General features: G+C 48.3%; 11 protein-coding genes and 2 pseudogenes across 14 annotated transcripts in view; 5 read left to right on the top strand and 8 right to left on the bottom strand.

Annotated features, from left to right (window-relative positions):
• Positions 1–241, bottom strand: part of Ssc4d (scavenger receptor cysteine rich family member with 4 domains) — an 11,454-nt gene extending 11,213 nt beyond the window's left edge. The window contains exon 1 of the mRNA XM_057765561.1: positions 56–241. Within this exon, the coding sequence (XP_057621544.1) occupies positions 56–221 (166 nt within the window). The 5' untranslated portion in view covers positions 222–241. The remainder of the gene's footprint in view (positions 1–55) is intronic.
• An 8,184-nt stretch (positions 242–8,425) lies between these two features.
• Positions 8,426–10,375, bottom strand: LOC130872189 (WD repeat-containing protein 70-like). Its single transcript, XM_057766050.1, has one exon. The coding sequence runs from the start codon at positions 10,373–10,375 to the stop codon at positions 8,426–8,428; it is 1,950 nt and encodes a 649-aa protein (XP_057622033.1).
• A 1,505-nt stretch (positions 10,376–11,880) lies between these two features.
• Positions 11,881–12,755, top strand: LOC130871871 (inhibitor of growth protein 1-like; annotated as a pseudogene).
• Positions 12,756–16,784: 4,029 nt separating this feature from the next.
• Positions 16,785–18,395, bottom strand: LOC130871717 (SNW domain-containing protein 1-like). The gene has a single exon (XM_057765281.1). It carries the CDS (start codon positions 18,393–18,395, stop codon positions 16,785–16,787), a length of 1,611 nt encoding a protein of 536 aa, XP_057621264.1.
• A 9,561-nt stretch (positions 18,396–27,956) lies between these two features.
• On the bottom strand, positions 27,957–30,491 carry LOC130871400 (WD repeat-containing protein 70-like; annotated as a pseudogene).
• A 677-nt stretch (positions 30,492–31,168) lies between these two features.
• LOC130871778 (SNW domain-containing protein 1-like) lies at positions 31,169–32,779 on the bottom strand. The gene has a single exon (XM_057765385.1). The coding sequence runs from the start codon at positions 32,777–32,779 to the stop codon at positions 31,169–31,171; it is 1,611 nt and encodes a 536-aa protein (XP_057621368.1).
• A 6,685-nt stretch (positions 32,780–39,464) lies between these two features.
• Positions 39,465–42,344, top strand: LOC130871399 (zona pellucida sperm-binding protein 3-like). The gene is made up of 3 exons (XM_057764735.1): positions 39,465–39,802; positions 41,979–42,098; positions 42,339–42,344. Exons 1-3 carry the CDS (start codon positions 39,488–39,490, stop codon positions 42,342–42,344), a joined length of 441 nt encoding a protein of 146 aa, XP_057620718.1. The 5' UTR covers positions 39,465–39,487.
• An 8-nt stretch (positions 42,345–42,352) lies between these two features.
• Positions 42,353–44,295, bottom strand: LOC130871721 (WD repeat-containing protein 70-like). The gene is given in 2 exon segments (XM_057765284.1): positions 42,353–44,121; positions 44,124–44,295. Coding segments are annotated over 2 exon segments (1,941 nt in total).
• Positions 44,296–45,611: 1,316 nt separating this feature from the next.
• On the bottom strand, positions 45,612–47,222 carry LOC130871722 (SNW domain-containing protein 1-like). Its single transcript, XM_057765286.1, has one exon. The coding sequence runs from the start codon at positions 47,220–47,222 to the stop codon at positions 45,612–45,614; it is 1,611 nt and encodes a 536-aa protein (XP_057621269.1).
• A 9,553-nt stretch (positions 47,223–56,775) lies between these two features.
• Positions 56,776–58,523, bottom strand: LOC130871724 (SNW domain-containing protein 1-like). The gene has a single exon (XM_057765288.1). The coding sequence runs from the start codon at positions 58,521–58,523 to the stop codon at positions 56,913–56,915; it is 1,611 nt and encodes a 536-aa protein (XP_057621271.1). The 3' UTR covers positions 56,776–56,912.
• Positions 58,524–65,690: 7,167 nt separating this feature from the next.
• LOC130871910 (zona pellucida sperm-binding protein 3-like) lies at positions 65,691–74,082 on the top strand. Its single transcript, XM_057765619.1, has 8 exons — positions 65,691–66,023; positions 68,149–68,267; positions 69,876–69,979; positions 70,063–70,240; positions 71,070–71,187; positions 72,816–72,907; positions 72,994–73,112; positions 73,868–74,082. The coding sequence occupies exons 1-8, from the start codon at positions 65,709–65,711 to the stop codon at positions 74,077–74,079; spliced, it is 1,257 nt and encodes a 418-aa protein (XP_057621602.1). The 5' UTR covers positions 65,691–65,708; the 3' UTR covers positions 74,080–74,082.
• Positions 74,083–85,616: 11,534 nt separating this feature from the next.
• On the top strand, positions 85,617–126,305 carry Dtx2 (deltex E3 ubiquitin ligase 2). 4 transcript variants are annotated; one of them, XM_057766015.1, is made up of 11 exons: positions 85,617–85,746; positions 86,969–87,134; positions 101,481–101,822; positions 103,307–103,943; positions 114,852–114,955; positions 120,054–120,191; positions 122,040–122,113; positions 122,646–122,804; positions 124,036–124,197; positions 124,712–124,801; positions 125,749–126,305. In XM_057766015.1, exons 3-11 carry the CDS (start codon positions 101,555–101,557, stop codon positions 125,974–125,976), a joined length of 1,860 nt encoding a protein of 619 aa, XP_057621998.1. In that variant the 5' UTR covers positions 85,617–85,746; positions 86,969–87,134; positions 101,481–101,554; the 3' UTR covers positions 125,977–126,305. The 4 variants fall into 4 exon arrangements, with proteins under 4 accessions (XP_057621998.1, XP_057622001.1, XP_057621999.1 ...); XM_057766018.1 differs by lacking the exon at positions 120,054–120,191; XM_057766016.1 differs by lacking the exon at positions 85,617–85,746 and having other exon boundaries at positions 86,593–87,134.
• Positions 126,306–130,616: 4,311 nt separating this feature from the next.
• Positions 130,617–137,256, top strand: Upk3b (uroplakin 3B). The gene is made up of 6 exons (XM_057765063.1): positions 130,617–131,048; positions 131,199–131,348; positions 132,302–132,527; positions 134,009–134,088; positions 134,938–135,067; positions 136,128–137,256. The coding sequence occupies exons 1-6, from the start codon at positions 130,967–130,969 to the stop codon at positions 136,285–136,287; spliced, it is 828 nt and encodes a 275-aa protein (XP_057621046.1). The 5' UTR covers positions 130,617–130,966; the 3' UTR covers positions 136,288–137,256.
• The last annotated feature ends 1,495 nt before the right edge of the window (positions 137,257–138,751 follow it).

Here is a 138,751-nt window from a genome sequence, read left to right as displayed (position 1 = left end):
GTGGAGAGAACGGAGAGTTAGAGAGGAATAGCAGGGGCTGCCTGGGGATACTCACCCAGTGGGAAGAGAAGAAGCAAGGACAGCGCTGGGGGGAGGGGCAAAGGGGCTGCACCCCCCTCCCCAGGCTTCCATCCCCGGCTCCACTCCTCAGGCTGGGGACCCATTTCTATCTCTGTTTCTTTGTGCGTCCAGCCAGTGGATGGCTTTTTAGAGGGTCCCATCAAGAATCGGAGGAGTGGTCACAGCTGGACCATCTGGAACTCCAGATCCCCAGTGTTTTCTTCCAGCTGCATGGGCCAGCTGCGGGGGGAAGGACATATCCACATGGGGTTGACATTCCTAGTGGAGGGAAAGACAGGCGCGGCAGCTAGAAGATGAGAAAGATGGGCGTGGGCCAGGCCATAGCTCAGTAGCGTGCCTACTGCCTTTGAGAATCTGGTGGAATGGCTCGGCAGTAGAGAGCTTACACATCATCCCTTACCGAGGAGCTGGCGGTGTGGCTCAGTGTTGGAGCCCTTTCTGAACTCACACAGGCCCTAGGTCCATTCACAAAAGGGGAGATGGGGTGAGTAGGGAAATTTTTAAGGAGCTGCATTTGGCTGTAGCTGAGGCGTGTGAAGACAAAGGATGGCCATATGGGCTTGGCAGGCTGGTGGGTTCCAACCAAGGCAGACCCGGAGACTCAGAGTTATCCTCCAGGCCTTCATAGCCCAAAGTGTGGTTGCTACTATGGGTGGTACTTAAATAACCCAGTTAATTTAAGGGGGCTGTAGGTATATATTTAAATTTTATTTATCTATTTATTTAATTAATTATGTCATTATCATTATTATTTATTTCTCTATGTATTCCTGCCTATCTTAGAATTCACTGTGTAGACCAGGCTGGCTTCGAACTCAGAGATCCCCCCTGCCTCTGCTTCTCTAGTATGGCATGTGCCACAACTGCCCTGTTGATTTTCTTTTCTTTTCTTTCTTTTTTTTTTTGGTTTTTTGAGACAGGGTTTCTCTGTAGCTTTGGAGCCTGTCCTGGAACTAGCTCTGGTAGACCAGGCTGGTCTCAAACTCACAGAGATCCGCCTGCCTCTGCCTCCCAAGTGCTGGGATTAAAGGCGTGCGCCACCACCGTCCGGCTTCTTCCCCCCTTTTTAGAGGCTTTTTAGGAATGTTTTTCCAGAAAGGGTTTTTTATGTGTAACCCTGGCTTCCCTGAATTTAGCCCTGTAGACCAGGCTGGCCTTGAACTCAGAGATCTGCCTGCTTCTGCCTCCCAAGTGCTGGGATCAAATGTGTGCACCATCACCATCCAGCTGAATTTTTTTGTTTATTTGTTTGTTTTAAGACAGAGTTTTACTACACAGCTCTGCCTACCCTAGAACTGGCTATGTGGACCATGCCAGGCTTGATCACAGAGACCTGCCTGCCTTCCTCCTGAGTGCAGATCCTGTCTCAAGAAATAACGTGCAGAGAACCTGGACAACAATGAGGACCCTAAGAGAGACACACATGCACCTAATCTACATGGGAAGTAGAAAAAGACAAGATCTCCTGAGTAAACTGGGAGCATGGGGACCATGGGAGAGTGTTGAAGGGGAGGGGAGAGAAAGGGAGGAGAGCAGAGAAAAATGTATAGCTCAATAAAATAAAAAAAAAAATTAGTGCCACCATAAAAAAGAAAGAAAATAACGTGCAATGATCGAGGAGAACATTTGCCATCAACCGCTGGTCTCCCATGTACTTTATGTGTGTGCACGACTGCAAACACACACACTCACGCACGTGCGTGCACACACACACAAAACGTGGAGCCAGGAAGATCAAGAGATCAGGTCAGGCTGGAGAGATGGCTCAGCGGTTAAGATTGCTCACATGTGCTGCTCTTCCAGAAGGACCCAGGTTCGTTCCCAGCACTTACATGGTGACTTGTAACCACCCCTAACTCCAGTTCCAGAGGACCCAATGCCCTCTTCTGACCACCATAGGTACCAGCCACACACGCACATACACATAACACATATGTAGGCAAAGCACTCATGCACAGTCAATAGATAAATATTTTAAAAAAGAGTTCAAGGTCACCCTCAGCTACGTAGTAAGATGGAAGTCAGCCTGGGCTACAATGAGGCTCTGTCTCAAAAATCAAACAAAACAAACACCCAGTTATGGTTATTTACTTCTGAGGCAGGGGAATTGTCACAAGTTTGAGGCAAAGCCTGGCTACCTGGTGAGTACCAGGCCAGCTTGAGTTTTGGAGAGTGAGACCCAGGCTCGGTTTCCTGTTCCTCTCAAAAAACCAAAAACAAAAACAAAATCTCCAGGCCGGACTGGAGAGATGGCTCAGTGGTTAAGAGCACTGGCTGCTCTTCCAGAGGACCTGGGTTCCATTTCCAGCACCCACATGGCGGCTCACAACTGTCTGTGACTACAGCCCGGAGGTATCTGGCACTCACACACAGACATACATGCCGGCGAGATACCATATAAAAATAAATCTTAAAAAAATATTCCCCGAGGAAGGCAGGCCTCTGTGAGTGAGGGTCAGCCTGGTCTAGAAGACAGCTCCAGGTCAGCCAGGGCCTGCCTAAAAACAAAAAACAAACAACTCTACCTGCGAGTCGCAATGAAATTTTACATAGTTTGTGCATGCGCTCAGATCCAAAGAGTAAGGGAAGACGCACAGATGCAGAAAATAGCTGGAGTGCAGAGGGGGCAGGACCGGGCTTGCATGGGCTGGAGGAGAGAAGCACACACCTGCCTCCCAGCCCCTTTGAGGCCGGGCATGGCGGCCGTCAGTAGAGGAGAAAATGGCCTGTGTGGGATCCTTGAAGCCCAAGGTGCCCAGGGGATTGGTGCCCCTCCCTGGAGGATCTCTCCCTTGCTTTTGACTCCACCCTGGCGTGCAGACAGTGCATTTGGACAGAGAGTTGAAAACAGATCTGGATGCAGACACGAGGTTTTCAACACTCCATTCATGGAAGCCCAAGATAGTCCCCCGCAGAATAATCCCCTTTTGTCTTCCTACCACCCTGACTGGAGACAGCTGGGACCCGGGAACTGGGAACCGTAAGGATGGCAGCTACAAGTCAGTCTTTCCTGGTAGGGATACGTAATTTCCTGGGCCTTCCCATGGCTCCCAGGTTCTAAGGGAGCCCTCCCCCGACCCCGGACCCGTTCACCTCGCTCCCTGAGGGACCCTGCCAGAAATCCTCAGATGCCCCTAAGGTATTCCCTGCTTCTGCAGCCTAGGATGCCAGAGAGACAGCCACTCTCCTCCAGGATAGCTGACAGGGACTTGAAATCCCAGACAGCCTGACTCTCCAGATCACGGCGTGCCAGGGAACCCAGGCTCAGCCCCACCGCCTTCAGCTCCAAACTGACTCCTCGAGTCTGTCCCTCTCCCTGTCCCTTTCTCAGTGGACAGCCGTGGAGGGACCGCTTTGTCCTTGTCCTAAGAGGCTGTGGTGCTTTCCTTTGTTTTTGAAGAGGGTTTTAAACTCCTCTGTAGCCAAAGGTGACCTTGTGCGCTTCACGTTCCTGTTTCCACCCCTGAACGCTGGGATTATAGGCGCGTGCCCCACCACATCTGCCTTCCAGGGTTGTTTCAGATATTTGTGTTCTAGTTTTATGGGGGTGGGTGTCTGGCCTGCAGGTATATATGGGCACTGCATATGTAGCTGGTATCTGGGGAGGCCAGAAGAGGGCGTTGGGACTAGAGTTGTTATAGACAGCTGTGAATCACCATGTGGGTGCTGGAAATCGAACCCTGGACCTCAGCAAGAGCAGCCACTGCTCTTAACTACTGATCCAGGGTTCTTGAGTCTTCTTAGGTTTCTTTCTCAGCCCCAGTGGGGCAGGTGATCAGAGGCTGCAAAGCCACGTTGTTCTTATTTGCAAAATGGTCTCATAGTCTCTCCCTTATACTTGCTGCCACATTAAATGGGCTAATGTTTATAAAAGGTTTGCCCAGTGTCTGGTCTGCTCTAATGTGCTAGCAGTTGCTATGAGTGCCTCCATTTGCAGACCCTCCACGATAAGAACCAGATCTTAGTCAACAGTTATATGTGGCACAGGGTGTTCAACAAATGTTTGTTGAATGACTGAATGAAATTGTGGCTATGGAGTCATAGAACAAAGCAGTTAGAAGGGTCTCAGGAAGCAGTCAATGAGTTGGCTCAGCGGGTAAAGGCGATTGCTGCCAAGTCTGATGACCTGAGTTCAAGAGTTCAATTCCCAGGATCAACATATTGGTAGGAGAGAACACTCTTGCAAACTGCCCTGTTACTGGTCGTGTGTGTGTGTGTGTGTATGTGTGTGTTGTGTGTGTGTGCCTGTATACACATAAATAAATAATGTAATATTAAGAGTTTTTTTTTTTAAAAGGGTCTCTGGAGGTCTTAATAGGAAACTGTTACTACACACAGAGAACACACACACACACACTCACACCAGCAAAACTGAAGGATTCGTACCTGTGGGGGTGTTCTGGGCTCTTTCCGTCCCTTTGTCTCCAGATAATCAAAGTTCCAACAACTGCCTCTGCCCTGGGAAGTTTAGGAGGGGGAAGGGCCCCCCAAATGCAGATCAACACAGACCTTTCTTCTTTTCTTTCCGTAGCTGGAAGGAGAGAAGAGGCGATATCGCTGGCCATGGAGCTGCTGGTGGCCCCAGCCTGTCCCCACCTGACCTTTGGGGCCCAGAGAGGAGAAGGGAGAGTGGAGGTGGTCCTTAGTGTTGTGAGCGGCCCAGAGGAAGGGCACGGAGGAAAAGGAGGAGCCCTGAGGCCAGGTGGCCCCTCCTTTCTCCCAGCTCTCTCTTCTAGGCTCAGGTTGCAGAAAAACCTGAATGGGTCCCTACCCCGGTCAGGAGGACAGCTGCAACATCAGACACAGGCGATGGAGAAGCAGCCTGGGCTACACTGTGAGAACAAGGTTATCCTCAGCTACCTAGTAAGACCCTCTCTCAACACAGAAATAGAAACGAAGGGAGGAAATCAACAATCAGGGCAAGGGAGATGGCTCACAGGGTGAGGGTGCTTGTTCAGCATGCTTGGAAAATCAAAGTCAAGCCCCCAAAAAGCAAAAGAAGCCAGGCCTGGGGGTGCACGCACTCAGGAGGCAGAGGCAGGTGGGACTCTGTGAGTTCTAGGACAGCCGGAGATAAATAGTGAGATCCTGTTTTAAACACAGACACAAATTCTATGGCACTCATTTACTTGTGTGAACATGTGTAGGTGCACATGTGCCTGTCCGTGAATGTGGCAGTCAGCGGACACCTTGCATGAGTCAGTTTTTTCTTCCACAGTGTAGGTTTTGAATATTGAACTCAGGTCATCCGACTTGGTGGCAAGTTCCTTTACCCAACTGAGCCATCACACCAGCCCACAAAACAAGTTTCCTAAGAGTACAGAGAGCTGGTCAAATGCTTCTCTCTCTCTCTCTCTCTCTCTCTCTCTCTCTCTCTCTCTCTCTCTCTCTTTTGGTGGGGGTGGTTTCCAGGCAGGGTTTCCCTGTGTAGTCCTGGCTGTCGTAGAACTCACTTTGTAGACCAGGCTGGCCTCGACCTCAGAGATCTACCAAATGCTTCATTTGCATGCAAATCTTTCATTACTTACTAGATGGAATCATTTTAGCGGTGGAGCACCACTGGCCTCCATTCTGATGTGCTCTGGTGGTGTTCTAGAAGAACCCAAAACGCAGAAAGCATGGCTCTAGGTTTAGGTCAAGGGATCAAGGAGAAAAAACCAAAATTCATTTTTAACATCTCAAGACAATGACTTAGAAAAGAGCTAACTTTTTTCATTTTTTTGTATTAGTTATCTGTCTATTTATTTATCTATTTATGGTCCGGCTGTGGATGGAACCCAAGGCATTGCGCATGCTAAGCAAGTACTCTATCACTGAACCATGCCCCCAGTCCTTCACTGGGGACTTCTAGGCGGGAGCTATACCACAGTCTTTAAAAAATTTTGATGCCGGGCGGTGGTGGCGCACGCCTTTAATCCCAGCACTCGGGAGGCAGAGGCAGGTGGATCTCTGTGAGTTCGAGGCCAGCCTGGTCTACAAGAGCTAGTTCCAGGACGGGCACCAAAGCTACAGAGAAACCCTGTCTCGAAAAACCAAAAAAAAAAAAAAAAAAATTTTTGATTAAGCCAGGCAGTGGTAGTGCACGCCTTTAATTCCAGCACTCGGGAGGCAGAGGCAGGAGGATCTCTGTGAGTTCAAGGCCAGCCTGGTCTACAAGAGCTAGTTCCAGGAAAGGCACCAAAAACTACAGAGAAACCCTGTCTCGAAAATAAAAAAAAAATTTTTTTTTGATTAATATTTTATTTATTTGTTGGAATAATTTTAAATTTTTCCTTTATGTGTATGTTTTGCTTGCTTATATTTCTTTCTTTCTTTCTTTCTTATTTTTAAAGATTTATTTATTTATTATGTAGTATGCAGTGTTCGGTCTGCAAGTATGCCTGCACCAGGAGAGGACACCAGATCTCATTCCAGAGCGTTCTGAGCCACAGTTGCTGGGAATTGAACTCAGGACCTCTGGAAGAGTAGGCAGTGCTCTTAACCTCTAAGCCATTTCTACAGTCAAACTTGGATATATTTCTGAACATCACATTTGTGCCTGGAGCTTTTGGAAGTGAGAAGAAGGCATTTGACCCCTTGAGAATGGAGTTACAGACAGTTAGTTGTGAGCCTCCATGTAGGTGCTGGGAACCGAACCCAGGTCCTCTGTAGGCCTGTCAAATGTTCTAACTACTGAGCCATCTCTCCTGCCTTTTATTTATTTTTTTTAAAGATTTATTTATGTGGTGATGGCACATGCCTTTAATTCCAGCACTCAGGAGCAGAGGTACGTGGATCTTTGTGAGTTCAGGGCCAACCTGGTCTACAGTGTGAGTTCCAAGATAGCCAAGGCTAAACAGAAAAACCCTTTCTCAAAAAAAAAGAGAGATTTATTTATGAATATGTATATGTGTGTGTTAGTATTTGCCATGTGCAAATGAGTGTTTGAGGAAGCCAGGAGAAGCTTCTACAAATCTCCTGTAGCTGGAGTTATAGGTGGTTTAGGAGCCACCCGGTATAGGTGCTGGGAATTGAACTGGGGTCCTCTGGAAGGGCAATAAGTGAACCTAATTACTGAGTTGTCGCTCCAGACTTTTGTGGGTTCTGGGGACTGAACTCAGATCCTTAGACTTTGAGGCAGACACTCTGAGCTGTGGAGTCCTCTCAACAGCTCCCTCTGTTTATTTTGTGAGATTGGCTCTTGCTGTGTCATCAAGGCTGGCTTCAATCCCACAAGCCTCCTCCCTCAGTCTCCTACATCCTGGGATTTCAGGCTGCTTCACCACAGCCTCACACAGCTCCAGCTTTTTGTCTGCTGACCTGTAAGGGAGGATCGCCCAGTTCAGGGAGGAATGGGGACGTGAGCACAAAGCACAGACTGACTCTGCTCTTCCATCTCGAACACTGCTCCTGTTTCCAACACAACTGGCAAACACAGCCAAGGCTAACAAACTTGCCAGGGCCCCAAGGTTAGGCCCCTCCCCAATCCTAGGAACCCGCAGCCCTTTATTAATTGCTGCCAGGACTCAGGTGCGGTAATCACCTGAATCTAATCAAGATCCAGTCCCTCCTCCCACCCAGGGCTGACCGCAGCATCTGTCAGTTTCAGTACTTCGATATTTTCGCTCACCATGTCCAACATGTGAGCCTGACGCCCCCAGGGTTGTGCCCGGCCAACTTCAGTGTCCTTCTAGGCTCCTCTCCAGGGACCTGGGTTTCAGTCACAGGCCCACCTGACTGATCCATCTTGGTTCTCACAGCTATGGTATTTGAGACAGGGTTTCTCTGTAGCTTTAGAGCCTGTCTTGGAACTAGCTCTGGTAGACCAGGCTGGCCTTTAACTCACAGAGATCCACCTGCCTCTGCCTCCCAAGTGCTGGGATTAATGGCTTGAGCCACCACCTTTACATTTTTTTTCCAATTAATTTTTATGTGTGAGTGTTTTGCTTGTATGTACATCATAAAGGGTGGTTGCAGCCCCTGGACCTGGGGTTATGGACAGTTGTGACCTGCCATGTGAGTACTGGGAATTGAACCCAAATGCTCCTAAGGACTGAGCTCTCTCTCCAGCCCAGCTCCCTTAACATCTTTACTGGCCAGCAGAGGGCAGCTTGCACTGAGCCTTGTCTATGTGCCTTCCTAGGCTGGATTCTTTAACTTCCCATGGGTCAAGCAAGCATTCCCAGGGCGTGTAAATGGTAAATGTTTATTCTAAGTGATACCTGCTGAGGAGTCTGCTGCCAGGTGTGCACTAAGGGACTGATTGCCTTTTTTTTTTAAAAAAGATGTTTTTATTTGATAAGCACTGGGGTTGGGAACACTGCAACCTTCCTCGGGCTCCGTGCACACAGCTCTGAAATGACAGTCAAATCTTACGTTTCTTTGACTCTGGTTCATGCTTCCAGTCTTCATCATCAGATTCCACTTGTGCAAACACGTTTTTGGGCTGAGTTTTGGAATACGCCGGCGAGACCCAATATGGGTTCTCTTCTGCCGCTTTGGCGTGACGCAGAATGGCTTCCCGGGGATTCCTGTCATCGGTCTTGTCCAAGGCAATGTTTTTCACAATGTAGGATGACAGGGTGCCCCCGTGGGCTCCAACGCGGCCACCACGACCTGGGCCTGCTACAGGAGGTTCTGGCTTGTGTGACTTCAGGGGGTCCAGCCTGTCCCTCTCCAGCTGTTTCCTCGTACTTCGTTGTTGGGGCTCACGGAACATGGGCAAGGCATGAGGGGTAATGATGTAGCCCCGGGTTAGGCTCTCAGCTTGTTTTGCCTTCTGTTGGGTTTTAACCACACATAATTTTGCTCCCCTCTGACTTTTGTCGGGGTCGTAATACACTTTGGCCAATCCGTTTCCAGTTCCAACCATGATCTGGTTCAGCTTTGGATGCCAGAGGCAGCGGACAACGCTGGCATCTGTGACGTCGGTCTCGTACACCCTTTGGAGCGTCCGGCGCTCAAAGAAGACAAGCTTGCCGTTGCCACGTCCCCGTTGAACAGAGGTCCCGGTGACTATGAGTTTGTCATCAGGGCTGAAACAGCAGTCCGTCATTGGGAACAAGGTGGGGAGGCCTGAGGCTGAAAATAACAGCTTATTAAATTGTCTGACGTCCCATAATTTTAATGTATTGTCACCTCCACGGGAGGCAAGGACATTACCATCGTAGGAGAAAACCACACAAGAAGTATCTGTGCCAGGGTCATGAGCCTGTTTATAGTGGAATTTGGGGTGAACTGTTAGGTTTCGATCCCAGATCTGTATGCTTCCATTCTGGCAGGCGGCTGCCACCAGGTTCCCATCTCTACTGTACGTACAGGTAGTGGGAATGACCTTTTTACCCTGCATCGTTCGAGGCTTAAAAACACTCTTTTGCTTCTTTGGATTTTCGACTTCCCAGAGTCTTACAGTCGCATCGTTTGAGCAGGTCATAAACTCTCCTCTTATTCTGGGATGCCATGAGCCAGTATGAAGCATCGCCGTGTGGCCCTTGGTGTTGGCCATGTCGACAATATACTGGTCTCCTTTTATACATTCCATGACTTCAAGACCATCTCTGTCAATCACCTTGGCCTGTGAGCTTCCTGATATGACAAGAATCATGTCTCCTGTGTTGCTGTATTGTAATGTCTTGATCTGATGGCACTCACAAGGCTGAAGGGATCGAAATGGCTTGAGAGAAGCATCCATTCCAGCAAAATCCCAAAAATTAACACCGTAGTCATATCCTCCAGTGACCAAATGGGCCCCCGAGGGATCCAAAGCTAAAGCAGAAACAGTTTTAGTGCCATGCTTCAGTGTTATCTCGTGTGAGTCAGGAATCCGCAGGACAGGGTTTTCCTCTTCTCCTTCATCCTCTGAGTCATCATCATCATCTTCTTCTTCTTCTCCTTCACCAAGAGGCAGAGGTAAAGGACCAAGGATATCTTCATCCCCAGTACAAACTGGTCCTCCTACCGTTTTAGGGGGTAGAGGAGGGCCAAAGAACTCGTCATCAGATGAATCAGAACTGTCTTCACCGTCTCTGCTGCTCGTGTCCCTGGACGATGGCTTTGAGCTGTATGGTGCCGGTTCGACATCTTCAACTAGTTTTTTAAAATGATTTTCTCTGTTCATTTCTGCCTCTTTTTCTCTTGCTTCCAGTGTTTTCCGGCTTCTTTCCACAGCTGTCCTTCGAGTTTGCTCAAACATGGCCTCCAAGTCAAATGTGCGAGCTTTCTTCCCGAAGGCTGTGAAGCCCATGGTGATGGCCAGCTGAGTGTGGGGTCCCGCCGCGTCTGTGCCTGTCACTTCGATGGGTCCTGAGTGCTCCATGGCTGACCGATCTCACAGCCTCTCCAGAATCACCAATGCAAGCAGTGTGCCACTCCTGGCAAGACTGACCTGATTGCCTTTGTCTAGGAGGAGAGAGACGAAATTGAGACAAGATTCCAAGAAGCCCAAACCCAAAATCATCCCCTACCTCTACTCCTTAAATACTGGGATATAGTGTGTGCTAGGAGACCTGACTTGGTTTCATGACCTGGAATTCTGTAGCCGCGTTGGCCTTGAACTCAGCGGTCTGTCTCAGCCTCACAAGTGCTGGGAGGCAGAATGCATGGCTTGATTCTCTCTCTCTGTGTGTATTTCTCCCGAAGTTGTGTGGGCAGCGACGTACATGGGCCCCACAGTAGCCATGAGTATAATATAGCCCACCACAAACACATGAACTAATTTAAAACCATGTGTGGAGGTATACATTTTCAATCCTAGTACTCAAGAGTCAGGAAGATATTAGATTGGATGTCAGCCTGGTCTATAAAAGCTAGTTCCAGGACAGGGTTTAAAACTAGAGGGACACCCAGCCTGGGAAAACAAAGAAACAAACAAACAAACAAAAACTCAGACAGAAATTGAGGTTTAAGCTGAAGGTCTGAAAAGCAAAACAGTCAGCCACTGGCTCTTCCCTTTACCTCAGTCTGAAATGGCGATCCTTCCTCCAAGAATCTCAGAATTAGACTGTCTCTGAGAGCTGTCTCCTCCCCTTTTATAATCTTCTCTAAGACTGGGATTAAAGGCGTGCACCACCCGGTTTCTATGGCAACTAGTGTAACTACTGGGATTAAAGGTGTGTGTTACCAGCTGGGCATTTGGGTGGCACGAGCCTTTAATCCCAGCACTCGGGAGTCAGAGGCAGGCAGATCTCTGTGAGTTCATAGGCCAGCTTGGTCTACAAGAGCTAGTTCCGGAACAGGCACCAAAGTTACAGAGAAACCTTGACAAAAAAAAAAAAAAAAAAAAAAGGTGTGGCCGGGCGGTGGTGGTGCACGCCTTTAATCCCAGCACTCAGGAGGCAGAAGCAGGCGGATCTCTGTGAGTTCGAGACCATCCTGGTCTACAAGAGCTAGTTCCAGGACAGGATCCAAAACCACAGAGAAACCCTGTCTCGAATAACCAAAAAAAAAAAAAAAGGTGTGTTACCATTGCCTGGTCTTTAAGGCTGACCAGTGAGGCTGTTTTACTCTCTGATCTTCAAGCAAGTTTTCTTTATTAAAATATGGCAACTAGTGTAACTACTGGGATTAAAGGTGTGTGTTAGCAGCTGGCAGTTGGGTGGCACAAGCCTTCAATCCCAGCACTAGGGAGGCAGAGGCAGGCAGATCTCTGTGGTCTACAGGAGCTAGTTCCAGAGCCTGGGCCGCCAAGGCCCGGCCTGCAGGCGCCAGGGTCCCCGCGGCCCCAGAGGCAGCGGGAGAGCTTCTGCATTTTGCAGTGCTGTTTGAGGGGGCAGGGGGGGTGGAGGAAGCGAAAGGCCGCCCAGTCGCCAGGGACCTCCGGGGTAAACCATGTTGAGTCCTGCCAACGGGGAGCAGATCCACCTGGTGAACTATGTGGAGGATTACCTGGACTCCATCGAGTCACTGCCTTTCGACCTGCAGAGGAACGTCTCGCTGATGCGGGAGATCGACGCCAAATACCAAGAGATCCTGAAGGAGCTGGATGACTACTATGAGAAGTTCAAGCGGGAGACGGACGGCACCCAGAAGAGGCGGGTGCTGCACTGCATCCAGAGGGCCTTGATCCGCAGCCAGGAGCTGGGCGATGAGAAGATCCAGATCGTCAGTCAGATGGTGGAGCTGGTGGAGAACCGCACCAGGCAGGTGGACAGTCATGTGGAGCTCTTCGAAGCCCACCAGGACATCAGCGACAGCACTGGCAGCAGCGGCAAGGCCGGCCAGGACAAGTCAAAGAGTGAGACGATCGCTCAGGCAGACAAGCCGAATAACAAGCGGTCCTGGAGGCAGCGAAACCACGAGAATCGAGAGAATGCATCTAATAATCACGACCATGATGACATCACCTCAGGAACGCCCAAGGAGAAGAAAGCAAAAACCTCAAAGAAGAAGAAACGCTCCAAGGCCAAAGCAGAGAGGGAAGCCTCTCCCGCAGACCTCCCCATCGACCCCAAGGAGCCCATGTACTGTCTGTGCAATCAGGTCTCCTATGGAGAGATGATCGGCTGTGACAACGACGAGTGCCCCATCGAGTGGTTCCACTTCTCCTGCGTGGGACTCAACCATAAACCAAAGGGCAAGTGGTACTGCCCCAAATGTCGGGGGGGAAAGCGAGAAAACAATGGACAAAGCCCTGGAGAAGTCCAAGAAAGAAAGGGCTTACAACAGGTAGTGTGTGGACATTCACACGTGAGAACAGACCCTCCGGAAGTCCGAGGACGGTCAGTGGGTGTTTTTAGAGGGGCTGGGGGGTCCTCTCCTCGGGGCGGCGGAGACAGCCTGTGTCTTCATGGTGCACCCGTACCAGACTGGGGCTGAAGATCAGCAGTTTAGAAACTACAAAGAGAGGTTCCAATTAAACGTGGCAGCAAATGTCAGACTGGTTTTGGGGGTTGGGGAGTGACTTGGAAGTAATATAACAGATGTATAAAGAAGAGATTTAATTTGGCTGTCTTAACAAAAATGTTATGGTTTACAAAAAAACAAAATTCACCAGGTTGCTGAAGTGCAGCAAGAGTGCTTCTCGCTACCACAGTGTATATCCACATGACAAGCTGGTCAAAGGTTTAAAGTCTAAATATTATTTTTTAAAAGGGTAAATGAGTAAGTTTTACATGACATTTTATACATGGCCTATTCCCCAACTGGTCATTTTTACTGACTGGGTACATTTTTAATAGGTCAGACAAAGGGGTCCAGGCAGTGGGTCCAAGTCTTGCCTTTGCTACCCTAGGTCATAGTGTAGCCACCTTTAACTTATGAAGTGTAGAAATGTACATTTCCCAGCCACCCCTCCCCTGCTGCATTATAACCGGAAGTGCAGCCTGGTGCTGTTGTGAAGCCAAGCTGCGCGTCCTGCTGTGTGTGTGAGCTGTATAGATGTTGTGTCAAGAAATAAATGAAACTTGACCAGTTTGTTTCTTCAGCATTTAATTTTAACATATAAATAATTTTAAATTTTTTTGTCTTAAAAATGTATACACCAGCAGTTTAGACAAAGCCTTAAGCAAATTGTATATTACTGATGTCGCATAATAAGGAAGTAGACATTATGTCCATGCCAGCAAATCAATGTCAAAACTATTAGAGCAGAGGTTAGGAAGTGACCGTGTAATAGAGGTCAGCCCCACCATCTGTTGTGTGCTGCCTGTGAGCTAAGAAGGGGCTCTGTGTTTCTAAGTACTTTGAGAAATCTCATTTGACGATACATGAAAGTCCTATGAATTCAGATTTGAGTGTCTAGAAATAAAGACTCGTTGGAACACACACACACACACACACACACACACACACACACACACACACAAGAGCTAGTTCCAGAACAGGCACCAAAGCTACAAAGAAACCCTGTCTCAAAAAAAAAAAACAAAAAAAACAAAAAAAAAAACTGTGTTACCATTGCCTGGCCTTTAAGGCTGACCAGTGAGGCTGTTTTACTCTCTGATCTTCAAGCAAGTTTTCTTTATTAAAATAGAAGTGAAATGCTGCTATCATTGTTAATATTTGTTTTGAGGCAACCTCTCAATCTCTCTATGTCCCTTTAGCTGACCCCAGACTTGCAGTGATCTCCCTGCCTCCTTCTCTGGAGTGCTGGGGTGATAGGCCTGTGCTACAATTATGCAGGGCCTTTTGCTTTGTTTTGTTTTTCAGACAGGATTTCACTCTCTATACTTGGCTAGCCTGGCATTTGCTTTGTAATCAAGGTCTGACCTCCTTCAGGTGTGGGCCTCCGGATTGCTGGTATTAAAGGCATGTGCCATCACTGCCCGGTCAGACTGACTTCTGTAGGGTATGGAAAATCTAGCACTGGCTCCAGGGATCTGATTGCCATGGTGTAAGGGTGAAAAGGAACTGCTTGATCTGTTCTTAGGTCAGCAGACAGAAAGCTACCTGTCCAAAGTCCCAGGAGGGGTGGATCATGCCTCTCATCTCAACACTTGGAAGTAGAGACAAGAGGATTAGGAGTTCAAGGTTATCCTTAGGTTTATAGAAAGCTGGAGCTCTTTCTAGGATATGAATGACTATTTTTTAAAATATTTATTTATATATTATGTATGCAATAGTCTGTCTGCATGTATGCTTGTAGGCCAGAAGAGGGCACCAGACCTCATTACAGATGGTTGTGAGCCACCATGTGGTTGCTGGGTTTTGAACTCAGGACCTTTGGATGAGCAGGAGTGACTATTAAAAAACAAACCACGGGGGCTGGAGAGATGGCTCAGAGGTTAAGAGCATTGCCTGCTCTCCCAAAGTTTCATGTCTCCTGTGTTGCTGTATTGTAATGCCTTGATCTGATGGCACTCACAAGGCTGAAGAGATCGAAATGCCTTGAGAGAAGCATCCATTCCAGCAAAATTCCCAAATTTTAACACCGTAGTCATATCCTCCAGTGACCAAACGGGCCCCCGAGGGATCCAAAGCCAAAGCAGAAACAGTTTTAGTGCCATGCTTCAGTGTTATCTCGTGTGAGTCAGGAATCCTCAGGACAGGGTTTTCCTCTTCTCCTTCATCCTCTGAGTCATCATCATCATCTTCTTCTCCTTCACCAAGAGGCAGAGGTAAAGGACCAAGGATATATTCATCCCCAGTACAAACTGGTCCTCCTACCGTTTTTAGGGGGTAGAGGAGGGCCAAATAACTCGTCATCAGATGAATCAGAACTGTCTTCACCATCTCTGCTGCTTGTTTCCCTGGACAATGACTTTGAGCTGTATGGTGCAGGTTTGACATCTTCAACTTGTTTTTTTATGTTCTTCTCTGTTCATTTCTCTCTTTTTTTCTCTTGCTTCCAGTGTTTTCCGGATTCTTTCAGCCTGGTCTATAAGAGCGAGTTCCAGGACAGGCTTTAAAACTACAGGGAAACCCAGCCTTGAAAACAACACAAATATAATCAAAACTCAGACAGAAATTGGGGATCATCCTGAGGTCTGAAAAACAAGAGAGTCAGCCACTTGTATTAGGTTGGGAGCGTAGGTCTCAGTTTCTGGCATCTATCCCAGCCCCCAGGCTGGTTTGGACTTCAAATTCCAACAGGCCATGTCCTGAACCCCTCCTGTGGCTTCCCGGTTTCCCCCTCTGGGCCACCTGAAAGCGCAGATCTCCCATTAAACCTGGGTATTTCTTAATCTGGCTTGTTTTGATTTGGCTTGATTGGGAATCTTTGTGTTGTTGGGAGCTCATATTAAGAAATATTCCTAACACTAGAGGTTCTGCTGAGCTAGGGCGGGTCCTATCCAAGTGGCAGGCTTCGTGTTGAAAGGCCCCTAGTCTTAAGTTCGAGCTCTCTATGCCATGCTTAAAACCAGCTTCTGGGCTACAGTGGCTGCATCCTGGTGATTCCCTTTTCTTGTCTGTGCTATAGGGTTTGGGGGAACCATTCGTACTTATTTTTGTAGTTTTCAGATTCCCAATGAAGTCATCAGCTCACGCTGGGAATTCGAGTCAGGTTGCAGTCAATCCTGCGGGATCGGGCTTGGCTGAGGCAGAGATCTGTGTACCAAGACGCTGAGCATTCAATCTCTGCAGCCCCTTTGGACCTAAGAGCCATCTTGATGGACCCACTAAGGTGGGCTTAGGTCATATAGGTGGGCATAGACTCTAAAATGGGCACTTACAGTTCAAAGCCAGGTCTGTTGTTGCCCCTATAAGCCTCTTACAAAAATCTTTTTAAATTGAGTCTGCCTGATACAGTTGAATAAAACTTACATATATATGTTTTGTTTTGTTTTGTTTTTTGCCCATGTTTTTTGGCCTCTGTGCTCTCACCCCGTCCTTTTCAGCTAGTTTCTCACAGCAACAAGCTACCAGAGTCCCTGTCCTCAAGCCTACACTTCCAACCCCTCCAGGAGAGCAACATTCTTTTTTTTTTCCTTCCAGTATGTGGACATTATCCAACTCACGGTTTTGGGGTAATTTTATTCAGATAATTCTTACACAAAATATTAAAATGTCACATACAAGAAGTGGTTTTAATTCTCTGTGGGGCAGGCAGCATTTCCTATAAATGCCGCACGAGGGGAGAAGCACAACATAACCCATTCTTTAAAAAAAGAAACCTAATCCAAAGTAGAATATCCACACAGCCCAACCCCCATTCGTGGCATAAAACGTAGTGCTGGGCTCTCCCGCCCAGATTTGGTTTTTATCCTGATGGTTTACAAAGGGTTTCCCAATGATCTGCATCATCAGGGTCTCAACAGAGTCCACTGGCTTTCAGGAGAGGATCCTATCTACTCCTTCCTCCGCTTCTTGCCTTCGTGCTCATGCTCCTTAGGGCGACTGCTCTCAGAAGGTCTTTTAGAACCGCCATGCTGTTTGGCTTCTTCCAAAAATTTGTCCAAACCAAAAGGATCTTCCTCAAACTGAACTGGTCCCTCTCGGTTTCTCTGTCTCCGGTCTGAACCAGAAAACTCCTTATCAGGAACAAATCTGTTTGTCTTTATCCTGGTTTCTAGGTCATCACCATACATATCCTTGTCCAGATTTTTACTAGGCCTGTAGATGCTTTGAGCCATATCTTTACCACCTCTCCAGGCCTGATCATAAACATTATAAATTTCATCTTCTCCACCTGCAAATCCACTGTCCATACCCTTGGTTTGGTTGAAGAGCCTCTGGTCATACTGAACTTCATTGGAAGTTCGAGGATTGGGCACACCAAGAGCAATGACTTCACTGATATCTCGATTTTCATTTCTCTGTCGTTTTGACCTCTTATCAGGGGCTGCCCTGGAAAGGTTCCGGTCATGCTGTCTCTCTTTTCGCCTGTCATGACGGATTTCATCCCTTTCGCGTGCTTCTCCATCCTCTTTTTCCACGTGGGTTTTGATCCCAGCTCTCCTCTCTCTGGCTTTCTGGGCCATTTCTCTAAGTTTCTCTTCATGCTTCTCCTTTGCTTTCTGAGCCATCTTTCTCTCCACTTGGGCCCGCATTTCCACAGCTTCACGAGCCTTCCGATCAGCAATGTATAGAGCTTCAGCCAGTTTGGCAAAATTTTCGTTTATGTGCACGGTCTGAAGTCCTCTTCCATCAGCAGCCAGCCGCTTATCCAGAGGAATTGTATAACCCTTTGCGTTCTTCCAGTTGGAAATACACGGGGGGATCTTCCACTCTTGCTGTTCCTTTACAGTCATCTTCCGACTAGGAGAACGCATCACAGGTACAGGAGGAGACGGTGGTCCCCGAGGAATTTTCTTATTAATCTTGAATCTTGGTGGCTCCATTGGATCTCTCTGCATTTCTACCATCCGAATAACTCTCTGTTTAGCTCCAGAGTTGAATGCTACACCTTGTTGAGATGGTGTATAGCGGATATACTGAGCAGGAGCCAACTTGTCAGCTGCACGAACTGGCATGGCTGCAGCAACCTTCTGCGATACGGACTTCTCCAGGGCTACTCTTGTCTTCTCTGTTATCTCCTTAATAGCTTCTTCATCAGGCCTTTGCAGGTCTGGGTCATCTGCATTGATAAGCTCCTTTGGAACCAGGTCAGTGTATTTGCTGTAAATGATCTTGTCTTTGGACTGTCCCTGTCGAGCGATTGCATCGTATTTGATTTTCCCTTCAGGATCCACCTGTATGGCCAGTGCATTCGACATTTTTTTCTTTCGCCCCATATCCAGGGGATACTGGGCCACATGGATTTCTGGGAGAGCACCTCCATCTCCAAAATCCTCTAACAAGCGCGGAATCCAGCCTTTCCGGTCCCCGTATGGGGGAGGCTCCCTTCGTGAAGAGACCAAAGAGGTCTGCCGCGATCTCTGAGATCTTGCTCTTTCTTCAGCTTCAAGGTGGTCCTGAGATAGCTGAGTGGGCACAGGTAAAAAGCGGGTGAGCGCCATCTTCTTCCCAGCGCAAGCCACACTGTCGCGGGGCGGGTCTTGCCCGGGAACGAGGAACACTAAGGAAGAAGAGCTTACTGCTCAGGAAGGCGTTCTGGCCGAATGTAGAGCAAAATTCTTACTCCTCCCCCTTCCCAATTCAGAGGTTCAAGGTCAACTTCCACCTTTCCCTCCCCCTCCCACCTCAGGGCTCCACTTCTGGACCCCCTCTGAGCACTGGGCTAGTTCCTCCTCTGATCAGTTTTTTCTTCCAAATCTCTCTCAGGTAAAAAAGCACCTAGCTTCCTTTTCTACTAATCATTCTGCTTCCTCAGTCAGGACCAGATATTAGAAAAGAGTTTTTAAAAAAAAAAAAGGTTGAGGATGGTCCCCAACTCTCATAAGGGATTGGTGAAAATGGCGTTTAAAGTTTTAAATGCGCGAAAAATCAGCTGAGTCTTCCCGACAGACAAAGCTACAAAAATTTACAGGCCAGGACAGGCTTTAAAACTACAGGAACACGCAGCCTCGAAAAACAAAAAAAACTCAGACAAAAATTGGGGTTTAAGCTGAAGGTCTGAAAAGCAAACAGCCAGTGGCTCTTGCCTTTACCTCAGTCTGAAATGGCGATTCTTCCTCCAAGAATCTCAGAATTAGACTGTCTCTGAGAGCTGCCTCCTCCCCTTTTATAATCCCCTCTGAGACCGAGATTAAAGGCGTGCACCACCCGGTTTCTATGGCAACTAGTATAATTACTAGGAATAAAGGTGTGTGTTACCAGCTGGGCATTTGGGTGACACACGCCATTAATCCCAGAACTTGGGAGTCAGAGGCAGGCGGATCTCTGTGAGTTCGAGACCAGCCTGGTCTACAAGAGCTAGTTCCAGGACAGGCTCCAAAGCCACAGAGAAACCCTGTCTCGAAAAACCAAAAAAAAAAAAAAAAAAAAAAAAAGTGCTAGTTCCAGAACAGGCACCAAAGTTACAGAGAAACCTTGTCAAAAAAAAAAAGTGTGTGTTACCATTGCCTGGTCTGTAAGGCTGACCAGTGAGGCTGTTTCACTCTCTAAAAGCTAGTTTTCTTTATTAAAATAGAAGTGCAATGCTGCTATCATTGTTAATATTTGTTTTGAGGCAATCTCTCTATGTCCCTTAAGTTGACCCCAGACCTGCAGTGATCCCCCTGCCTCCTTCTCTGGAAATAAGCAGGGCCTTTGGCTTTGTTTTGTTTTTCAGACAGGATTTCACTCTCTATACTTGACTAGCCTGGCATTTGCTTTGTAGATCAAGGTCTGACTGCCTTTAGGTGTGGGCCTCCAGATTGTTGTGATTAAAGGCATGTGCCGTCACTGCATGGTCAGAGTGTCTTCTGTAGGGTATGGAATTTTCTAGCACTGGCTCCAGGGATCTGATTGCCATGGGGTAAGGGTGAAAAGAAACTGCTTGCTCTGTTCTTAGGTCAGCAGACAGAAAGCTACCTGTCCATAGCCCCAGGAGGGGTGGCTCATGCCTCTCAACTCAACACTTGGAGGTAGAGACAGGATTAGGAGTTCAAGGTTATCCTTAGGTATATAGAAAGCTGGAGATCTTTCTAGGATATGAATGACTATTTAAGACAACCAAGTGTAACCCGCCCAGCCGGTCCAGTTATTCCGGGATCTGAAGGGGCACTATCTGAAATATCATGGGCGAGAGAGGGGAAAGAAGACCAAGCAAACCAAACAGGATTCTCTTCTCAATTTGTCAAGGTCTCCGTTTATTGAAGCAAGCTTTTTGTCTTATATACTCCTCAGTGAGCATCTTGGGCAGGGGGAACTGGGGAAGGGGGAAGGGAAGGAGGGACTCAGCAGCTAAGCAGAGTAGTTGCAAGGTCAGTGGCTAGAACACCTGCTGCTAGTGATCAGCAAGGAATAATGGGGGCAATCTGTGGTGGTTTCCAGACCTTGAGTCTCTAAGATTAGCACACACTGTTTTAGTTAACTTTAAGTTTTCTGTCTCAAGGATTTTACTTCAAGGCCCTGTGAGAAAGGAGAAGCCTGAAATGGCTCCTGACAACCAGGGGGCTAGAGAGATGGCTCAGAGGTTAAGAGCACTGACTGTTCTTCCAGGGGTTCTGTGTTCAATTGATGGCTCACAACCATCTGTAAAAACATCATGTGCCCTCTTATGGCCTGTATACATAATTAATAAATATCTTTAAAAAAAATAAAGCAGTGTTGTGGTTGTGCTCACACCTTTTAATTCCAGCACTTGAAAGGCAAAGAAAGGGATATCTGAGTTCGAGGCCAGCATGGGATACAGAGTGAGTTCCAAGATAGCCAGGGCTCCCTGGGAGATCCTGTTTTCTTTCATTTTTTCATTACTTATTTATATTTATTTTATGTACATTGGTGTTTTGCCTACTTATACATCTGTTTAAGAGTATTGAAGCCCCAGGAACTGGAGCGACAGGAAGGTGTGAGCTGCCATTGGGTGCTGGGATTTGAACCCGGGTCCTCTGGAAGAGCAGCCAGTGCTCTTCACCACTAAGCCATCTCTCCAGCCCTGAGACCCTGTTTTCATAACCAACCCCAAAAATGTCTCAGAAATTAAGAGTGCTTGTTGCTCTTGTTGAAGATTAGGGGCTCAGTTCTCAGGACCCACCTTTTCTCAACCATCTATAACTCCAGTTGCAGGGGATCTGATAAGTCCTTCTGACTCCCATGGGTAGCAGGAATGCACACACATGCACATACTTAAATGTGGAATCAAAACACTGATACACAAATCTACGGGGGCTAGAGAAATAGTTAGGAGCACATCCAGAGGATCTGGTTTCAGATCCAGAACCCACATCAGGTGGCTCACAGTATATAGTAGCTGGGATCCACTTGAACCTTCAGTTCCAGATCTGATGTCCTCTTTTGGCCTCCATAGACACCTGTGCACATGTGCCATACGCTCAGATACACACACATGAAAGAAAACAAACCTTTAAAGCCAGTAAGGACAAAGCAGAAAAAATATGCTCCAATTAGGTTGTCAAAATACCTTTAGTTCTGGGTGGTCACCAAGGTGTGTGGAGTAGCATTTTGGGAATGTAGAGTTGTGGGTTCTGAGAGGAGATCCCTTTGGTATTTGATGGCCTCAGAAGGGGTGGCTGGGATTTCCTTTTGTCTCAGGAATCGAGAAGAACTGTCTCAGCATCTCTTGGGTTTTTTACAATCCCTAGTCAGTTTTCACTCTTTCATCTCTAGCGAGAAGAGCTGTTTCCTCCACTCTATCAGACTGACTACCCACCTTGCCCAGTCTTTACTTTTGTGAGATTGGGGTTGAATCCAGTGGCTTGCATGCGCTAAACAAGTGCTCTGTCGCTGAGCTACATTCCTAGTCTCACGTATAAAAGGCTATCCTTTCCTGTTTTGTTTGAGGTAGAAACTTAGCCCAGCTGGCCTTGATCTTGCACAACTGAGGACAACCTTGAATTTCCGATCCTTTTGTTTTTATCTCCCTCTTCAAGGACTCCAGGCAGGGACCACCAGGACAAGCAGCATCTCTGCTTTTCTAGCTACCTGAAATGTCAATCAGCTTTAATGGGTCAAATGAATGTTTGCTTGCTGACTGCAGTTATTAGGCATAGACCTAGAGGAAGATGCTCCAATACAGCAGCTTGTGGAGGGTCACACTGAAGGGAGGAACTCAAATGGGTGGCTTTGGCTGAAGCAGTTGTTTAGAAGCAGAATGCTTCCCTGGTGTCTTAGGGTTTCTATTGCTGTGAATTGACACCATGAGGGTGACTCTCATAAAGTCCTTCACTGGGGAATGCTAGACAGGAGCTCTACCACTGAGTGGCAAACTTAGGCCTTGCCTACAAAAAATTAACTCCAGTCTCAAGGGATTCAATGCTTCTTCATACCTCCAGTTAGTTGTGAGCCTCCATGTTTGTGCTGGGAATAGAAACTGGGTGTGTGGGAAGGAGCGTATGGCTCAGAGGTTAAGGGCACACTAATGGAGGAAGGTCATTGGTTAAAAAATAAAGAAACTGCTTGGCCCTCATAGATTAGAACATAGGTGTGTGGAGTAAACAGAACAGAATGCTGGGAGGAAGAGGAAGTGAACTCAGACACCATGCTCCCCTCTCTCGGGCAGACTCAATACTCTCCTCTCTGAGGCAGACACGATGCAGTCAGCCACCAGGTCAGACATGCTGAATCTTTCCTGGTAAGATTGGTGCTACACAGATTATTCGAGATGGGTTGATCGGGATATGAGAATTAGCCAGTAAGGGCTAGAGCTAATGAGCCAAGGAGTGTTTAAAAGAATACAGTTTGTGTGTTGTTATTTCGGGTAAAGCTAGCCAGGCAGCCATGAGCTGGGCTGTGGGAAGAGGCCCACAGCTCCCACTACAGAATGGCGCCCACGTGGATAACTGCATCCACAGAAAGCCTAAAAAGCTTGGAAAAGAATAGAGTAAAGCATGTTTTCTTGGTAGCAGCAATTTCTTGGGTCTGCTCTGCTTGTTAGAGGCAAGCAAGTGCTCTCATCTAAGAGAGGCTTCCTGACTCAGCTTTAGCTGCAAAACCCTGCAGCTCATTAAGAGGTCCTGCCAAGAAACACTTAAATGGTATTGATAAAAGCTGACTGCATGCTTGTTTGTTTTCAGCCGTAGCAGGAAAAAAGTTGTGCTGTTTTATTTAAAATGCTGGCTTTCTGGTCTGTCCTGCCAGGGCAAACTCTGACTCTTTCAGGCAGTCAGTCCGAATGAATGTGATCTGTGAGCAGAATGCTGCAACTTGCTTGCTGGCAGGGACCTTGAAACGCCATAGACTTGTGGCAATAAACATGGCTACAGCTGGTACCTCCGCCATGAGGCTGGAAAGCTAAGGAATGGGCTGGATTTAGCTGGCAAAGCCACGGCTTTAGTCCTACCCACATTGCTCAGTAATTTAAAGGCTCGTGTGGTCAAAAAAAGAGAGAGAGATACTGTAAAGGGAGATTCAAAAGCAAAGAAAATTTCTAAATTATTTACAGTGTGTTAAAAATATATGCATGCTAAAAATTAAAGTTCTTAAAAGTAAAAAAGGAAGAAAGAAAGTAGTTGGGTGTGGTAGTACACACCTTTAATCCCAACACTTGGGAGGCAGAGGGAGATTTACCTCTGTGACTTCAAGGTGTGGTAGCACACGCCTTTAATCCCAATGCCTGGAAGGCAGAGACAGAAGGATCTCTGAGAGTTCAAGGACAGTCTGGTCTACAGAGTTATTCCAGGACAAATATATACAGAGAATATAGAACAAAAGTAAAAATAAACAAAATAGAGTTAAAAAAAGCTGCACAAAGATGGAAAATACACAGAGAATCTTGATACTGTATGCTATTATGCTCTCTTTGAATTGTTTGAATGCTGAGGAAGGAGCAACAGATGCTAAAAGATATTTGTTTATTAATGCTGCTGAACTAATCCAAGATAGATATTTTCAAAATACCTTGACTTCAGAATTTGGATCTAAGGATATGATGCTTTGGAAAAGAGTTTCTTCTTCTGTTTTCACAGAGGATGAGACTCTTTGAATTGCTTCTATCACAATATGGTATGATGGACCACGCCCTCCTGAAAGGTTGCTGTGAACACCTTCAGAAAATTACTTCACTCAACTGCCAACTGAGATGAACCTAGCAGACAGGTTATCCCATAAAAGACCTGAATAACAGCGCCCCCATTCAGCAGGAAGCAGTTTGGAGAGAAATAACTGCGCCCATATTCCCAAATACTGTTTATAAATGTTCTTTTACATTTAAAGGGGGATATGATATAGGTATGAATGATTTGCATTGATATGGATTTTGCTTTAGTGATTTAAATTTAAGGTCAATTTTGTTATATGTATATGTATTTCTGATATTGATTAAGGTATTGTGATTTTGTAGTTCATTTAAAAATGTAATGTATATAGGTTGTTAATAGATAATCATAATAGTCAAGTTTGTAGTCATGTTAGTTAAGATTTTCTAGATGTACATAGATGTATCTTACATAGGCATTCTTCATATCTTTCAAAGATTATAGAATATGGCATTTTAAATGTTTTAATAACTTAGGACTTTTCATGACAATGAGACACTCTGCTCCTGGCAGCACCAATCTACTTCAAGAAGAAGATGGGCATCGAAAAGGATCCTTATGGAGTTTGATAGCTATTTGGGCAAGAAACTGCTCTTGCCTGGACTATTGTATAAACTGGACACAGAACCCGCAGAGAAAGGACTACTGAACTTGCCTAAAGGTGAGATGATCTTTCGGGATTCCTGATTCATGAAAGAGTCTGCGAGACATTCTGCAGGATACAGCAGATAGTGACTGAACTGCCTTTGAAATTTCCTGCTTCATGGAAATGTCTGCTGTAAACTATGGGCCTGTAGGCTGAAGAAGGATGCCCCAACAGTACAGAGTCACTTTGTGTAATTGTCCAGGCAGCTAGATGTCTGTGTCATTTCTAGAGTTTTAAAAGTCGCTTATTTCTTGTTTACTTAGGCAGTATTATATCCTTCTGGAGTTTTTGGTGGAATTGAAGAATAGATAGATAGTTATAGTTATAGTTTTCCTTTGTTATGATAAAAGATAAAATTGATATAAATATTGTAACTGTAATTCTTGATAACTGTTTTGTTTTATGTAATTTTGCTATGTTAAAGTTAAAGTCTTCCTTTTTTTTTAGTTTAAACAGAAAAAGGGGAAATGATGGAGGAAGGTCATTGGTTAAAAAATAAAGAAACTGCTTGGCCCTCATAGATTAGAACATAGGTGGGTGGAGTAAACAGAACAGAATGCTGGGAGGAAGAGGAAGTGAGCTCAGAGGCCATGCTCCCCTCTCCCGGGCAGACTCAATAGCTCTCCTCTCTGAGGCAGACACGATGCAGCCAGCCGCCAGGTCAGACATGCTGAATCTTTCCCGGTAAGATTGGTGCTACACAGATTATTCGAGATGGGTTGATCGGGATATGAGAATTAGCAAGTAAGGTCTAGAGCTAATGGGCCAAGCAGTGTTTAAAAGAATACAGTTTGTGTGTTGTTATTTCGGGTAAAGCTAGCTAGGCAGCCATGAGCTGGGCTGTGTGAAGAGGCCCACAGCTCCCACTCAGCACACAGCTCTTCCATAGGTCCTGAGATCGAGTTCAGTTCCCAGCAACCACATGATATCTCATGATCATCTCGATGGAGTTACAGATGTTTGTCGGCTGCACTGTGGGTGCTGGGAACTGAACCCAGGTCCTCTGTAAGACTGTCAAATGTTCTAATTACTGAGTCATCTATCTCTCCTGTCTTTTATTCATTTTTAAAGATTTATTTATGTGGTGGTGGCACATGCCTTGAATCCCAGCACTCAGTGTTGATCTAGAAGTCCTAACATCAGAGAGGAGTTGCTCCTCCAGACAACACTCACATAACCACAGCTGATGCAAAAGCAAGAGAATTTTTAGTCTGTCATGACAGGGCATTTCAGGTTCGTGATATGAAGGGCCTCCGATAGCTGTTACAGACCATCTTTTAAAGCAAAAAGCCACAGACACAAGGTGGGGGATCTGTAGGTTGTTTTCCAACTTATTATACTGGATTATTAAAAGGGTTACTAGCAGTGATTGGTCTATTCCAGGGCAGGAGAATAGCTACGTGTTCGGGTAGATAAGGGGAGAATTTCTGGGCCTTCCTGACCTTGTTCTAGGGACTAAATCAGTACATCAGGAACTGAGTCACATCTGTGGGTTGTCTTTGCCTCAGTTCCCAGATTGGAGTTATGTTTGAAGATTATTCACAAGGACACAGGAGGATAAGCAGTCCAGCATATGGGAGGGGAGGGAGCGACTGTCCCGTTTCCAAGAGAGACTGAGTGTAAGGTTTTAGAAAAATGTCATAGGCCTGAAGGGGCTTACAAATGCATTTAGAGTCTTTCACTCAGAAGCAGAGGAATGTGGACCTTTGTGAGGTCAGGGCCAACCTGGTCTATAGAGTGGGTTCCAGGATAACCAAGGCTAAACAGAAACCCTTTCTCAAAATAAAATGAAATAAAATAAAATAAAAAAGAGAGATTTATCTATGAGTATGTATATGTATGTGTTAGTATTTGCCACGTGCAAATGAGTGTTTGAGGAAGCCAGGAGAGGATTCTACAAATCCCCTGTAGCTGGAGTTATAGGTGGTTTAGGGGCCAACCAGTATGGGTGCTGGGAATTGAACTGGGATCCTCTGGTAGGGCAATAAGCACACCTAATAACTGAGTAGTCTCTACAGCCTTTCGCTCACCTTTCTGTGGGTTCTGGGGACTGAACTCTGATCCTTAGACTTTGAGGCAGACACTTTGAGGCAGACACTCTGAGCTGTGGAGTCCTCTCAACAGCTCCCTCTGTTTATTTTGTGAGATTGGCTCTTGCTGTGTCATCAAGACTGGCTTCAATCCCACAAGCCTCCTCCCTCAGTCTCCTACATCCTGGGATTTCAGGCTGCTTCACCACAGCCTCACACAGCTCCAGCTTTTTATCTGCTGACCTGTAAGGGAGGATCGCCCCTGTTCAGGGAGGAATGGGGACGTGAGCACAAAGCACAGACTGACTCCGCTCTTCCATCTCGAACACTGCTCCTGTTTCCAACACAACCGGCAAACACAGCCAAGGCTAACAAACTTGCCAGGGCCAGGGCCCCAAGGTTAGGCCCCTCCCTAATCCTAGGAACCCGCAGCCCTTTATTAATTGCTGCCAGGACTCAGGTGCGGTAATCACCTGACTCTAGTCAACATCCAGTCCCTCCTCCCACCCAGGGCTGACCGCAGCACCTGTCAGTTTCAGTACTTCGATATTTTCCCTCACCATGTCCAACATGTGAGCCTGACGCCCCCAGGGTTGTGCCTGGCCAACTTCAGTGTCCTTCTAGGCTCCTCTCCAGGGACCTGGGTTTCAGTCACAGGCCCACCTGACTGATCCATCTTGGTTCTCACAGCTATGGTATTTGAGACAGGGTTTCTCTGTAGCTTTAGAGCCTGTCTTGGAACTAGCTCTGGTAGACCAGGCTGGCCTTTAACTCACAGAGATCCACCTGCCTCTGCCTCCCAAGTGCTGGGATTAATGGCTTGAGCCACCACCTTTACATTTTTTTTCCAATTAATTTTTATGTGTGAGTGTTTTGCTTGTATGTACATCATAAAGGGTGGTTGCAGCCCCTGGACCTGGGGTTATGGACAGTTGTGACCTGCCATGTGAGTGCTGGGAATTGAACCCAAATGCTCCTAAGGACTGAGCTCTCTCTCCAGCCCAGCTCTCTTAACATCTTTACTGGCCAGCAGAGGGCAGGTTGCACTGAGCCTTGTCTATGTGCCTTCCTAGGCTGGATTCTTTAACTTCCCATGGGTCAAGCAAGCATTCCCAGGGCGTGTAAATGGTAAATGTTTATTCTAAGTGATACCTGCTGAGGTGAGTCTGCTGCCAGGTGTGCTCTAAGGGACTGATTGCCTTTTTTTTTTTTTTTAAAAAAAAAGATGTTTTTATTTGATAAGCACTGGGGTTGGGAACACTGCAACCTTCCTCGGGCTCCATGCACAGAGTTCTGAAATGACAGTCAAATCTTACGTTTCTTTGACTCTGGTTCATGCTTCCAGTCTTCATCATCAGATTTCACTCGTGCAAACACGGTTTTGGGCTGAGTTTTGGAATACGCCGGCGAAACCCAATATGGGTTCTCTTCTGCCGCTTTGGCGTGACGCAGAATGGCTTCCCGGGGATTCCTGTCATCGGTCTTGTCCAAGGCAATGTTTTTCACAATGTAGGATGACAGGGTGCCCCCGTGGGCTCCAACGCGGCCACCACAACCTGGGCCTGCTACAGGAGGTTCTGGCTTGTGTGACTTCAGGGGGTCCAGCCTGTCCCTCTCCAGCTGTTTCCTCGTACTTCGTTGGTGGGGCTCACGGAACATGGGCAAGGCATGAGGGGTAATGATGTAGCCCTGGGTTAGGCTCTCAGCTTGTTTTGCCTTCTGTTGGGTTTTAACCACACATAATTTTGCTCCCCTCTGACTTTTGTCGGGGTCGTAATACACTTTGGCCAATCCGTTTCCAGTTCCAACCACGATCTGTTTCAGCTTTGGATGCCAGAGGCAGCGGACAACGCTGGCATCTGTGACGTCGGTCTCGTACACCTTTTGGAGCGTCTTGCGCTCGAAGAAGACAAGCTTGCCGTTACCACGTCCCCGTTTAACAGAGGTCCCGGTGACTATGAGTTTGTCATCAGGGCTGAAACAGCAGTCCGTCATTGGGAACAAGGTAGGGAGGTCTGAGGCTGAAAATAACAGCTTATTAAATTGTCTGACGTCCCATAATTTTAATGTATCGTCACCTCCACGGGAGGCAAGGACATTACCATCGTAGGAGAAAACCACACAAGAAGTATCTGTGCCAGGGTCATGAGCCTGTTTATAGTGGAATTTGGGGTGAACTGTTAGGTTTCGATCCCAGATCTGTATGCTTCCATTCTGGCAGGCGGCTGCCACCAGGTTCCCATCTCTACTGTACGTACAGGTAGTGGGAATGACCTTTTTACCCTGCATCGTTCGAGGCTTAAAAACACTCTTTTGCTTCTTTGGATTTTCGACTTCCCAGAGTCTTACAGTCGCATCGTTTGAGCAGGTCATAAACTCTCCTCTTATTCTGGGATGCCATGAGCCAGTATGAAGCATCGCCGTGTGGCCCTTGGTGTTGGCCATGTCGACAATATACTGGTCTCCTTTTATACATTCCATGACTTCAAGACCATCTCTGTCAATCACCTTGGCCTGTGAGCTTCCTGATATGACAAGAATCATGTCTCCTGTGTTGCTGTATTGTAATGTCTTGATCTGATGGCACTCACAAGGCTGAAGAGATCGAAATGGCTTGAGAGAAGCATCCATTCCAGCAAAATTCCCAAATTTTAACACCGTAGTCATATCCTCCAGTGACCAAACGGGCCCCCGAGGGATCCAAAGCCAAAGCAGAAACAGTTTTAGTGCCCTGCTTCAGTGTTATCTCGTGTGAGTCAGGAATCCGCAGGAAAGGGTTTTCCTCTTCTCCTTCATCCTCTGAGTCATCATCATCATCTTCTTCTTCTTCTCCTTCACCAAGAGGCAGAGGTAAAGGACCAAGGATATCTTCATCCCCAGTACAAACTGGTCCTCCTACTGTTTTTAGGGGGTAGAGGAGGGCCAAAGAACTCGTCATCAGATGAATCAGAACTGTCTTCACCATCTCTGCTGCTTGTTTCCCTGGACAATGACTTTGAGCTGTATGGTGCTGGTTTGACATCTTCAACTTGTTTTTTTTATGTTCTTCTCTGTTCATTTCTCCCTTTTTTTCTCTTGCTTCCAGTGTTTTCCGGATTCTTTCAGCCTGGTCTATAAGAGCGAGTTCCAGGACAGGCTTTAAAACTACAGGGAAACCCAGCCTTGAAAACAAAGCAAATATAATCAAAACTCAGACAGAAATTGGGGATCATCCTGAGGTCTGAAAAACAAAAGAGTCAGCCACTTGTATTAGGTTGGGAGCGTAGGTCTCAGTTTCTGGCATCTATCCCAGCCCCCAGGCTGGTTTGGACTTCAAATTCCAACAGGCCATGTCCTGAACCCCTCCTGTGGCTTCCCGGTTTCCCCCTCTGGGCCACCTGAAAGCGCAGATCTCCCATTAAACCTGGGTATTTCTTAATCTGGCTTGTTTTGATTTGGCTTGATTGGGAATCTTTGTGTTGTTGGGAGCTCATATTAAGAAATATTCCTAACACTAGAGGTTCTGCTGAGCTAGGGCGGGTCCTATCCAAGTGGCAGGCTTCGTGTTGAAAGGCCCCTAGTTTTAAGTTCGAGCTCTCTATGCCATGCTTAAAACCAGCTTCTGGGCTACAGTGGCTGCATCCTGGTGATTCCCTTTTCTTGTCTGTGCTATAGGGTTTGGGGGAACCATTCGTACTTATTTTTGTAGTTTTCAGATTCCCAATGAAGTCATCAGCTCACGCTGGGAATTCGAGTCAGGTTGCAGTCAATCCTGCGGGATCGGGCTTGGCTGAGGCAGAGATCTGTGTACCAAGACGCTGAGCATTCAATCTCTGCAGCCCCTTTGGACCTAAGAGCCATCTTGATGGACCCACTAAGGTGGGCTTAGGTCATATAGGTGGGCATAGACTCTAAAATGGGCACTTACAGTTCAAAGCCAGGTCTGTTGTTGCCCCTATAAGCCTCTTACAAAAATCTTTTTAAATTGAGTCTGCCTGATACAGTTGAATAAAACTTACATATATATGTTTTGTTTTGTTTTTTGCCCATGTTTTTTGGCCTCTGTGCTCTCACCCCGTCCTTTTCAGCTAGTTTCTCACAGCAACAAGCTACCAGAGTCCCTGTCCTCAAGCCTACACTTCCAACCCCTCCAGGAGAGCAACATTCTTTTTTTTTTCCTTCCAGTATGTGGACATTATCCAACTCACGGTTTTGGGGTAATTTTATTCAGATAATTCTTACACAAAATATTAAAATGTCACATACAAGAAGTGGTTTTAATTCTCTGTGGGGCAGGCAGCATTTCCTATAAGTGCCGCACGAGGGGAGAAGCACAACATAACCCATTCTTTAAAAAAAGAAACCTAATCCAAAGTAGAATATCCACACAGCCCAACCCCCATTCGTGGCATAAAACGTAGTGCTGGGCTCTCCTGCCCAGATTTGGTTTTTATCCTGATGGTTTACAAAGGGTTTCCCAATGATCTGCATCATCAGGGTCTCAACAGAGTCCACTGGCTTTCAGGAGAGGATCCTATCTACTCCTTCCTCCGCTTCTTGCCTTCGTGCTCATGCTCCTTAGGGCGACTGCTCTCAGAAGGTCTTTTAGAACCGCCATGCTGTTTGGCTTCTTCCAAAAATTTGTCCAAACCAAAAGGATCTTCCTCAAACTGAACTGGTCCCTCTCGGTTTCTCTGTCTCCGGTCTGAACCAGAAAGCTCCTTATCAGGAACAAATCTGTTTGTCTTTATCCTGGTTTCTAGGTCATCACCATACATATCCTTGTCCAGATTTTTACTAGGCCTGTAGATGCTTTGAGCCATATCTTTACCACCTCTCCAGGCCTGATCATAAACATTATAAATTTCATCTTCTCCACCTGCAAATCCACTGTCCATACCCTTGGTTTGGTTGAAGAGCCTCTGGTCATACTGAACTTCCTTGGAAGTTCGAGGATTGGGCACACCAAGAGCAATGACTTCACTGATATCTCGATTTTCATTTCTCTGTCGTTTTGACCTCTTATCAGGGGCTGCCCTGGAAAGGTTCCGGTCATGCTGTCTCTCTTTTCGCCTGTCATGACGGATTTCATCCCTTTCGCGTGCTTCTCCATCCTCTTTTTCCACGTGGGTTTTGATCCCAGCTCTCCTCTCTCTGGCTTTCTGGGCCATTTCTCTAAGTTTCTCTTCATGCTTCTCCTTTGCTTTCTGAGCCATCTTTCTCTCCACTTGGGCCCGCATTTCCACAGCTTCACGAGCCTTCCGATCCGCAATGTATAGAGCTTCAGCCAGTTTGGCAAAATTTTCGTTTATGTGCACGGTCTGAAGTCCTCTTCCATCAGCAGCCAGCCGCTTATCCAGAGGAATTGTATAACCCTTTGCGTTCTTCCAGTTGGAAATACACGGGGGGATCTTCCACTCTTGCTGTTCCTTTACAGTCATCTTCCGACTAGGAGAACGTATCACAGGTACAGGAGGAGACGGTGGTCCCCGAGGAATTTTCTTATTAATCTTGAATCTTGGTGGCTCCATTGGATCTCTCTGCATTTCTACCATCCGAATAACTCTCTGTTTAGCTCCAGAGTTGAATGCTACACCTTGTTGAGATGGTGTATAGCGGATATACTGAGCAGGAGCCAACTTGTCAGCTGCACGAACTGGCATGGCTGCAGCAACCTTCTGCGATACGGACTTCTCCAGGGCTACTCTTGTCTTCTCTGTTATCTCCTTAATAGCTTCTTCATCAGGCCTTTGCAGGTCTGGGTCATCTGCATTGATAAGCTCCTTTGGAACCAGGTCAGTGTATTTGCTGTAAATGACCTTGTCTTTGGACTGTCCCTGTCGAGCGATTGCATCGTATTTGATTTTCCCTTCAGGATCCACCTGTATGGCCAGTGCATTCGACATTTTTTTCTTTCGCCCCATATCCAGGGGATACTGGGCCACATGGATTTCTGGGAGAGCACCTCCATCTCCAAAATCCTCTAACAAGCGCGGAATCCAGCCTTTCCGGTCCCCGTATGGGGGAGGCTCCCTTCGTGAAGAGACCAAAGAGGTCTGCCGTGATCTCTGAGATCTTGCTCTTTCTTCAGCTTCAAGGTGGTCCTGAGATAGCTGAGTGGGCACAGGTAAAAAGCGGGTGAGCGCCATCTTCTTCCCAGCGCAAGCCACACTGTCGCGGGGCGGGTCTTGCCCAGGATAGAGGAACACTAAGGAAGAAGAGCTTACTGCTCAGGCAGGCGTTCTGGCCGAATGTAGAGCAAAATTCTTACTTTTCCCCTTCCCAAATCAGAGGTTCACGGTCAACTTCCACCTTTCCCTCCCCCTCCCACCTCAGGGCTCCACTTCTGGACCCCCCTGAGCACTGGGCTAGTTCCTCCTCTGATCAGTTTTTTCTTCCAAATCTCTCTCAGGTAAAAAAGCACCTAGCTTCCTTTTCTACTAATCGTTCTGCTTCCTCAGTCGGGACCAGATATTAGAAAAGAGTTTAAAAAAAAAAAAAGTTGAGGATGGTCACTAAATTCTTATAAGGGAATTAGTGAAAATGGCGTTTAAAGTTTTTAATGCCCAAAAAAATCAGCTGAGTCTTCCCGAGAGACAAAGATACAATTAACAGGCCCAGGACAGGCTTTAAAACTACTGGGACACCCAGCCTCGAAAACAAAAAAAAAATCTCAGACAAAAATTGGGGTGTAAGCTGAAGGTCTGAAAAGCAAACAGCCACTGGCTCTTGCCTTTACTTCAGTCTGAAATGGCGATCCTTCCTCCAAGATTCTCAGAATTAGACTGTCTCTGAGAGCAGTCTCCTCCCCTTTTATAATCTTCTCTAAGACTGGGATTAAAGGCGTGCACCACCCGGTTTCTATGGCAGCTAGTGTAACTACTGGGATTAAAGGTGTGTGTTACCAGCTGGGCATTTGGGTGGCACGAGCCTTTAATCCCAGCACTCGGGAGTCAGAGGCAGGCAGATCTCTGTGAGTTCATAGGCCAGCTTGGTCTACAAGAGCTAGTTCCAGAACAGGCACCAAAGTTACAGAGAAACCTTGACCAAAAAAAAAAAAGAGGGGGGGGGGGCGGTGTTACCATTGCCTGACCAGTGAGGCTGTTTTACTCTCTGATCTTCAAGCATGTTTTCTTTCTTAAAATAGAAGTGAAATGCCGCTATCATTGTTAATATTTGTTTTGAGGCAATCTCTCTATGTCCCTTTAGCTGACCCCAGACTTGCAGTGATCCCCCTGCCTCCTTCTCTGGAGTGCTGGGGTGATAGGCCTGTGCTATAGTTATGCAGGACCTTTTGCTTTGTTTTGTTTTTCAGACAGGATTTCACTCTCTATACTTGGCTAGCCTGGCATTTGCTTTGTAATCAAGGTCTGACTGCCTTCAGGTGTGGGCCTCCAGATTGCTGGTATTAAAGGCATGTGCCATCACTGCCCGGTCAGACTGACTTCTGTAGGGTATGGAAAATCTAGCACTGGCTCCAGGGATCTGATTGCCATGGGGTAAGGGTGAAAAGGAACTGCTTGCTCTGTTCTTCAGGTCAGCAGACAGAAAGCTACCTGTCCAAAGCCCCAGGAGGGGTGGATCATGCCTCTCAACTCAACACTTGGAGGTAAAGACAGGATTAGGAGTTCCAGGTTATCCTTAGGTTTATAGAAAGCTGGAGCTCTTTCTAGGATATGAATGACTATTAAAGACAAACCAAGTGTAACCCGCCCAGCCGGTCCAGTTATTCCAGGGTATGAAGGGGCACTATCTGAAATATTATTGACGAGAGAGGGGAAAGAAGACCAAGCAAACCAAACAGGATTCTCTTCTCAATTTTTCAAGGTCTCCGTTTATTGAAGCAAGCTTTTTGTCTTATATACTCCTTAGTGAGCAACTTGGGCAGGGGGAACTGGAGAAGGGGGAAGGGAAGGAGGGACTCAGCAGCTAAGCAGAGTAGTTGCAAGGTCAGTGGCTATAACACCTGCTGCTAGTGATCAGCAAGGAATAATGGGGGCAATCTGTGGTGGTTTCCAGACCTTGAGTCTCTAAGATTAGCACACACTGTTTTAGTTAACTTTAAGTTTTCTGTCTCAAGGATTTTACTTCAAGGCCCTGTGAGAAAGGAGAAGCCTGAAATGGCTCCTGAAAACCAGGGGGCTGGAGAGATGGCTCAGAGGTTAAGAGCACTGACTGTTCTTCCAGGGGTTCTGTGTTCAATTGACGGCTCACAACCATCTGTAAAAAAATCATGTGCCCTCTTATGACCTGTATACACAATTAATAAATATCTTTAAAAAAATAAAGCAGTGTTGTGGTTGTGGCTCACACCTTTTAATTCCAGCACTTGAAAGGCAAAGAAAGGGATATCTGAGTTTGAGGCCAGCACGGGATACAGAGTGAGTTCCAAGATAGCCAGGGCTCCCTGGGAGATCCTGCTTTCTTTCATTTTTTTCATTACTTGTTTATATTTATTTTATGTACATTGGTGTTTTGCCTACATATACGTCTGTTTAAGAGTATTGAAGCCCCTGGAACTGGAGCGACAGGAAGGTGTGAGCTGCCATTGGGTGCTGGGATTTGAACCCGGGTCCTCTGGAAGAGCAGCCAGTGCTCTTCACCACTAAGCCATGTCTCCAGCCCTGAGACCCTGTTTTCATAACCAACCCCAAAAATGTCTCAGCAATTAAGAGCGCTTGTTGCTCTTGTAGAAGACTAGGGGCTCAGTTCTCAGGACCCACCTTTTCTCAACCATCTATAACTCCAGTTGCAGGGGATCTAATAAGTCCGTCTGACCCCCATGGGTAGCAGGAATGCACACACATGCACATACTTAAATGTGGAATCAAAACACTGATACACAAATCTACAGGGGCTAGAGAAATAGTTAGGAGCACATCCAGAGGATCTGGTTTCAGATCCAGAACCCACACCAGGTGGCTCACAGTATATAGTAGCTGGGATCCACTTGAACCTCAGTTCCAGTTCTGATGTCCTCTTTTGGCCTCCATAGACACCTGTGCACATGTGCCATACGCTCAGATACACACACATGAAAGAAAACAAACCTTTAAAGCCAGTAAGGACAAAGCAAAAAAAATATGCTCCAATTAGGTTGTCAAAATAACTTTAGTTCTGGGTGGTCACCAAGGTGTGAGAATAGCTGCGTGTTCGGGTAGACAAGGGGAGCATCTCTGGGCCTTCCTGACCTTGTTCTAGGGACTAAATCAGTACATCAGGAACTGAGTCAACATCTGTGGGTTGTCTTTGCCTCAGTTCCCAGAATGGAGTTATGTTTGAAGATTATTCAGGAGGACACAGGAGGATAAGCAGTCCAGCATATGGGGGAGGGGAGGGAGCAACTGTCCAGTTTCCAAGAGAGACTGAGTGTGAAGTTTTAGAAAAATGTCATAGGCCTGAGGGGGCTTACAAATTTATTTAGAGTCTTTCACTCAGAAGCAGAGGCACGTGGATCTTTGTGAGGTCAGGGCCAACCTGGTCTATAGAGTGGGTTCCAGGATAACCAAGGCTACACAGAAACCCTTTCTCAAAAAAAAAAAAAATAAGAGATTTATTTATGAGTATGTATATGCATGTGTTAGTATTTGCCACGTGCAAATGAGTGTTTGAGGAAGTCAGGAGAGGATTCTACAAATCCCCTGTAGCTGGAGTTATAGGTGGTTTAGGAGCCAACCAGTATGGGTGCTGGGAATTGAACTGGGGTCCTCTGGAAGGGCAGTAAGCACACCTAATAACTGAGTTTTCTCTGCAGCGTTTCGCTCACCTTTCTGTGGGTTCTGGGGACTGAACTCAGATCCTTAGACTTTGAGGCAGACACTTTGAGGCAGACACTCTGAGCTGTGGAGTCCGACTCACGGCTCCCTCTGTTTATTTTGTGAGATTGGCTCTTGCTGTGTCATCAAGGCTGGCTTCAATCCCACAAGCCTCCTCCCTCAGTCTCCTACATCCTGGGATTTCAGGCTGCTTCACCCCAGCCTCACACAGCTCCAGCTTTTTGTCTGCTGACCTGTAAGGGAGGATCGCCACAGTTCAGGGAGGAATGGGGACGTGAGCACAAAGCACAGACTGACTCTGCTCTTCCATCTCAAACACTGCTCCTGTTTCCAACACAACCAGCAAACACAGCCAAAGCTAACAAACTTGCCATGGCCAGGGACCCAAGGTTAGGCCCCTCCGTAATCCTAGGAACCCGCAGCCCTTTATTAATTGCTGCCAGGACTCAGGTGTGGTAATCACCTGACTCTAATCAAGATCCAGTCCCTCCTCCCACCCAGGGCTGACCGCAGCATCTGTCAGTTTCAGTACTTCAATACGTTAGCTAACCATGTCCAACATGTGAGCCTGACGCCCCCAGGATTGTGCCTGGCCAACTTCAGTGTCCTTCTAGGCTCCTCTCCAGGGACCTGGGTTTCAGTCACAGGCCCACCTGACTGATCCATCTTGGTTCTCCCAGCAGGCTCTGCCTCAATAATTCCTTGTCTGCCTCCCAGAAAATGAAGCGGATTGAGCATAGTCCCTCTGATGGCCTCAGCTGAAGAATTTGTCCTTTGATGTTTGTACCAAGATCTACTAAAACCACAGCCAGTGCAAGGTCCTGGGTTTGACTCCCCGTGTCACAAAAATAAAACATGAAATCAATGCTGGGTAGGGCAGTAGCATGCCCATAATCCTCGCACTCAGAAGGTTGAGGCAGGAGGATTCTGCTGTTTGTTTGAGACAGGATCTCACCATGTAACTCTAGCTGTCTTGGAATTGGCCTCAAACTTGCAGAAATCCACCTGCCTCTGCCTCCCTACTGCCGTGATTAAAGCTATATGCGCTCACAGTCAGCAGTGGATTTTGATTCTGAGGCAAGCCTGGGCTACATTCCTATCACAGCCGCCCAATAATTTATATAAATATATCCACTGAGAAAAACATAAATGCTGAAGCCCAAAGAGTGACAAAAATCTGGAGGCTCAGACAGGAAAATTTGCCCAGACTAGGTGACATGTAATACCTCAGCTGTAAAAAGCAAACTATATCAGGTAGTGTGCTCAATCTGTCTAAAGTAAAAGAAAATGATAAAATAGAAGAATTGAGGCTGGAAAAATGGTGGAAGCCTAGGGCAAAGGCACTTGCTGTCGAGCCAGACGACATGAAGCAGGAGAGAACCGACTCACGAAAGTTGTTCTCCGACCTCCACATGCAAACTGTGGCACATGTGTCCACCCCCTCCATCCACACGAAATAAATAAATGTTTTTAAAACACAGTTAAAAGAAAACTAGGTGTGGTGGCTCACACTTGTAATCCTGGCACTAGGAAATTTAAACCAGGGGAATCGTCGTGTGTTTAAGACCAGCCTGGGCTACAGAGCAAGACCTTGCCTGAAAAAGCAAACATCAGTATTTACCTGGACAGGAAACCCAATGACCAGGAACGTGGTTTTCTCGGGAGGAGTGTCTGCCATTACACTACAGATGTCCTGACCTCAGAAATGTCCTCAGATTTGAGACTGCAGAATTGATGGTTGTGGGGGATTTTGCATTTCCCGCATTAAAAATAAAATCAAGTGAGTAATGGTGGTGCACACCTTTAACCCCAGAATTCGAGAGGCAGACACAGGAGGATCTCTTAGTTCAAGACTAGTCTGATCTATGAAGAGAGTTCCAGGACATCAAGGGCTATATGGAGAAACCCTATCTGGAAAAGAGAAAACCAAAACAACAGCAACAACAATAATAAATAAAATTAAAATTATGATAAATAAAATATACAAATGAATGATCTTAAACTGCTTTTGACTTGTAGGAGTTGATCGCAATTGAGGCGTTCGCCCTTAGAGACGAGCTGTTGACTAAGTCCCAGGCACATACATTTTCTCTTGATGCCTAATTAATGCCTTTATAGTCTTCATTTGGCAAGAATCCCCCAGCTGTTTCTAAGAAAACCCCTGCAGCTTTCAATCAAAGCAACACTCCAGGGTCCTGCCCCCCCCTCAACGCCCCTTCCCCAGCCCAGACTTGATTGCCTCAAGCCCTGAGCACCAAGCGGTGGGAATAGGGAGAAGGTGAAAAATTATGGCTGACCAGACTTTAATGTGTGTACAAAACCCGGCCTCATGGCTCAGGCCTTTCACCACAGCTACTTGGGAGATTGAGGCTGGAGGACTGTAAAGTTCAGGCCTGCCAGGTCACAGGGTGAGGCCAGTGCCTGCAACTTTACTAAGATTGTCTCAAAGAAGTGAAAAGAAGGCTGAGGTTAAAGCCTAAGTTAGAGCACTTGCCTAGACTCCCCCAGAGGGGCCTGGGGGTCCATCTCTGTGGGAGAGCATTCGCTTATTTGCATCGCTTTTAGGAAACTTTGTGTCCAGTTCCACAGAAAAAAGAATTAAAACACGAATAGGAGCCTGATGTGGTGGCAAAAGCAGCATTGGGATGCAGAGGCAGGCAGATGTCTGAGTTCAAGGCCAGTCTGGTCTGTGGAGCGAACTCCAGGACAGCCACAGCTGCTACACTGTGAAACCCTGTCTCAGAAAAAACAAACACACAAACCAATAAACCCAAAACCTCAAAACAAATCCCACCACAAATAAAATAAAATAGCAACAACACAAAACCCAAACCAACCCAATAAACAAAAGCCTTGACTAGGAATCACGTGGGGGTATCTTCAAACTACAACCAGAGCCTAATTCTTGGTCCAGGTGAGGTTTGAGGGTTGCTTGAAGTTTGTTGAGTTGCTTGCTGATGGGCTCCACCCGAGACTGAGGGCCATCGAGAGAATTCAGGTGGGAGGGTGGGCCTCCAGGGATATAAGATGCCTGGGTAGTCTGCCGCTTACTCTGCACCCAGCCTTAATTCAGGCAGCACCATGGGGCCTAGCTACCGCTATCCTCTCTTCCTCTGCCTCGTGCTGTGCGGGGGCACGGAGCTGTGCTGTGCCCTGCCTCAGTGGCTCTTGCCCGGTGGAACTGTGAACCCAGTGACGCCTCCATCATCCGTGGAGGTGGAGTGTCTGGAAGCTGAGCTCGTGGTGACCGTCAATAGAGACCTTTTTGGCACCGGGAAACTCGTAGAGCCTGGGCACCTCACCCTTGGCTCAGAAAGCTGTCAGCCTCTGGTTTCCGTGGATACCGATGTGGTCAGGTTCAAGGCCCAGTTGCACGAATGCAGCAGCAGGGTGCAGGTGAGGCTGGGCGTCCCTAGCTCAGTGAGGGGAATGGACGCTGGGAGGTGGTCTGGTGATGTCGCTTCTGAGGGATGGCATGGTGTCCTTACACTAAACAGGGAGTGGTCTCTATGGAGGATGGGGGCGTTGCGGTGGGCGCTGCTGGAAGCTGGCGGATGGGGGTGGGGGTTAAGGGGGAATCGAAGTAGCTATGTTCTTGGGACCAGCCTACTCACTGGACCCTGGGTTCCTCAGAAGGTCTGTGGTCCCTCCCCACGAAGAGAATGCAAGGGTGACAGGGTAGGAGTTGGAAAGGAACACAGAGTAGCGTAGGCATCTGCTAGAGGCATTAAAAATCCCTGCCAAAACTTGGGGTCCCAGTTAACACATGTCCAAAATTCCAGCACTTGGGAAGTAGAGAAAGGGGAATTGGGAGTTTATGGACAGCCTTGGCTACATGATTGACTCTGTACAAAATAAAACAGAACTCTGAATTAGGCAGATGCAGTTGTAATCCCTGTAGCTGGAAGACTGGGGCAGGAGGATATCAAGTTCAAGGTCAGCCGGGGCAACATAGAGCATGCCTCAAAAGTTAAAGACCTGGACTCAATCACTGAGAAAAATCAACATTCCGTGCTGGGGATTGAACCCAGCACATTCAAGGCAAGCAACTCCATTACAGAGCTAATACCTCCACTCTGCTTCCTGGCCCCGGAATTTGGGGCACTTGAGAGAGGGTCTTGTAGCTCTAATCCTGGCCTTTGCTTTCCCGGGGGCTGGGTTTACAGGGCACCCACCATGCCGGGCAACTTTGAATTAGATATACAGGGCAGAGGATGTTATGACGACCTTGACTCGCAGAAAGATCCTAAGCATTTCAGCTGGCTGCAGACATAGCTCAGTTATCATAAGGCACTGAGTTCGAGCCCCAGCACCACACACACACACAAAAAAAAAAACTGTGTGCCTGTGATCCAGCAATCGGGAAGCAGAGGCAGAAGAATTAAAAATCCAGGGTCATCCTGAACTATGTAGCAAGTTTAAGGATAGCCTGAGCCACACGAAAGCCTGCTTTAAAAAAAGTTTAACTTCGGCAGGGCGATAGGACCCAGTGGATGAGGCTGAACCTGGAGATAGGCGCAGGCCGACCTTGGAAAGCCACGCCCACCAGTACCCAGGTTGGTTCCTCACCTGATCTCAATTGCTTGCTTCCCCAGCTTCCTGCTAGCTGTATCTAATTCTGCCTTCATGACATAGGGTCTAAGAACGTGCCAAAGGGTATGTGACGGGTGGAGGAGCAATTCCACACAGCAACGGGAAAGACATCATCCATGCTGGGAGAATTTTCCAGCGGTGCAGCTTCTCTGGAGTCACCCATGTTTAGTACATTAGCCCCCCAAAGTTCACAGGTGTCCTACGTAAGCTTTGGTGGAATCTAACTTGGTTTGTAATTCAAGTAATCCTGTCTTTTGAAAGGCTGAGGCAGGAGGATCAAGAGTGTGAGGCCAACTTGGGTTCATCTATCAAAACTAGGAACAGCTGTTCAACTTTCTCTCTTTGGTTTTTTTTTTTGAGACAGGATTTCTCTGTAGCTTGGGGCCTGTCTTGGAACTAGATCTATTGCCCAACTGGCCTCGAACTCAGAGATCCACCTGCCTCTGCCTCCCAAGTGCTGGGATTAATGGCTTGAGCCACCACCTTTACAATTTTTTTCATTTAATTTTTATGTGTGGGTGTTTTGCTTGTATGTACATCATAAAGGGTGGTTGCAGCCCCTGGAACTGGGGTTATGGACAGTTGTGACCTGCCATGTGAGTGCTGGGAATTGAACCCAAATGCTCCTAATTAGGGACTGAGCTCTTCTCTCCAGCCCAGCTCTCTTCTTTACTGGCCAGCAGAGGGCAGGTCGAACTGAGCTTTGTCTGTGTGCCTTCCTAGGCTGGATTCCTTAATATCCCATAGGACAAGGACCAAGCAAGCATTCCCAGGGTGTGTGGTTTGGATCTGGTTAACATTACAATTTTGCAGTCGGGCGGTGGCAGCACACACCTTTAACCCCAGCACTCTGGAGGCAGAAGCAGGCAGCAGATATCTTGAGTTTGAGGCCAGCCTGGCCTACAGAGCGAGCTCCACGACAGCCAGGGCTACACAGAAATACTGTCTTGAAAAACAAAACCTTACAACTTTGTCTCAGGTGACAGAAGATGCCCTGGTCTACAAAACCATCCTGATGAACGATCCCCGCCCTGTGGGCGGCCTGTCCACCCTGAGAACTAACCAAGCGGAGGTGCCCCTTGAATGCTGCTACCTCCAGGTCAGTGTGGGATGGGTTGCTCCCTCCCTGGGTTGGATGAAGCCGCCTGCATGTAGGGCAAAAATTGTTGTTCTGATGAGGAAATGCGTTGCTGCTGGGGTTATTGTAAAGGTTACCTGCTGAGATTCTACTGCAAGGTGTGCACTAAAGGACTGATTGGATATCTTTTTTTAAATGTTTTTATTTGATAAGCACTGGGGTGGGGAACACTGCCACCTGACTCGGGTTCTGCGCACACAGCTCTGAAATGACAGTCAAATCTTAGGTTTCTTCAACTCTGGTTCATGCTTCCAGTCTTCATCATCGGATTCCACTTGTGCAAACACGGTTTTGGGCTGAGTTTTGGAATACGCCGGCGAAACCCAATGTGGGTTCTCTTCTGCCGCTTTGGCGTGACGCAGAATGGCTTCCCGGGGATTCCTGTCATCGGTCTTGTCCAAGGCAATGTTTTTCACAATGTAGGATGACAGGGTGCCCCCGTGGGCTCCAACTCGGCCACCACGACCTGGGCCTGCTACAGGAGGTTCTGGCTTGTGTGACTTCAGGGGGTCCAGCCTGTCCCTCTCCAGCTGTTTCCTCGTACTTCGTTGTTGGGGCTCACGGAACATGGGCAAGGCATGAGGGGTAATGATGTAGCCCTGGGTTAGGCTCTCAGCTTGTTTTGCCTTCTGTTGGGTTTTAACCACACATAATTTTGCTCCCCTCTGACTTTTGTCGGGGTCGTAATACACTTTGGCCAATCCGTTTCCAGTTCCAGCCATGATCTGGTTCAGCTTTGGATGCCAGAGGCAGCGGACAACGCTGGCATCTGTGACGTCGGTCTCGTACACCCTTTGGAGCATCCGGCGCTCGAAGAAGACAAGCTTGCCGTTGCCACGTCCCCGTTGAACAGAGGTCCCGGTGACTATGAGTTTGTCATCAGGGCTGAAACAGCAGTCCGTCATTGGGAACAAGGTGGGGAGGCCTGAGGCTGAAAATAACAGCTTATTAAATTGCCTGACATCCCATAATTTTAATGTATCGTCACCTCCGCGGGAGGCAAGGACATTACCATCGTAGGAGAAAACCACACAAGAAGTATCTGTGCCAGGGTCATGAGCCTGTTTATAGTGGAATTTGGGGTGAACTGTTAGGTTTCGATCCCAGATCTGTATGCTTCCATTCTGGCAGGCGGTTGCCACCAGGTTTCCATCTCTACTGTACGTACAGGTAGTGGGAATGACCTTTTTACCCTGCATCGTTCGAGGCTTAAAAACACTCTTTTGCTTCTTTGGATTTTCGACTTCCCAGAGTCTTACAGTCGCATCGTTTGAGCAGGTCATAAACTCTCCTCTTATTCTGGGATGCCATGAGCCAGTATGAAGCATCGCCGTGTGGCCCTTGGTGTTGGCCATGTCGACAATATACTGGTCTCCTTTTATACATTCCATGACTTCAAGACCATCTCTGTCAATCACCTTGGCCTGTGAGCTTCCTGATATGACAAGAATCATGTCTCCTGTGTTGCTGTATTGTAATGCCTTGATCTGATGGCACTCACAAGGCTGAAGGGATCGAAATGCTTTGAGAGAAGCATCCATTCCAGCAAAATCCCAAAATTTAACACCGTAGTCATATCCTCCAGTGACCAAACAGGCCCCCGAGGGATCCAAAGCCAAAGCAGAAACAGTTTTAGTGCCCTGCTTCAGTGTTATCTGGTGTGAGTCAGGAATCCGCAGGACAGGGTTTTCCTCTTCTCCATCCTCTGAGTCATCATCATCATCTTCTTCTTCTTCTCCTTCACCAAGAGGCAGAGGTAAAGGACCAAGGATATCTTCATCCCCAGTACAAACTGGTCCTCCTACCGTTTTAGGGGGTAGAGGAGGGCCAAAGAACTCGTCATCAGATGAATCAGAACTGTCTTCACCGTCTCTGCTGCTCGTGTCCCTGGACGATGGCTTTGAGCTGTATGGTGCCGGTTCGACATCTTCAACTAGTTTTTTTAAATGTTTTTCTCTGTTCATTTCTGCCTCTTTTTTTCTTCCAGTGTTTTCCGGCTTCTTTCCACAGCTGTCCTTCGAGTTTGCTCAAGCATGGCCTCCAAGTCAAATGTGCGAGCTTTCTTCCCGAAGGCTGTGAAGCCCATGGTGATGGCCAGCTGAGTGTGGGGTCCCGCCGCGTCTGTGCCTGTCACTTCGATGGGTCCCGAGTGCTCCATGGCTGACCGATCTCACAGCCTCTCCAGAATCACCAATGGAAGCAGTGTGCCACTCCTGGCAAGACTGACCTGATTGCCTTTGTCTAGGAGGAGAGACGAAATTGAGACAAGATTCCAAGAAGCCCAAACTCAAAAACATCCAACACCTCCACTCCCTAAATAGTGGGATATGGTGTGTGCTAGGAGACCTGACTTGGTTTAGTGACCTGGAATTCTGTAGCCTAGTTGGCCTTGAACTCAATGGTCTGTTTCAGCCTCACAAGTGCTGGGAGGCAGCATGCAAGGCTTGATTGACTGTCTCTCTCTCTCTGTGTATTTCTCCCGAAGTAGTGTGGGCAGTGATCTACATGGGCCCTACAGCAGCCATGGGTATAATATAGCCCACCACAAACACATGAACTAATTTAAAACCATGCGTGGAGGGATACATTTTCAATCTTGTCTGTGCTATAGTGTTTGGGGGGACCCATTCGTACTTATTTTTGATGTTTTCAGATTTCCATTGAAGTCATCAGCTCACGCTGGGAATTCGAATCAGGTTGCGGTCAATCCTGCAGTTTTGGGCTTTGCTGAGGCAGAGATCTGTGTGTACCAGGACGCTGATCATTCAATCTCTGCAGTCCCATTGGACCTAAGAGCCATCTTGATGGACCCACTAAGGTGGGCTTAGGTCATATAGGTGGGCATAGACTCTAAAATGGGCACTTACAGTTCAAAGCCAGGTCTGTTGTTGCCCCTATAAGCCTTTTACAAAAATCTTTTAAATTGAGTCTGCCTGATACAGTTGAACAAAACTTACATATATATGTTTTGTTTTGTTTTTGTTCATGTTTTTTGGCCTCTGTGCTCTCACCCCGTCCTTTTCAGCTAGTTTCTCACAGCAACAAGCTACCAGAGTCCCTGTCCTCAAGCCTACACTTCCAACCCCTCCAGGAGAGCAACATTCTTTTGTTTTTCTTCCAGTATGTGGACATTATCCAACTCACCGTTTTGGGGTAATTTTATTCAGAAAGTTCTCACACAAAATATTAAAATGTCACATACAAGAAGTGGTCTTAATTCTCGTGGAGCAGGCAGTATTTCCTATAAGTGCCGCACGAGGGGAGAAGCACAACATACCCCATTCTTTAAAAGAAAAATACTAATCCAAAGTAGAATATCCTACCTTCCGGCCTCCCATCTCCTGGAATAAAAAGTAGTGCTGGGCTCTCCCGCCCAGATTTGGTTTTTATCCTGATGGTTTACAAAGGGTTTCCCAATGATCTGCATCATCAGGGTCTGAACAGAGTCCACTGGCTTTCAGGAGAGGATCCTATCTACTCCTTCCTCTGCTTCTTGCCTTCGTGCTCATGCTCCTTAGGGCGACTGCTCTCAGAAGGTCTTTTAGAACCGCCATGCTGTTTGGCTTCTTCCAAAAATTTGTCCAAACCAAAAGGATCTTCCTCAAACTGAACTGGTCCCTCTCGGTTTCTCTGTCTCCGGTCTGAACCAGAAAGCTCCTTATCAGGAACAAATCTGTTTGTCTTTATCCTGGTTTCTAGGTCATCACCATACATATCATTGTCCAGATTTTTACTAGGCCTGTAGATGCTTTGAGCCATATCTTTACCACCTCTCCAGGCCTGATCATAAACATTATAAATTTCATCTTCTCCACCTGCAAATCCACTGTCCATACCCTTGGTTTGGTTGAAGAGCCTCTGGTCATACTGAACTTCCTTGGAAGTTCGAGGATTGGGCACACCAAGAGCAATGACTTCACTGATATCTCGATTTTCATTTCTCTGTCGTTTTGACCCCTTATCAGGGGCTGCCCTGGAAAGGTTCCGGTCATGCTGTCTCTCTTTTCGCCTGTCATGACGGATTTCATCCCTTTCGCGTGCTTCTCCATCCTCTTTTTCCACGTGGGTTTTGATCCCAGCTCTCCTCTCTCTGGCTTTCTGGGCCATTTCTCTAAGTTTCTCTTCATGCTTCTCCTTTGCTTTCTGAGCCATCTTTCTCTCCACTTGGGCCCGCATTTCCACAGCTTCACGGGCCTTCCGATCCGCAATGTATAGAGCTTCAGCCAGTTTGGCAAAATTTTCGTTTATGTGCACGGTCTGAAGTCCTCTTCCATCAGCAGCCAGCCGCTTATCCAGAGGAATTGTATAACCCTTTGCGTTCTTCCAGTTGGAAATACACGGGGGGATCTTCCACTCTTGCTGTTCCTTTACAGTCATCTTCCGACTAGGAGAACGCATCACAGGTACAGGAGGAGACGGTGGTCCCCGAGGAATTTTCTTATTAATCTTGAATCTTGGTGGCTCCATTGGATCTCTCTGCATTTCTACCATCCGAATAACTCTCTGTTTAGCTCCAGAGTTGAATGCTACACCTTGTTGAGATGGTGTATAGCGGATATACTGAGCAGGAGCCAACTTGTCAGCTGCACGAACTGGCATGGCTGCAGCAACCTTCTGCGATACGGACTTCTCCAGGGCTACTCTTGTCTTCTCTGTTATCTCCTTAATAGCTTCTTCATCAGGCCTTTGCAGGTCTGGGTCATCTGCATTGATAAGCTCCTTTGGAACCAGGTCAGTGTATTTGCTGTAAATGATCTTGTCTTTGGACTGTCCCTGTCGAGCGATTGCATCGTATTTGATTTTCCCTTCAGGATCCACCTGTATGGCCAGTGCATTCGACATTTTTTTCTTTCGCCCCATATCCAGGGGATACTGGGCCACATGGATTTCTGGGAGAGCACCTCCATCTCCAAAATCCTCTAACAAGCGCGGAATCCAGCCTTTCCGGTCCCCGTATGGGGGAGGCTCCCTTCGTGAAGAGACCAAAGAGGTCTGCCGCGATCTCTGAGATCTTGCTCTTTCTTCAGCTTCAAGGTGGTCCTGAGATAGCTGAGTGGGCACAGGTAAAAAGCGGGTGAGCGCCATCTTCTTCCCAGCGCAAGCCACACTGTCGCGGGGCGGGTCTTGCCCAGGATAGAGGAACACTAAGGAAGAAGAGCTTACTGCTCAGGCAGGCGTTCTGGCCGAATGTAGAGCAAAATTATTACTTTTCCCTTCCCAAATCAGAGGTTCACGGTCAACTTCCACCTTTCCCTCCCCCTCCCACCTCAGGGCTCCACTTCTGGACCCCCCTGAGCACTGGGCTAGTTCCTCCTCTGATCAGTTTTTTCTTCCAAATCTCTCTCAGGTAAAAAAGCACCTAGCTTCCTTTTCTACTAATCGTTCTGCTTCCTCAGTCGGGACCAAATATTAGAAAAGAGTTTAAAAAAAAAGGAAAGAGGTTGAGGATGGTCCCTAAAGTCTTATAAGGGAATTAGTGAAAATGGCGTTTAAAGTTTTTAATGACCGAAAAAATCAGCTAAGTCTTCCCGAGAGACAAAGCTACAACAATTTACAGGCCCAGGACAGGCTTTAAAACTACAGGGACACCCAGTCTAGGAAAAAAAACTCAGTCAGAATTGGGGGTTTAAGCTGAAGGTCTGAAAAGCGAACAGCCACTGGCTCTTGCCTTAACTTCAGTCTGAAATGGCGATCCTTCCTCCAAGAATCTCTGAATTAGACTGTCTCTGAGAGCTGTCTCCTCCCCTTTTATAATCTTCTCTAAGAATGGGATTAAAGGCGTGCACCACCCGGTTTCTATGGCAACTAGTGTAACTACTGGGATTAAAGGTGTGTGTTACCAGCTGGGCATTTGGGTAGCACGAGCCTTTAATCCCAGCACTCGGGAGTCAGAGGCAGGCAGATCTCTGTGAGTTCATAGGCCAGCTTGGTCTACAAGAGCTAGTTCCAGAACAGGAACCAAAGTTACAGAGAAACCTTGACCAAAAAAAAAAGAGGGGGGGGCGGTGTTACCATTTCCTGACCAGTGAGGCTGTTTTACTCTCTGATCTTCAAGCAAGTTTTCTTTATTAAAATAGAAGTGAAATGCCGCTATCATTGTTAATATTTGTTTTGAGGCAATCTCTCTCTGTCCCTTTAGCTGACCCCAGACTTGCAGTGATCCCCCGCCTCCTTCTCTGGAGTGCTGGGGTGATAGGCCTGTGCTATAGTTATGCAGGACCTTTTGCTTTGTTTTGTTTTTCAGACAGGATTTCACTCTCTATACTTGGCTAGCCTGGCATTTGCTTTGTAATCAATGTCTGACTGCCTTCAGGTGTGGACCTCCAGATTGCTGGGATTAAAGGCATGTGCCATCACTGCCCAGTCAGACTGACTTCTGTAGGGTATGGAAAATCTAGCACTGGCTCCGGGGATCTGATTGCCATGGGGTAAGGGTGGAAAGGGAACTGCTTGCTCTGTTCTTAGGTCAGCCGACAGAAAGCTACCTGTCCAAAGCCCCAGGAGGGGTGGCTCAGGCATGTCAAATCAACATCTGGAGGTAGAGACAAGAGGATTAGGAGTTCCAGGTTATCCTTAGGTTTATAGAAAGCTGGAGCTCTTTCTAGGATATGAATGACTATTAATGACAACCAAGTGTAACCCGCCCAGCCGGTCCAGTTATTCCAGGGTATGAAGGGGCACTATCTGAAAAATCATGGGCGAGAGAGGGGAAAGAAGACCAAGCAAACCAAACAGGATTCTCTTCTCAATTTGTCAAGGTCTCCGTTTATTGAAGCAAGCTTTTTGTCTTATATACTCCTCAGTGAGCAACTTGGGCAGGGGGAACTAGGGAAGGAGGAAGTGAAGGAGGGACTCAGCAGCTAAGCAGAGTAGTTGCAAGGTCAGTGGCTAGAACACCTGCTGCTAGTGATCAGCAAGGAATAATGGGGGCAATCTGTGGTGGTTTCCAGACCTTGAGTCTCTAAGATTAGCACACACTGTTTTAGTTAACTTTAAGTTTTCTGTCTCAAGGATTTTACTTCAAGGCCCTGTGATAAAGGAGAAGCCTGAAATGGCTCCTGACAACCAGGGGGCTGGAGAGATGGCTCAGAGGTTAAGCGCACTGACTATTCTTCCAGGGGTTCTGTGTTCAATTGACGGCTCACAACCATCTGTAAAAAAATCATGTGCCCTCTTATGGCCTGTATACATAATTAATAAATATCTTTAAAAAATAAAATAAAGCAGTGTTGTGGTTGTGTTCACACCTTTAATTCCAGCACTTGAAAGGCAAAGAAACGGATATCTGAGTTTGAGGCCAGCATGGGATACAGAGTGAGTTCCAAGATAGCCAGGGCTCCCTGGGAGATCCTGCTTCTTTCTTTTTTTCATAACTTATTTATATTTATTTTATGTACATTGGTGTTTTGCCTACATATACGTCTGTTTAAGGGTTTTGAAGCCCCTGGAACTGGAGCGACAGGAAGGTGTGAGCTGCCATTGGGTGCTGGGATTTGAACCCGGGTCCTCTGGAAGAGCAGCCAGTGCTCTTTACCACTAAGCCATCTCTCCAGCCCTGAGACCCTGTTTTCATAACCAACCCCAAAAATGTCTCAGCAATTAAGAGCGCTTATTGCTCTTTTAGAAGACGAGGGGCTCATTCTCAGGACCCACCTTTTCTCAACCATCTATAACTCCAGTTGCAGGGGATCTGATAAGTCCTTCTGACCCCTATGGGTAGCAGGAATGCACACACATGCACATACTTAAATGTGGAATCAAAACACTGATACACAAATCTACGGGGGCTAGAGAAATAGTTAGGAGCACATCCAGAGGATCTGGTTTCAGATCCAGAACCCACATCAGGTTGCTCACAGTATATAGTAGCTGGGATCCACTTGAACCTTCAGTTCCAGTTCTGATGTCCTCTTTTGGCCTCCATAGACACCTGTGCACATGTGCCATACGCTCAGATACACACACATGAATGAAAACAAACCTTTAAAGCCAGTAAGGACAAAGCAGAAAACATATGTTCCAATTAGGTTGTCAAAATAACTTTAGTTCTGGGTGGTCACCAAGGTGTGTGGAGTAGCATTTTGGGAATGTAGAGTTGTGGGTTCTGAGAGGAGATCCCTTTGGTATTTGATGGCCTCAGAAGGGGTGGCTGGGATTTCCTTTTGTCTCAGGAATCGGGAAGAACTGTCTCGGCATCTCTTGAGTTTTTTACAATCCCTAGTCAGTTTTCACTCTTTCATCTCCAGGGAGAAGAGCTGTTTCCTCCACTCTAGCATACTGACTACCCACCTAGCCCAGTCTTTACTTTTTTGAGACTGGGGTTGAATCCAGTGGCTTGCATGCGCTAAACAAGTGCTCTACCGCTGAGCTACATTCCTAGTCTCACGTATAAAATGCTATCCTTTCCTGTTTTGTTTGAGATAGAAACTTAGCCCAGCTGGCCTTGATCTTGCACAACTGAGGACAACCTTGAGTTTCAGATCCTTTTGTTTTTATCTCCCTCTTCAAGGATTCCAGGCACGCACCACCAGGACAAGCAGCATCTCTGCTTTTCTAGCTACCTGAAATGTCAATCAGCTTTAATGGGTCAAATGAATGTTTGCTTGCTGGCTGCAGTTATTAGGCATAGACCTAGAGGAAGATGCTCCAATATAGCAGCTGGTGGAGGGTCACACTAAAGGGAGGAGCTCAAATGGGTGGCTTGTGCTTTAGTTAAGTAGCAGAAGGCTTCCCTGATGTCTTAGGGTTTCCATTGCTGTGAAGAGACACCATGAGGGTGACTCTCATAAAGTTCTTCATGGGGGATGTTATAGACAGGAGCTCTACCAGTGAGTGGCAACCTTAGGCCATGCCAACAAAAAATTAACTCCAGTCTCAAGGGATTCAATGCTTCTTCATACCTCCAGTTAGTTCTGAGCCTCCATGTGGGTGCTGGGAATAGAAACTGGGTATGTGGGCAGAAGCGTATGGCTCAGAGGTTAAGGGTACACTGATGGAGGAAGGTCATTGGTTAAAAAATAAACTGCTTGGCTTTAATAGGTTAGAACATAGGTGTGTGGAGTAAACAGAACAGAATGCTGGGAGAAAGAGGAAGTGAGCTCAGATGCCATTTTCTCTCCTCTCTGAGGCAGACACGATGCAGCCAGCCACCAGGTCAGACATGCTGAATCTTTCCCGGTAAGACTGGTGCTACACAGATTATTCGAGATGGGTTGATCGGGATATGAGAATTAGCGAGTAAGGGCTAGAGCTAATGGGCCAAGCAGTGTTTAAAAGAATACAGTTTGTGTGTTGTTATTTCGGGTAAAGCTAGCCAGGCAGCCATGAGCTGGGCTGTGGGAAGAGGCCCACAGCTCCCACTACAGAATGGCGCCCACGTGGATAACTGCATCCACAGAAAGCCTAAAAAGCTTGGACAAGAATAGAGTAAAGCATGTTTTCTTGGTAGCAGCAATTTCCTGGGTCTGCTCTGCTTGCTAGAGGCAAGCAAGCGCTCTCATCTAAGAGAGGCTTCCTGACTCAGCTTTAGCTGCAAAACCCTGCAGCTCATTAAGAGGTCCTGCCAAGAAACACTTAAAAGGTATTGATAAAAGCTGACTGCATGCTTGTTTGTTTTCAGCCGTAGCAGGAAAAAAGTTGTGCTGTTTTATTTAAAATGCTGGCTTTCTGGTCTGTCCTGCCAGGGCAAACTCTGACTCTTTCAGGCAGTCAGTCCGAATGAGTGTGATCTGTGAGCAGAATGCTGCAACTTGCTTGCTGGCAGGGACCTTGAAACGCCATAGACTTGTGGCAATAAACATGGCTACAGCTGGTACCTCCGCCATGAGGCTGGAAAGCTAAGGAATGGGCTGGATTTAGCTGGCAAAGCCACGGCTTTAGTCCTACCCACATTGCTCAGTAATTTAAAGGCTCGTGTGGTCAGAAAAAGAGAGATAGATACAGTAAAGGGGGATTCAAAAGCAAAGAAAATTTCTAAATGATTTACAGTGTGTTAAAAATATATGCAGGCTAAAAAAATTAAAGTTCTTAAGTAAAAAAGGAAGAAAGGAAGTAGTTGGGTGTGGTAGTACACACCTTTAATCCCAACACTTGGGAGGCAGAGGGAGATTTACCTCTGTGACTTCAAGGTGTGGTAGCACACGACTTTAATCTCACTGCCTGGAAGGCAGAGACAGAAGGATCTCTGAGAGTTCAAGGACAGTCTGGTCTACAGAGTTATTCCAGGACAAATATATACAGAGAATATAGAACAAAAGTAAAAATAAACAAAATAGAGTTAAAAAAAAGCTGCACAAAGATGGAAAATACACAGAGAATCTTGATACTGTATGCTATTATGCTCTCTTTGAATTGTTTGAATGCTGAGAAAGGAGCAACAGATGCTAAAAGATATTTGTTTATTAATGCTGCTGAACTAATCCAACTTAGATATTTTCAAAATACCTTGACTTCAGAATTTGGATCTAATTATATGATACTTTGGAAAAGAGTTTCTTCTTTTGTTTTCACAGAGATGAGACTCTTTGGATTGCTTCTATCACAATATGGTAGGACCATGCCCTCCTGAAAGGTTGCTGTGAACACCTTCAGAAAATTACTTCACTCAACTGCCAACTGAGATGAACCTAGCAGACAGGTTATCCCATAAAAGACCTGAATAACAGTGCCCCCATTCAGCAGGAAACAGTTTGGAGAGAAATAACTGTGCCCATATTCCCAAATACTGTTTATAAATGTTCTTTTACATTTAAAGGGGGATATGATGTAGGTATGAATAATTTGCATTGATATAGATTTTGCTTTAGTGATTTAAATTTAAGGTCAATTTTGTTATATGTATATGTATTTCTGATATTGATTAAGGTATTGTGATTGTGTAGTTCATTTAAAAATGTAATGTATATAGGTTTTAATAGATAATCATAATAGCCAAGTTTGTAGTCATGTTAGTTAAGATTTTCTGGATGTACATAGATGTATCTTACATAGGCATTCTTCATATCTTTCAAAGATTGTAGAATATGGCATTTTAAATGTTTTAGTAACTTAGGACTTTTCATAACAATGAGACACTCTGCTCCTGGCAGCACCAATCTACTTCAAGAAGAAGATGGGCATCGAAAAGGATCCTTATGGAGTTTGATAGCTATTTGGGCAAGAAACTGCTCTTGCCTGGACTATTGTATAAACTGGACACAGAACCCACAGAGAAAGGACTACTGAACTTGACTAAAGGTGAGATGATCGTTCGGGGTTCCTGATTCATGAAAGAGTCTGCGAGACATTCTGCAGGATACAGCAGATAGTGACTGAACTGCCTTTGAAATTTCCTGCTTCATGGAAATGTCTGCTGTAAACTATGGGCCTGTAGGCCGAAGAAGGATGCCCCAACGGTACAGAGGAATTTGGGTGACTGTCCAGGAAGCGAGATGTCTGTGTCATTTCTAGAGTTTTAGAAGTCGCTTATTTCTTGTTTACTTAGGTAGTATTATATCCTTCTGGAGTTTTTGGTGGAATTGAAGATTAGATAGATAGTTATAGTTATAGTTTTCCTTTGTTATGATAAAAGATAAAATAGATATAAATATTGTAACTGTAATTCTTGATAACTGTTTTGTTATATGTAATTTTGCTATGTTAAAGTTAAAGCCTTCCTTTTTTTTTTTGTTTAAAGAGAAAAAGGGGAAATGATGGAGGCAGGTCACTGGTTAAAAAATAAACTGCTTGGCCCTCATAGGTTAAAACATAGGTGGGTGGAGTAAACAGAACAGAATGATGGGAGGAAGAGGAAGTGAACTCAGACACCATGCTCCGCTCTCCCGGGCAGACTCAATAGCTCTCCTTTCTGAGGCAGACACGATATAGCCAGCCGACATGCTGAATCTTTCCCGGTAAGACTGGTGCTACACAGATTATTCGAGATGGGTTGATCGGGGTATGAGAATTAGCCAGTAAGGGCTAGAGCTAATGGGCCAAGCAGTGTTTAAAAGAATACAGTTTTGTGTTGTTGTTTCGGGTAAAGCTAGCCAGGCAGCCATGAGCTGGGCTGTGGGAAGAGGCCCACAGCTCCCACTCAGCACACTGCTCTTCCATAGGTCCTGAGATCTAGTTCAGTTCCTGGCAACCACATGATATCTCATGACCATCTGGATGGATTACAGATATTTGTCGGCTGCCATGTGGGTGCTGGGAACTGAACCCAGGTCCTCTGTAAGACTATCAAATGTTCTAATTACTGAGTCATCTCTCCTGTCTTTTATTCATTTTTAAAGATTTATTTATGTGGTGGTGGCACATGCCTTGAATCCCAGCACTCAGTGTTGGACTAGAAGTCCAAACATCAGAGAGGAGTTGCTCCTCCAGACAACACTCACATAACCACAGCTGATGCAAAAGCAAGAGGATTTTTATTCTGTCATGACAGGGCATTTCAGGTTCGTGATATGAAGGGCCTCCGATAGCTGTTACAGACCATCTTTTAAAGCAAAAAGCCACAGACACAAGGTGGGGGACCTGTAGGTTGTTTTCCAACTTATTCGATTGGCTTATTAAAAGGGTTACTAGCAGGTCATAAACTCTCCTCTTATTCTGGGATGCATTGAGCCAGTATGAAGCATCGCCGTGTGGCCCTTGGTGTTGGCCATGTCGACAATATACTGGTCTCCTTTTATACATTCCATGACTTCAAGACCATCTCTGTCAATCACCTTGGCCTGTGAGCTTCCTGATATGACAAGAATCATGTCTCCTGTGTTGCTGTATTGTAATGCCTTGATCTGATGGCACTCACAAGGCTGAAGGCATCGAAATGCTTTGAGAGAAGCATCCATTACAGCAAAATCCCAAAATTTAACACTGTAGTCATATCCTCCAGTGACCAAACGGGCCCCCGAGGGATCCAAAGCCAAAGCAGAAACAGTTTTAGTGCCATGCTTCCGTGTTATCTCGTGTGAGTCAGGAATCCGCAGGACAGGGTTTTCCTCTTCTCCTCCATCCTCTGAGTCATCATCATCATCATCTTCTACTTCACCAAGAGGCAGAGGTAAAGGACCAAGGATATCTTCATCCCCAGTACAAACTGGTCCTCCTACCGTTTTAGGGGGTAGAGGAGGGCCAAAGAACTCGTCATCAGATGAATCAGAACTGTCTTCACCGTCTCTGCTGCTCGTCTCTGCTGCTCGTGTCCCTGGACGATGGCTTTGAGCTGTATGGTGCCGGTTCGACATCTTCAACTAGTTTTTTTAAATGCTTTTCTCTGTTCACTTCTGCCTCTTTTTCTCTTGCTTCCAGTGTTTTCCGGCTTCTTTCCACAGCTGTCCTTCGAGTTTGCTCAAACATGGCCTCCAAGTAAAATGTGCGAGCTTTCTTCCCGAAGGCTGTGAAGCCCATGGTGATGGTCAGCTGAGTGTGGGTTCCCGCCTCGTCTGTGCCTGTCACTTCGATGGGTCCCGAGTGCTCCATGACTGACCGATCTCACAGCCTCTCCAGAATCACCAATGGAAGCAGTGTGCCACTCCTGGCAAGACTGACCTGATTGCCTTTGTCTAGGAGGAGAGACGAAATTGAGACAAGATTCCAAGAAGCCCAAACTCAAAAACATCCAACACCTCCACTCCCTAAATAGTGGGATATGGTGTGTGCTAGGAGACCTGACTTGGTTTAGTGACCTGGAATTCTGTAGCCTAGTGCCTTGAACTCAACGGTCTGTTTCAGCCTCACAAGTGCTGGGAGGCAGCATGCAAGGCTTGATTGACTGTCTCTCTCTCTCTGTGTGTATTTCTCCTGAAGTAGTGTGGGCAGTGATCTACATGGGCCCTACAGCAGCCATGGGTATAATATAGCCCACCACAAACACATGAACTAATTTAAAACCATGCGTGGAGGGATACATTTTCAATCTTGTCTGTGCTATAGTGTTTGGGGGGACCCATTCGTACTTATTTTTGATGTTTTCAGATTTCCATTGAAGTCATCAGCTCACGCTGGGTATTCGAATCAGGTTGCGGTCAATCCTGCAGTTTTGGGCTTTGCTGAGGCAGAGATCTGTGTGTACCAGGACGCTGATCATTCAATCTCTGCAGCCCCATTGTACCTAAGAGCCATCTTGATGGACCCACTAAGGTGGGCTTAGGTCATATAGGTGGGCATAGACTCTAAAATGGGCACTTACAGTTCAAAGCCAGGTCTGTTGTTGCCCCTATAAGCCTTTTACAAAAATCTTTTAAATTGAGTCTGCCTGATACAGTTGAACAAAACTTACATATATGTTTTGTTTTGTTTTTGTCCATGTTTTTTGGCCTCTGCGCTCTCACCCCGTCCTTTTCAGCTAGTTTCTCACAGCAACAAGCTACCAGAGTCCCTGTCCTCAAGCCTACACTTCCAACCCCTCCAGGAGACCAACATTCTTTTGTTTTTCTTCCAGTATGTGGACATTATCCAACTCACCGTTTTGGGGTAATTTTATTCAGAAAGTTCTCACACAAAATATTAAAATGTCACATACAAGAAGTGGTCTTAATTCTCGTGGAGCAGGCAGTATTTCCTATAAGTGCCGCACGAGGGGAGAAGCACAACATACCCCATTCTTTAAAAGAAAAATACTAATCCAAAGTAGAATATCCTACCTTCCGGCCTCCCATCTCCTGGAATAAAAAGTAGTGCTGGGCTCTCCCGCCCAGATTTGGTTTTTATCCTGATGGTTTACAAAGGGTTTCCCAATGATCTGCATCATCAGGGTCTGAACAGAGTCCACTGGCTTTCAGGAGAGGATCCTATCTACTCCTTCCTCCGCTTCTTGCCTTCGTGCTCATGCTCCTTAGGGCGACTGCTCTCAGAAGGTCTTTTAGAACCGCCATGCTGTTTGGCTTCTTCCAAAAATTTGTCCAAACCAAAAGGATCTTCCTCAAACTGAACTGGTCCCTCTCGGTTTCTCTGTCTCCGGTCTGAACCAGAAAGCTCCTTATCAGGAACAAATCTGTTTGTCTTTATCCTGGTTTCTAGGTCATCACCATACATATCCTTGTCCAGATTTTTACTAGGCCTGTAGATGCTTTGAGCCATATCTTTACCACCTCTCCAGGCCTGATCATAAACATTATAAATTTCATCTTCTCCACCTGCAAATCCACTGTCCATACCCTTGGTTTGGTTGAAGAGCCTCTGGTCATACTGAACTTCATTGGAAGTTCGAGGATTGGGCACACCAAGAGCAATGACTTCACTGATATCTCGATTTTCATTTCTCTGTCGTTTTGACCTCTTATCAGGGGCTGCCCTGGAAAGGTTCCGGTCATGCTGTCTCTCTTTTCGCCTGTCATGACGGATTTCATCCCTTTCGCGTGCTTCTCCATCCTCTTTTTCCACGTGGGTTTTGATCCCAGCTCTCCTCTCTCTGGCTTTCTGGGCCATTTCTCTAAGTTTCTCTTCATGCTTCTCCTTTGCTTTCTGAGCCATCTTTCTCTCCACTTGGGCCCGCATTTCCACAGCTTCACGAGCCTTCCGATCAGCAATGTATAGAGCTTCAGCCAGTTTGGCAAAATTTTCGTTTATGTGCACGGTCTGAAGTCCTCTTCCATCAGCAGCCAGCCGCTTATCCAGAGGAATTGTATAACCCTTTGCGTTCTTCCAGTTGGAAATACACGGGGGGATCTTCCACTCTTGCTGTTCCTTTACAGTCATCTTCCGACTAGGAGAACGCATCACAGGTACAGGAGGAGACGGTGGTCCCCGAGGAATTTTCTTATTAATCTTGAATCTTGGTGGCTCCATTGGATCTCTCTGCATTTCTACCATCCGAATAACTCTCTGTTTAGCTCCAGAGTTGAATGCTACACCTTGTTGAGATGGTGTATAGCGGATATACTGAGCAGGAGCCAACTTGTCAGCTGCACGAACTGGCATGGCTGCAGCAACCTTCTGCGATACGGACTTCTCCAGGGCTACTCTTGTCTTCTCTGTTATCTCCTTAATAGCTTCTTCATCAGGCCTTTGCAGGTCTGGGTCATCTGCATTGATAAGCTCCTTTGGAACCAGGTCAGTGTATTTGCTGTAAATGATCTTGTCTTTGGACTGTCCCTGTCGAGCGATTGCATCGTATTTGATTTTCCCTTCAGGATCCACCTGTATGGCCAGTGCATTCGACATTTTTTTCTTTCGCCCCATATCCAGGGGATACTGGGCCACATGGATTTCTGGGAGAGCACCTCCATCTCCAAAATCCTCTAACAAGCGCGGAATCCAGCCTTTCCGGTCCCCGTATGGGGGAGGCTCCCTTCGTGAAGAGACCAAAGAGGTCTGCCGCGATCTCTGAGATCTTGCTCTTTCTTCAGCTTCAAGGTGGTCCTGAGATAGCTGAGTGGGCACAGGTAAAAAGCGGGTGAGCGCCATCTTCTTCCCAGCGCAAGCCACACTGTCGCGGGGCGGGTCTTGCCCGGGAACGAGGAACACTAAGGAAGAAGAGCTTACTGCTAGGCAGGCGTTCTGGCCGAATGTAGAGCAAAATTCTTACTTTTCCCCTTCCCAAATCAGAGGTTCACGGTCAACTTCCACCTTTCCCTCCCCCTCCCACCTCAGGGCTCCACTTCTGGACCCCCCTGAGCACTGGGCTAGTTCCTCCTCTGATCAGTTTTTTCTTCCAAATCTCTCTCAGGTAAAAAAGCACCTAGCTTCCTTTTCTACTAATCGTTCTGCTTCCTCAGTCGGGACCAGATATTAGAAAAGAGTTTAAAAAAAAAAGAAAAAGGTTGAGGATGGTCCCCAAAGTCTTATAAGGGAATTAGTGAAAATGGCGTTTAAAGTTTTTAATGACCGAAAAAATCAGCTAAGTCTTCCCGAGAGACAAAGCTACAACAATTTACAGGCCCAGGACAGGCTTTAAAACTACAGGGACACCCAGTCTAGGAAAAAAAACTCAGTCAGAAATGGGGGTTTAAGCTGAAGGTCTGAAAAGCAAAACAGTCAGCCACGGGCTCTTCCCTTTACCTCAGTCTGAAATGGCATTCCTGCCTCCAAGAATCTCAGAATTAGACGGTCTCTGAGAGCTGTCTCCTCCCCTTTTATAATCTTCTCTAAGACTGGGATTAAAGGCATGCACCACCCGGTTTCTATGGCAGCTAGTGTAACTACTGGGATTAAAGGTGTGTGTTACCAGCTGGGCATTTGGGTGGCACGAGCCTTTAATCCCAGCACTCGGGAGTCAGAGGCAGGCAGATCTCTGTGAGTTCATAGGCCAGCTTGGTCTACAAGAGCTAGTTCCGGAACAGGCACCAAAGTTACAGAGAAACCTTGACAAAAAAAAAAAAAAAAAAAAAAAAGGTGTGGCCGGGCGGTGGTGGCGCACGCCTTTAATCCCAGCACTCGAGAGGCAGAGGCAGGCGGATCTCTGTGAGTTCGAGACCATCCTGGTCTACAAGAGCTAGTTCCAGGACAGGATCCAAAACCACAAAGAAACCCTGTCTCGAAAAACCAAAAAAAAAAAAAAAAAGGTGTGTTACCATTGCCTGGTCTTTAAGGCTGACCAGTGAGGCTGTTTTACTCTCTGACCTTCAAGCAAGTTTTCTTTATTAAAATAGAAGTGAAATGCCGCTATCATTGTTAATATTTGTTTTGAGGCAATCTCTCAATCTCTCTATGTCCCTTTAGCTGACCCCAGACTTGCAGTGATCCCCCTGCCTCCTTCTCTGGAGTGCTGGGGTGATAGGCCTGTGCTATAGTTATGCAGGGCCTTTTGCTTTGTTTTGTTTTTCAGACAGGATTTCACTCTCTATACTTGGCTAGCCTGGCATTTGCTTTGTAATCAAGGTCTGACTTCCTTCAGGCGTAGGCCTTTGAATTGCTGGTATTAAAGGCATGTGCCATCACTGCCCAGTCAGACTGACTTCTGTAGGGTATGGAAAATCTAGCACTGGCTCCAGGGATCTGATTGCCATGGGGTAAGGGTTGGAAGGGACTGCTTGCTCTGTTCTTAGGTCAGCAGACAGAAAGCTAACTGTCCAAAGCCCCAGGAGGTGTGGCTCAGGCATCTCATCTCAACACTTGGAGGTAGAGACAGGATTAGGAGTTCAAGGTTATCCTTAGGTTTATAGAAAGCTGGAGCTCTTTCTAGGATATGAATGACTATTAATGACAACCAAGTGTAACCCGCCCAGCCGGTCCAGTTATTCCAGGGTATGAAGGGGCACTATCTGAAATATCATTGACGAGAGAGGGGAAAGAAGACCAAGCAAACCAAACAGGATTCTTGAAGCAAGCTTTTTGTCTTATATACTCCTCAGTGAGCAACTTGGGCAGGGGGAACTGGGGAAGGGGGAAGGGAAGGAGGGACTCAGCAGCTAAGCAGAGTAGTTGCAAGGTTAGTGGCTAGAAAACCTGCTGCTAGTGATCAGCAAGGAATAATGGGGGCAATCTGTGGTGGTTTCCAGATCTTGATTAGCACACACTGTTTTAGTTAACTTTAAGTTTTCTGTCTCAAGGATTTTACTTCAAGGCCCTGTGATAAAGGAGAAGCCTGAAATGGCTCCTGACAACCAGGGGGCTGGAGAGATGGCTCAGAGGTTAAGAGCACTGACTGTTCTTCCAGGGGTTCTGTGTTCAATTGACGGCTCACAACCATCTGTAAAAACATCATGTGCCCTCTTATGACCTGTATACATAATTAATAAATATCTTTAAAAAAATAAAGCAGTGTTGTGGTTGTGCTCACACCTTTTAATTCCAGCACTTGAAAGGCAAAGAAAGGGATATCTGAGTTCGAAGCCAGCACGGGATACAGAGTGAGTTCCAAGATAGCCAGGGCTCCCTGGGAGATTCTGCTTTCTTTCATTTTTTTCTTTTTTTTTTTTTTGGTTTTTCGAGACAGGGTTTCTCTATATTTTTGGAGCCTGTCCTGGAACTAGCTCTTGTAGACCAGGCTGGTCTCGAACTCACAGAGATCCGCCTGCCTCTGCCTCCCGAGTGCTGGGATTAAAGGCGTGTGCCACCACCGCCCGGCCACTTTTTTCATTACTTATTTATATTTATTTTATTTACATTGGTGTTTTGCCTACATTTACGTCTGTTTAAGAGTATTGAAGCCCCTGGAACTGGAGCGACAGGAAGGTGTGAGCTGCCATTGGGTGCTGGGATTTGAACCCAGGTCCTCTGGAAGAGCAGCCAGTGCTCTTCACCACTAAGCCATGTCTCCAGCCCTGAGACCCTGTTTTCATAACCAACCCCAAAAATGTCTCAGCAATTAAGAGCGCTTGTTGCTCTTGTAGAAGACTAGGGGCTCAGTTCTCAGGACCCACCTTTTCTCAACCATCTATAACTCCAGTTGCAGGGGATCTGATAAGTCCGTCTGACCCCCATGGGTAGCAGGAATGCACACACATGCACATACTTAAATGTGGAATCAAAACACTGATACACAAATCTACGGGGGCTAGAGAAATAGTTAGGAGCACATCCAGAGGATCTGGTTTCAGATCCAGAACCCACACCAGGTGGCTCACAGTATATAGTAGCTGGGATCTACTTGAACCTCAGTTCCAGTTCTGATGTCCTCTTTTGGCCTCCATAGACACCTGTGCACATGTGCCATACGCTCAGATACACACACATGAAAGAAAACAAACCTTTAAAAGCCAGTAAGGACAAAGCAGAAAAAATATGCTCCAATTAGGTTGTCAAAATAACTTTAGTTCTGGGTGGTCACCAAGGTGTGAGAATAGCTGCGTGTTCGGGTAGACAAGGGGAGCATCTCTGGCCTTCCTGACCTTGTTCTAGGGACTAAATCAGTACATCAGGAACTGAGTCTACATCTGTGGGTTGTCTTTGCCTCAGTTCCCAGAATGGAGTTATGTTTGAAGATTATTCAGGAGGACACAGGAGGATAAGCAGTCCAGCATATGGGGGAGGGGAGGGGGCGACTGTCCCGTTTCCAAGAGAGACTGAGTGTAAAGTTTTAGAAAAATGTCATAGGCCTGAGGGGGCTTACAAATTCATTTAGAGTCTTTCACTCAGAAGCAGAGGCACGTGGATCTTTGTGAGGTCAGGGCCAACCTGGTCTATAGAGTGGCTTCCAGGATAACCAAGGCTACACAGAAACCCTTTCTCAAAAAAAAATTAAAATAAAAAATAAAAGAGAGATTTATTTATGAGTATGTATATGCATGTGTTAGTATTTGCCACGTGCAAATGAGTGTTTGAGGAAGTCAGGAGAGGATTCTACAAATCCCCTGTAGCTGGAGTTATAGGTGGTTTAGGAGCCAACCAGTATGGGTGCTGGGAATTGAACTGGGGTCCTCTGGAAGGGCAGTAAGCACACCTAATAACTGAGTAGTCTCTACAGCCTTTCGCTCACCTTTCTGTGGGTTCTGGGGACTGAACTCAGATCCTTAGACTTTGAGGCAGACACTCTGAGCTGTGGAGTCCGACTCACGGCTCCCTCTGTTTATTTTGTGAGATTGGCTCTTGCTGTGTCATCAAGGCTGGCTTCAATCCCACAAGCCTCCTCCCTCAGTCTCCTACATCCTGGGATTTCAGGCTGCTTCACCCCAGCCTCACACAGCTCCAGCTTTTTGTCTGCTGACCTGTAAGGGAGGATCGCCACAGTTCAGGGAGGAATGGGGACGTGAGCACAAAGCACAGACTGACTCTGCTCTTCCATCTCAAACACTGCTCCTGTTTCCAACACAACCAGCAAACACAGCCAAAGCTAACAAACTTGCCATGGCCAGGGACCCAAGGTTAGGCCCCTCCCTAATCCTAGGAACCCGCAGCCCTTTAATTGCTGCCAGGACTCAGGTGTGGTAATCACCTGACTCTAATCAAGATCCAGTCCCTCCTCCCACCCAGGGCTGACCGCAGCATCTGTCAGTTTCAGTACTTCGATATGTTAGCTAACCATGTCCAACATGTGAGCCTGACGCCCCCAGGATTGTGCCTGGCTCACCTCAGTGTCCTTCTAGGCTCCTCTCCAGGGACCTGGGTTTCAGTCACAGGCCCACCTGACTGATCCATCTTGGTTCTCCCAGCAGGCTCTGCCTCAATAATTCCTAGTCTGCCTCCCAGAAAATGAAGCGGATTGAGCATAGTCCCTCTGATGGCCTCAGCTGAAGAATTTGTCCTTTGATGTTTGTACCAAGATCTACTAAAACCACAGCCAGTGCAAGGTCCTGGGTTTGAATCCCCGTGTCACAAAAATAAAACATGAAATCAATGCTGGGTAGGGCAGTAGCATGCCCATAATCCTCGCACTCAGAAGGTTGAGGCAAGAGGATTCTGCTGTTTGTTTGAGACAGGATCTCACCATGTAACTCTAGCTGTCATGGAATTGGCCTCAAACTTGCAGAAATCCACCTGCCTCTGCCTCCCTACTGCCGTGATTAAAGCTATATGCACTCACAGTCAGCAGTGGATTTTGATTCTGAGGCAAGCCTGGGCTACATTCCCATCACAGCCGCCCAATAATTTATATAAATATATCCACTGAGAAAAACATAAATGCTGAAGCCCAAAGAGTGACAAAAATCTGGAGGCTCAGACAGGAAAATTTGCCCAGACTAGGTGACACATAATACCTATCAGGTAGCATGCTCAATCTGTCTAAAGTAAAAGAAAATGATAAAATAGAAGAATTGAGGCTGGAAAAATGGCGGAAGCCTAGGGCAAAGGCACTTGCTGTCAAGCCTGACGACATGAGGCAGGAGAGAACCGACTCACGAAAGTTGTTCTCCGACCTCCACATGCAAACTGTGGCACATGTGTCCACCCCCTCCATCCACACGAAATAAATGTTTTTAAAACACAGTTAAAAGAAAACTAGGTGTGGTGGCTCACACTTGTAATCCTGGCACTAGGAAATTTAAACCAGGGGAATCGTCGTGTGTTTAAGACCAGCCTGGGCTACAGAGCAAGACCTTGCCTGAAAAAGCAAACATCAGTATTTACCTGGACAGGAAACCCAATGACCAGGAATGTGGTTTTCTCGGGAGGAGTGTCTGCCATTACACTACAGATGTCCTGACCTCAGAAATGTCCTCAGATTTGAGACTGCAGAATTGATGGTTGTGGGGGATTTTGCGTTTCCCGCATTAAAAATAAAATCAAGTGAGTAATGGTGGTGCACACCTTTAACCCCAGAATTCAAGAGGCAGACACAGGAGGATCTCTTAGTTCAAGACTAGTCTGATCTACGGAGAGAGTTCCAGGACAGCAAGGGCTATATGGAGAAACCCTATCTGGAAAAGAGAAAACCAAAACAACAGCAACAACAATAATAAATAAAATTAAAATTATGATAAATAAAATATACAAATGAATGATCTTAAACTGCTTTTGACTTGTAGGAGTTGATCGCAATTGAGGCGTTCGCCCTTAGAGACGAGCTGTTGACTAAGTCCCAGGCACATACATTTTCTCTTGATGCCTAATTAATGCCTTATAGTCTTCATTTGGCAAGAATCCCCCAGCTGCTTCTTCTTCTTTTTTTTTTTTTTTTTTTTGGTTTTTTGAGACAGGGTTTCTCTGTGGTTTTGGAGCCTGTCCTGGAACTAGCTCTTGTAGACCAGGCTGGTCTCGAACTCACAGAGATTCGCCTGCCTCTGTCTCCCAAATGCTGGGATTAAAGGCATGCACCACCACCGCCCAGCCCCCCAGCTGTTTCTAAGAAAACCCCTTGCAGCTTTCAATCAAAGCATCACTCCAGGTTCGTGCCGCCCCCCCCCCCCAAGCCCCTTCCCCAGCCCAGACTTGATTGCCTCAAGCCCTGAGCACCAAGGGGTGGGAATAGGGAGAAGGTGAAAAATTATGGCCGACCAGACTTTAATGTGTGTACAAAACCCGGCCTCATGGCTCAGGCCTTTCACCACAGCTACTTGGGAGATTGAGGCTGGAGGACTGTAAAGTTCAAGCCTGCCAGGTCACAGGGTGAGGCCAGTGCCTGCAACTTTACTAAGATTGTCTCAAAGAAGCGAAAAGAAGGCTGGGGTTGAAACCTAGAGCACTTGCCTAGACTCCCCCAGAGGGGCCTGGGGGTCCAGCTCCGTGGAAGAGCATTGGCTTCGCTTATTTGCTTTTAGGAAACTGTGTCCAGTTCCACAGGGAAAAGAATTAAAACATGAATAGGAGCCTGGTGTGGTGGCAAAAGCAGCACTTGGGAGGCAGAGGCAGGCAGATGTCTGAGTTCAAGGCCAGTCTGGTCTGTGGAGCGAGCTCCAGGACAGCCATAGCTGCTACACTGTGAAACCTGTCTCAGAAAAAAACAAACAAACAAACAATAATCCCAAAACCCCAAAACAAATCCCACCACAAATAAAATAAAATAGCAACAACACAAAACCCAAACCAACCCAATAAACAAAAGCCTTGACTAGGAATCACATGGGGGTATCTTCAAACTACAACCAGATCCTAATTCTTGGTCCAGGTGAGGTTTGAGGGTTGCTTGAAGTTCGTTGAGTTGCTTGCTGATGGGCTCCACCCGAGACTGAGGGCCATCGAGAGAATTCAGGTGGGAGGGTGGGCCTCCAGGGATATAAGATGCCTGGGTAGTCTGCTTCTTACTCTGCACCCAGCCTTAATTCAGGCAGCAACATGGGGCCTAGCTACCGCTATCCTCTCTTCCTCTGCCTCGTGCTGTGCGGGGGCACGGAGCTGTGCTGTGCCCTGCCTCAGTGGCTCTTGCCCGGTGGAACTGCGAACCCAGTGACGCCTCCATCATCCGTGGAGGTGGAGTGTCTGGAAGCTGAGCTCGTGGTGACCGTCAATAGAGACCTTTTTGGCACCGGGAAGCTCGTAGAGCCTGGGCACCTCACCCTTGGCTCAGAAAGCTGTCAGCCTCTGGTTTCCGTGGATACCGATGTGGTCAGGTTCAAGGCCCAGTTGCACGAATGCAGCAGCAGGGTGCAGGTGAGGCTGGGCGTCCCTAGCTCGGTGAGAGGAATGGACGCTAGGAGGTGGTCTGGTGATGTCGCTTCTGAGGGATGGCATGGTGTCCTTACACTGTAAACAGGGAGTGGTCACCATGGAGGATGGGAGCGGGGGAGGCGCTGCTGGAAGCTGGTGGATGGGGGGGAAGGGGGAATTGAAGTAGCTATGTTCTTGGGACCAGCCTACTCACTGGACCCTGGGTTCCTCCGAAGGTCTGTGGTCCCTCCCCACGAAGAGAATGCAAGGGTGACAGGGTAGGAGTTGGAAAGGAACGCAGAGGGTAGCGTAGGCATCTGCTAGAGGCATTAAAAATCCCTGCCAAAACTTGGGGTCCCAGGTAACACATGTCCAAAATTCCAGCACTTGGGAAGTAGAGAAAGGGGAATTGGAAGTTTATGGACAGCCTTGGCTACATGATTGACTCTATACAAAATAAAACAGAACTCTGAACTAGGCAGATGCAGTTGTAATCCCTGTAGCTGGAAGGCTGGGGCAGGAGGATATCAAGTTCAAAGTCAGACGGGGCAACATAGAGCATGCCTCAAAAGTTAAAGACCTGGACTCAATCACTGAGAAAATCAACAACCCGTGCTGGGGATTGAACCCAGCACATTCAAGGCAAGCAACTCCATTACAGAGCTAATACCTCCACTCTGTCCCTGCCTCCAGAACTTGGGGTTCTTGAGAGAGGGTCTTGTAGCTCTAACCCTGGCCTTAGCTTTCCTGGGGGCCGGGTTTACAGGGGCATCCCATCATGCCGGGCAACTTTGAATTAGATGTACAGAGCAGAGGATGTTATGACGACCTTGACTCATAGAACTGAGACCCTAAGCATTTCAACTGGCTGCAGACATAGCTCAGTTATACATCTGGTAGAGAGCTCACCTGGCACTGAGTTCGAGCCCCAGCACCACATACACACACACACAAAAACTGTGTGTGCCTGTGATCCAGCAATCGGGAGGCAGAGGCAGAATAATTAAGAATCCAATCATCCCGAACTATGTAGCAAGTTTAAGGATAGCCTGAGCCCCACGAAAGCCTGCTTTAAAAAAAAGTTTAACTGTAGTGGGGCGATAGGACCCAGTGGATGAGGCTGAACCTGGACACAGATGCAGGCAGACCTTGGAAAGCCAGGTTGGTTCCCCACCTGATGTCAATCGCTTCCTCCCACACCTTACAGCTAGCTGTATCTAATTCTGCCTTCATGGCATAGGGTCTAGGAACATGCCAAAGGGTATGTGACGGGTGGAGGGGCAATTCCACACAGCGACGGGAAAGTCATCCAGTGGTGCAGCTTCTCTGGGGTCACCCATGTTTAGTACATTAGCCCCCTCCCTCCCCCGCCAAGCTCATAGGTGTCCTACGTAGGCTTCGGTGGAATCAAACTTGGTTTGTAATTCAAGTAATCCTATCTTTTGAGAGGCTGAGGCAGGAGAATCAAGAGTTTGAGGCCAATTTGGGCTCATCTATCAAACTAGCAACAGCTGTTCAACTTTCTCTCTTTCTTTGGTTTTTTTGAGACAGGGTTTCTCTGTAGCTTTGGGGCCTGTCTTGGAACTAGCTCAAACTCATAGAGATCCACCTGCCTCTACCTTCCAAGTGCTGGGATTAAAGGCTTGAGCCACTACCTTTACATTTATTATAATTAATTAATTTTTCTGTGTGGGTGTTTTGCTTGTATGTACATCATGGAGAGGGGGTTGCAGCCCCTGGAACTGGGGTTGTGGACAGTTGTGACCTGCCATGTGAGTGCTGGGAATTGAACACAAATGCCCCTAAGACTGAGCTCTTCTCTCCAGCCCAGCTCTCTTCTTTACTGGCCAGCAGAGGGCAGGTCGAACTGAGCTTTGTCTGTGTGCCTTCCTAGGCCAAGGGCCAAGCAAGCATTCCCAGGGTGTATGGTTTGGATCTGGTTAGCATTACAATTTTGCAGCCAGGCGGTGGCAGCACACACCTTTTAATCCCAGCACTCTGCAGGCAGAGGCAGGCAGGAATCTCTAGAGAGTTTGAGGCCAGCCTGGTCTACAGAGGGAGCTCCACGACAGCCAGGGCTACACAGAAATACTGTCTTGAAAAACAAAACCTTACAACTTTGTCTCAGGTGACAGAAGATGCCCTGGTCTACAAAACCATCCTGATGCACGATCCCCGCCCTGTGGGCGGCCTGTCCATCCTGAGGACTAACCAAGCGGAGGTGCCCATTGAATGCCGCTACCCCAGGTCAGTTTGGGATGGGTTGCTCCCTCCCTGGGTTGGATGAAGCCGCCTGCATGTAGGACAACCATTGTTGCTCTGATGAGGAAATGGCTTGCCGCTGTGATTATTATAAATGGTACCTGCTGAGAGTCTGAGGCCAGGTGTACACTAAGGGACTGATTGCTTTTTTTTCTGGGAGGAGAGATATGAAATTGAGACAAGATTCCATGAAGCCCAAGCTCAAACTCATCCCTCCCACCTATACCCCCTAAATGCTGGGCTATAGTGTGTGCTAGGAGACCTGACTTGGTTTTGTGACCTGGAATTCTGTAGCCTAGTTGGCCTTGAACTCGGTGGTCTGTCTCAGCCTCAAGTGCTGGGAGGCCACATGCCTGGCTTGATTCTCTCTTTCTCTGTATTTGTGTGTCTCCCAGACTTGTGTGGGCAGTGACCTACGTGGGCCCCACAGTAACCATGGATATAATATAACCCACCACAAAGTCATGAATTTATTTAAAAATCATGCGTGGAGGGATACATTTTTTAATCCCATCACTCAAGAGGTAGAGGCAGGAGGATCTCTGATTTGGAGCCAGCCTGGTCTCCTTAGAGTTCCAGGCCAGCCTGAGCTAGGGCTACATAGTAAAACCTTGTCTCAAAACAACAAATCACAGCAAAACATGTCCAGCTCAGATGTCCTGGGGGCTCTAGACTGGGACACGTCATTGTGTCCAGTGGTTGTCTGAAGCATAATAAAAACTCAGATGCCAGGCGGTGGTGGTGCACACCTTTAATCCCAGCACTCAGGAGACAGAGGCAGGTGGATCTCTGTGAGTTCGAGGTCAGCCTGGTCTACATAAAGTTCCAGGACAGGCTTCAAAACTACAGGAAAACCCTGCCTCGAAAAACCAACCAACCAAATAAACAAAAACTTGGACAGAAATTGGGTTCAACCTTAAGGTCAGAAAAGCAAAACAGCCAGCCACTGGCTCTTACCTCTTCCTCAGTCTGAAGTGGCTATCCTGCCTCCAGGAATCTCAGAATGAGACTGAGAGCTGCCTCCTGTTCTACAGTCCTCTAGTTCTGGGATTAAAGGCATGCACCACCTGGTTTCTATAGCAACTAGTATGGCTACTGGGGTTAAATGTGTGTGTTACCATTGTACGCACTACCACACATGGTCTATGATGTGCCAGGATGGAACCCAGGGCCACGTGTGTTAGACAAGCTCTCTTATCTGCTACATCCCCACCCCACCTGTTTTTGAAATGGAGCCAGAATGGGACACTCTCGTTCTCACCTCAGCCTCCCGAGTGATGGGTTCCTGCCACTTCCAGCTTCTGTTTCCTTCACCAGGGCCTAAGTTGACAGACCAGATTTCAGCTTGCTAACGGAGCTTCTACCCTCAGACCTGTCTTTTCCATGCTTTGGTCTCTGTCCCTATGGTTGGAGTGTCTGGCTGTGTTCAAGTACAGGCAGAGAGGGGTTAAGGAATGGGCCCAACCTTTGGGGACTTTGACCTGGCTACCTAGTTGATCCATCTGAGAACGCTGGTCCTAAAGAGTCAACCCCCAACCCCACAAACTGGGCCAGGATGGAGGTACGTGGGAGCAGCTGAAGTCTTTCTCACAGGCAGGGCAATGTGAGCAGTCACGCTATCTGGCCTACCTGGGTTCCCTTCAGCGCCACTGTGTCCTCAGAGGAGAAGCTGGCTTTCTCTCTCCGCCTGATGGAGGGTGAGTCTCGGGGCTGGAGGAGTAGGAGGTGGGGGATGTGGATACCTCTGGGCAGTCTCCAGCCCCTGTCTCTGTCCCTTCAGAGAACTGGAACACTGAGAAATCATCCCCCACCTTCCACCTGGGGGAGGTAGCCCACCTCCAGGCAGAAGTCCAGACTGGAAGCCACCCGCCATTGCAGCTGTTTGTGGACCACTGTGTGGCCACACCTTCGCCGGACCAGAATGGCTCTCCCTCTCACACCATTGTGGACTTCCATGGGTGAGACCTGACCGCCTTGCTAGGGAGTCATTTTATTCCCGCTTGGTTTTAAGTATTTTACTAGCATATATTATATGAATTGGATGCACTATGACCTTCTCATATGGTGAATTTTGATCAGATTCACCCTCATTACCTTCTCTCTGTTTTAAATATTTATTGTGTATGCAGTGTTCTATCTGCATGTATGTCTGCACATCAGAAGAGGACATCAGATTTTGTTATAGATGGTTGTGAACCTCCATGTGGTTGCTGGGAATTGAACTCGGGAACTCTGGAAGAGCAGCCAGTGCTCTTAACCGCTGAGCCATCTCTCCAGCCCCATCATTACCTTCTCCTGCTCCCCACTCCTGATGCCGTTTTCCCCTCACAGCTAAGTTCTCTTCTACTTTGAAATCTTTAAAAAAAAAAAAAAAAAACAAACCCTTAGTCTTTGGAGTCTTGGGATACAAGTGTGAGCCACTTTTTATGGTTGATATTATCGGCTTGATTCACCTGAGAAGAGGGAGTCCCAGTTGAAGTAACTCCAGATGGGTCTGTGGGCGGTTTGGTGATTCCTAATTGGGCGGAGCCAGGCAATGGTGCAGGTAGGCCTGGGCTATAGAAGTGTAGCTGAGCAAGCCTTCCATGACTCCCTTTTGGGTCCGCCCTTCCTTTGGGTTTTCAGGCCCCTTGTCATCTGTGAGCCGAACAAACACTTCGCTCCCCACGTTCATGTTGGTCGGTTTTTATCACAGCAACAGAAAGCAAACAAAGACGCCTGGCTTCCAGGGAACTTCGGTAATAAGATGATCTAAGCTAACTCTCCATTCTTCCCTCTTCTTCCAAGCTGCCTTGTGGATGGGCTGTCTGAAAGCTTTTCTGCATTTCAAGCCCCTCGACCCCGTCCGGAGACTCTCCAGTTCACGGTGGATGTATTCCATTTTACCAACAGCTCTAGGAATATGGTAATGACACTTTCCACAGCCAGGCATAAGCCTGAGCCTCTAGTCTGGCTTCATGTTTTCCTGCTGTTACCAAAGTCCTTCCTTAAGCCAATGACTTAACCTTGCTAGAAATAGAAAGTAACAAGCAGATGAAGCTGTGGGCTCAGAGAGGCCCTCACAGGTAAGGGATGTGGGGTTTAAACTTGAACTGGATAAAATAGGAGCTGGAGAGATGGTTTGGTTAAAGAGTACTGGCTGTAGGGCTGGAGAGCTGGCTCAGAAGTTTAAAAGCACTGGCTACTCTTCCAGAGGACCTGGATTCAATTCCCAGCACCCACAAGGCAGCCCACAACTGTCTGTAACTCTACTTTCAGGGGATCTGACACTCACACATCAATGCAGGTAAAACACCAATACACATAAAATAAAATTAAGTCGTCTTAAAAATTGCTACTCTTTCAGAGGACCTGGTTTTGATTCCTAGTATACCCACATGGTGGCTCACTACCTGTAACTCCACTTCTAGGACATCCAACAGTCTTTTGAAGTTATGCTTCAGATAACAAGCATGCATACATGCAGACAAAACACACACTGTAATAAAAAAAGCCCTAAATAATTGTGTAAGGCATTAAAGGCACACACTCACTTTAATCCCAGCACTCTGGAGAGAGAGGTAGGTGAATCTGAGACCAGGCTGATTTATGTAGGGAGTTCTAGACCAGTCAAGGCAAACGAAAGACCTGTGTTCCCCCAGAAAATCCCCCACGGCTGAAGAGGTGGATAGCTCAGCAGCTGAGAGATCTTGTGGAGGATGGAGTTTGGTTTCCAGGACCCGCTGTGCCTGGGCTATGGAGCTGCGTCAAAGGCAAGAGCTAGGCTGTGCACAGAACTCCATAGCAGTGCTTTTGAAGATACAATAGGCTCTGGGCTTGCGCCCCAGCACACAATCCACAAACAAGAATCAGTTATTCTAGTTATACCTCTTGTTTTGCCTTTTGTTTCTGAGACAGGATCTTATTGTGTATCCTGGTTAGCTTGGGGCTCACTTATGTAGACTAGGCTGGTCATGAACGCACAGATCTACCTGCCTCTGCCTGGATTAAAAGATGTAGGCTATGCACATGGCTTAATTAAGCTTTTTGCAATGGTGTGTGTATGTGTGTATATGGACAACTAGTGAAATTTGGTTATGTCCTTCCACTGTGTAGATTCCAGGGATCAAACTTGGGTCATTAGTCTTGGTGGCAAACACCTTTGCCCAATGAGCCGGCTCCCCTCCACCATCTTTAAAACTTATTTTACTCAGGGAAAAAAAAAAACCTGCGTGTGTGCATGCCTGAGTGCATGTCTGTAAACATCATGCAATGCCTGCAGAGGGCAAAAGAGATTCCAGCCATGCGGGTGGCGGGAATGAAACTCAGGTCCTCTGAAAAAAGCAGCTACTATTCCCACCCAACCCCCACCAGCAGGGTTTCTCTGCGTAGCCCTGGCTGTACTGGAACTCGCTCTGTAGAACAGGCTGGCCTCAAACTCAGATCTTCCTGCCTCTGCCTCCTGAGTGCTGCACCACCACACTTGGCTTCCTACAAATTTTTTCAAAGTCATTGGCACTTCTAAAACTCAGCCTGCTCGTGACTCTCTTTCAGATCTACATCACCTGCCATCTTAAAGTCACTCCAGCCAACCAGACCCCAGATAAGCTCAACAAAGCTTGCTCCTTCAACAGGACTTCCAAGAGGTGAGGAGACCAGGTGTGGGGACCCTCAGACCCTCTCAATGTCTGATGCTTCTGTTCTAATCAGCTCTGCCTGTTCCGCCCCTCAGCTGGCTGCCAGTAGAGGGCGATGCTGACGTCTGTGACTGCTGCACCAAGGGCGACTGTAGCAGTTCCAGATATTCGAGGCCCCGGGCCCACGCAGTGGCTCCTAGAAACCGCAGGCATGGTATGTCAGACACGAGCTATTTATTCCTCTTCCTCTTAAGGCACCTGCTGTCGCTGCTTCCTCTTTCTCCATCACGATGGGTGACCTAGGGAATGTCTTCTGGGACTCGATAATATCTCAACTTTCAGGTGGGAGGGTGCTGAGCCTCTTTTAGTTGTTTCTGAAGTAGCTCTGCCACCCTTCGATTTTTTCCCAATACGTTATTGGGCAGCAGGCAGAATATTGTGGCTGGTCAGGTGACACCTCATTCAGTCCCCTGAGGCAGCGTAAAATGATACTTAGGAAATATTACTCAACTTGAGAGCTGAGAGCGATGGCTCACGTCTGTCCTCCCAGTCCTGGGGAAGCTAAGACAGGAGAAGTCACAGTTCAAGGACAGCCTGGGCTACAGAGGAGAAACCCTGTCTTAAGAAACCAAACATGAAAGGCTGGGAGAAAGGTTTAGTAGTACTTGGCATAGAATCCCCCAGTGAGGGGCTGGGGTGTGGCTCAGTGGTAGAGCCCCTGCCTAGAATCCCCCAGTGAGGGGTTGCGGTGTGGCTCAGTGATAGAGCCCCTGTCTAGAATCCCCCAGTGAGGGGCTGGGGTGTGACTCAGTGGTAGAGCCCCTGCCTAGAATCCCCCAATGAGGAGCTCCCATGTGTGAGCTCTTGGCTAATCAAGGCTCTTGGTTAGCATTCTTGAAGACTTTATGATTGTCCAGCATCAAGCAAAAAAACAAACCAAAACCTTTCCCATGTCCTGTTCTTTTACAGTGACAGATGAAGCTGATGTCACTGTAGGGCCCCTGATCTTCCTGGGAAAGGCAAGCGACCAGGCTGTGGAGGGCTGGACCTCTTCTGCTCAAACCTCTGTGGCTCTTGGCTTAGGCCTAGCCACAGTGGCGTTCCTGACTCTGGCTGCTATAGTCCTTGGTGTCACCAGGAAGTGTCACAGCACCTCCCGTGTTGTATCCCTTTCACAGTAAAAGATCAGTTCTGAATGTGGTTTAGAGCCTGTATCTGATGGGGAGTGTGAGATTGGGGATGGTTGCCTGGGGGAAGGGTGAACTAGACTGCCCCCTATCGTGAATATGCCAATAGTGAAATCTATAGCTGGAATCTGCTGAGAAGCCATCTTGGATGGAGACTAAGACATTCCTGGACGAGTACTTCCTGCGTTAGCAATATATCTATCCGGGAGTAGCTGCAGGATGTGACTCCAAGGAGATCAATACGGAGACGGGCTGTTGAAAGACCTGGGTAGGCCCAGTCAGACTGTCATTTTTTTTTTTTTTTTTTTGAGACAGTTTCTTTCTAGCTTTGGAGGCTGTCCTGGCACTTTGGCACTTGCCCTGTAGATCAGGCTGGCCTTAAACTCGGAGATCCACCTGACTCTGCCTCCCACATGCTGGAATTAAAGGCATGTGCCATCACTGCCCGGTCAGACTGACTTCTGTAGGGTATGGAATTTTCTAGCACTGGCTCCAGGGATCTGATTGCCATGGGGTAAGGGTGAAAAGAAACTGCTTGCTCTGTTCTAAGGTCAGCAGACAGAAAGCTATCTGTCCAAAGCCCCAGGAGGGGTGGCTCAGGCATCTCAACTCAACACTTGGAGGTAGAGACAAGAGGATTAGGAGTTCAAGGTTATCCTTAGCTTTATAGAAAGCTGGAGCTCTTTCTAGGATATGAATGACTATTAAAGACAAACCAGGGTTGTGGTTGTGGTTCACACCTTTTAATCCCAGCCCTTGGGAGGCAGAGGCAGGCAGATCTGAGTTCGAGGCCAGCCTGGTCTACTGAGTGAGTTCTAAGACAGCCAATGGTCCCTGAAGAGACCCTGTTTTCAAAAAAATAAAACCCAAATGATGGCTCAGCAATTAAGAGCGCTATTGCTCTTGTAGAAGACTAGGCGCTCAGTTCCCAGTTTTCTCAACCATCTATAGCTCCAGTTGCAGGGGATCTGATAAGCCCTTCTGACCCCCATGGGTAGCAGGAATGCACATACTAAAACGTGGAATCAAAACAGTGATACACAAATTTACAGGGGCTAGAGAAATAGGAGCGCTAGGTAGGAGCGCTAGGTAGGAGCGCTAGGTAGGAGCGCTAGGTAGGAGCGCTAGGTAGGAGCGCTAGGTAGGAGCGCTAGGTAGGAGCGCTAGGTAGGAGCGCTAGGTAGGAGCGCTAGGTAGGAGCGCTAGGTAGGAGCGCTAGGTAGGAGCGCTAGGTAGGAGCGCTAGGTAGGAGCGCTAGGTAGGAGCGCTAGGTAGGAGCGCTAGGTAGGAGCGCTAGGTAGGAGCGCTAGGTAGGAGCGCTAGGTAGGAGCGCTAGGTAGGAGCGCTAGGTAGGAGCGCTAGGTAGGAGCGCTAGGTAGGAGCGCATCCAGAGAACCTGATTTCAGATCCCAGCACCCACATCAGGTGGCTCATAATATAGTTGCTGGGATCCACATGAACCTTCAGTTCCAGATCAGATGTCCTCCTCTGGCCTCCATAGACACCTGTGCAAATGCGCCGTATACTCAGATACACACACATGAAAGAAAACAAGCCTTAAAATCCCTGTAGCTAGTAAGGTCAAAGCAGAAAAAATATGCCCCAATTAGGTTGTCAAAATTGTAGTTCTGGGTGGTCACCAAGGTGTGTGGAGTAGCATTTGGGGAATGTAGAGTTGTGGGTTCTGAGAGGAGATCCTTTGGGAGATGATGGCCTCAGAAGGGGTGGCTGGGATTTCCTCTTGTCTCAGGAATCGGGAAGAGCTGTCTCGGCATCTCTTGGGTTTTTACTCTCCCTAGTCAGTTTTTGCTCTTCAGTTCCACCTCCAGTGAGAAGAGCTGTTTCTTCTATTCTAGCCTACTGACTACCCACTTTGCCCAGTCTTTACTTTTGTGAGACTGGGGGTTGAATCCAGTGCCTTGCAAGTGCTCTACTGCTGAGCTACTTTCCTAGTGTCATGTATAAAAGGCAATCCTTTCCTTTTTTGTTTGAAATAGCATCTTAGCCCAGCTGGCCTTGATCTTGCATAACTGAGGACAACCTTGAGTTCCTGATCCTTTTGTTTCTATCTCCCAAGTGCTAGGACTCCAGGCATGACCACCAGGCCCAGCAGCATCTCCGCTTTTCTAGCAAACTAAAATGATACTCAACTTTAATGGATCAAATGAAAATTTGCTTGCGGCTGCAGTTGTTAGGCATAGACCTAGAGGAAGATGCTCCAATACAGCAGCTGGTGGAGGTGTCACACTGAAGGGAGGAGCTCAAATGGCTTGGCTTGGGTTGGAGCAGTAGTTTAGTAGCAGAATGCTTCCCTGGTGTCTTAGGGTTTCTATTGCTGTGAAGACACACAATGATGGTGACTCTTATAAAGGAAAACATTTAGCTGGGATGGTTTACAGTTTCAAAGGTTTAGCCCATTATCAGGGTGGGACAGGGCAGCATGCTGGCAGACATGGTGTTGGAAAAGAGTTCTGCATCTTGATCCGAAGGCAACAGGAAGTAAACTGTATACCACACTGAGCATAGCTTGGGCTTAGGAGACCTCTAAGCCCATCCCTCAGTGACACACTTCCTCCAACAAGGCCACACCTCCTAGTGCCATTCTCTTTGGGGGACATTTTCTTTCAAACACCACACCTAGCATAAGACTGATGTCTCCAAACTTCTTGAGATGGGGTATCATGCAAGGCTGGTCTTAAACGGCCGGCCGAGTGAGCCAGTCTCCATCTTCCAAATACTGGGATTACAAACGTGTGTTGCCACATGATACTAGGTGTCTACAGTATATTTAGAGCAAGGTAGACTCTTGGTCTACTTAGGAAAGTCCTTGGACCTCAAGTGTTGTCTGGAAGTGTGACAGGTGCAAAGGCTGGGGAGGTAACAATACATCAGGTAGGGGAGATGGCTCAGCTGGCAAAGGTACTTGCTGGCAAACTAACAGCCTGCACACTGTCCTCTGACTTCAACACACACACACACACACACACAGACACTAGTCCAGTTTTTTTCCTTTTTTTTTTTTTTTTTTTTGGTTTTTCGAGACAGGGTTTCTCTGTGGTTTTGGAGCCTTTCCTGGAACTAGCTCTTGTAGACCAGGCTGGTCTCGAACTCACAGAGATCCGCCTGCCTCTGCCTCCCAAGTGCTGGGATTAAAGGCATGCGCCACCACCGCCCGGCAGTTTTTTTCCTTTTTTGTTTTTTTTTTCTTTTTTTAAAAAAATGTGTAGCCCAGGCTGGCCTCAAACTCATAATCCTCCTGCCTCTGCCTCCTTCAGCAAATCTTACTAGAGTGTTCCACCACAACCAGCTTGTTTTTTATTGAAATAGAGTTACTTTCTGAAGTTTTGTAGCCTGTCCTGGAACTCACTCCATAGACCAGGCTGACTTAGAACTCACAAAGATCCGTCTGCCTCTGCCTCCCGAGGGCTGGGATTAAAGGCGTGTGCCACCACTGCCCGGCCCCAACACAGTTTTTTAGAATAATTTTTAGAAACCAGATAGAAGAGTAAAATACCAGGCTGAGAATTAGACTTCTTGTTTCTGGGTTCTGTTTTGGCCTGCATTGAAGAATTCAGAGACAAAATTATGATTTGGAAATTTCTTTTAGAGTGAAGGTGTGTGTGTGTGTGTGTGTGTGTGTGTGTGTGCGCGTGCGCGCGTGTGTGTGCGCGCGCGCGCATGCATGCATGAGTGAACACTTGTGTACATGTGGAGGGCAGAGGACAACTTTATGGGACACCGTGTGGGGTCTGGCCATTAAATTCAGGCTCTCGGACTTTGTGGCAAACTCCTGTGCTCGCTGAACCGTCTCATTGGTCTCAGTTTTCTGTGTTTTTTAGCAAGGAGGGAGATGGCAGGATGTCTCACACTGTAGCCCAGGTTGGCCTGGAACTATCTTATCTCCTTACTTTAGCTTTCTGGGTACTTGGATCCCACATGTGTACTACCGCAGTGTGCTGTCAGAGCAGAACTGTTGGGAAGAACTCAGGGATCGGTCAGGTGGTCCATTTCCCATCCCACCTGATCTTACTCCTGCCAATCATACTGCCTCAAATTATCTTTAGCTTATATGTAAATGCATGCATACATTCTTTGTTTTTTAGGATCTTAGGGATGGCTAGTTTTCATGTGTCATATGTCTAGCATGTGTTCAGTAGGTACTGTTTCTCAAAAGAAATATATTTTTGAAGGCTGTTGGTGGTGGTGCTTGCCTTTTGTCCCAGCACTCGGGTAGGAGAGGCAGGCAGATCTCTGAATTTGAGACCAGCCTGGTCTACCGAATGTACTCTAGGACAGCCAGGGCTACAGGGAGAAACCCTGTCTTAGAAAAAAAAATTAGAGGCTGGTGAGACTGCTGAGCAGATAAAGGCTCTCATAGTGCAGCGTGATGGCCTGAGTTCAGTCCCCAGCACCCCACGGTAGAAGAGGACTCACTGCTGCAAGTTTTTCTGTCCGACCTCCATATATGTATCCCCCTCTATAAAAATAAATTAATGGGTTGGGCGGTGTTGGTGCACATCTTTAATCCCAGCACTCGGAAGGTAGAGACAGGAGGATCTCTGTGAGTTAGAGGCCAGCCTGGTCTTCACAGAGAGAGTTCTAGGACAGCCAGTGCTGGAGAAACCCTCTCTCGAAAAACCAAATAAATAAATAAATAAATGGTAAAGTTATTTTTGAAAACATTTAAAAATGTGTGTGGGGGGGGGTATTTTGCCTGCCTTGGGTGTCTGTGTGCCCTGTTGTGCTGTGTGTACGCAACGTCAGCAGACGGCATCAGATCCCCTGGGAATAATGTCCCAGATGGTGGTGAGCTACCACATGGGGGATTCAAGAGCAGCCTGCTGAGGCCAGAACTGGGCATTGTGTCCCCTGAAACTGGAGTTACAGATGGTTGTGAGCTGCTCCGTGTGGGTACTTGGAACCAAACTTGGGTTCTCTGGAAGAGCAGGGTGTGCTCTTCACTGCTGAGCCCCCCCCCCCCCCCGCCCCAGACCCCAATAGACACTGTTCTGTGAGTGTGATCCAAGGACATGCCGGGGACCATTTCTTTAATGAAACTCCATCTGTTCCTTGTCCTCAAGTTTCCGGGTGTCGTAAGAGTCTGAGAACGTGTCCTTCATTCAACTCTTCTTTCATTTCCTCATAACCAAGAGGAAGTGGCTGTGTCTGGGTGCGGAGTAAGCGTGACTGGGATTTGACCTGCAGGTGCGGTCATTTGAATCTTCAGCTGAGAAGCCCTTCTCTCCCCAGGAGAGGTGGCCTCCACTGGGGATACTGAGGCAGGCATGCATAAGAAAGTATTATAGAGACATGGGAGAGAGAGGGTGGAGGCTTTGCTCCTGCTGTCTGATCTGCTTTAACTGATGAGAAAGGTAGACATTATGCTCATTTGGGGCTGGGTGATGGCTTTCCTAGGAGAGACACATCAAAGATGTCAAGGCAGTGATTAGGCCGTGATTACTTAGAGATGAAATGATTTGTAGCCTGGGCTGGCATGATGGCTCAGTGAGTAAGGGCGTTTGGGGAATGGAGTTCAGTCCCTGGTTCCCATTTGGTGGAAGGAAAGAACGAATTCCTGGAAGCTGGCATCTCACTTCCAGACATGCACACACACCAATGGCTTTTTTGTTTTATTTTTTTGAGACAGGGTTTCTCTGTGTAGTTCTGGCTGTTCTGGAACTCACTCTGTAGACCAGGCTGGCCTCAAACTCATAGAGATCCTCTGTCTCTGCGTCCCGAGTGCTGAGATTAAAGGCATGACTTTGATCTGGCCATTTTTTTTTCTCCTCAAGACAGGGTTTCTCTGTTATCCCTGACCATCTTGGAACTTGCTCTGTAGTCTAGGCTGGTCTCAAACTCAGTGATCTACCTACCTCTGCCTTCCAAGTGCTGGGATTAAAGGTGTGTGCCACTATGCCTGGCATCATTTTTTGTTTTTTAAAAAATTATTGTTTTGGTTTTTGAGACAGAGTCTTTACATAGTCCTGGCTATCTGTGCTGTGACTTGGGCTGGCCTTGAGTTACAGAGTTCCTCCTGCCTTGGTTTCCTGAACACGTCATCATACATGGCTGTCAATTTTTTTTAATTGGAATAAAATTTTATCTTTCTACTTTATCCATCTTCTAACTTACACTGCTCAGAAATAAACTCACCACTTTGTCTACTAAGAAAATGTCTAATACTTTCAGAAGATTTTTAAAACATTTTTTTTATTTTTATTAAGCTCTACATTTTTCTCTGCTCCCCTCCCTACCTCTCCCCTCCCCTTCAACCTTCTCCCAAGGTCCCCATGCTCCCAATTTACTCAGGAGATCTTGTCTTTTTCTACTTCCCATGTAGATTAGATCTATGTAAGTCTCTCTTAGGGTCCTCATTGTTGTCTAGGTTCTCTGGGATTGTGATTTGTGGGTTGGTTTTCTTTGTTCTATGTTTAAAAACTACTTATGAGTGATTACATGTGATAATTGTCTTTCTGTATCTGGGTTACCTCACTCAAAATAATGTTTTCTAGCTCCATTCATTTTCCTGCAAAATTCCAGATGTCGTTATTTTTTTCTTCTGTGTAGTACTCCATTGTGTAAAAGTACCACCTTTTCTTTGGTCGAAGGGCATTTAGGTTGCTTCCAGGTTCTGGCTATGACAAACAATGATGCTATGAACATAATTGAGCGCATGTCTTTGTGGCACAATAGAGCATCCTTTGGATATATACCCAAAAGTGGTATTGCTGGGTCTTAAGGAAGGTTGTTTACTAATTTTCTGAGAAGTCACCACCCTGACATCCAAAGGGGCTGTACCAGCTTGCAATCCTACCAGCAATGCAGAAGTGTTCCCTTTCCCCCACAATCTCTCCAGCATAAGTTGTCATCAGTGTTTTTGATCTTGGCCATTCTTACAGGTGTAAGATGGAATCTCAGAGTTGTTTTGATTTGCATTTCTCTGATGACTAGGGATGTTGAACATTTTCTTAAGTGTCTCTCAGCCATTTTAGATTCCTCTGTTGAGAGTTCTCTGTTTAGATCTGTTCTCCATTTTTTTATTGGATTATGTGATCTTTTGGTGTCCAATTTCTTGAGTTCTTTGTATATTTTGGAGATCAGACCTCTGTCTGATGTGGGATTAATGAAGATTTTTTTTTTTCCCATTCTGTAGGCTGTCGTTTTGTCTTGTTGACTGTGTCCTTTGCTTTACAGAAGCTTTTCAGTTTCAGGAGGTCCCATTTATTAATTGTTTCTCTTAGTGTCTGTGCTGCTGGGGTTATATTTAGGAAGTGGTCTCCTGTACCATTTTATTTTGTGTAAATGTCTTGTTTGCATGTATGTCTGTGCACCACGTTCCTGCAGTGCCTGAAGAGGCCAGGAGAGGGTGTTGGATCTCCTGAAACTGAGGTTACAGATGACTGTGATCTGTCTTATGGGCTCTGGGAATCAAACTCATGTCCTCTGCAAAGTAGCAAGTAGCACTCACTCCTAACCATTGAATTGTCTCTCTCCAGCCCCTAAACTGCTTTAAGTTTGTCTCCCGCCCCGATAAAGTCTCACTGTGTAACTCTGGCTGTTCCGGAACTCACAGAGACCCAACTGTCTCTGCTTCCCGAGTGATTTAAAATTCATTAACTCTTAATCTTCTTTTTTTTTTAATTTTTTAAATATTTATTTATTTATTATTTATTTATTTATTTATTATGTATACAATATTCTGTCTGTGTGTATGTCTGCAGGCCAGAAGAGGGCACCAGACTTCATTCCAGATGGTTGTGAGCCACCATGTGGTTGCCGGGAATTGAACTCAGGACCTTTGGAAGAGCAGGCAATGCTCTTAACCTCTGAGCCATCTCTCCAGCCCCAACTCTTAATCTTCTAAATTACACTCTTTGTGCAATGTTAAGTGTGGGTGTTTTCTTCACAACCTTTAGAGATGTAACTTGAGAGCCACCAAAAACGCCATGCAGACCCATCATGAAGAAACCTAACTGTGTCAGGTGTGGTGGTGCGTGCCCTTCAATCCCAGGGCTGAGAAACCCTGTTCCAGCCAGCCAACCAAAACAGAACAAAACCCCACAGAACTTGTAATTACCTGCAAGAAGCCCATATTTGTCCTGTGGGATGTACCTCACTACTTGGAGAACCCTTCTATTTAAACAAATTTAAATTTTTAAATTGCATGTACATGTGTGTGGGTGTACATGTGGAGGAGTAAGAACCGCTCTGCAAAGTTGGTTATCCCACCACGACATTGTCGGGGATTGGGCTCAAGTCACCAAGGTTGGGGGCAGGCACCTTTCCCTACTCAGTCATTTTGCTGATTCCATTTTTTTCCTTCCTTTCTCCCTCTCTTCCTCCCTGCCTCTTTCTTTCTTTCTTTCTTTCTTTCTTTCTTTCTTTCTTTTTTTCTTTCTAGTTTTTTATTTGTTTGTTTGTTTTGAGACAGGGTTTCTCTGTGTAGCCCTGGCTGCCCTGGAGCTCTCTCTGTAGACCTTCTTGGCTCACTCTAAATCTCATTTACCTATTGAAGCACAAATGAAGCCCAACTCTCGGTTTTGCTTTTTGTCTCTGAAATGCTACCATTCCAGTATGGGGTGTTGTGCCAATAGCTGGAGAAAATTTCAAACTGACTAGGGCCTAGAAATAGAGCTTAGATGGTAGAGTGCTTCCTAGTAAACAGTAAACGCTGGGTTCAGAACCACATAAACTAAGTCACATGGTGTACAGCTGGAATCCCAACAGGAGGGCCAGGGGTTCAAGCACATCCTTAGTCACAGAGGGAGTTGAGGTGAGCCTGGGCTCTTCCTGATCTCAAATGGGATTAAGGAGGATATTGGCCGGCAGCTGGAAGTTATCTCGATGGGTTATCTAAACCTTTTCATCTAGTGTTTACGGCAGCTTTCTACGTTTGACTTTAACACAAAGACTTCAAGGCTGGGTTGAAAACTTTGTGATTCACAGGAGCCAGAGGAAAAAGGGAAGTTGGATGACTGAGTCATTGAAGGACTGAAAATTATCATTTACACAGTGAAAATGTAAAAATCTGTTTAAACCTCAAAATCATATACATATAAGTATATGTATGTGTGTATACATATGTATGTGTATGTGTAAAACCTGCTCAGTACATGTTACTTACATGTATACATATCTGATAAACACACACATATATGTTGTTGGGGGGTGCAGACCCCTGGCCCCTTGACTTTCTTTGCCCTGCTCAGACCCTTTGCCTACTGGAGTGAACTGAACAAAACAACTTGTTTACCTATGCCTGTAGCTGCTCTGAGCACGAGACCCTGATGGCAGGAGATTGGGTTCTGGTGAGGCCTGTAGCTGAAAGATCCCAAGAGCTGGGGTGTGGTTATCAGTTAAGGATCCCCATATAAGCTTCCCTGGAACGCAATAAAGTTGGCATTGTTGTATCAAGGATGACCCGTGTCCCTGTCCCATCTGTCTGTGTTAAGTCTCCAGCCTAGTTCCTAGCTCGCATTCCATCCTGTAGTGCAGGCACTACATATGTAGGTTAAAAAGGCCATGAATTTAAGACAGCAAGGAGGAAGGTACTTAGGAGTGGCCAGAGGGAAGAAAAGGAGGATCATGTGGTTATATTTAATTTTAAAGAATATAAAAAGGTAAAAGAAATCTTGTTTAATTCATTTGCCTAGATATTAGAAAAATGGGCTAGAGGCGTGGCCCAGTTACCACATTAGTTAAAAGTCAGCCCACGGGCACAGCTCCATCGCATTTTTACTGAAAAAGAATGTGAAGGCAGAGCTAGGGACGTTTCTTCACCTTTTAAGGTTACTTGTCTGCATGTAAATTCAGTCGATTTAAGGCAGATTTAAAATAAAAACTGCTTTAATTTTATGCTTATGCACAGAATCTAAAATATGAGGCTACAAAGGTAAAACAGTTGCACAGTGAGGTCAAGGCCAGCCTAGGCTACATACGGAGCAGTATCTCAGAAAAAAAAATAGTGATTGGTTACCGTTAAACTCTGGAGATGAATTAAGTATGAATGCAAGACCACCACGATTCAGGAATTAAAGACACTTGTCACTGAGTCTCTTGACCTAAGTTTGATCTCAGGATTCACGTGGTAGACGAAGAGAACCCAAGGACACATCTCTGTCCTCTGGAGGCATGCTGTGGCATGTCCTGTCCCTGCACAAAGAAATAAATAATAAATATGAGCCCTTATCTGTTAGTTCAGACCTGCAAAAACGGAAATCAGCAGATAGGAGGGGTCTGTTCAGTGCTCCCAGGGCTGGGGACATAGCTGAGTTAGAGTGCTTGTCCAGCAGGCTAGAAGCCGGGCTTCCCCTCCCCACTCCATGAAACCGGGAAAGATGGACACACCTGCAGTTGCTCTGAAGGCAGAGGCAGGAGGATTAAGAGTTGAAAGCCATCTCTGAAGTCAGGCTAGGCTGTATAAGGCCTTGGCTTCTCAGAGCTTTTTGGGGACAGACTTAGGTATTTCTTGAGGCTGTGAAGTCATTAAGATCTTACACGGGTGTCCTGGGTGGCTACCAGCACCACCAGGAGATGCCAGGCGCCATCCATTCATCAGAAATAATGAGCAAAGCAGCTGTGTCTTATCAGACTGTCCCTCCAGAGTGTCAGATGGAGACCAATTAGCACAGACAGGAAGCCTTTCCAAGCAAAACAGAAAGTGCTCCCGCCCCTCAGTGACAATGCCGAGGCCAGGCCTCTCTACTTTTTTGGCTGTGTTCATCTTTTCTTGCTTTTGAGTGAGCTGGGAACTAGTTCCAGGAAATTGAACAGGCTCCATCAGGTGAAGCGGAATTTTAATGACTGCTTTTGCAAACCCAAGGCTCTTCTACCTCCCTGCTAGATAAGTGAGCCGTGCCCCAATAAGACAAGGCTTAAACAATTTTAAAAAATAGGTTATTTCCTTATTTTTAAATTTAAAGTCTATGTTTCTTGAAACTGTGTGTGTAAGCTCAGCCATTAGGAAGCAGAGGTAGAAGAATCAGGCGTTGAAGGACAGCCTTGGCTACGTAGCAAATTCAAAGCCACTCTGGGCTATAAGGGATTCTGACTCAAAAAAGGAAAAAAAAAATGAATTTCACAGCTGGGGATTTGTTAGCAGCAAAACACTTGCTTGCCTTGAATTTAATTCCCAACGCCACAAAAAAGAAACATTAGGGACTGGCAAGATGGCTCGGAGGGTAAAGGCGCTTGCAGCCGGGGCTGACAACTTGTTTGATCCCCAGAATCCAGGTGAAGGTGGAAGGGTGAACAGACTCCTCAATTTGTTCTTTGACCTCTATACGTAACCCACTCCAATCAGACCCACAATAATAATAAAATAAAATACTAATACAAAATTATTAAAAGCCAATGAATCAGTAATATATGAAGGAGTAAGTCAATAGGCAGGTATATGAAGGAAGGCTGGGTAAATTAACATTTGCTGCTGCGCTTTGGTTCCGCCCACTCCGCCTCGCCAGAACTACATTTCCCAGAAAGCCCCGCGTGAGGAGGCATGCGCAGCGCTGCTCCTGGGAGGCTGAGACGCCGAGTTTCACTCCTGCTGCCTCCCGCTCGGAGTCGGAGCTATAGTCGGGGGCTTCTTCGCAGGCCGAGCCGAAGCTGAAGCCTGAGGTCGGCGGTCCTCTCCACCTGTTCCCTCTGCTTCCCTCAGACTCGGTGAGCGGGACGGGCGGGCCACCTGCTGGCGCCCAGGCTGGGGTCCTGAAGGTGGGTAGGTGGGTGGGTTGAGGAGAGGGGGCTATTGAGCCAAGCTGGGACCGGAAGGGGGCGGTCGTGCTGGTGAGGGAGGGCCGTACCCGCGGGGTGGGTGAGTCTTGGGGGCGCAGAGAGCATTGGGCTCCAGGGCACCGGGGTCCTGGAAGCGGGAAGTCGTTCTTGGGACGCTCTGGGCGTTGGGGACAGGGCTGGGTGTGGTGAGAGCCCTCTTTTTTTTTTTTTCCAGAGACGGGGGTCACCCGCCTGCCTGAGAGTTTGAGTCCTACAGGACCTGGAAGAGCAGGGAGGCTATTGCTACCCTGGCTCCCCGAGGGGACAGTTTCAGTCCTGAGGGGCTGCATCCAGGCAATAGTGCTCCACCACTGGCTGGGACTTTGGAGGCGTTTGCCTTTCCATTCTTGTTCTCTCTCAAACTGGGGCCCTGGGACACTTGGGGGGAGTCTCTGTTTTGAAGCTCGGCCGAGGGTTGCCCACGTTGGCTTTGCCTTCACAACGGCACACATACGAATGTGTACAGAGGCGCGGCATTTAAGGAACTCAGTTTCTACATGCCACCTCAGCCCCTTTATGGTTCTGGAGAGCCCCACGATGTGGTGCAGGCTCGCAATCCCAGCACTTGGGAGACTAAGGTATCAGGGTCTCGAGTTCAAAGCTTCCCTGGGCTGTGTAACAAGCCTCTGTTAACCACCCCCGTTGCAAAACAAAACAAAAAAAACCCAAAAGTGTTAGCTAGGTGTGGTGACTTATGCCTGTAATCTCCACACTTGTGAGGCAGAAGCGTGAGAATCAGAGTTCCAGGCCAGCCCTAAGCTGTATACCGTGGCCCCTGCTCAAAAAAACCCAAAAAGTAATAGTTCTATAAAGTAGAAAAATATCAGGGTTAACTTCAGCTACAGAGGTATGTAGGCCTTTGTTTATTTGCCGTGTAAGTCTACACGGTAAACCCGTGGATTGGTTTCTGAAGTCCTCATACAGGTTTTTCTGGGAAAGGGTTTAACTGAGTGGTTTGAGGATTGTTATACCTTCTGCTCTCTGCCCCGGCTATTGAAAAATAAATGGTAATTTCCAGGCCCCGGCCACACAGCACACGGGACCCAACATCTGTGCGCTCGTTTTCACTTGCTGTTTCTCCATTGAGGACTTAATCATCTTTTTGGCAAAGGTACCTCGGAATTGGTGTGGCTGAGTCAGCGAGCCCTTGAATTTGCCCGGTTTTTGTTGTTTGCCATTCATATCAAGATGGGAACTCAGACAAGTGATTGCTCCTGAAGATCTGGTGTCTCCATCAAGAAGGGACAGTTTGGTGCCAGCCCTTCAAGTAAAAGGAGGTGAGAGCCGTGGGTAATTTACCTTGTTGCTTTTGAAATCTGGTTTTCAAAAGAGAAAGTGGGTGTGGCCACTGAAGGAAGCCGTTTCTGTCTGTACAGTGCTTGTCTGGCAAGCGTGAGGATCCAGATTCACTTTCTAGTGTGGTGCCTGCACTACCTGGAACCCCGGTCGGGCAAGGGTCTGGAGATTAAAAAACAGAGACATGGGTTACTCTTGAAATAAGAATGCCAATTTTATTGTGTTCAAGGGCAGCGTATACAGGACTCTCTTTAACTAATGGCCATGCCCCAGCTCTCGGGATTTTTCAGCTGCAAGCCCACCAGAAAACACTCCTCTGCCATGAGGAACTCATGAGGGTCTTGTGCCCAGAGCAGCTGCAAGCATAGGAAAACAAGTTGTTTACTCTGGCAGCTAAGGGGTCATAGAAAATTCAGGGTCCGAGAGTCTGCAGTTTCCAACACTCTAGAACCAACGTGAAAAGCTTGGCACGGTGGTATGCACCTGTGCTCGGGAGGAGACAGGTAAATCCCTGGGGCTTGCTAGTCGGTCAGCCAGCCTCGCCTATTGGGTGAGTGAGCAAGGTTGATGTGCTGCAGGAACTGTAGTCCAGCTCTCCTCTAGCCTTCCGGAGTATCCATGCATCTGTGCACACATGCACGTAACATTTATACATACACACATAGAGACGCAGGCATCATGGACGGTGGGATTCGGGGGTTCCAGGAGCAAAATGAAGCCTGGGAGTTGGTTGTTGATCGCCAACTGTTGCAAATAAATTCGGTTGGCTTCTTGCCAACACTGCTTCTGTCTAACCGGTCTTAAAGGATGCTTCCTACTCAGGACATGCTTTATGGGCTGGGAGGCAACCTTGGGAGAGTGCTTAGCTAGCATGCAAGACTCTGGGTTCAAGCCCCAGCACTTCAAAACATTTATTTTTTTTTATCACTACCTTTTTAAAAAAATATTTATCTCTGGTATGTATATGCCATGGTGCACATGTGGAAGTGAGGGGACGGTAAGCAGGAGTCAGTTCTCTCCATCTTGTGAGTTCTGGAGAATAATTAATTTTTGTTTTATGTGCATTGGTATTTTGCCTGCATGTGTATCTGTGAGGGTGCCAGATCTTGGAGATACAGACAGTTGGGAGCTGCCGCGTGGGTGCCGGGAACTCAACCCAGGTCCTCTGGAAGAGCAGTGGGTGCTCTTCACTGCCAAGCCGTCTCTCCGGCGCCCTTTTCCCCTTTTAAAAATTACTTGTTTATTTTTATTTTAAGTTCTAGAGATCTATCTAAGTTCTACCCCCATCCCCTGGTGGGAGGAGACCAGATTCCTGAAAGCTGTCCCCTGACTTCTGCACACCTCCATTGCAAACACAGGCCTATGCTCACACAGTAATAGTAAATTAAAAGGAAAACATGCCTAGCAAGGTGATATATGCCTGTTACCTTACACTTGGAGACTTAGGCAGAACTGCAAGTTTGAGGTTAGCCTGGGCTATGTAGCCAGTTCATCCTTGCATGGTGTTACAAGCTGTAACCCTAGCATTCAGTAAATTGAGGATCATGAGTTTGGGGCCATCTTGGGATATGTAGTGAATTCTAACCCAGCCTGGGCTACAAAAACAAAACCAAACCAACAAATCTGTGCTTTGTAGGCTAGAGAAGTGAGTCACTGTTAACTGCCTTTGAACTAAAAACGTTCATTTTTTGTTTGCATAAACCTCTGGCAGGTGCCAGACAAGATCTCCTCCTTCTGGCATCTTCTTGGGTGGAAAGACAGGCCAGTTAGTGACAAGGTGTTGTGATAGGTGTAGAGCTGAGGTGAGTCACACGGAGAGTCCCCTCCTCCAGGAGGAGGTAGGCGTCAGGGTCAGGAACGCTTCTGGAAGTGATGGTCAAGGTGAGCTGCAAAGACGAGGACAAAGTGAGGTGGAAGCCTGGAAGGGCTCTCAGCATTTTCATAGTCATGGAGCTTCCAGGGCAGTGCTGTGCTGGCTAGGACAAGGAGAAGTGACTGTAGGGGACAGGCCCGGAATGCAGGCAGAAGGCAAGTATATTTAGCGGGTTCGGAGGGCCTTGCTGATTGCTGATGGATTGTCATCCACAGATGTGTGTACACTAGAGCCCGGTCTACATTGTGATCCTGGTAAGGCTCAGCCTTTTGAGAGGTGGACTCTAGGAGCGGAGAAGATGGCTCAGTAGTTAAGGACACTTCCGGGTCTTGCAGATGACCCTAGTTGGGTTCCCAGCACCCGTGTCGGGCAGCTCCTAACCATCTGTAACTCCAGCTCCAGGGGATCCAGTGCCGTCTTCTGGCCTCTGTTGTCACCCTCCGGCATATGGCATATAAACATACAACACACACCTGCATGTAAATAATAAAAAAAATTATAAGAGGCCATTAGCGTCGGAGCAGATTAATGCTGATCCTGTGCAATGGGTTATGCCTCCCTGAAATGATACAGTTCTGTGGAAAGTGTGTTGAGAGAAGACAAAGCCACCCCCACATGCTTGGTCACTTCTGTGCCTCTGTTTCTCTGTTTCCCTACTCAAAAACGCTGCTGCCATGTTTTAATGGACCCTTCAGCCATTACAGGGATGAGCCAAATAAATTGCTTTAGAGACTGGGAATGTAGCTTAGTTGGTAGAGTGTGTGTCTACCTTGCTCCAAGCCCTAGGTTCCATCTGCAACACTGCAGAGGCTGGTGCCACAGCCCTGTCCTCCTAGCTCTCAGGAGGAGGAAGCAGGAGGATTAAGAAGTTCAAAGTCATCCTCAGGTACCTGATGAGTTCATGGCCAGCTTGGGGTACATGAAACCTTGTAAGTTTTTTAGCTTCTATGTTACTCACTCAACACCACAAATGTCCACCCAAGCTCTGGAGACTACGATGTTAGCAGAGTTCCATGAAGGATAGACAGCGCTGTAAAAATTCAGAACTGTTTTCTTTCTGTCGGGCACATGAAAGCATCCCGTTTAACTTGGGCCTTGGGGCTGAGGTGAAACTCAGTGATAGAACAATCGCCTACAATCTGCCAGTGAGGACCTGGGGCATGGCTCAGTCATAGCGCCTTGCCTAGCATGGCAAATACATTTTAATTGAGAATATTGGTGAAGGTTGAGGAGTTGACCGGGTGGGTAAAGTACTTGTGCACAAGCTTGAGAAGGTGAGTTTGGATCACCAGAACCCACATGAAAAGTGGGTGTTCCAGGGCACCCCTCTACTCCCAGTGTTGGGAGCTGGAGGTGGGTAGTCCCAGGGGTTAGCTAGCCAGTTTGCTCTGCTGAATGGTTGGGCTCCAGCTTCAGTGAGGGATCCTGTTTCAGAAAATATGGAGGCCAGCGCTGGGAGAGGGCTCAGTTGTTAGGGAAAAGCACTTGCTATTCTCCTAGAGGACTGAAGTTCATTCCCTAGCACCCACATCAGGTGGCTCATAAAAGCCTGTCACTCCAACTCCAGGGAACCATCTTGTGGCATCCATGGGTGCTCACACACAGACCCGGAGCCTGTCCTGGAACAGACTCTGTAGACCAGGCTGGCCTTGAACTTACAGATACCCACCTATCTCTGCCTCCCAAGTACTGGGGCTAAAGGCGTGTGCCACCACTGCCCAGTGGGTGTCTTCCTTAACCCTCTCACTTCCTTATTTTTTTGAGACAGGGTCTCTTCTGGAGCTCCCTGATTCTGGCCAGTGAGCTCCAGGGACCCTCCTGTCTCTGCCTTTCCAGTGCTGGGATTGTATACCACTGTGCGTGAGGTTTTCACGTGGATTATGGGGAGTGGAACTCGGGTCCTAATGCTTGAACAGCAAGCACTTAGCAGCTGAGCTTCAGGCGCTCTGAGGAGAATTAAGAGGCCAGCATGGAATGAAGCCATGGTTGCAGAGAAAAGTCCCTCAGCCCACAGATGTTAGGGTTTGTGTGGCATTTAGAGTTCAGAGCTGACTGAGCAGTCTCTTAGGTGATTGTTTACCAAGTGAAAACCGAACTTGATTAGTACACACAAATCGCTCTTCATGCATGCTCTGCTTTTCAAAATTTTAAATTTTTTTCTGTTTTCTTTTTGAGATGGTTCTCCTCCTGTAGCCCAAGGTGGCCCCTGGCTCCAGTTCACTGTGTAGCCAGGGGTGATGTTGAGCGCCTGATGCTCCTGTGTCGGCATCTCAAGTACCGGGATTATATGTGCACTGCTCTTCTGGCTTAGTGGTCTGCGTTTTTTTTTTGTTTGTTTGTTTTTTTGTTTGTTTGTTTGTTTTAATTTAAAAAATAACTTTTTTTTTCCTAAGCCAGGCGGTGGTCACTTTAATCCCAGCACTCGAGAGGCAGAGGAGGTGGGTAGAACTCTGAGTTGGAGGCCAGCCTGGTCTACAGAGTCCCAGGATAGCCAGGGCTACACAGAAAAACTCTGTCTTGAAACCCCCCCCAACACACACACATTTTTTTTTTCCTGAGTGAGCCTGATCTTGGTTTTCAAGACAGGGTTGCCAATCCTGGAACTAGCTCTTGTAGACCAGGCTGGCCTCTAACTCACCGAGATCCACCTGCCTCTGCCTCCTGAGTGCTGGGATTAAAGGCGTGCCACCACCACCTGGCCACATCTGCCTTTTTAGTGTTTATGCGTGTATGTTTTAATATTCTTCTATTTTGTTTACTTTGTGGGTGTATGGTGTGTTTGTGGGTGCACACGAGGGGAGGTCAGAGGACAGTTTCTAAGAACGGACTCCTTTAACCACCTGGATCCTGGAGTTTGAACTCAGGAGTCAGGCTTGGTGACAAGCACCTTGATCTGCTGGGCAGTCTCCCTACCCATTGTGGAGTTCTTTGCTTGTTTGTGGAGACTTACATGTAGCCCACATTAGCCTCAAACTCCCTATACTCCCTAGATATATATTTTCTAATTAAATTATTGCTTGGTGCAATTAGCTCTAACTTCTTATTGGCTAACTCTTACATATTAATTTAACCCATCTCCATTTTCCTTTTGAAGTAGATTGGTGCTGCCAGGAGCAGATGTGTCTCACTGTCATGAAAAGTCCTAAATTTTTAAAACATTTAAATGCCATATTCTGAAAGTCTCTAAAAGATTTGAAGAATACCTAACTAACTGAAATATATCTCTGTATATCTAGAAAACCTAACTAACATGACTACAATCTTGACTATTATAGATGATTATCTACTAACCTATATTTCTTAATTATACTCTTTCTTTCTTTTCTTTCTTTCTTTCTTTCTTTCTTTCTTTCTTTCTTTCTTTCTTTCTTTCTTTCTTCTTTCTTTCTTTTGTACACAGTAGTCTGTCTGCATGCCAGAAGAGAGAACCTGATCGAATTACAGATGGTTGTGAGCCACCATATGGTTGCTGGGAATTGAACTCGAACCTCTGGAACAACAGCCCGTGCTCTTAACCTCTGAGCCATCTCTCCAGCCCTACATTACATTTTTTAAATGAACTACACAGAGTACCTTAATCAAGAGCAGAAATATACATATAGCAAAATTGACCTTAAATTTGTATCAATAAACCAAAATTCATACCAATGTAAATCTCTATAGCATATAAATTTGTATCAATAAACCAAAATTCATACCAATGTAAATCTCTATAGCATATCGCCCTTTAAAATGTAACAAGCATTTATAGACAATATTTGGGAATATGGGAGTAGTTTTTCCCATACTACTTCCTGCTGATAGAGTGCTGCTAACCATGTCTTTTATGGTGTATCCTTTGTGCTAGGTTCATCTCAGTCAGCAGTTGGGCAAAGCAATTTTTTTTTTTTTTTGAGGGTGTTCACATCAACCTTTCAGGGGGATGTGGTCTATCAAACCATATTGGTCTGAAAGCAATCCACAAGTTCTTATGTTCTGTGGAGACAAAAAAAAAGAACCTCTTTTCCAAAGCAACATATCCTTAGACCCAAATTCTGAAGTCAAGATACCTCTATAATGTACAAGCTGGTTTAGCTTAGCAGCCCATACAATGATGTCTCTCTGTACTTAGCTCCTTCACAGTCAAAAAATTCAAGGAAAACACAATAATATACATAATTCAGACTCTCTGTGAATTTTCCATTTTTACATGGCTTATTTTTCTTTATTCCTTTTAATCTATGACTATCTACTCTGTCTCTTTAAAGACTTTACCATTTTTTAAGCATTAACTTTATTTTATAAATCTCTATACTCTTTTTCTTCTTTCTTTTATCCAACACTATGACTCATCTGGGTTTGTCTTTATTGTATATCTGTAAGTCTTTACTATCCAGGAGCACATTTATTTATTTATTTATTTATTTATTTATTTGGTTTTTCGAGACAGGGTTTCTCTATATTTTTGGAGCCTGTCCTGAAACTAGCTCTTGTAGACCAGGCTGGTCTCGAACTCACAGAGATCCGCCTGCCTCTGCCTCCCGAGTGCTGGGATTAAAGGCGTGCGCCACCACCGCCAGGAGCACTTTTTAAAATGCTAAGCGCTTCTTAAAACTTAAGCTGTGCCATTATTAGGGGAAATATGGTACTTACCCTGCTTGCCTGCCCAGTCTAAAACTTAAGCTGTACCATTATTATGGTATATATGGTATTTCCTGCTCACTCCACACAGTCCAGCATGGCAGAGCTGCTCGCTGCCTCTGAGAGACATGTACAGTGCCCCATCTCTAGGCACACAGCCAGTCCATGTCGCCATTAAGTAATCTGCAGCAATCTGCTCACAAACCCTATTCAAATGCTCCGGTCTCCCAAAAGAGCCAGAAGTCGTACTGGCAGCCTGGCCCAGAAAGCCAGCATTTTAAACCAGCCGAGGCTTTTTTCCTGCTACGGCTGAATCAGGAAAATCTCTCTTAAAGGAGCTGCAGCAAGCTGCCAGCAAATAGCAAGAAGCTGTGTTAAATTCTGTATTATTTTTTTTTTTTTTTTGTGCCTAGAATTCCTTTTCAAGCCCTTCAGGTGTAACATGGATTTAGTTGGCCACATGGGCACCAATTTGTTGGAATGAGGTGCTTGTTAGTCCTCGCCGCCCAGAACCAAAATAACCACATAGAAAGTATATTAATTAAATCCTGCTTGGCCCGTTAGCTCTAATTTCTTATTGGCTAACTCTTACATATTAATTTAACCCATCTCCATTAATCTGTGTATCACCACAAGGTTTGGCCTATCTCCGGCGGTGGTGGCTCCATGGCATCAAACTCCCTCTATATTTGAGGGTGACCTTGAGTCTTTTTATTTTGTGTGTGGGGTGCCACAGTGTGTGTGAAGGCCAGAGGACTTCATGGAGCCAGTTCTGTACTGACTCTGTATGTGGGTAGTGAGACTTGAATTCAGGTTGTTAGGTCCGCATGGCGAGCACTTCCACCCTCTGAGCCCCTGGCTGGCCTTGTACTCAGATCTATTTGCCTCTGTCTTCAGCTGTGCCCTGTCCAACCTTGGTCTCTTGATCCTCCTATCTCTTCCTCTGAGTGCTGGAAAAACTGGCATGCCTTGTTGGTTTTAGCCTTTCTCCCAGTTTGTAATTTATATTTCCACTTTTGTTTTGTTTTGTCCTGGAACTGAGTTTGTAGACCAGGTTGGCTTTGAACTCACAGAGTTCTGGGTGCTGGGATTAAAGGTGTGCACCACCACTGCTCAGCAGTATTTCCACTTTTTTGAGGGGGAGCTTGAGACAGTCTTTCTCTGTAGTCCAGGCTAGCCTGTAACTTGCCGTATTCCTCCTACTTCAGCCTTCCAGATGCTGGAATAACTAACTTACAGCCATGCATCACCAGTGCCTATCTCCGTAGAAAGTTTGTTGTTGTTAGGGGCTGATCCAGGCCCACAGCCCCTCACTAGAGTATTCTTTTTTTTTTTAATTTATTTATGTATTTATTATGTATATAATATTCTGTCTGTGTGTATGTCTGCAGGCCAGAAGAGGGCACCAGACATCATTACAGATGGTTGTGAGCCACCATGTGGTTGCCGGGAATTGAACTCAGGACCTTTGGAAGAGCAGGCAATGCTCTTAACCACTGAGCCATCTCTCCAGCCCTCACTAGAGGATTCTTAAGTAGGCATTCTACCACATATTTAGCTCTTCACTGGGGCGTTCTAGGCAGGGGCTCTCCCACTGAGCCACACCCAAGCCCCTCACTGGGGGATTCTAGGCAGGGGCTCTACCACTGAGCCACACCCAAGCCCCTCACTGGGGGATTCTAGTCAGGAGCTTTACCACTGAGCCACACCCCAGCCCCTCACTGGGGGACTCTAGGAAGTTTTACCTCTGAGCCACCTCAGCTGTTCTTACAGTTTGGAATGCAGTCCCTCCTGTTAGTTTACAAACTGTTTTTGCTTCATCGTAGCAGTTTGTAACTGGAACAGTCTGAAATATTTGTTTTTGGTGTTGGCAGGAGGTTTGCTGTTTCTCCTAATCCCTTGAGCAGCTCCGTGTCCCAGGCTGGCCTCTTAACTACAGCTCCTCCTTGCTTAGTTGGGCCCCATTTGAGCAGCTCGCTGCTGCCCCCCCCTTCTTTGCTATCTTTTGTTCTGTGCTAGGTATAGAACCCAGAGCTTTGTGTATGAAAGGCAGATGCTCTGTCTTTGGGGTACAGTCTTGCTTTTGAGTCTGCCCATCGTTGTAGTTCTCGGGGATCGAGGCAGGAAGATTAGAAGTCCTCCTCTGCTTCATGGTAAATTGAAGACCAGTTGGGTCACTGGGCCTGAGCCCTCCCACCACAGGAGAGTGAAATAGAAGGAGGATTGTTTTCCCTGGAGGCAGGGATGTGGGGGTGTCAGGAGTTGCTGTGATGAGTAGACCAGGCCACTACTGAAGCCCCACCAGGCTGGCAGCAGCTGTGCACATAATGATTCTGAACAACAGAGGTAGCAGTGGCCTGGTTTGGTGCTGGCTTTGACCTTTTAAAAGTGTTTGACATTTTAGGTAAGTGCTCTGTCACTGAGTGTATCTGAAGCAGTATTTGTCGTGTTAAAGAGATTTAAAAGAATATTAGGCTGTGTGTGAGAGAGACTGTGGGTACACGTGTTTGTGTGTATGTGTGTCGGGGGGGAGAGACAGAGACTGTAGTATATACACGTGCTTCTGTGTGTGTGTGTGAGAGAGAGAGACAGAGACTGTGGGTCCATGTGCCTGTGTGTGGATGGGGAAGCTAGACTAGGATGTCAGGTGTCTTCTGTTGTTGCTCTCAGCCTTATTTATTGCCTTGACACAGGGTCATTGTCTGAACATTGTCGCTTCTTCCAGCCAGCCAGCTCCAGGATCTGCTATTGCCTGTGTCTGTCCCCATGCTGGGGTGACTGACATGTACAGCCACGTGCAGTTTTTTATATGCGTGTTAGGGACTCAGACTTAGGTCTTCATGGTTGCAGAGCAAATGTTCTCACCCGGCTGCCATTTCTCCAGCCTCAGATTATTTTATTTTATTTTTATTTTAAAGTAGGAAGCTAATACTGTTTACTTTAGAAACTATGAAAAATTGGAAGCTGAGAATAGGTGTGTTTCTCTGGCAGATTGTGTGATTAGCATATGAGTGTCTGGGTTCTATTCTCAGCACCAATTTTTAAAAATTATTTTGTATGTGTATTTTTTAGTTTTTTCGAGACAGGGTTTCTCTGTGTAGCTCTGTCTGTCTTGGAGCTTGCTGTCAACCATGCTGGCCTTGAATTCAGAGATCCTTCTGCCCTTTGCCTCTGGGTGCTAGGATTAAAAGTGTGCACCACCATTGCCTGGCATGTATGGGTGTTTTGCCTGTGTCTGTACCATGTGCATGCCCAGTGCCCATAGAGGCCAGAAAAGGGCTTTGGATCCCCTGGAACTGAATTCACTGATGGTTGTGAGTGGCCTTGTGGGGGCTGGGAATTGAGCCTGGGTCCTCTGGAAGAGCCAGCTCTCTTAACCTCTCTCCAGTCCCTTTAGCACCCGCTTTTAATTCTCTGGTTTTACTTTGTTTTGTTTGGTCTGGTCCTAGGGTTGAAAATCAGGGCTGTATGCACACAAGGCAGTGCTGTGCCACTGCAAGTTCACAGCTCTTATTTGAAAAATTCATCCATTTGTGTGTGTATGTTTGGTGTTTCAAGACAGGGTTTCTCTGTGTAGCTTTGGAGCCTGTCCTGGAACTCTCTCTGTAGACCAGGCTGGCCTCGAACTCATCCACCTGCCTCTGCCTCCTTGAGTGCTGAGATTAAAGGCACCACCACTGCCTGCCAATACTTCATTCTTATTTATTGTATGTGTATGTGCTGTGTGTGTGTGTTCGTGGTGTGAGTGCACAGATGTGGAGGGCAGAAGATGACTTGCACCTGTTCTCCCCCCCCCCCCACGGTGTGAGTTCCAGGGATCAAACTCAGGTCTTCCTGACAGGCCCCATTTTTTTAAAATCAGATTTTCAGATTTTCTAATAAAGTACAACATTTCTTCATTAGTTTTGTACTCGAGATCTGACTTTTCCTGGCCTTCGGAGAGGCTTTCCCAGCCTCTGAGACATATCTGCAGGTCTTTGCCTACAGGCCTGTTAGTCTGTCAGCAGCTTGGGTGTGGAGTTTTAGACCTATGTTTCTTGGAAAGCACCTGAACTCGGAGCCAGCTTAAAAAACAGCTTGCAGGATGAAGTGGGTAGGGCTGACTGCATGTGGTAGCTCAGGCCTGTAATCCTAGCTCTTAGGAGGCTGAAGCAAAGGAATTTTCTAGAGTTCCAGGCCAGCCCAGACTGTAGAGTGAGACTCTGTCTTATAAAATAAGGGGCTAGAGTGATGGCTCAGCTGTTAAGAGTGCCTGCTGCTTTTCCAGAGGATCCGGTTCCTAGCCCAGTTCACAGGTACCTGTAATTCCAGCTCCAGGGTCCTCTGACACCTCTGTGGGTACCTGAACTCATTGTGCCACACAATTAGAAACAATAAAAACTGTAAGAGAGCTGGACATCATGGCTCATGCCTGTAACATCACTTGGAGACTGAAGCAGGAGAATTGCTTGGACTTCCAGGCCAATTTGGGCTATGAGGCCTGACCCTGTCTAAAAGAAAGAAAACCCCATACTAGGGGCTGGTGGTCCATAGTTCAGTGGCAGCCTTGGGTGTCATCCCTGATAGTAAAAGAACTTCCCATATTATGTGGTGCTTATATTGTTTCCAAATTGAGGCTTTTCCCCAACAGCCATTAGTGTAATTTCCATAATTAAGAAGAACCCCTAAATAGCTCCACCATTAGGTGCTGAAACAAATTAGGTTTTTGAAGCACAATTGTGCTGGCTGGGGCTGTGGTAGGGAAGGCACGTCAACGTAGCGCTGCAGTGTGCATGACGCAGGGTTCAGGGCAAGCTGGTAGGCATGGCTAGGCACCAGCTCCAAGGGCCCAGGCCCCCGGAGTAGGTGGGTCTCCCCCTTTATTTTATTATATTCATTTATGTTTGTATGTGCTTGTGTGCGTGTGTCACGGCTTGTGGGTGGAGGTCACAGGACAGCTTGCAGGAGTCCTCTTCTATCATGTGGGTTGTGGGGATCATACTCAAGTAGCTGGGCTAGGCGGCAGTTATCTACTGTTCAGCCACCTCACTAGCCCTTTCTCCCCTTTCGACCTGGGGTTTCAGACCCTCTTTGTTGAGGGACATTTGAAGTTTTATTGTCCCATATTGGATATTTGCTGTCCCCTCAAAGATACTGAGTCTAGGACATGCAGGTCCACATGATTGTGGCCTCTGTGCTAAAGGCAACAGGAGGGTGGAGTCACTTCCCTTGTGATGATGTGGGCCAAAGGGCTCAGGAGGAAGATTTGCATGCTTGCTTAGTGAGACATCAGCACATCAATGGCTGAAGGCTGGCAAATGCTTGGAATTTTCTGGAACTTGCTAGAGTCAACTGTGTATGGCTAGGCATGAGGTTCTTGCAAAGATAGAAAGCTTGTTATGAGGGGGGACTGGCCAACCATGAAGGTGGTGGTAGACCCAGGATCTACTGTGGCCTCACACCTTCATGGAAAGCTGGAACCAGCATTGCTGACTGTACCCTGGCTGTTGGCAGAGCTCTGTGAGTTGGTTCATCTGGGGATGTCCTCACAGGCCTGTTGCACTGCCTATGTTTGCATACTGTGGTCTCTCTTCCCTTTACTACCTGAAGGGTGTGCACGTAAGTAAACAGCAGAAGGACCAAAGCCTGCAGCTGCCATCTCTCCCCTTACCTGGTGCTGGTGGGTACTTTGTAAGCTGAGTGTTTATTGGTTTTTTGGAAGTGTCCTCTCCTCTCATGTGACCCAGGCTGACTTTGAACTTCTGATCCTCCTGTGTTCCACTACACCCAGCTTTAATTTTTTTGTGTGTTTGATGTCAAGGAGTCTTAGTCCTTTCCCCACCTTAGTTTTTGAGGCAGCGTCTCTCACTGAACTTGGAGCTCACCTCTGTTTCATTTCAACTAGACCAGCTGGCCAGCAAAGCTAAATCTGCCTGTGTGTGTCCCTCCAAGCCTGGGTTATAGGCACATTATTTCCCATGGATTCTGGGCATCTGAACTCAGGTCTCTCCTATTTGCATTGCAAACACTTCACCCACTAAGCCACCTTGACAGCCCTTATTTCCTTCCTCCCTCCCTTCCTCCCTTCTTCCCTTCATAGTCCCTATATAGTCCAGGCCAGTCTCAAACTCACTTTGTTCTGCCTCAGCCTCTATAGCACTGGACTTTACAGGCATGGGACACCACATGTGGGTGGGGCGGGTGTTCTCTACAGTCTGACTTAGTTCCTGTGAAAATCACTTCACATAAATGCCAACATCTCCGTGTTCTAAATGAAAGAAGGCAAACAGAGAGTGAGGGCTTCTAGAGACATCAGAGCCTGTGCCTCTTTGTTTTGTCCCTTGGACCTTTAGAAGTTTTGAAGGGTAGGAGAGTCTAGAAGCTCCAGTGTCTGTTGACATATGACCGAGCAAAGTCTCAGTTCCTGTGAAACCGGAAGGAATTTGACAGGAGCTTAGGGAGCTGGTTGTGGGAATCAGGACACTCAAGAGACTTGTCAGTTCAGGGTCCTAGAGCTGGTACAGGAGTGAGGGCACAGAAGTGTGCCCTGGCAGAGCTCTCGTGGGACAGCTGTGGGCACATCATGATGTCATTGCCTAATGTCTCCAGCTGTGTTTTAAGCTAATGTGTATGGAATGCCTGCTTGGTGCTGGCCCTACAGCTGTGAACAGGGCTTTGGGGGTGGGAAGACACAGGGCAGGGTTGTGCCTGAATGTGTTGCTGCTCAGTAGAGTTCTGGTTGTGTGGAGGGTGTGCAGGGTCATGAGCTCATGTGACACTGGGGGATTCTAGGCAGGCAGGCCGTCTACCACAGAGCCCCGCCCCCTGAGTCATACAAGTGAGCATGAAGGATGTCAGTTCTCAGGAGAAGATGGAACGGAAAGAGGAGCAGAGTGTCCCTGGGGTAAACAGAAGCCAGTTGGCTGCTGAGCAAGGCACAGGTGCAGGGAGGGGCTGGAGAGACAGCCAAGGGACACTTTAGTTTTTTTATCTGGGGTTTCTTGTGGTTGGTGATAGTCCCTTAGCTGTTTGTTTTGTTCTGGTATTGGTTTTGTGTGGTATGTGCATGTGTGTGCGTGTGCACGCAGAGGTCAGAGGAGGACTGGGATGTCTCTTAATCATTTTCCTCCTTACTGTTAGGAGACAGGGACTTCCACTGAACCCGAAGCTTGCCATTTTGGCCAGGATAGTCCATAACTGGTTACAGATACACGTAGCATGCCCAGCTTTTCTCTGGGTCCTGTGGGTTTAAACTTGGGTCCTTAATTTGTATAGCAAACTGTTCTTGTCCATTACCCATTTCCTGTGTGTAAGTCCCACTGAAGCTACTGCCCCTGGGTGTCCTGGAGTCCTTGTTCCTGAGCCTCGGAACATCAGAGAGGACAGTATAGCAGGTGCTACTCTATCTCACAAATAAGGCCTGAATATGGGGCTCTTAGACAAATGTGCAGGGTCATCGTGGCCTTCTCCACAAGGATTTGGGGTGACTCATGAACACCCTGCGTCCCAGTGGCATAGTTCAGCAGTAGAACAGAGAGGAGCCAGGATGTGTGACGTGTGCAGGTCTTACATTCTATCCCCGCATGTGAATAAAGGAAGGAAAAGCTCTGAGCTGAAAGTAGTTAATCAGAAGGGGATGACTGGGTAGTGATCTGCACCCCCTTTCCCTGTGCCCCCTATTCTGGAATGTTTGCTGAAGTGCAGTAAACAACGAAATGTCTAATTATGTCTGCTAGAGCAGAGATGTGGATCAAGAGTTAGTTCATGGTACTCTCAGGATGGTATAGAGAAGTTGGTTCTCTTTGGCTGCCTAACAAGGTCCCCGATGTGTGTAACTGCTGTGTCTTGTTTCCAGGTCCCCTGGAGGTGCTGGGCAATGAACTTGAGCCTGCAACCCAGAGTGGTCTGAAGTCTTCAGGAAAGCAGAAGATGGCCATGGCCCCAAGCTCGTCTCTGCCGCAGGTGCACCCTAGCCCTGTGGTGGTGGCTGTGTGGGAATGGCAGGATGGGCTTGGCACTTGGCACCCCTACAGTGCCACTGTCTGCTCCTTCATTGAGCAGCAGTTTGTCCAACAGAAGGGCCAGCGTTTTGGATTGGGGAGCCTGGCCCACAGCATCCCCTTAGGCCAGGCTGACCCCTCACTGGCCCCTTACATCATCGACCTCCCCAGCTGGACTCAGTTCCGCCAGGATACAGGTAAGACCCATCTGCCTCTAGCATAGTGCTTGGCTTTGGGCTGGGTACCATGCTAGGTTTTAGGTTATGGTTGTGACTGACACACCTTCCATCCCTACTCTTAACATGAATGCATTTGATAGGAGGGTACTGTAATTAATAAATAACAGCTTCCAGGGCTGGGAATGTACAGGGAATGTAGCTCAGTTGGTGGAGTGCTTACCTAGCACGCAAGAAGCTCTGGGTTCTAGCCCCAGCACTGCAGAGACCCAGTATATGCTGAGTATATGCCTGTAATTGAAGCCTTCTGGAGGTGGAAGCTGAACGGTCAGGAGTTCAGGGTCATCCTTGACTGTATAGTGAGTTCTAGGTTAGGCTAGGCTACATGGAATCTTGTCTCAAAAGAAACCAGCCTTACCTGGAAGAAATGAACCTTGTAGTAGTAACAGATGTCTTGGGAGCTCATGGAGAGGCTCTCCTGGCTCCTTACTCCTTCAGCAGGCTGGCTAACATGGATTTAGGATACCATAGTAGTTGAGAGAGTTTTGTGGTGCTTGCCTGTAGTTCCAGTACTTGGAAGGCTATGGATGGAGGATTTATTAGAGTTTAAGACTAAACTGTCTTAAGGGGAGGACAAATAAAAAGCCTTATTGAATATGAGCCATCTTTGACAAGTAAGCTGCTAGCCTCTCTTAGCATAGAGGGTGAGCCCTTGTTCTGTGACTTGGTCCTTTGGTGCCCTTTGCCTTGTGTCTTCTATACCCTACAGAGTAGAGTTTGCCAGTCCCTGAGTCAAATAACAGTATGACCGTATACCCACAGTGACTGCATACCTACAGTGATGATGTTGAGTTACTGGGGGAAAAGAACTGAGGCTGGGGATGTATCTCGGTAGAACACATACCTAGAATGTGTGAGGTCCCTGGGGTCCATCTTCAGCAACACAGACATGCACAGACACCACATATACACCTCAGCCACATGTATACAATAGGTACATATACAGACATGTACAGACATATACACAGACACAAACATACTAAAAAATGATACATATGCACCAGGACACACCACTGCCAAAAACATCACAGACAGATGCACATACACCATAGACACATACACACAGAGAGAGATCCAGACATACACGCACATACAGATGTACATACACAAACACAGGTGCAGACACACAGACACAGCATGTGCACACCACAGACACACACACATGAAGATATAGATACTTAGACATGTACAGACAAATACACAGACACAGTCATCCATACAAAACACAGAAGCACACAGACATATATTCCCACCTTGGACTTACACACAGACAGGTGCACACACATACATAGGCTTACACACAGACAGGTGCACACACATACATAGGCATGCACATATGGATGCACACACCAGCCTACAGAAAGGGGTGTGGTAGTGCGCACTGCAGTGTCAGCGTGTGGAGTAGCAGGAACGTTTTCATTTATGGGTCCTGATCCTTTCCATAGGCACCATGAGGTCTGTGCGCAGGCACCTGTTCTCACAGAATTCTGCCCCAGGCCAGGGCATCGTCTGGGAGTGGCTGGGCGATGACGGATCCTGGATCGCCTATGAAGCTAGTGTCTGTGACTATCTGGAGCAACAAGTAGCCCGGGGTGTCCAGGTCGTGGACTTGGCCCCACTGGGCTACAACTACACTGTCAACTATGCCACCCTAACGCAAACCAACAAGACTTCCAGCTTCTGCCGGAATGTGCGACGCCAAGTGGGGCCAGTTTACCCAGTGACGTCAGTCATTGCTCCCCCAGGCCACATGGGACTCGTCTGCTCTTGCCAACAGTGCCTCCATGGTAGTGGAACTGGCCCTGTGTCGGGTCGCTACCGCCACTCCATGACCAACCTGCCTGCGTATCCTGCCCCCCAAACACCCCACCGGACCGCCACTGTCTTTGGGGCCCACCAGGCCTTTGCCCCATATAATAAACCTTCACTGTCTGGGGCCAGGTCTGCACCCAGGCTGAACACCACCAACCCCTGGGGCGCAACACCTCCCGCTCCAGGCAGCCAGTCCTTGTTTCACTCCAGCCTCTCCCACCTGGGGCCACAGCTCCTGCCCTCAGGACCGTCCACCTCCAGTGGAGCCAGGTACCTCACAGTGGGAACTTTGCTTTTATCCATGTGGAATGCCTCTCCTCAGCCTTGCACCTCCATGCCTGCTTGTCCCTGGTGTCTTATCTCTTCCAAGTACACGTGTGCTGAGGCTCCTTGGCTTTCCCGTATGGCATCCCATAGAGCTTCCAAACCATGGCATGTTGATCATTGAGTCCTGATAGCCTGGGATAAGCAGGCCTTTTATTCTTTCTTGTCTTTTCTTTTTTAATTTAAATGACAGGGTTTCATGTAGCTCAGATTGGCCTCAGAATTCCTTGTATAGGCCGGGCAGTGGCGGTGCACGCCTTTAATCCAGCACTTGGGAGGCAGAGGCAGGTGAATCCCTGTGAGTTCAAGGCCAACCTGGTCTATGAGAGCTAGTTCCAGGACAGCTAGGACTGTTACACAGGGAAACCCTGTCTCAAAAAACAAAAACAAAAAATATTCCCTCTATAGCCCAGGATGATCTCAAACTTGTGATTCTCCTGTCTCTACTGCTCAGGTGCTAGCGGATCAAACCAAGGTTTTTTGCATACCAGGCAAACGCTTTACCAACTAAACACAGCCCCAACTCTGTTTTTCAAAACAGAAGCCCATGCTGACCGAGAACTCATTATGTAGCTGGGGCTGGCCATGAATTTTGAACAAGCTTCCTGCCTCAGCCTCAGTGTTGGGATTATAGGCCATTGCCCACTCCTCAGGAACCCTTTCTTTCTCAGCATGATGAGGTGCAGTAGACCTTTGCCAGGGCTTGTGTGCTGCCTGAGGAGCTCTGCACCCGAGGACACTTTGACATTCCAGAGCTTGTGACCTCAAACTCAGAGATCTTGCTGACCCTGCCTCCCAGGTGCTGGGATTGGGCGCCTGCAGAGGACACTGAATAAATGATTTCTGCTGATTTCTGCCAGGTTCCAGGCAGTGCAGATGTGGGGGTGGAAACAGCACCTGCACCTGAAACCCTGAGTCCACAGCTTAGTTCAGAGGAGCCCAGGAGAGTAGAAAGGTGGAGGGTGTGGGGTATAGCTTCTGAGAAAGGTGATGACGTCAGAGGCCTGACCACACCAGGCAGTGTGCTTTTAGTTCTGTCTGTCTGTGGTGCTGAGATGTAGCCCTCAGACTTCCAGATGCTGGGGTTATAGGTTCTGCCCTCATGCAAAGCCAGGTGGAATTTTGCTGTTTTGTTTGTTGGTTTATTTTTTTTTTCATGTGTGTTGGTGCTTTGCCTGTATGTGTGTCTGTGCACATACATGCCTGGTGCCAGAAGAAGTAGTCAGATGCCCTAGAACTGGAGTTACAGACAGTTGTGAGCCACCATGAGGGTGCTGGGAATTGAACCTGGGTCCTCTGGAAAAACAGCAAGTGCTTTTAACCTCTAGGCCATCTCTCCAGCCTCCAAGCCAGTCAGTATTTTTGAAAAATTCTATCATTTCCTTTTCTTTGGGTTGGTAGGGTGCGAGTTGCCGGTGCTGCAGTACATACGGGGAGTCAGGAAATCTCGTGTGAGTTGATGCTCTCCTGCCATGTGGGCTGGGATTGGACTCCAGTCATCTGGCTCTATTCCAGCTGGCCTGTGGTTCTTTCTCTTCCTCCTCCTGTATGTTAGGCAATCACTCTACCATCCCAGCACCTCCACCAAAGGGGGAAAAAGTGCCTGGGGTGTGGCTCAGGGGTAGAGCACCTGCCTAGAATCCCCCAGTGAGGGGCTGGGGTGTGGCTCAGTGGTAGAGCCCCTGCCTAGAATCCCCCAGTGAGGGGCTGGGGTGTGGCTCAGTGGTAGAGCCCCTGCCTAGAATCCCCCAGTGAGGGGCTGGCGTGTGGCTCAGTGGTAGAGCCCCTGCCTAGAATCCCCCAGTGAGGGGCTGGGGTGTGGCTCAGTGGTAGAGCCCCTGCCTAGAATCCCTCAATGAGGGGCATGGCTCAGTAGTATATTACCTGCCCAGCATGGTGCCTGGGTGCCCGCCAGCACCCTAAGAAGAATAGCAGTTGTGCAGGGCACATAGAGAGGCACTGAAGCTGGCCTGCGTGTGTGGGGAGAAGGGAGGCCGTGAGGAAGGGTCTACTCAACCAGTGATAGAGGGCCTGGATCGGTGTCTTCCAGAGCGTCTCTAGAGCTGGGGTATGTGTGTCTGTCTTCTCTGAGAACTGGGAGTGCAGACAGGTGTCACTGAGTCCTGTACAGGCTCTAACATGGACGAGGCTGTAAGGCTCCAGGAGGAAGTGCCCCTCTCTCAAGTCACTCACCTTACTGCGTGGGGTTGGTCTTGAGGGATCAGTCTCAAACACTGAAGCAGAGTTTCAGCTTTGCTGAATTTTCACAAGTTATTTTGAGATAAATCATCCTCTTCCTGTCTTCCTTCTCTTCACCTCCTCTTCCTCTTCTGCTCTTTTTCTCCCGACCCTCCCTGCTCCTTCACTGTCTTTTCCCTGTCCCAAGCAGTATCTCACTCTTTAGCCTAGCCTGGCCTAGAATTTACTGTGTAGCTCAGGCTGTCCTCAGATTCTGGCTCCTTCAGTTCATGAGTGCCGGATTATAGGTGTGAACCTCCAAGCCCTGCTGAGGCAAACTCTTGACTGGGGACTCGGGATAGTCAGACTTTCCTCCTGGTATGGGGCTCTTGTTGGTTGGGTCCCTTCTCTCCGTTTACAGGCCTATAGACACTGCTAGGACTCTGGCGGGCCAGGTGTACGATGGAGGAGGTCACTGGGCCAGCTTGTTGCTGCTGGACAAATGCTGCCTGTTGCTACTTGCCGGGTGTCAGGAGCCAGGAGGAACTGGGCTAGCCTGCTGTGTTAGTTGGGCAGCCTCAGAGCAAGCAGGTATAAGCTCCTGTGCCTCCGTGTTCCCTCAGGCTTTTCAGGAGCTGGGAGGGGCGTCTTTTCACATACAGGAACCTAGCCAGTCTGAACAAGCAAGTGTTTATTCATATCTCTTTAAATCACGTGTATATATTTTGTATATGTGCGAAGGTTGGTGTGTGCTCGTGGAGGTCAGAGGACGACCTGTAGGTCCTGGGAATTGCCCTCAGGTCCGCAGGCGTGGCGGCATGTCGCCAGCCTTCTGTCTAATTTATCCCCGTGGCCTTCCTCAAGCACGCTGCTCTGATGGGTTGTAGACCTTGGGGCTTAACTCACCCCCTGATCTCTTCCTTAGCTGACTCTGGACAAAGGCAAACATTTGGCCCCTTTTTCTCCCCAGGGGCTGTGGTAACAAGTCTCAAAGCCAAGGGAGGCCAGCATCATTGGGTGAGAGTTTGCAGCACCCAGACTGTGAGCAAGTGACTTCCCAGGCTTTTGTGGAAACTCAAACCCTTTTGGTTTTGTTCTTAAAACACGTGCGGTTTCCCGTCCCTTTTTGTTCAGTCTGGGTGAAACTGCCCGTGCCCCCCGGGAACGTGCATTCCAGACAAAGCTGTGTCATTTGTACCTGAGCTTCTGGGTATAGCTACATTTCCTCGGAGCTGGAGTTTCAGCCCTTTAAGTAGCAAAATGTGCTCTCAGGAGGGTGCTGGAAACTGTGCTCTCAGGAGGGTGCTGGAAACTGTGCTCTCAGGAGGGTGCTGGAAACTGTGCTCTCAGGAGGGTGCTGGAAACTGTGCTCTCAGGAGGGTGCTGGAAACTGTGCTCTCAGGAGGGTGCTGGAAACTGTGCTCTCAGGAGGGTGCTGGAAACTGTGCTCTCAGGAGGGTGCTGGAAACTGTCCAGATTGTGTCATGCTCACGCCTGTCTCTATAATGCAGGGCGGGACAACTTGCTTAGCGTTTTGATGAAGGGTGGTGGCAAGGCCTGGCAGCTTTGAAACATTAGCCAGGTGTGGCCAGCCTGTACCCACAGGCTTCATCTGGCTGAGGGTAGCCATGAATGTGGCCTAACACATGGTTGCAAACTTTGGTAAGACAAGAATATATGTGTGCTGTGGGCATACGTGTGCATGCACATGAAAGCCGGGGGTCAGCCTTGGTGTCCTACCTCAGGACCTGTTCACCTTGTTTTTAAAAAGATTAAAAAAATAGGTGTATACGATATGTAGGTGTGAGTGCATGTCCGAGGAGGCCAGAAGAAGGTGTTGGATCCCCTGGGAATGGAGTTACGGATGGTCGTGAGCCACCATGTGGGTGCTGGGAATCAAATCTGAGTCCTCCGGAAGAGCAGCTGGTGCTCTTAACCATCTTTCCAGCCCTTGGCTGTAGTTTTTTTATATTAATTTTGTTCGTTTATTTTATGTGTGTGCTTACCACACTGTAAGTGTAGAGCCAAGAGCGACTCATGGGAGTTGGTTCTCTCCTTCCATCATGTGGGTCCTAAGGATCCCTTCATGTCCTCAGGTTTGGCAGCCTGGGCCTTTACCCACTGAGCCACCTCACCCTGCCCACCACCGGCCCTCCCCACTTACTGAGACAGGGTTTTGCTGTGTTGTCTGATGCCTTGGACTGTGTGTGTGTAGCTCAAACTGGCTTGAACTCTGGATCCTCTTGAGTCTCCCAACTGCTGGGCTACAGCAGCCACACCCAGCAGCATCTGCGTCCCTGGTTCTCTTGTCCTCTTTGTGTGTTGCGGGTCCAGAATTTTTCATTATTAAATTTTATTTAACTTTCTTTTTTCTTTTTTGGCTTTTTGGGACAGGGTTTCTCTGTGGAACTTGCTTTGTAGACCAGGCTGGCCTCGAACCCACAGAGATTCACCTACCTCTGCCTCTCCAGTCCTGGGATTAAAGGTGTGTGCCACCATGCCTAACTTAATTAACTTATTTTTGAGACAGGATCTCACTGTGTAGCTCTGGCTGTTCTGGGACTCACTGTGTGGTCCAGGCTTGCCTCAAATTCATAAGAGTTCTCTCTGCCTCTGCCTTTGCCTCCTAGGATGAAAGGCGTGCACCACTATGCTCAGCTATTTTAAAATATTTTTCATTACATTTGTGTGTGTGACGCACACATGCACAGGCATACATGTGCCATAGCACAAGCATGGGGATCAAAGGACAGATTGTGGAATCCAGTTCTCTTCTCCCACCACAGGGTCCTGGGTCAGGCCGTCATCAGGCATGCAGAGGGTAGGGCTCTTTACCTGCTAAGCCACCTTGCTGGCCCCTGAATTTTCCTTTGCTCCAGTGCTGCTGTAGAACTTTCAGTTCAGTGAAGGCCCTGGGAACTTGTCTATCTTCTGCTCCTGGAAGACGTGGGGGGCATGTCTTCAGATATTTATATTGGGCTTTGGATTAATTCTACCCACCACTCTGTATAAAAATGGAAGCTCTGGAGCGAGACTTGGCATGTCCACCTTCTAGTATGTCGAACCTCAGAGACTCATCAGTGTGTCCCGATCAGTGTTGAATGCAGCCCAGGTCCAGGGTGGAGGATGGGCGACTTGGGATTTCCTTCTGCTTCTCCTCCTGTGTCAAGGTCTGTTAAGTAGAGTATTGAAGTCAGGATGGGGCGGTGGCTCCGTGATTAAAGCACTTGATGATTAAGTGTGAAGATGGGGTTCAGAGCCCCAGAAAATCACACAAATGTCTGGTGGGTGTGGCGGTATTCAGAATTCCACCTCAGAAGGGGAGATAAGGTCTCCAGAGCAAGGGGGCTGGCAAGCTCATATTGGTGGGCTCTGGGTTTGATTGAGAGACCCTTCCTTAATGAATAAGGTAGAAGAGCAGTTGAGGATGATGCCTGATATGATGTCCATGTGCCTCCACATACATACAAAAACATGCATGTACACATGTACATACCACACACAAACTCAGAGGCCCCTATCTCATACTGCTGTGGAGCCCAGCTTTCTCCATTTGAGTCTCTGGTGAGGAAAGCCCTGGGAATGGGGTGGTAGCCAGGGACCACATCTCTAGAATCGTGGCTTTCTCCTTTAGACAGCTTTCTCTTGTTGGGAAGTTGTATGGTCTCAAACTTTGATTTTTATGGTCTTCTTTTTTTTAAAAAAAAAAAAGTTTATTGATTTTACATCCCAACTGTCGTTTGCTCTCCCTTCTCCCTTTCCACCCCCCCTTTATTCCCAGCCCCCAATCCACTCTTCCTCCTTTTCTGTTTAGAAAAGGGCCAGTCTCCCGTGAGTATCAACACAAGATGGCACAGCAAGTTGTAGTAAATAAGACTAAGAACCTCCTTCTGTACTTAGGCTGAGCAGAATGACCCAATAAGAAGAGTAGGATCCCAAAAGCCAGGCAGAGTCAGAGACAGCACCTGTTCCCACTGTCAGCGTGCCACAAGTGAACCAAGCTACACAAACTGTAACATGTATGCAGAAGGCCGAGGTCAGTCCCATGCAGGCTCCCTGGTTGTCAGTTCAGACTCTGAACATCTGTGAACCCAGGTTAGTTAATTCTGTGGGTTTTCTTGTGGTGTCCTTGACCCCACTGGCTCCTACAATCCTTTCTTTCTCCTCCTCCTGGTATTGATTCAGGGCTCAAGTTCATTGCTGTCTGGAGAGGTGACGGGTGAAGGGCATGTTTTGTTGTATGTATGCATGTATGGATGTATTTATTGGGAAGCGGGGTCTTGCTGTGTGACCTGACTAGCTTGGAATTTATTATGTAGCTTACTCTAGTCTCAAACTTGGGGTGCTCCCCGCCTGCCTCTGCTTCCAAAAAGCTGGCTTTGCAGGTGCATGGCATTGCGCTCTGCTGGGTGCCCTCCCTCTCGCACAGAGTATCTGAGTAATTTACATCACAGATCATCCCGTTCCCAGAGAGGAGGGAGGGTGAGACCAGCCTGCAATGGTGGCATGCATCTGTAATCCTGGCACTTAGTTTGAGGACAGCTTGGGATACATATGAGATTATCTAAAGAAAAGGGGGGCATGTGGTCTGGGGCTGTAGTTTAATTAGAGTCTTGCCTTAGGCCTGGGTTTAATCTCCAGCACTGTAAATGGCAACCCTCCAGAGTTGGAAACTGGGTCAGGGTCATCTTCAGCCTACTTAGGGAGTTCTGGGCCAGCTTGGGCTGTTACCGTAGCTGAAGGGAAAAATAAGGAGAAAGGTAGTAACAGGCCCAGGGAGGGTGGAGTTTACATTGACTGACAGCAAGTCAGGTAACATCAATACCTCAGCCCAGTTCTTTGACTGTGCACCCCCTCTCGGTGCACCCCAGCCACCCTTCCTTCTTCCCTTCCTGTACTCTGTCTTCAGGCACACCAGAAGAGGGTACTAGATCTTATTACAGATGGTTGTGAGTCACCGTGTGGGTGCTGGGAATTGAACTCAGGACTTCTGGAAAAGCAACCAGTGCTCTTAACCTCTGAGCCATTTCTCCAGCCCCCAAACCATCCTTTTCGGGCTTAGAGTAGAGGGGACAGGAAGTCCCTTCACATCAGGCTATCTTATTTGTAGAGAACATTCATGAGATTCAAATAAAACTTTCTTGCCTTTTTTTTTTTCTTTTTGGTTTTTTAAGATAGGGTTTCTCAATATAATTCTGGTTATCTTGGAACTTACTCTGTAGCTCTGGCTGTCCTAGAACTCACAGAGATCCACCTGCCTCTACCTGCTAAGTGCTGGAATTAAAGGCGCGCGCCACCACTGCCTGGCAAATAAAATCTCTCTCATGGCCCAGGCCAGCCAGGGAACACTGCTGTGTTAGACCCTGTAGGAGGCCTTCCCCCAGTCCAGCTCTGATTGGACGTGTAGCTTCCCAGCTGGATGAGGTCACCAGCAGCCTGTAGCTTCTACCCTCCAACTTCTGTGATCTGTGGCTGTCTCTGGAGCAGGGCTGGGGCAGATGCTGAAGGCTGTACTGGGCTGGTATGCACATGACTGTACAGGAGCCTGATAATGCCTCTCCGCTGTGCCTGAGTGCCTTCCAAGTTCTGGGCTGGGCCCGAGTGTGGGACCCCACGGGAAGGTTTTGTAACCTTCACATTTCATCACCAGAATGGGCAGGGATGCATGGAAAGGCCCGGGAGGCCCCAGTAGTGGGAAGGAGGAGGCACTGGCAGGAACTCAGGCCTTCGGCCAACTCTTCTTGAAAAACTCTGTTGCACACCATAATGGCTTGCATGTGGTGGTACCATGTGATATCTATGGAGCCGTCTCTCCAGCCTACCCTGGCTATCTTGGAACTCACTTTAAGGAGCAGGCTGGCCTCAAACTCAAGAGATCCACCTGCCTCTGCCTCCTGAGTGTTGGGATTAAAGGCGCATAACACTACCAACTGGCAAATAAAACCTTTTATTGCTCAGGCCAGCCCTGGAACAGTACTCTGTTTTTAAACCATGTAGGAGACCTTCCCTCAGCCCAGCTCCATTTATTTTGTATTAGGGATTGAACCCAGGGCCTCACATCAGTTAGGCAAGGCTTTACCAATGAGCTATGTCCACAAGTCTCTTTTTTTTATATTTATATATGTTTTTTTTGTTTGTTTGTTTGTTTGTTTTTTGGATTTTCGAGACAGGGTTTCTCCGTAGCTTTTGGTTCCTGTCCTGGAACTAGCTCTTGTAGACCAGGCTGGCCTCGAACTCACAGAGATCCACTTGCCTCTGCCTCCCAAGTGCTGGGATTAAAGGCGTGTGCCACCACCGCCCGGCTTATGTGTGTATTTTGTGTGTGTGTGTATGCATTCATATACACACACACTTGTATCTGCTTAGCCTGGCGGTCAGAGGGTAACTTTTGGGAGTGAGTCCTCTCCGCCATGTCAGGCTTGATCTCAGGTCATTAGGCCTGTCAGCAAGTGCCTTTAATCACTGAGCCATTTCTCAGGTTCCATGTCCTCTTTTTACTTTGAAACAAGGTCTCAGTGTGTCGTCCAGGCTGGTCTTGAACTTGGTGCCCCCACCTTAGTCTCCAGAATAACTGGGCTGACAGGCCTGTATCACCAGGTCTGCCTGTTGTTGCTTTTTGAACATGAGGAATGAGAACCAAATGAATAACTTCGATCATAGACACTGTGGTAAACTCCACTCATATTTGTGGAATATGTGTTTGTATATGTGTTCGTGTGTGTACATGCAGTTTGAAGCTGACATGTACTGGGTGTCTTCTCATACCACCTTTTTGAATTTACTTATTATTTTGTTTGTATTTTCTTTTCTTTTTTTTTTTGTTTTTTTTTTTTTGTTGTTGTTGTTTTTCGAGACAGGGTTTCTCTGTGGCTTTGGAGCCTGTCCTGGAACTAGCTCTTGTAGACCAGGCTGGTCTCGAACTCACAGAAATCCGCCTGCCTCTGCCTCCCAAGTGCTGGGATTAAAGGCGTTCACCACCACCGCCCGGCCTTTTGTTTGTATTTTCGAGACAGGGTTTCTCTATGTAGTAGCTCTGGCTGCCCCAAAACTAACTCTGTAGACCAGGCTGGCCTCAAACTCAACAGAGATCCGCCTGCCTCTGCCTCCCAAGTGCTGGGGTTAAAGGTTTGCGTACCACCGCCCAACACTAATAGCTTATTTTTATTTTCATTGTCCTGGAACTTGCTATGTAGACCAAGCTTGGCCTCAGACTCAAAGAGATCCACCTGCCTCTGCCTTCCTCCTCCTCCTTTTTTTTTTTTAAAAAAAAAACAGAGCCTCTCCCTGAACCTGGAGCTCAGTGATTAGCTAGACTGGCTGGCCTGCAAGTCCTGAGGATAAATCAGTTCCTCATGCTTGTATAGTAAGCTTTTACCCTCGGACCATCCCCTCAGGCTCTAGATCTTTCATTTGAAGTTTTATTTTGTGAGCACTGGAGTGCCACAGTGGATAAGAGCAAGGCTCTTGAGTTTGTTTCCCAAGCATCCACTTTGGTCAGTTTGCTAGTGCCTGTGACTCCAGTTCCCTTTTCTGGTCTCCTTGGGCCTGCTCGCGTGCATGTGTGCACACACACACACACTCACATACTCACATATGTCCACATGCATGCATATAGTTTAAAATAAATCTCAAAAAACCTGTTGGGTGGTGGTGGTGCACACCTTTAATCCCAGCACTCAGGAAGCAGAGGCAGGCAGATCTCAGTGAGTTCAAGGCCAGCCTGGTCTACCAAGAGCTAGTTCTAGGACAGGCTCCGAAAGCTACAGAGTAAAAACTCTGTCTCAAAAAACCAAAAAAAAAAAAACTTAAAATTTTGATTTTTGTTGCAGTGCTTAGGATAGAACCCAGGGCCTTAAACACAAAATAAGTGCTCTACCCCCAGGACCTTCACTTACTAAAAATATCAAATCCATAAGGTTTATTTTGGGGGTTCATTTTGATAGGAATTCCACAGACATAGTTCTAGATCTGATTGCATAGTATGTATGTGATACTGATTTTCCCATTACTGGCAGTGTTGGGCTCTACTGCCTGCTAAAGTAGCCTCCTGTTCAGGTACCCACAGAGCTTTTCCTGTTTTTGTTTCTGTGTTGCGCTGTTGAGACGGTCTTAACTACGTAGCCTCAGCCGGCTGTCTCTGAACTCAGACCAGGCTGGCCTTAAACACCTGTCAAATCTTCTGCCTCTTGAGTGCTAGGATTATAAGTAGGTGCCAGCCAAAATGCCCAGCTGAACGCCTTAAATTTTTTTGCATATACTATCTAGTGTGTAGACCGCAGCCCATGTGCAGGAATTGGTTCTCTGCTTCTACCCTATGGGTTTTGGGTATTGAACTCAGAAGCCAGGCTCAGTGGTAGAAAGTTCACAAATACAGTGTTGAACCAACTCGTTGCCCCATGCTCTCCATACATGTGTGTATGTGTGTGTATGTATGAATTAATGATTCGGGTTTTTAATTGGAACACAGTATGTAAGTGACCGAATGTCATTTTAAAGTCTATCTGAAACCTGGTTGAATGCCTTGTCTTCAGAGTTTCTGAACTGCCTGACGAAATAGCACACGGGCCTCCACCCACAGGCTTCTGAGAAAGTGCAGCCAAAGAACCTCCCAGGCTTGCAGATTTGATGCTCTCAGCACGACACCATCCACTGAGTTTGCTCTCTTTTCTCCCCAAGTGCCTCCTTCCCCAGCGGTTCCTCCTCCAGCAGCCCAGGGAGTGCCCCCACCACTGTGCCCGTGCAGATGCCAAAGCCCAGCAGGGTCCAGCAGGCGCTTGCAGGTAAGTGTCCTAACAGACTGTGTCCCATGGGGCTTAGTGGGGAGGACACCCTGTGGATTCTCAGGGAAGTCCAAAGGGCTCCTTGGGGACCAGTTCCTCTTTGGGGTGAGTGATATACTCTCCTGCCCCGGGGGGATGTCAGGCCTGGTGGATACTTTACTAGTAGTTCATCCACTTGAACTGTAGTTAGAACATTTCCTTACAGGGCCCTTAAGGGAGACATGAGACCTTTTGGTCTTAGTTAGGTCTTGTGTGTGTGTGTGTTATGATTTATTATGTATATGTATGTGCCTGAATGTATGTATGTTTACCACCTAAGTGTAGGTTCCTGAAAAGAACAGAAGAAGGCACTGGATTCCCTAGAGCTAGAATCACAGGCAGTTATGAGCTGCCATGTGTGTGCTGGGAACCAAACCTGAATCCTCTGCAAGAACGGCAGGTGTTTTAACAGCTGAGCTGTCTCTCCAGCCCTAGGTCTGGGCACTCTGTCTTTTGATCTGTTTTGTGAGTGTGCATGCAGGGGATCCAGAAGACTTCCTCAGGTGGTGCCCTTCGGCGTGGCTTACCTTGGTTTCTCAGTGGCCTGGGACTCTGAGGTTGTGCTAGGCTGCCTGACTCCCTAGCCAGCCAGCTCCATGGGTCTGACTGGGGCTGCCTCCCCAGCTCTGGAATTACAATTGCTGGGCCTAGCTTTTTTCTGTGGGTTCTGGGCATCAAATTTAGTTCCACATACTTGGCACAGTATTTTTTTTTTTTTTTAACTAACTGTACTATCTTCCTAACCCTTAGAACATTTTAGAATGAACATTTGTGTGGAGGAGTGGTGGAGGGCATGCCGTGGAGCGTGTATGGAGGCCAGAGAACAGCTTGTAGTAGTCATTTCTTGCCTCTGTCATGTAGTTCCAGGGATTGAACTCAAATCATGAGACTTTGTAGGAAGTGCCTTTTCCACTGAGCCATCTCCCGGCCTCCCTCCTGGCTGCATCCTATCTTTTTTTTTTTTTTTTAAACAAAATTCATGTAGCTCTGGCTGGTGGCAGCTGACCTCAGTCCAAGATGGATCCTCCTGCCTGCACTTCTCAGGTGACAGAATTGGTCATGTACACTATGCCCCCTGTATGAGATCCTAGGGGTGGAACTCAGAGCTCTGTGAACGTTTGGCCATATCCTTAGCCCTAATTAGATCTTGTTTGGTTTGAGACAGGGGTTCCATGTAGGCCTTAAACTCTTGAGCCTGATGCCTCAGCTCCCTGACGGTTGGGATTATAGTTTCTGTTTTGAGATAGGATCTCAGTATTCGCCTTCTTGCCTCAGCCTCCTGAATTCTGTCTGTTTTGAAATCTTTTTCTTTTTTTATACCCAGCATGTATTGGGGCACAGTGCACCCTTAGCTACTTTGTGATTGGTGTCCTGAGTTAGGCAAGAGCACTGAACAGGGACGATGGCTGTGGCGTAGGCAGGTGGAGCAGTCCAGCGGTACTGGGTATGTGGCTGTCCATTTCAGGAGAGCTGTGCGCAGAGGAAGGGTGGATGCCCTTGGCTTTTGTGGAGAGACTGCATAGAATATGAAAAGGCACCTCTGGAGTCCATGAAGCTCTCTGTAACCGTGCGTGCTGGTACTTCATAACACCCTCGTTGTTGGAGCCACCAAGGTCCTTTGCCACTTATGAAGTGTATGCAAAGGAAGGCAGGCTGGAGAGAACTCAGCAGTTCAGAGCATTGGTGCTCTTGTAGAGGAGCTGAGCATGGTTCCCATGCACCATGTGCAGTTAACAGCCCTCTGTAACTGCAGTTCTAGGGACCCAGTGTCTTAGTCTGACCCCTGCAGGTACCAGGCACACACACATGTTACATGTATATGCATGCAGGCAAAACACTCATACACATAAATGGAAATACTTTTTTTAAAAACAGTCATTTGATTCTTGAGCATACACACAAAGCAGCTCACACTGCCTCTAAATCATTTCCAGGGCATCCTGCACTCACTTCTGGCCTCCTTAGGCAGGGGCATTCGTGTGCATGTACCCAAACATAGACACAAGTAAACCCATAATTAAAAATAGACTTTTTAAATTGTATTTTTGAGGCAGAGTCTCACTATATAGCCCTGGTTGGCCTTGAATTCACAGAAATCTGCTTGCTTTTGCCTCCTTAATACTGCAGTTAAGGGTGTGCACCATGGCAAAAAAAGACCAAAAATGTGAAGGCACAGCTGCACAGGGGAAGTCAGTGTTTGTAGGGAGCCCCTGCCATTGCACCAGGTGTTTAGACGGTGTGAGCTTGACGGTAGGGAAGCCATGTGCAGCCTGGCTCACACCTAGGTAACGTCTGTCTCAGCAGGGTGTGGGAGGAGGTTTGGTTTCAACCATTTGGAAGGAAGAACCTTTCAGCTTGGCATCTGGAGGGGTCATACGAGATGGGAGAGGGCCACCCTGCAATACCTGGCTCTTAGGCAATACCAAGGCAGATATGATGGGCGTGGCCCTTGGGTGTTCATGTTTCATCATTCCATAACTTTGAAGTGGACACTTTTTGTTTTTGAAATAATCTCATGAAGCCCAAACTAGCCTCAGACTCACTGTGTAGCTGAGAATGGCCGTGAACTCCTTTTCTTCCTGTCTCCAACTCCCACATGGTGGAATTAGCGGACTGTATCACCATGCCCACCTTATGGAACACTGAAGATGGAACTCGGGATGTCGGGCATGCTAGGCCAACCCTGCCAGCTGAGCCACGTCCCCAGCCCAGAGGTCACTTCCTTTCTAAGCGTCTTCATTCCGATTTAGGGTTTTTTGTGTGTGTGACTGGAGTTGTAGGACTGGGCACTGTGTTGGATGGGGAAGGAATATTGAGACTTGGTTCCTGGGGGCTGAATTATCACATTAGTGTTCCAGGAGATGTCTCTGCTCCTCTGTAGACATACCACACCTCCAAGATAAGTGTATTTATTGCCCAGGGTGTAAGGCAGAAAATAGTGGGTCAATAGCATCCTTGTCCTTTGGGGCTCATGCTGAGGGAATACCAGCTAAAACAAGCCTGAGGGGGTTCAGAGGCGAGGTGCAAAGGAAAGTAGAGCACCGTAGAGAAGCTGAGGTGCGGGGATCTATGTGACTGTCACCCACAGAGTGTGTACAGTGGGGGGCACCTGCTCGGTGCCTGCGGTACGGGGGAAGCATGGCTGTATTAGTGACTTTCCTTGTCACTGGCTAAATACTGACAGGCGCCTCAAGTACAGCGGGCATTTATTTTGGTTTACGGTTCCAAGGGATGCAGTCCATCTTGGCAGGGACGTCTGCAGCGGGAGTTACATAGAGTCAGGAGGCAGAGAGAGAGCTGAGTGATGCTGCTCTCTCCTTTTTATCCAGTCCAGACCCACAGCCATGAAATGCTGCTGCCCGTGGTTAGAGTGGGCCTTCCACCGTAGTTACCCTGATCTGAATGTTCTCTCAAGACTTGGTTTGTCTATCCAGTGATTTCAGGTCATGTCAGGTTGAGAGTATTAATGTCACAAGTCCATCTGTCAACTTGACACCCCAGCAGGGTGCTGGTGGGGGCCCCATTTTAGTCCATATTGCGAAGTATTGGGGTTCTCTGAAGGAGAGCTAATCCATCTCTATCTTTCTGCCACTTGTACCCCTTGTCCTTTTGTTACACGGCCCCCATTTCCTGTGGGAGCTGCCCAGGAATATGTTTGGAATGGAGTTTTCCTTGAGGTGACCCATGCTGGTGGCTCCAATCAGCCTCTCCGGTGTGTGCTTTGGTGCCTCCTAGTGAGAGGCTACCACATGCTCCCCAGCCTGCCTCCGCCATGCTGCCCAGGCTGTTGCTGGCCTCTGCTTCTGTCCCCAGTGTGGCTTGTTGCCACTTGAGAACTGTGGCCCTGGCTGCCCCTCAGCCCTTCCGCAACACCTCTGGTGCAGGTGGTTCTCTCTAGTTCTTCCTGTCCTGTGCAGAGAACCAGGAAAGCTGCTGTCACGGTGGCTAAGAAGCGGGGCGTCACTCCTGGGAGGGGGGTGCTTTGGAGCCAGGCTAAGACCCCAAGGACTCGGGTTTCTGTGTGGGTTGACAGTGTGACAGGGACGAGGACCTCCAGCAAGAGAACATTCTGTCCTAGGAAGTCTCAGTTTACCAGGGAGAGTGCAGGAGGGGGCAGCATCGGAAGAGGGTCTCAAGTATGGGCAGTCCTGTGGTTTGGAGACAGTAACCTGTCCAGTGTCAACACTACTGCCTGTTGCAGATTCCTTCTTAGTAGACAAGGGCGTCCACAGCCAGGGCCCTGGGGTGGCTTCTGTGGAAGCCGGCTGCTGACCCACCTCGGCAGTGCCACTGAAGCTGAGAAAACACCAGACAAGAACTAGGGAGGGAGAGAGGAGGGGAGCAGTAGGGTGCTTTGGTCTCACGGTTTGAGGACGTGGTGGGGACAGCAGCCCCAGTTGGAAGCCAGAAAGAGATGAGTGCTTGGCTTCCTCCTTCTCCTTTCCCTCCAGTCCAGGCCGTGGCACAGGGGGCAGTGTTGCCCACGGTAGAGTGGTCTTCACCTCAGTTAACCCAGGTGATTTGGAGCTGTCTCCCCGTGGTCCTAGAGCCTGTCAAGCTGACAGTGTCAGCCATCATCATTATTACCCACACAGTCCAGACAGGCTGGGGACAGCGGTGGACAGCACCTCTCCAGAGGCCTGCCAGGCCTAGTGACTCCAGCACAGAGTCAAGAGAAGACCCCAGGCCCTTGACGCCTGCCCTGCTGGGACTGCCCCTGTTGCCACAGCCTGGCTGCACCTTGCCGCACCCCTGTCTCCTCATTCCCTGCACCTCTTATGGGGAGATGCCACACTGAGGCCTCTGGGCTGTTGTGGTTCTGCTCTCCTAAAGTCACCTTGTCCTCCCATCCCCTCCCCGCATGCTGTGGGTGCAGGCTCGGCCACGGCCTGTGTAGACTCCTAGGGAACTTGGGGTCAGGCCTGGAGTACTGATTCCCGGTCTTGATGGCCGTTCACAGGGTCACCACTTCACTCCCAGCAGGGTCATGGACACCGAGTGTGGAGTGCCTCCTTCTAACGTTTGTCCCCTCTGCATGTCTGATCTCGCACCCGTGTAGGCATGACGAGTGTGCTGTCAGCCATTGGACTCCCTGTGTGTCTTAGCCGCGCACCCCGGCCCACCGGCCCTCCTGCCTCCCGTCCGGCCTCTAAAGGTCACAGCTCAGTTAAGAGGCTGAGGAAAATGTCCGTGAAAGGTAGTTCCGGTTCACACACACTCTCTGGCCCTGCTCAGCTTCCTCCAATTCTTGCTGCCTGGACTCTTCTTTGCCCTCCATGGCCCCTCTGCTTCTGCGCCTCTTCTCCCTGCCCTCATCTGCAGCAGAAGTGGCTACTGGCATTTTTCTGACTCAGTGTTGGGTGACGGGCTTGTTACTGAGGACGCGTAACTGTGGTGTTGACCTGGCTGCCGATAGATCGTGGTACTGCTGTCTCTTCAGGGAGCCTCGGTCTAGCTGCCACCTCCTAAGCATTGGTGTTATAGGCGTCCACCATGCCCAGTTAATGTAGCATTGGGTGTGGAACCCAGGGAGGGCTTCAAGCATGCTAGGCAAGCAGTCTACCAACTGAGCCAGAAGCCCCAGCTCTCTACACACACTTGTAACCTGCTTCTGTAGAGCCAGATTTGTGGACGGGGCAGGCTGGCAGCTTGTCAGCACACCCAGTTTGTGATGAACACAAACACTTGGCAGTCCCTCTGGCCCTCTTGGGTGTAGGTGACTCTCGTGGGATTAATTGTGACTGACCACTTTGAGAAATGCCGGTAACTAAAGCTCAGCTCTGGAAGGCTGTGTGGGCGAGCGGGCTGCGGGATGCTTAGCTGGTTCTGAGCAGAGGTAGGCCCCGAGGTTACCTGGATGCTGGTCTGTATAGCCGCAGGCTTCCCTGTCTCCTGTTTTTGAGACGAGCTGCACACTCAGTGCTGCCTCTTAGGCAGGCAGTGCTGCCCCACCGGACCCCAGATCTAGGGGAACCCTACCTGTGTGGCAGCTGCAGGGCTGTTGCTCTTTTTGTCTGGTTTTCTTGCCAGTGGCCAGAGTGTGAGTGCTTTGCAGGGACTGTGAGGTGTGTGTGTGTCTATGTGGGTGTTTAGTGAGTCACAGGGCAGGCATATATGGGATGTACGTGGTACCCTCTGCTGGTGGTAGGATTTGATCACTGCACATGAACGAGAACCAAACCCCACATCCCGTTTCCAACTTCTACACTAAGCCACCTCTTCCTGTGGCTATCACCCGTTTCTCTGGTCTGGAAGGGTCCTATGGTCCAGCTCTCAGATATGAATCTTTGCAGCCATAGGCTGAAGGCTGCAAGATGGCCTCAAACAGGATCCCCACTGTGACTTTAGACTGGACAGTGGGGCCCCTGGCTGGGAGCCGCTTCAGGGCTGCATTGTTCTCCCTGGTCCTTTGTCTGCCCCCTCTGTCCCGACTCCTACTGCTTGGAGACTTCTGGGCCCTGGTTTAGGGCTCCCCCTCAGCTTTACACACTCATGCACAGCCATCCGTGGTCACTTCCAGGATCACTTGGCTTCAGAGCTCAGTGGGCGTGTGCCCAGATCCTCCAGCCCCAAGGTGGGAAGGGGTGCAATGTGTTACGACAGCATTTTCAGTGCACACAGATGCTCACGTTGCCCCGCTCCATACCCACTAGACTAGACTCAAAACTACCTCTCTCCTGAAATCTCCATGTGGGGTACTGACAGTTGGGCAGGCGGACCCCTGGGATCTGCTGAGGGTGCTTTGTTCCCAGAGCTGCTCTTTGACTCTTCTCTGTGGCTTTCCGGGGGCTGTGGCTCAGGGATGTGCTGCTCTGTGGAGGATCCTCTGCCTCCATGACCAGCCCTGCCCCCGAGCAGGTGGCCCAGGTTTGGCGTCAGCATCCTGTGCCTTCACTGGAGGCTGCCCTGTCCTTTGAGCTAACTTTCCTGACTCCGCCCTGCTAACATTTCCTCCTCACAGCTGGGACTCCTGCCTGCTCCCTCCTCAGCATTGCTCTCCCCACCTTGCCTGCCCGGACAGCACTCACATCTTGCTCTCTTCCAGAAGGGGCGTCTAAGCCCGAGCCGGAGAACGTGATCAGAAAGTACACTGAGGAGCTGAGAACAGCCCCCAATGAGGTATGTGTCCTGGGAGGAGGGCCCCAACCCTCAGGGCCTATAGGAGGCTGACACTGTGCTCCAGGACCTGGGGCTGGCTCCAGACTTCCATCTTGGACAGACATTACCAAGATGAGGTAGCCAGAGCTCATTCTCACCCCGTGGCTAAGCTGAAGTCCTGAGCAGTGAGCTTTCTCCTCAGTCTGCGGGGCAGGCATGACTGACTCCACTCAGGCCTGCTTTGTGAAGGAACAAGGTGGTCTTGTCCAAGGGACACCCTTTCCTCTCTGGCTCTTGTCTCTGGTAAGAACCATGGGATGCTCTTTTGGCCTCATGGCCTGTGTTTTTTGGTCAGCCCTTCAAGACATAGATGAGAGGTGGCTCTGTGGTCCCCTGCTCTGGAACAGTGACTGAGATGATGGCCTAGCGTTCCCTCTGACAGAGCCAGGGCTCCTCCCTCACCCCTGCACTGGCGTACTGTGGCCCAGTACTGGCACGTGAATGCTGTGGTAGGCGTGCAGGGACAAGCGTGTGCTGTGTGCCTTCCCTGTAGGACTGCATCATCTGCATGGAGAAGCTGTCTGTGACTTCCGGGTACAGTGATGTGACTGCCAGCAGGAGCCTCGGGCCCATGGCTGTGGGCCGCCTCGCCAAGTGCAGCCATACCTTCCACCTGCTGTGCCTGCTGGCCATGTACTGCAATGGGAACAAGGTAACGCGGGGGGGGGGGGGGGGCTGCGCTGACCTGCTACCTCTGGGTGTGCTGTCACATACCTGGGATCTCAGCACTCAGGAGGCCAAGGCAGTAGGAGCATACGTTCTAGCCTAGCCTGAGCTATAGAGAGACCCTGTCTCAAGAGAACAAAACCAAGAAGAAGCCTAAGGAGATGCTGAGCTGTGAGATTGAAAAGCATGGGCTCACTCCTGATTAAACAGATAAGGGCTGGGGCCAGGGCTATAGCTCGGTGATAGAGCCCCTGTCTAAAATCCCCTAGTGAGGGGCTGGGGTATGGCTCAGTGGTAGAGACCCTGCCTAGAATCCCCAGTGAGGGCCTGGGGTGTGGCTCGGTGGAGAGCACCTGCCTAGAATCCCCCAGTGAAGGGGTTGGGGTGTAGCTCAGTGGTAGAGCACCTGCCTAGAATGACTCCTCCAGCTTGCCTCAGGGAGGGATCCTAGGCTCCTCTGACCATTAGGGCTATATCCTCTACCCGCTTTCCCTGCCTTCTGTATTCCTATGACAGTCCTGAGTAGTCAGCCATGTGCAGATGAAAACTCTCGGGGCACTGTGCATGGACACCTGCTTTCCCAGCACTTAGGAGGTTGATGTCAAGGGCTGAGGAGTCCAGGGCTGCGTAAGATCCTTCCTCAGACAAACAGGGCTAGTAAAATAGCTCAGCAGGTAAAGGAGCTTTCTGTAAAGTCTGAGTCCACGTAAAGGTGGCAGGAGAAGCCAACTCCATACAGTTGTCTTCTTGACCTTCAGATGTGTGTGCATACACAGAAATACACATTAATAAAGAATTAGCTAAATAAAAACAAGAAGCTTAGGACTCTGTCTAGGGTCCTAACCCACTCCTGACTGCAGGTTCCATGCCCTTCTCACAGCTAACGCAACTGCTATCCTGTGGAGTCAGGGGTAGGAAGGTGGGAGGGGACCAAGTCACACAGTAGTCATTGATGCTGGTGTCCTTGTCCACTTCGTGACAGCCATGTGCAGAGAGGTCTGTGACGGTGACTAAGTGGAGACTTGACCCTCATTTTCCTACCATGTGCCAGTCTCCCGGTATCTCGCCATTTGAATGAGAATCAGGTTTGTGGTGCACAGTTCAGCCTCTGTAGTGAGGAGAGGCTCTGTGGGGTCTGGCCCCCTCTGCCATCTGGACATGACTGTTGAAGTGTGCTGGGAGCTGCTAGCTCAGGCTGTCACATCTGTCTTCTCTAGGACGGGAGTCTGCAGTGTCCATCTTGCAAAGCCATCTATGGGGAGAAGACTGGAACACAGCCGAGGGGAAAGATGGAGGTATTCAGGTACCATACGTCTCTCCCAGGCCACGAAGACTGCGGGACTATACTCATTGTTTACAACATCCAGCACGGCATCCAGGTGAGGGCCAGCCCCCCACCAGGGACCTGAGCTCCCCTCTTCTGCCCACTACACTCTCCACATCCACACCCAGAATAGGGGTCAGGATGGTCCCGCCTGGAGGAGTGCTGGGGGTTGGGAAGGCCGTCCACAGGAGGGCACATCTGGGCAGAAGAGCATGGTGAGCTCTGTGGGGCTCACGTGTGCAGGTGGAAGGCTGAAGAGCAGCCCTGCTAAAAGGCCCAGTACTGAGCTCCATGTCAGAATCCCACTCTAGGGGTTCGTGGAGAAAGGCAGGAGAAGCAGGAATGTCCATCCTGCCCTTGGCAGAGTTCAGTGTCCTTAGGAAAGAGCAAGTTGCCAGGCCATCCGGTGGTGCAGGTGACAGACAGGTGGTCGTGGCTGGAAGACCCCACTAACTTTGAGTGTTGGCACAGGAGTGGACAAGCTTGGCAGACTAGGCTGTGGACGAGGCTTCCACGTCACGTGAGCTGCAGCCTGCCACAGTTCTGCCATCAAGTTGTTCCTTTCACAGGGTCCTGAGCACCCCAGCCCTGGGAAACCATTCACAGCCAGAGGCTTTCCCAGGCAGTGCTATTTGCCAGATAATCCTCAAGGCCGCAAGGTAAGCCCCACCCCCACCCTGCTTGCTTCCTCTCACCAGGGCCTCACCGTGTGTTAGAGAGATGTGACCTGACCCTTCCAGCAGCTCCACAGCAGAGAGCTGGGGTTCATGCTGGGTCAGGATAGTGAGCAGCCACAGGACAGACTAGGGACACCCGCCAGCCTGGGACCTCAGCGAGGACTTGGAGGGTAGTAAGAAACATCCAGATCCACAGAAAAACTGATTTGGAAGTGGGCAGGGCCCAAACCACAAGGGTGAGAAAGCTCCAGGCTGCTACAGGTCAGGCACTCTGAAGCCACAGTATGTTGCGGTGTGGCTCGGTTGGTAGCAGGCAACCAGCTCCCCATGAACCGAGCACAGTGGCACATTTCTACAGTGTCGGCACTTGGGTAGAGTCCAGGCCATCCTCGGCTACACAGTGAGACCCAATCCCGCCTCTAAACATAAACACCACACTCGCCGGGCTCCTGGGTGATAGTACGCTGGGCTCTGTTTATGTTTTTCTTTTATTTGGGGGTGTGGGGCTGGGAGAGCCATGCTGTGGCTTTTGTGCAGAAATCAGAAGCCGGCTCTGGAGTTCGTTAGGTCCTGAGCGTCAAGCTCGGGTCACCAGGCTTGTGTCGCCTACCGCCGTCTTGCTAGCCTTTATCTCTGCCAGGCCCTACCACCGAGTCTCAAGTGATAGTGAAGGCCATGATGAGGGCGGGAGGCCTGCAGGAGTGAGGAAGGCAGCTGGTCCAGTCAGATTTGGAGGGAAGGCCACCTCGAGAGTGGTACCAGGATGGAGAGGGCTGGGCTGGGTCAGCGCTGGTGTGAAGTGCTCCAGAGTGCCTACACGTGCGGGTCGGTGTCTGGCAGTGCATGGGCCCACCTCATGGGCCAAGGGCAGTGCGGTAGAGCAGAGCCCCGGTGGCTGTCAAAGGGCCTCCTTCCACTCTCCTGGGCAGGTCTTGGAGCTCCTGAAGGTGGCCTGGAAGAGACGGCTCATCTTTACCGTGGGGACATCCAACACCACGGGTGAGACAGACACAGTAGTGTGGAATGAGATCCACCACAAGACCGAGATGGACCGGAACTTGACAGGCCACGGCTATCCAGACCCCAACTACCTGCAGAATGTGCTGGCTGAGCTAGCTGCCCAGGGAGTCACCGAGGACTGCCTGGAGCAGCAATGACCCCTTGGGCCTGCCTCTGTCGACCACCCCAACGCCCCCTAGGTGGGTGGGCAGGAAGGTGTGCCTTTGTTGAGAGGCAAGAATGTTTGTTGGGGTGCAGGATGCATCCCTCTTGAAGCTGGGGCTTCTCCCTGCCTCTCCTGCCACCCTCCTGTCTGGGCTGGAGTCTGCCTAGAAAACGGGCACCCTTAGTATTGTACTTGCGGAGGCTTAAGCTGGAGCTACCTCAGTGCACAGACGGGAAAAGGCCTTCCAGCCTCGGGCGGGCTGTGACCCAGCAAGAGGTGAGCAGGGCCTATTCCTCTCAGCTTTCGGCCAGCTTTTCATACCTCAGATTTTTTTTTTTTTTTTTTTTTTTTTTTGCAATAAAGACCCTACAGCCAACGTGTATCTGTGCGCGTGTGTGTGTGATATGACCCTTCGTATGACACGCTTAGCTTGGTGTGTGGAGCAGGAAGCCATCTAGGAAGCAAGGATAAAGACTGCCGAACTCAGCAGTGAGACTCTGGTGACACACACACTTGGTGTGTGATCCCCGCAGCCACCCTCATCCTTACTGTACAGCCTCCCTTACAGAGTGCTGTTCACACAGAGACTGTGCTGTCTCCCTGCTTCCCAGTCAAGAAGATGCTCAGAAGCACAGTGGCCGGGCAAGGACCTTCGGGCTCCGTCCTCACTATAAACCATATAATCCTCCTGCCTCAGCCTCCTTAGTCCTGGTATTCAGGCATACACCACCACACACAGCAGGTTCTTACATTTCCCTTATTTGGTCATTTTCACTTCCTGTTACCCTTTCATTTCCTCTCCCCCGTTCTGTTTTCTCATTTCTGTGAGCTCCCGAGTTCTGGTAGAGTTGCTTGCACCAACATGGGAGGGGAGGATTTGCAGGAACCTGGGCATTTTAGCACTGGCTGTACCGTGGGGGGAGGAGCGACTCCCTCTCCCCTAGCAGTAACTGCCTGCAGCTCCTCAGGTGGGCGGGGAGCCTCATACACCCTTCCCTGTCCACTAGGGAGTGTTGCTAGGTAACCACAGCTGCTGTGACTTCATGTGTCCAGGAGAAAGCATTTCAGTGCGCTCCCCCCAACCTCTGGCTCTTATACTCTTTCTTCCCCCTCTTCCTCTTCTGATTGTAAAAGAACATTTTCATGTGATTCTAAAAGTGTCGTGAGCCCAAGGCTTCAGTAAGTCAGCCCTGGGGACAAGGTCACTGCTTGCCTTGGCAGAGCCCCTGACTTGGCTGCACGCTGGACCACATGTGTGACTCACTCTGCTTTAGGACAGCAGTTGGGTGGCCTCCCTTCTGGAGTCTTAGAGCTTTTGCCACCGATGGACAGCGAGATCCAGGGAGACGATTCCACAGATCACACCTGCTGAGGGAGTGTATCCAGAGTAGGGACTGTTGGAACGTAGCGGCAAAAAAGTGAACGGACAGGGCCTAGTGACGTGGCTCAGCAGTGAAGTGTACATAGCGTGCTTGCTGAAAACCGGAGTCCCGTTCCCAGCACTCACACTTGGTGACTCACAGCTGCCTGTAACTCCAGCTCCAGGGCTGCTGGAACCTCTGACATCCGCGCGCTCATACCACACAGTCACGGACTGGAGGCATGACTCAGTGGTAAAGCACCTGGCTAATTTGCATGAGGCTTTTTTTTCCCCATCCGAAAAGCAGTGGACATAAGAACATGTCCAGAGTGGGGTAAATGACTGGGGTACCCGAAACAGTGCTGTGTGAGATTGATGGGCAGTGCAACTCAGGACCAGGAGATGCATGCGAAGGCACTGGAGCCCCCCAGAGGACAAGGCAGGGAAGTCTCCACCAACTCAAGGATATAGAATAAGTTATTTCAAAAACAAAAACATATAAAATCAAATACATCAGAAGTAACTGCTAAAGTACTGGGTGGGGAAACTGGCCACTTACCCGTTGCTGGGCATGCAAAATTGTCTCACTTTAGGCAACAGTTCCTCAGAAACGGTGACCACGTGACTGTGAGTTTCATTACCGGGGGTATTTTACCAGAACATGCCCACACAACAAAGTTATATGCAAATAATGTGTAGCAATGTTCCTAACAGGCAAAAAGTTGGAACACCCCAAATCCTCAGCTGCCTGTAAGAAACAAGTCTGTTATTTGCATGTGACAGGATTTTCACCCTAAAAAGGGGGTGAAGCACTCAGTGTGTGAGTCCTACAAAGATGCCAGATAGAGAACCCAGGCAACATGGGGTGGCTTGTATTCAGAGGTAGGCCAGAGGACCCTGAATCTCAAGGCCAGCCTGGGTGTCCTGGACTTTTTGGTGGTCATTTTTTTGTTTTGTCAAATTGACAAAGGCTAGATACATTTGGGAAGAGGGAACCTCAGTTGAAAAAAATCACCCCAACCAGGTTAACCTGTGGGCAATCGGGGGGGGCATTTTCTTGATTCATAACTGATGTGAAAGGACCTAGACCATTGTGGGCAGTGCTGTTCCTGGGCAGGTGGTCAGGGATTGTATAAGAAAACAAGCTAAGGGCTGGAGAGATGGCTCAGCAGTTAAGGACATTGCCTGCTCTTCCAAATGTCCTGAGTTCAATTCCCGGCAACGACATGGTAGCTCACAACCATCTGTAATGAGGTCTGGTGCCCTATTCTGACCTGCTACATAATAAATTAAAAATAAAAATAAAAGCAAGCTGAACCAGTCAGCAAACACAAGCCAGTAAGCAGCGTTCCTCCATGGCCTTTGCTTAAGTTCCTGCCTTGAGTTCCCACCCTGACCTCTCAGTGATGGGGTGTAACCTGAGGGCTGTAAGCTGAAACAAACCCTTTCCTTCCCACATGCTTCTGGTTACAGTGTTTTTATTATCACAGCAATAGAAACCTTAATTAAGATATTGAGTAACTCCAGGCGTGGTGGTGCGTGCCTTTAATCCCGCACTTGGGAAGCAGAGGCAAGCAGATCTCTGTGAGTTCAAGGCCAGCCTGGTCTACAGACTCAGTTCCAGGACAGCCAGGGCCTAAAAAAAAAAAAATACTGAGTATCATAGACCTATCTCAGAAAAGGGGGCTTGCAAGATGGCTCTGGATAGGTGCACTTGGCTTCAAGCCTGATGACCCTAGTTCTGTCTCCAGGTCCCACATTATGGAAAGAGAGCAAATACTTGAAGCTGACCTCTGGCCACATGCATACCATGGCACAAACCCCTCCTCCTACACACAGAAATAAATGTAATGAACAATAAATAAAAGTAAATTCAACACTAGCCAGGCCTGGTTGCACAGGCCCACCAGCTCTATGTGTCACAGGCTGAGGCAGGAGAATTGCAAGTTCAAGGCCGTGCTTTGGTTACAGTGAGATCATGTTGACAGAAGTTTCTGTCCCGCCAGGTCCCATAGCCGTTTAGTCCCAAAAAAACACACAGAGGTCTACATTATAAACTGGTTGGCCTAGTAGCTCAGGCTTCTTATTAACTCTTATAACTTATATTAGCCCATAATTCTTGTTTGTGTTAGCTGTGTGGCTTGGTACCTTTTATCAGTGAGGCATTTTCATCTTGCTTCCTCTGTGTCTGGATGACGACTACCACTGCAGACTGCACCTTTCCTCTTCCCAGAATTCTTCTCTTCTCGTTGCCCCGCCTATATTTCCTGCCTGGCTCCTGGCCAATCAGCATTTTATTAAAAACAATACAAGTGACAGGGTACAAGACCATTGTCCCACAGAAAGATCAGGAACTGTCTCTAACTCTTTTACTTTTGAGACCCTGTTCCTCAGGCTGGATCGTCTTGACCAGCCTTAATACAAGCAGAGGTGCTTAGTCTCACTGCAACTTGATATGCCCTGTTTTGTTGATACCCATGGGAGACCTGCCCTTTCCTAAACAGAAATGGAGAAGTGGATTGGGGAGGGGTTCTGCAAAGGAGAGGGGGAAGAAGCTGGGAGGAGAAGAAGGAGGGGAACCTTTGGTCTGGATGCATAAGAGAATACATAGAATGTGGGCTGGGGTGCCACTCAGTTGGTGGAGTGTTTGCTCAGCATGCACAAAGCCCTGGGTTCCATCCCAGCACTGCGTAGACCAGAAGCTGCAGTGCCCACCTGTGACCCCAGCAGCTGGGAAGTGAAGGCAGGAGCATCATCACCCTCTGTTACACAGTGAGTCCGAGGCCAGCCTGGACCTCATGAGACTGTCTCGAAAATAAATGGACCAGGTGGTAGTGGCACACATCTTTGATCCCGGAATTTAGCAGGCAGTTCGAGGCCAGTCTGGTCTACAACGCGAGTTCCAGGACATTCAGGGCTACACAGAGAAACCCTGTCTCAGAAAGCCTAAATTAATAAATAAAACTATTTTAAAACCGCGTAGAATGAGACTCAAAGGGTTTGCGTAAGTGAAATGTTTGGTTTGTTCTGTCCTTTCAGAGGTCAAAGTCTTCCCGTGGAGAAGGACTTGGAGGTTCAGAGCTGGGGAAGATGTGGCTCCTTGGGGCAGAGGCTACATAGAGGGCAGCCGTGTTCTGGAGCTGCTTGGGGCTGGTCAGGGCCAGCCTACCCTAGGCTTGCTCCCTGCTCCTCACTTCCTGGGTGGGGATGGATGGCCAGAGGGTGGCTCCTGGCACCCAGGGTTCAGGAATCTCAGGCATGTGGTTCTGGGCCCAGATTGGGGGAGGGGGGCACCCTCCCAGGAGCAGGGAATTAGGTGGTACCACAATCTAGACAGCTAGTCAGCTCTGGGGTGGGGGTGCCTGGAGGTTGTGTGAAGGCCGGTCCTAAATGGCCCCTCTCCTGTAGTTCTGGCGTGGAGCCCCATACAGGAGCCCACCTAGCCCCTCCCTGTCATGGGCTGAACCCGCTGGGAGTGAGAAGGGGTGAATTCATATTTTCAAGTCTTTCCTGCTCTCCTGGCAGCCCAAGTAACTGTAGGCCAGAGGTATTGGAGGTGGGGAGTAGCAGGACCAGCCCCTGAGCCTGCCTCTGCTGTCTGTCTGTAAGTGCTGTGACAGCCATGGGGCTCACCAGGAGGCCGCCTCACCCTCAGCCTCTGCTCCTGCTGCTGCTGCTGTGGCTGTCCCGAAGCCTGAGTCTAGGTAAGTGGAACTCCCACAGTGGATGCCCTTGGACCTGGGGTACCTGAAACCCATCCCACCTCCTGAGCTGGGAGAACAGGTTGGGGAAGGGGAGGCCCACAGAACTGCCATGTCTAGCTTGCTTTTCACCTTTGTTCCCTGTGGCCACAGACCTGATTCCCTATGAGCCACAGATAACAGCCTGGGACCTGGAAGGGAAGGTCACAGCCACCACGTTCTGTCTGGAGCAGCCTCGGTGCGTCTTTGATGAGCGTGCCTTAGCCAATGACACCATCTGGCTGGTGGTAGCTTTCAACAATGGTGTGTGGTGAGGACCTGGGGCCTTGGGAGAAGGGGCATAGGCTGAGAGGGGCTATCTGGGGCACCTGAAGGATGGCAGTGTTGACTGGGTCTCTGATGTAGTCATCAGGACTGGAGACTGGCCAGGCCTGTGCTATGTTCCAGGTAGGTAAAGCCCTCCAGGGACAGCCTTCTCTCTCTCTCTCTCTCTCTCTCTCTCTCTCTCTCTCTCTCTCTCTCCCTCTCCCTCTCTCTCTCTCCCTCTTTCTCTCTCTCTTTCTTTTGAGGTCTGATCTTGCTTCTGATCTTGCTGTCTCTACCTTCCAAGTTCTGCCCAGTTCACGTGGTACTGGGGACAGAGGCCAGGGTTTATATATTGTTAGGCAGGTACTCTACCAACTGAGTGTTAGATCAGCTTGTCCCTTTGAGACACTGGTCTCCCTAGGACAGTGGTTCCCAACCTTGCTAGTGCTGCAACCCTTTAATACAGTTCCTCATACTGTGGTGACCCCCAACCATAAAATTATTTTCATTGCTGTTGCAGAATTGTAATTTTGCTACTGTTATGAATTGCAACGTAAATGTCTGATATGCAGAGCTGATACGCGCCCCCTGTGAAAAGGTTGTTTGACCCCCACGTTGAGACGCCTCTCTAAGATAATCCCGTCACGTCACCTGGAGAAACCAGGCGTGCTTCTGCAGATCGTCTCCTGGCACAGAAGAAGCCGTTGGCTGCTCTCTGGTTTTACACATGTGTCGGTCAGGGGTGTTCACATGGAATACGGAGGACAGCTTGGGGGAGTCAGTGCTCTCCTTCCACCATGTGGGTCCCAGGGCTAAAAACTCAGGTTGTCAGGTTTGGCAGCAAGCCCCTTTACCAATGAACCATCTCACCACCCTTCTGTATTAGTATGCTTAACACAGCTACGGAGACCGCCCCTGCTCTTGCCTCTCTCTGACCCTTTTTCCTCCAGCCTCCAGGGACTTCCAGAACCCACAGACCTCTGCTACGATTCCGACCTCAGCACAGCTACTCACTGACGGCTACTATATGACATTACCCCTGTCCCTGGATCAGCTGCCCTGTGAGGGTCTGGCAGGTGGCAGTGGAGGTGTCCGTGTGCTTCGGGTCGGCAATGACTTTGGCTGTTACCAGAAGTCCTATTGCAACGCTCCCCTCCCCAGCCAGGGGCCCTACAGGTGTGTCGTCGGAGCCCCTGCACTGAGGTTGGGTGTTTTCAGGAGGGGAGACGGGGAGACGGAACTTCTTAGACCATGCCCCTCCAAGGCCTTCTCCTGAATGCCGGCAAGTCATAGCTCGTCCCCGTGCCAGCTGTACTTTACCTTCTCTGCATAGCGGGTCATCAAAATGGCCTTTCCGTGCCTTGATCATAGTGGCACACTCCAGTGATCCCCACACTCTGGAGGCAGAGGCAGGAGGATCGTGAGTTCAATGCCAGCTGCAGCCACATGAGTTTGAGGCAAGCAGCAAGCAGCTCCATAAGACCGGGTTAAAAGATCATCAGGCTGGGGGTGTAGCTCAGTTGCTAGCGTTCATTTTGCATGTATGCAGCCCTGGGTTCCATTCCAGCACTCCACAAACCGGGAGTAGGGGTACATGCTTGTAATCCCAGCACTCGAGGTGAGAAAGTACGAAAGCCAGGAGTGGGGGTTATTCTCAGCTGCGTATTGAATTCTAAGCTAGCCTGGGCTACATGAGACTCAATCTCAAAAAGAAAAAGAAAGAAAGAAAGAAAAAAGAAAAAGAAAGAAAGAAAAGGAAAGGGAAGAAAAGAGAGGTCCTTCTCAAATGTGTCCTAGGAGGGGAAGGCGGGTTTAAGGATGAGACCACTATTTCTGGTCATAAGCAGTTCTGACAGAATGCATGACTTCCCAACCCATAGTGCAGATGAAGAAACTGAGGCCCGTTGTGCTAGAGTTCAAACACGGTTCCCTTCAGTGTCCATCTGAGATGAAGATCTCAGGTGTCCTTGGAGACTCAGCAGTGGGAGTCCAGAATGCATCTCCGTCTGTCCAGCCTCCCTCTGCTCCATCACGGATGCTGGCAACTGCGTCTTTCTCGCAGCTGCTCCACCTGCCCCCTTCCCGTCAGCCCCAGTGCTGGCTTCCTTCCATCTCCTCTGCTGGGCCCACCATCCTCTCCCCAGAGCTTCTACCCGTGAAAGACGGCATCGTGCCAAGTCCTCCCCCTCCCGGCTGTCCAGGCCCTGACCACACCCCATCCCCACCCTTGTGCCTTTGCCAGGACTCTTAATTTGAGGCCTACTTTCTTCTCACTTGGGTGGCTCCCATAGACTCCAGAGATCAGTAATTCCATTTTGTCGTACTGGTATTGAGCCTAAGAGTTTGTGTATTCTAGGCAGGGGCTCTACCACTGAGCCACACCCCCACCCCTCACTGGGGGATTCTAGGCAGGGGCTCTACCACTGAGCCACATCCCAACCCCTCACTGGGGGATTCTAGGCAAGGGTTCTACCACTGAGCTGAATCCGCAACACATTTTCACCTTTGATTTTTGAGACAAGGTCTTGCAGTGTAGCCAGGCAGGCATTGAACTTAGGAATCTCTTTCCACAACCTACGGAGTACCTGGGATATCAGGCCTGTACCACATGAGACATTCAAGTCTTCCTTTTGTCTCCATTGCTTTGCTGTCTCCAGGGTGAAGTTCCTCCTGATGGATGCCAGTGGTCCACCCAAGGCTGAGACGAAGTGGTCCAATCCCATTTATCTCCACCAAGGTAGTGCTGGGGTGAGGGATCGAAGACTGACTCAACCCCTGCCCAAACCTCATGCTGTAGAGTGGGGCCTGGGTCAGATCCATCACAACAGCACCAAAACTTTTGTTTTGTTTCCAGTACTAGACATTGAATGTTATGTGTGCCAGGGAAGCTTTGTACCACAAAGCCGTGGCCCTACCCCCTCACTGGGGGATTCTAGGCAGGGGCTCTCCCCCTGAGCCACACCCCAGCCCCTCACTGGGGGATTCTAGGCAGGGGCTCTACCACTGAAGTACATTCCCAGTCGTCTTTTTACTTTATATATTAGGATAGGGTCTGAGAGTTGCCCAAGCTGGCTCTGTAGCCCTCTGTAGCCCAGGATGGGCTGTACTTGAGACCCCTGCCTCATTTTTCCAGGCAGCTGAGCTTACAGATGTGCAGCACCAATCCCATCTCATCATCTACCACCCCTTGCTTAATTGCCCAGTCTCTGCCTCATCAGCCCCAGGTCCTCTCCGCTGCACACAGGGAGAAGGGCCCAAACGTCATCTTCCATGTAGTGGCCAGTGAGACAGGCTTCCAAGGTGGGGTGACAGGTTACTGTCCTCTGAAGGCTTTCAATGCCTTCGGAGGTAGGGACCAACATGGTGCCGAGATGAATCCTGAATCTGGCTGCTGCATGTGGGCAGTGGTGGGGAACTGGAGGGAACAGTCTAGAAGGCAAACTCAGTGTAGAGGAGGTTGAAACAATGACTGACCCGGGCTGGTGGAGACTCTCGGCCAAGCCTTGAAGTGCACTGAACTCAAATGGGGAGGGACAGACAGCCTTGGGGTGGGCGGACAGCCTCTGAATGATTCCTGTGTGTGCAGGGAAAGCCCCCAATTCCATTGACACGTGGCCCGGTCGGCGGAGCGGCTCCATGATTGTTATAGCTTCCATCCTCTCTGCCCTGGCCGGCCTTTTGCTCCTGGCTTTCCTGGCAGCCTCCACTATGCGATTGTGAGTGATGATACCCTGTGGGCACCTTTTCCACCCGGGACCCCCTCCCTGTCCTGATCCCTAGATCGGGGAAGCCTCTCGGGAATGCAGTGGTCCTGAGCTGGCTGGTGTCCTTCCAGGCTATGTGGAGGGGGTTTCCACTCTGCATCTGTTGCCTGGGTGACAGTAACTCACCCGAAGACAGGGTCAGGGGTCTGTGCCTTCTGCCAAGGCTCTTCCCCGGGGGTTTATCCTTTCGGTAACTGCCACTGGGATAGATAGTAAAGGTGCCTCTCCAGCTGTCTCCAAAACAGAGGGAAGGGAGACAGGGAGGTGGTTTAGTAAGGACAGAGCTCACTGCACAGCCACCCAAGTTCAGAGCCCCAGCCCCACCTGCAATCCAGATGTGGCCGTGCATGTCTGTAACTTAACCCAGGGAGATGGGTCCCTAGAACCTGTGGCCAGCCAGTCTTTAAGGGGTTCAGGTTGTCAGGATGGCTCAGTGGGTAGTCTCCTGCCACCACCAAGCTCGATGGCTTGAGTTTGGTCTCTGGCCCCCGCATGGTGGAAGGAGAGAGCTGACTCCTGTAAGTTGTCCTCTGACCTCCACACGCACACACTGTAGTATGTGCATCCCCCAACAGACTTGTTCTGCCTGCATGTACGCCTATAGGCCAGAAGAGGGCATCAGATCTCGTTATAGATGGCTGTGAGCCACTGGGACCTCTGGAAGAGCAGCCAGTGCTCTTAAGTTCTGAGCCATCTCTCCAGTCCCCAGACAATTTAACCCAGTTCAACCTCTGGCCTCCACACAGGCAATGCATGTGCACGCATGCATACCACATACATGTGTACCCATGTACATACACATACACACTACACACTTGTGTACCAAATAAGAAGGGCAGCTGTCGTGTGGCAGCTTCTGGATGGGGTTGTGATGTGCCCCACCCCCTCTCTCTTCTGTCATGTGGCAGCCTCTGCATGGGGTTGTGATGTGTCCTACCCCCTCTCTATTCTGTCGTGTGGCAGCCTCTGCATGGGGTTGTGATGTGACCCACCTCCTCTCTCTTCTGTGCAGCTCCAGCCTGTGGTGGCCTGAGGAAGCCCCTGAGCAGCTCCGGATTGGCTCCTTCATGGGGAAACGCTACATGACACACCATATCCCCCCCAGCGAGGCTGCCACACTGCCGGTGGGCTGTGACCCTAGCCTAGACCCCCTTCCCAGCCTCAGCCCGTAGCCTGGTCTCTGCAGCTTGGGCCTGAGCTGAGGGACAGGGAGCAGGGATACAGGCCCAGTAGGGGGGTCTTACATCTTCCCAGCCCCTCATAGCTGCCTGGCTATTGTATCTTCCTCTTCTGGTTCTGTCCCTCACTAGGCCTCTGTCTGTAAATACATTTGGAGATGGTCGCGGTCAGGTTGGGGTCTGTTTAACTTCCTTCATGTAAGGCTGGAGGAGGTGGTTAGTCCGGAAGTACCACCCTTGTCCAGAGAGCCTGGCTCTTTCTGAGGCCGGGACTCACCAGTGTAAAGGTTAGAGAGTGTAAATGGCTATCAATGGCAGCTCGGTTCCCTGCCCCAGCCCCTCTACACGCAGAGATGTTCCCACACACAGCCGCTCACTCCACATCATTTATCGCTCACCCGCTATGCGCCACATACAGTGTTAGACACGGCCTCGGGCAAAGCTGGTTGTGACTTTCGAGGGGTCTGCCTTGCTATGAATCTCGGACTGACACCTGTCCAGATGTGGGATCTGTTACTGTTGGGGAGATGACGTGCCCTCAAATTGCCCTCAGGGTCACACTCTTTCAGTTACCATGGTGAGCTCTTTGGGACCACAGAACTTCATCAAACGAAAGCTCTCAAGGACAAAGCCGGTGATCCCCACTAGCACCGCGCGGGGGCGCCCGTGTGCTGTAGCCACGTGGCAACAGAGCCGGGGCATGCGCTCCTGTTAACCTCTTCATCGTCTGCCTGCACCATCCACTCAGGGGTCGGGGAAGCAAGTATTTCCAGCCTCAGCCAGGTCAAGCCCGCAGAGCTCTCCCGATCTCTTCGATGGCGACACCTGAGGCTCATTGACTTGCCTGCCCACACTGTCCAGCCACCCCACTCCATGTACCCATGTCCCATTGGGCCTGTCTGATTGTTAACTTTGGAAGTTAATAAATGTTCCGGTGGCAGGAGTGTTGCCCACACCGGCTCTACGGCAGGAGCGTGCAACGTGTGGGCCCTTTGATCGCCATCAGCTTGTGCTTTTGGAGCCACAAAAAGACCCACTCACATTTCAGGATCAAGTGGCCACGGCGACCCTCCCTCCTGGCACACGCCTCAGTGGCAGGTCTTTATCAAACCAGTGAACCCCTGGGTCTGAGTCATATCCTCCATCCTGCCGCACCCCAGCATTCAGGTGACCCCTGGGGGTGTAGATAGAAGCTACACCCGGCCAGATGCTCCGGAGAAACATCGAGCGTGGAGCAGTCTGTGAAACTGCAGTAGATGGGAGAGGGTTAACCTCACCTCTACCCCGTCCCAGCACCTCTCCTGGTTTCCATAGGTCACTGATGTTTGCTCAGTTAAAACACGGATGAAGGGCAGGTGAGACTCACCTGTCCTAAGTTGTTTCCGCGTGGGAGGAGAGAACCGGTCCTGGCAACTCTGACCCTGACCTCCACACCTCCACACGTGGCACTTGTGCGCACCCCACCCATCCATACGCCCGCGAACTCAAGTAACAGATTCTAACTTTTAGGGCGAATGAATTCTCACAGGGCTCAAGGATCAGCTAGACTTGTGATCCTGGTGCCTGTGGCTTGCTGGGCGGCTTTTTGCAAAGGCTGCGGTGATTCCCGCTGCCGCCACACGGGGGCGTGAGTGTGCCTTCGCACTCTCTACAAAGCCGTGAATGAAGGGAAAATGGGGAAGAGTAGACTTGGTGGCAACTGCAAGGGGCGGTTGGGTCACAGAGGCAGAATTACTGTGCTTTTGAGGTCAGAGATGGAAGGAGGAGGATCAAGGGTTCAAGATTGTTCTCACTACACAAAGTTTGAAGCTCTGCTTCAAAAACAGAAAATTACACACACACACACACACACAAACACGAAAATGGAGACCTTTATGCGCTGAAAATGGGTGCTACTACCTCAGCGAGAGTTTCAGCAGATTCCCAGATAATGGAATTTGGGGGGGACGTGTGTGTGTGTGTGTGTGTGTGTGTGTGAACAGGATCATAGGTTAGCTCTCGCTGGCCTTGAACTCACCGTGCTCTTTTCTCAGTTACTACAGTGACAGGTATACAGGATATCTGCCTGGTAATGTCCTTTTCTTCTTCTTTTTCTTCCCAATAGAAAATAATACAACCTTCATTTTTTTTAAAAAATTATTTTGTGTGTATGAGTGTAATTCCTGCATGTATATGTGTGCCCCACATGAATGCCCGGTGCCCACAGAGGAGGGAGTTGATTCCCCGGAACTGAAGTGACAGAGAGTTGTGAGTGATGTGGGTGCTGGGGTCAACACCAAGCAGCCAGTGCTCTCGAACGCTGAGCCCTCCTCCAGCCCAGGGTGTTGTTCTCAGTCATTGTTCTAGTTCCATGTAGGTGTTGCCGATGAGCAAGGGAAATTTACATCCCTAGCCGCCTGAACTGTTCTGACACCAGTGGGGATACGGTGACGGCTCCTTGGGTGATGGTGCTCACGAC

The sequence above is a fragment of the Chionomys nivalis genome, chromosome 3, assembly GCF_950005125.1.
Source record: "Chionomys nivalis chromosome 3, mChiNiv1.1, whole genome shotgun sequence".
NCBI lineage: Eukaryota > Metazoa > Chordata > Mammalia > Rodentia > Cricetidae > Chionomys > Chionomys nivalis.
The sequence above is the reverse complement of the archived record's forward strand: the minus strand, read 5'-3'. Positions and strand labels throughout refer to the sequence as shown.

Coding starts and splice junctions, on each gene's coding strand:
- LOC130871722 (XM_057765286.1), bottom strand. CDS start 47,222: ATGGCGCTCACCCGCTTTTTACCTGTGCCCACTCAGCTATCTCAGGAC.
- LOC130871910 (XM_057765619.1), top strand. CDS start 65,709: ATGGGGCCTAGCTACCGCTATCCTCTCTTCCTCTGCCTCGTGCTGTGC. Junction 69,980..70,062: donor CTCTCTCCGCCTGATGGAGG/GTGAGTCTCGGG, acceptor CTGTCCCTTCAG/AGAACTGGAACACTGAGAAA. Junction 72,908..72,993: donor TTCAACAGGACTTCCAAGAG/GTGAGGAGACCA, acceptor TCCGCCCCTCAG/CTGGCTGCCAGTAGAGGGCG.
- LOC130871778 (XM_057765385.1), bottom strand. CDS start 32,779: ATGGCGCTCACCCGCTTTTTACCTGTGCCCACTCAGCTATCTCAGGAC.
- Upk3b (XM_057765063.1), top strand. CDS start 130,967: ATGGGGCTCACCAGGAGGCCGCCTCACCCTCAGCCTCTGCTCCTGCTG. Junction 131,349..132,301: donor GGTGGTAGCTTTCAACAATG/GTGTGTGGTGAG, acceptor TTTTTCCTCCAG/CCTCCAGGGACTTCCAGAAC. Junction 132,528..134,008: donor CCCAGCCAGGGGCCCTACAG/GTGTGTCGTCGG, acceptor TGCTGTCTCCAG/GGTGAAGTTCCTCCTGATGG.
- LOC130871717 (XM_057765281.1), bottom strand. CDS start 18,395: ATGGCGCTCACCCGCTTTTTACCTGTGCCCACTCAGCTATCTCAGGAC.
- LOC130871399 (XM_057764735.1), top strand. CDS start 39,488: ATGGGGCCTAGCTACCGCTATCCTCTCTTCCTCTGCCTCGTGCTGTGC. Junction 39,803..41,978: donor AATGCAGCAGCAGGGTGCAG/GTGAGGCTGGGC, acceptor ACTTTGTCTCAG/GTGACAGAAGATGCCCTGGT.
- LOC130872189 (XM_057766050.1), bottom strand. CDS start 10,375: ATGGAGCACTCAGGACCCATCGAAGTGACAGGCACAGACGCGGCGGGA.
- Dtx2 (XM_057766015.1), top strand. CDS start 101,555: ATGGCCATGGCCCCAAGCTCGTCTCTGCCGCAGGTGCACCCTAGCCCT. Junction 120,192..122,039: donor GAGGAAAATGTCCGTGAAAG/GTAGTTCCGGTT, acceptor GCTCTCTTCCAG/AAGGGGCGTCTAAGCCCGAG. Junction 124,802..125,748: donor ATAATCCTCAAGGCCGCAAG/GTAAGCCCCACC, acceptor TCTCCTGGGCAG/GTCTTGGAGCTCCTGAAGGT.
- LOC130871724 (XM_057765288.1), bottom strand. CDS start 58,523: ATGGCGCTCACCCGCTTTTTACCTGTGCCCACTCAGCTATCTCAGGAC.